The sequence below is a fragment of the Plecotus auritus genome (assembly GCF_963455305.1).
Source record: "Plecotus auritus genome assembly, chromosome: 7".
In the NCBI taxonomy this organism is placed as follows: Eukaryota; Metazoa; Chordata; class Mammalia; order Chiroptera; family Vespertilionidae; genus Plecotus; species Plecotus auritus.
Window position 1 is genome coordinate 168,223,881 of NC_137774.1, and position 142,325 is coordinate 168,366,205.

The 142,325-nt window shown below is 48.3% G+C and overlaps 6 protein-coding genes and 1 pseudogene across 15 annotated transcripts in view; 4 read left to right on the plus strand and 3 right to left on the minus strand.

Annotated features, from left to right (window-relative positions):
• Positions 1–1,958, plus strand: part of HMGCS1 (3-hydroxy-3-methylglutaryl-CoA synthase 1) — an 18,444-nt gene extending 16,486 nt beyond the window's left edge. For all 3 annotated transcript variants that reach the window (XM_080682117.1, XM_080682115.1, XM_080682116.1), the window contains one exon: positions 224–1,958. In XM_080682117.1, the coding sequence (XP_080538243.1) occupies positions 224–313 (90 nt within the window). In that variant the 3' untranslated portion in view covers positions 314–1,958. The remainder of the gene's footprint in view (positions 1–223) is intronic.
• Positions 1,959–7,095: 5,137 nt separating this feature from the next.
• Positions 7,096–8,303, plus strand: LOC308253622 (integral membrane protein GPR137-like). The gene is given in 3 exon segments (XM_080679237.1): positions 7,096–7,350; positions 7,354–7,362; positions 7,366–8,303. Coding segments are annotated over 3 exon segments (1,176 nt in total). The 5' UTR covers positions 7,096–7,110; the 3' UTR covers positions 8,293–8,303.
• A 3,824-nt stretch (positions 8,304–12,127) lies between these two features.
• NIM1K (NIM1 serine/threonine protein kinase) lies at positions 12,128–48,428 on the minus strand. Its single transcript, XM_080682523.1, has 4 exons — positions 48,261–48,428; positions 26,068–27,001; positions 15,179–15,447; positions 12,128–12,994 (listed from the first exon to the last, which is right to left on the minus strand). The coding sequence occupies exons 2-4, from the start codon at positions 26,363–26,365 to the stop codon at positions 12,245–12,247; spliced, it is 1,317 nt and encodes a 438-aa protein (XP_080538649.1). The 5' UTR covers positions 26,366–27,001; positions 48,261–48,428; the 3' UTR covers positions 12,128–12,244.
• Positions 48,429–55,726: 7,298 nt separating this feature from the next.
• ZNF131 (zinc finger protein 131) lies at positions 55,727–83,156 on the minus strand. 7 transcript variants are annotated; one of them, XM_080682167.1, is made up of 8 exons: positions 82,825–83,156; positions 81,833–81,971; positions 80,498–80,599; positions 71,752–71,896; positions 65,208–65,565; positions 64,883–65,105; positions 58,464–58,594; positions 55,727–57,869 (listed from the first exon to the last, which is right to left on the minus strand). In XM_080682167.1, the coding sequence occupies exons 2-8, from the start codon at positions 81,954–81,956 to the stop codon at positions 57,183–57,185; spliced, it is 1,770 nt and encodes a 589-aa protein (XP_080538293.1). In that variant the 5' UTR covers positions 81,957–81,971; positions 82,825–83,156; the 3' UTR covers positions 55,727–57,182. The 7 variants fall into 7 exon arrangements, with proteins under 7 accessions (XP_080538293.1, XP_080538296.1, XP_080538294.1 ...); XM_080682170.1 differs by lacking the exon at positions 82,825–83,156 and adding an exon at positions 82,478–82,500; XM_080682168.1 differs by lacking the exon at positions 82,825–83,156 and adding an exon at positions 82,438–82,498.
• Positions 83,157–85,657: 2,501 nt separating this feature from the next.
• LOC308253819 (ribonuclease P protein subunit p14-like) lies at positions 85,658–86,041 on the plus strand (the record flags this gene model as incomplete). Its single annotated transcript, XM_080679574.1, has 1 exon — positions 85,658–86,041. Exon 1 carries the CDS (start codon positions 85,667–85,669, stop codon positions 86,039–86,041), a length of 375 nt encoding a protein of 124 aa, XP_080535700.1. The 5' UTR covers positions 85,658–85,666.
• A 119-nt stretch (positions 86,042–86,160) lies between these two features.
• LOC308253817 (hydroxyacyl-thioester dehydratase type 2, mitochondrial-like) lies at positions 86,161–86,659 on the plus strand (annotated as a pseudogene). Its single transcript has one exon. The product of its transcript is annotated as a hydroxyacyl-thioester dehydratase type 2, mitochondrial-like (transcript).
• A 26,235-nt stretch (positions 86,660–112,894) lies between these two features.
• Positions 112,895–113,555, minus strand: ANXA2R (annexin A2 receptor; the record flags this gene model as incomplete). Its single annotated transcript, XM_080677487.1, has 2 exons — positions 112,895–113,371; positions 113,412–113,555. The coding sequence occupies 2 exons, from the start codon at positions 113,553–113,555 to the stop codon at positions 112,895–112,897; spliced, it is 621 nt and encodes a 206-aa protein (XP_080533613.1).
• Positions 113,556–142,325: the final 28,770 nt, after the last annotated feature.

The window sequence follows — 142,325 nt, forward strand, 5'->3', positions numbered from 1 at the left end:
CCTGGCTGGTGGGTCTCTGGCCTCCCCCTCTCTTGCTGTGTTGATATTTGTATAAGTTCACCGTAAAGTAAAGAATGACGTTTAATTCCCGCTGTGAACAGTTATATAGATTATATTTAGCGTAAACCTCCAAAGTTGCGCTCTGCTTTTCCATTGGAACTTGCATTGGCACCATGACTCAAAGCAACTGTGACCTGAGGCGGCTTCTCCCATTGATTTTTAGCACATTCCAAGTCCTGCGAAGAAAGTGCCACGGCTCCCGGGGACGGCAGCAGAGCCCGAAGCAGCTGTCATCAGCAATGGGGAGCATTAAGAACTGCCGTGCCGCGCGGGGGAGACCCACGTGGGCCGGGCGGGGTGGGGTATGTATGGGAACGGTGGGGAATGGGATGTCTGGGACAATATTAAAGGATTACATGTTGCTTAAAATTTTGTGACTGACATGGAGCCTGGAAAACTATCGTGTTCTTGGGAAAGTCTCTGCTCAGTTTGCTAATTCGCTTCCTATTGAGTCTAGCCAATGCTTACTGTACTCCATGATGTTAAGGGCTCTGCAAAACTTCATACCTCTCCGGCCATTCGTATGCATGAAGCTTCGTTTTTAAATGTGGTTTGATGAGTCGTTTGTTTCTGGCAGAAAGGAGCAGAGGTACTGGTCTTCGATTTTAATTTTTTTGAATGTGTAAGAATTTTATACTTTGAACAAACAAGATTACTGAAAGTACCTGTGGTTTTTGATAAAAAGTTTCTAGTTTAAGGAATGTGCTCTTACATGTGATATACACAAACCCTGTTTGAAAATGGTAAGAAAAACATGTTGTGTTTCTAAACTTTGTACATTCTGGAGAGAAGAGTTAGGATGGTAACTGGTTCTTGGAAACTGGACTGTGGCTTTAAGTCCAGGCAGCAGTGGCGAGTGATTGCAGAGGCCCTGAGCGGAGAGACTGGCCCTGAGCAGGCCTGGGAGGGGCGGCCTGGTGTGTTTCTGCTCTGAGTGTGGCTCTATCTGCCCTGAATCCGTTCATGCTGGACGAGGCAGAAGAACACTGAGATGTTACTGGACCTTGTGTATGAGGAAGCTTGTTGCTGCAGTCCTTTGTACCTTATTTTGGAGAATAAATGAAACATTTTTCTGGCTGCCTTTTAAAAATGTTTGAAAGGAAGGATAGGGGCAAGGCGCTAGTTACTCTGATGCGTCAGTGTTAAAAATGCAACTGAAAGACTCAACCTAACTTCACGGTGTAAGTATTCTTTTTCTTTTTTAAAAAAAAATCTGTTTAATGAAAATAAAAAGGTAAAACCCAAGTTTTTACATAGTTTGATCAGCCAAAATGAGTATTCCACTTAGATCTGGAAGTAGGATCTATAAAGCATTTTCTCAAACTCCCACCTTAAGAAAACCATCACAAGGTCTGAATAAGACTGGCTAGACAGTTCTGTAGATATTTTTGGTGCTGAACTATGACATGAGCCTTATAGATTGTAAAATAGAGCTAGTTGGAACTAATGTACAGAATTCAATTTTTAAAACTTTATTTGCTGTTAAATTCTGTGAAGTCTCAGTTACCTAAAATAAACGTACACAAATATGAAATGTAATGTTTCAAATTGCAAGGTAATATGTAATGTAGTGTTTGTAAAATACTCTTGTCTAATATTAACTAGTGGTACTTTGATTTGTACAGTCATACTTTGTTAAAATGACTTCATTTTAACATCCAGATTAATAATGGAAGTTTAGACTTAAAGTTCGATGGCAAAGTGGTGCATGCAATACTTTCACAAGTATTGGGAGTTTGGTATGTTTTGAAAAGAGTAACTTTTGGTGTCAGAAAAAGGGTTGTCTCAGGTCCATTGCCAGCAATGGGCAGGCCCAGTAATACTGGCACAGAATTAACTGTACACCTTATTGACAGTGAGGTGAATAACTTTGAATAAAGTTTTCGAGAAATATGGCAGATATTTGTGTCGTCTTTTTCTCTTCTAACATTTAGGCAAGAAATCATTTGATAATCTTATCTTTAAATATGGGCACTCATGTTATTTAATTTATTCATTCACCAATTCATTCATCATTAAACAAACATTCCAAAATGTGATATAAACAAGGCACTTAAGTCAGAAATAAAATTTACAGGATATATGGTCTTGCCTTCAAGAAACTGTCCATCTAGTGTGGAGGGATTTATACTGATAATTTATTATTACACTTTAGACAAAGATAGGAAGTCCCAAATTGTGTGATAAGCATGTATGAAGTTTGCTATAAATTTTATTTTAATAGGTTTTTATTGATTTCGGAGAGAGGAAGCGAGAGAGAGAGAAACATCAATGATGAGAGAATCTTCGATGGGCTGCCTCCTGCGCGCCCCCTATTGGGGATCGAGCCTGCAAACCGGGCACAAGCTCTGATCGAAATCAAACCTTGACCTCCTGGTTCATGGGTCGATGCCCAACCACTCACCCACACTGATGGCTTGCTATCAATTTTTATAGAGAGAGTTACTTTGTGTTCCTTGAAACAACTTAAGATGAAGAGTTGGCAATTAAGGATTCCGAGCAAATTCTATAGCCCAGCGACAGCTTCCAGCCTGAGGGTCACCTGTACATGTCCCTGGTGCTCTGGGGTTACAGAGAACTTCTGCCTTGGCAGTAATTGGACTAGGTAATGTGAGTCCTATCAACGCTTAGATCGTATGAATTAGGGAGTACACCTAGTTTTCTGGTACTGATTAGCTCGTTTTATCTTGTCATGTCTAGATTCAATACTTAGTAATAATTTCTTTTCTCTCCTGTGCTCTGGCTCATTCAGAAGAAGGCCAGTGTTACGTTTGCCAATTCTAGAACCCTAGGGAATATGGCTTTAAGGAGTCCTTACCCTTCTCAAATGAATTCATGTACTTTTCCCCTCACCTTCTGGGTTTTTGTTTATTTTTATGAACACTGATAAGTCTAAGATTTTAAACACTAGAAGAAACTCAGATGCAAACAACCACTTTGGTCCTCTTGTGACTTAGTTGAAATACTTTGTCTTGTCCAGTTTGAAATGGCCTAAGAAACAGGAAAGAGGAAATCAACAGAACAAGGAATGTAACATGATCTTTTTAAAAATATATATATTTTTATTGATTTCAGAGAGGAAGGGAGAGAGAGAGAGAGAGATAGAAACACCAAAGATGAAAGAGAATCATTGATCGGTTGCCTCCTGCACACCTGGGGATCAATCCTGCAACCTGGGTAAGTGCCCTGACCAGGAATTGAACCATGACCTATTGGTTCATAGGTTGATGCTCAACCACTGAGCCATGCCGGCCGGATGTAACATGATCTTTAAGTAACTTAGAGCTATGTAATCTTGACACAAACTTGAATACTTTCTTTAAAATTTCTAGCAACTGCTCTTAATTGAACATAGCTTCCTCATTTTATTTTTTATTTTTTTAATAAATCTTTATTGTTCAGATTATTACAATTGTTTCTCCTTTTCCCCCCCATAGCTCCCCTCCACCCGGTTCCCACCCCACCCTTTGCCCTTACCTCCCCCCACATTGTCCTTATCCATAGGTGTACGATTTTTGTCCAGTCTCTTCTTGCACCCCCATACCCTTTTCCCCCCAAGAATTGCCAGTCCACTCCCTTTCTATGCCCCTGATTCTATTCACCAGTTTATTCTGTTCCTCAGATTTTTAATTCACTTGATTTTTAGGTTCACTTGTTGATAGATATGTATTTGTTGTTCATAATTTTTCTCTTTACTTTTTTTCTTCTTCCTCTTCTTAAAGAATACCTTTCAGCATTTCATATAATACTGGTTTGGTGGTGATGAACTCCTTTAGCTTTTTCTTATCTGTGAAGCTCTTTATCTGACCTTCCATTCTGAATAATAGCTTTGCTGGGTAGAGTAGTCTTGGTTGTAGGTTCTTGCTGTTCATCACTTTGAATATTTCTTGCCACTCCCATCTGGCCTGCATAGTTTCTGTTGAGAAATCAGCTGACAATCGTATGGGTGCTCCCTTGTAGGTAATTAACTGTTTTTTCTCTTGCTGCTTTTAATATTCTCTCTTTGTCTTTTGCTCTTGGCATTTTAATTATGATGTGTCTTGGTGTGGTCCTCTTAGGATTCCTTTTGTTTGGGGTTCTGTGCGCTTCCTGGACTTGTAAGTCTATTTCTTTTACCAGGTCGGGGAAGTTTTCTGTCATTATTCTTCCAATAGGTTTTCAGTATCTTGCTCTCTCTCTTCTTCTGGCACCCCCATAATTCTGTGTTTTTATGCTTGAAGTTGTCCCAGAGGCTTCTTACACTATCTTCAACTTTTTGGATTCTTTTTTCTTTTTTTTTGCTTTTCCGGTTGAGTGTTTTTTGCTTCTTTGTATTTCAAATCTTTGACTTGATTCTTGCGTTCCTCTAGTCTGCTGTTGGGTCTCTGTATAATATTTTTTATTTTAGTCAGTGTATGTTTAATTTCTAGTTGGTCCTTTTTCATATCTTCGAGGGTCTCATTATATTTATCGGCCTTTTCTAGGATATTCTTGAAGAGCCTTATAACCGTGGTTTTGAATTCTATATCCAGTCGTTTGTTTTCCTCCATTTCTTTCATTTGTGATCTGTTTCTTTGACGCCGCATTTTCACTACTTCTCTGAGTTGGTAGGGTAGATTTGTGTGCTAGGTTTCCTATATGGCCCAGTGGGTCGGCCTCCCCAGTTAACCTGAGGTGGATACTCTTGGTGCACCCCTCTGTGGACTGTGTGTACAGCCTTGTTGTAGTTAAGTCTTGATTGTTGTTGGTATCACTGGGAGGAATTGACCTCCAGGCCTGTTGGCTGTGAGGATCAGCTGTGTCTACACTGGGAGATTTTCGGTGCTGGAGACAACCTTATAGGATTAGCCTTGCCAGATTGCAAAAGCCTCTGTGCTCAGCTTGGAAGGAGTGGAGTCTCAGGGCGGAGCAGACAGTCTTGGCTTCCCATCAGCCCTGCCCTTGCTCGAGTCTCCAGACCTCCGCCCTCCGCCCTCCGTGGTTCCCGAGTTTTCGCCCTACAGTCCAGACTTCCCCGGTAAGAGTGTGGGTCCCCAGGGGCTCGCCCGGAATTGCGGTTCAGTGCAGTCGGAACTGGGGTTCAGTGCAGTCAGGAGCCCCCGACTCCCTTCCGCTAGGGATAGCCTGTGGTAAACTCCGCAGTCAATCCCTGTGCACACTCGCGCCTCCAGACCCCTGCCGCCGCGGCTCCCCTGAGTCTCTGAGTTTCCGAGTCTCCGGGTGCCTTTCTCTCTACCTGACAGTCCAAACTCCCCCTGTATGAGCCTGGGTCCATGGTTTTGCCCGGAACTGAGGTTCAGTGCAGTCAGAACTGGGGTTCAGTGCAGTTGGGGACTTCTTTTCCCCTCCCGCCAGAGAAAGCCAGGCTTTCTCCACCGCCCTTCCTCTCTGCGCGCACATGTCTCCGTACCTCAGCTCTTTGCCGCTCCTTCTCCGTGAGATTTCCTCTTACCTTCTAGTTGTAGAATTTCCACTCAGCCAGCTTTCCTGTGGTTCTGGATGGTGTCCATTCTGTCTTTTAGTTGTAGTTTTGAAATTGTTGTGTGGGGCAGCAGTTTAGGTGCTTACCTATGCTGCCATCTTGGTTTCTACCTAGCTTCCTCATTTTATTCCCTCTAATTGGTGGTGGAAGAAAATAGTTGACCTGTGATCCGACTTCCCCCCTGTAAATTGTAAAGGCAGTAATTTGATGCGGGAGATTATGAATACCAATCAGGAAGTTTCTAGATCAGCCATGGGCAAACTATGACCCGCGGGCCGGATCCGGCCCGTTCGGCTGTTCTATCCGGCCCGCGGAGCCGAAAGAGCGGAGGGTTCTCTTGCTCTCCCCTCCGCTCCTTTACTTTGAATTTATATTAGTTCACACAAACACTCCATCCATGCTTTTGTTCCGGCCCTCGGTCCAGTTTAAGAACCCATTGTGGCCCTCGAGTCAAAAAGTTTGCCCACCCCTGTTCTAGATCATCAGGGCTCTAGCTTATAATAAAAAAAATGCATTTGTAGTTAAATGTTTACAAGTAAAAAAACAAGGAAATCTTATTTGTCCTATTCCATCTTTGTGTAGGCAATAATAGTAAGAGTTATTGAATTAGTTTTGCAAAAGCTCCCAACCCACCTTAGCAAAATCTTGTTGATCTTTGGGGTCCAGCTCAAGTTGCTTCCGTCCTGAGAGCTGCCTGGACTACCTTACTGGGTAGAGAGCACTTTTCACGCCGGGGGCATCATGTTCCTCACTCAGGCTTGCAAACTCCCACGGGATCTGGTCCCTGCCAGCACCACACTCAGTCCCACGCTCATCCTGCCTCTCCTCCATTCCTCAAACATGCCAAGGTACTCCAGCCTTCGAGCCTTTGATCTATGCATCCGAAACCTTGGGCCCCACTCAGACCTCTGCCCTGTGGTCTTCACCAGGGTCTCAGAGAATATGAGAGCACCTCCCTTTGGATTCCTGCTACATACTCCCCTCTTCGACTTCACTGCGATGTGGGATCCCCACAGAACTCATTTGGTACACAAAATTTCACAGCCCGGAAGTGCAGAGGGGTTAAGTTCCCCTGGGGTCACTTGCTGGTGACCAATGGTGGACACTTGCTGGTGGATAAATGCTTTTTCCTTCCATCCCCTGGGCAGACAGTTCTGAGCAGTGATCAGATCCTGCAGAATCAGCGACCAGTGTTCTGTGGCTGATCCAGCAACACATCTTATGCTGGCTTTCCTTTTCGTTGTACTCCTGTGTGTCCTGCACCGTGGGATCATTTCCTAAATAAATGACCTGCCTACCAGCTTCTGGCTCAGGCTCTGCTGTTTTGGAGAATTCAGGCTAAGACCATTGATACCCGGGATAGTCATAAAATGGACCCTCGGGATGGGAGGTTGGAGCTGGTTTACTCATCAACCATGCAAACAGTCCCGTTGCGGTGTGTAGTTGGCAGAGTGATGGCCCCACTCCCAAAGATGACCCTCTCTGGCCCCTGAGAATGTTACCCTGCATGGTGAAAGCAGATATTAAGGGTAAGGACTGGGGACCAGCCCCTCCATCTCTGCCTCAGGATTCAGGCCTCCCTCCCTGACATGGAGAGTAACCTGTCTGGCCCGGTGCCTGCTGCTGGTCTGGTGCCTGCGCTGCCACCGGCCATGACCCTGGGGCTGGCTGCGGCCTACACCACTCTGTACGCCCTGCTCTTCTCCGTTTATGCCCAGCTCTGGCTGGTGCTCCTGTACGGGCACAAGCGTCTCAGCTACCAGACGGTGTTCCTGGCACTCAGTCTGCTCTGGGCTGCCTTGCGTACCTCCCTCTTCTCCTTCTACTTCTGAGATACCCCCTGAGCCGACCGCCTGGGGCCCCTGCCCTTTTGGCTTCTCTACGGCTGCCCTGTCTGCCTGCAGTTCTTCACACTGACGCTTATGAACCTCTACTTTGCCCAGCTGGTGTTCAAAGCCAAGGCGAAACGTCGGCCAGAGATGAGCCGAGGCTTGCTGGCTGTCCGAGGGGCCTTCGTGGGGGCCTCGCTGCTCTTTCTGCTGGTGAATGTGCTGTGTGCTGTGCTGTCGCGCCGGCGCCGGGCACAGCCCTGGGCCCTCCTGCTGGTGCGTGTCCTGGTGAGCGACTCCGTTATCTGCGCACTCTCTCTTGCCACCTGCCTCTGCCTTGTTGCCCGGCGGGCACCCTCCACCAGCATCTACCTGGAGGCCAAGGGGACCAGTGTGTGCCAGGCAGCTGCGATAAGCGGTGCCATGGTCCTGCTCTATGCCAGTTGGGCCTGCTACAGCCTGGCGGCCCTGGCCTTGGCTCCCCGGAGCCGGCTGGATGCCTTCGATTATGACTGGTACCATGTCTCTGATCAGGCGGACCTGGTGGATGAGCTGGGGAACAGAGGCTACCTGGCGTTTGGCCTCATCCTCTTTGTGTGGGAGCTGCTGCCCCCTACCCTGCTGGTGGGCTTCTTCCGGGTGCACCGGCCTCCGCAGGACCTGAGCACCAGCCGCATCCTCAACGGGCAGGTCTTTGGCTCCCGTTCCTGCTTCTTCGATCGGGCCGGGCACTGCGAGGCTGAGAGCTGCTCCTGGGAGCACAGCCGGGGCGAGAGCACCAGCACGTCAGGCAGCCTAGGCTCTGGCAGCTGGTACGGCGCCATCGGGCGGGAGCCAGGCTGGTCCGGGGGCAGCCAGACTCGGACCACTCCTCTGCTCTTCTCCCGGGTGCTGGACCCAGGCAGCCACCACCACAGTCTCTACTCCACTCCACAGACGTGATCCCCTCCACCTGTCCCCAGAACACTCCGACCCCAGTCCCTCCTACCCAGGCCCCTGTGCCAAGTTCATCTGCTGCTTCTTGCCCAGGATCCCAGGGCCTGTGGCCACCTCCTCCCCTGGCCAGCTCCTTGCTACTGTTGTAGTGAGTCTGTGCCGATGGGGACATGGCCCTGCCTGCCAGATGCGCACAGCACCCTGGCATGACCTGCGCCTCCGCTTCTATGCGGGAGCCAGCTACCTCTCCTGTGTCTGCCGCTCAATAAACAGTGTCTGTGCCCAGGGCTGTCAGTTAAAAAAAAAAAAAAAAAAAGGATAAGGACTGGGCTGAGTCTGGTAGCCATGGGAGGATGGGCAGTCAGGGAGATGCACGTTGCTGGCTTTGAGGAGGGAGGAAGGAAACCACCAGAAGGGAATGTGGGATGCCTCTAGAACAGCCGTGGGCAAACTACGGCCCGCGGGCCGGATCCGGCCCGTTCGGCTGTTCTATCCGGCCCGTGGAGCCGAAAGAGCGGAGGGTTCTGTTGCTCTCCCCTCCGCTCCTTTACTTTGAATTTATATTAGTTCACACAAACACTCCATCCATGCTTTTGTTCCAGCCCTCCGGTCCAGTTTAAGAACCATTGTGGACCTCGAGTCAAAAAGTTTGCCCACCCCTGCTCTAGAAGCAGGAAAAAGCCAGGAAGTGGGTTCACCCTGGAGCCTCCAGCAAGCCCAGACCTAACACATTTCAGCGCAATGAGGCCCATGCTGGGCGTCCTTCCCACAGAACTGTCAGGTAATAAACGTGTGTTGTTTCTTGCCACCAAGACATTATGGCATCAGTGGAACCTAAGGCACTGCTGGTGGGCAGGGTGCAGTCGCCCTGCAGGCAGGGGCAGCAGGTTACTGCCACTACAGGTGCAGGTGGGCCAGAGCCGGATCGTGTTGCACCTGTGGTGCTTGAACAGCACAGGGCGATGATAAAGGCTGGGTTTGGCCAGCTTTCATTAACTGCTTTGGAAGCCTGGGGAAAAGATTAAATAACGTGCTTTTAAGTCAGCCAACCATCAAGTCCACTGTGAAAGTCTGGGGGCCGTGGACTGCAGCCGAGGAAAACCACCTGTGAGGCCCAGGGCCTAGTGGGGAGGGTGGCTGAGCTGCACAGGAGGTACCTGACCACCTTCCTTTATCAAAGTCAGGGCCTTGATAGGAAGAGAGTGGGAGGCTAGGGTCTAAGTAACGAAAGGGAGGATGAGCCTGAAAATGTTGGAAACCGGCTCCCCTCATGCGGGTCTTCCTTGCCTGAAGACCCCGCTGAGGTCTAGGGAGGCAGATGCCTGCCTGCAAGATGCTGCTCGACCTCCCTGAGATGCTCTTCCAATACCTTTGTTGTTCTCCAAACGGAGAGCTGGGCAGGTCCCCATGCATCCCGCGCGGAGAACTACAACCCTGTCCGGAGGAAATAGCTTAGACGCTAACGGGGCTGCGGAACCTGGCTGAGGGGCTCTGTCGGGAGCCAAGGGGCAATGTGGGCAAGTGCCCTGACCGGGAATTGAACCGTGACCTATTGGTTCATAGGTCGATGCTCAACCACTGAGCCATGCCGGCCGGGTGTAACATGATCTTTAAGTAACTTAGAGCTATGTAATCTTGACACAAACATGAATACTTTCTTTAAAAAGGAGCGGGGGAGGATCCTGAGGGGATTGGGCCAGGGGTGGAGGTGGAGGGACAAATAGGAGGCAGGATAAAGGGCATTTTATTATCATGGGAGCATTGAACTGTGACTTGGAGTGAAGGGCGCCTGAGCTGGTCCTTTTGTCCTGCGGGGTTGGCCATGAGCTTGGCTCACAGTGAATGAGGCACACACAGCGGAGCTGCCGTGCATAGTGTTCAGGGCAGGGACAGGAAGTTCCAGGAGGTGTGAATGTCAGAATGGATTCGTTACGTGAGACTGAAGAACCACCTGTTTCCCAGGAGCACGTTCCCTTCCCTGAGGCAATGAGAGTGCGCAGCACCTGTTCGAACGTCAGAGATTGATGGGGAAACGCTGCGTGGAGCCGGGCACACCTTAGCAAACGGGACAGTGGGATTCTAGCATGGCAGAGGCCACGTGGCATTACATAAATGTCAGACGAGGTGGACATAATCGAATGGACATAAGGCTGGAGTGGGAATCGGGGTGTCTTGCCCTGCGGGGGCTTGTGACAATGGCTAACGGATCACCGAGTTCTGAGTGACAGCTGGCTGGAGTGTTAGCTACTTGACGTGCATAACCAAAAAGAGAGAGAAAAGAGGCAAGTCGGTGAGCAGAGCCTGGGGTAGCCTGTCGCAGTGAGAAAATCACGGCCCCAGGTGTAAGTTGATGGACAGGTCCCGTGCAGGGGGAGAGGCCAAGTCTCTCTGCTGCCGCACGTGTATGCAACATATACACCCAGAATTTTTGAGGACTGTTGGATAAAAGTCTACACTGGAACGAGACCAGGGAATGGAGGATCAAAAACAGTTCACGTTTCTCTGGGATGTACATCGATTGTCATTTACTCTGTTGCCCCAGGTGGTGACCAATCCCCTGTTCTGTGTCAATAGAGTCGGAAGGACCTTGACATTCTGCAGAACATCATGCCTGCCCACTGTATCAGGGTGGATCTAGCATCTGACAGTGGCAGGTAGAGAACCAAGGTGGTGGCGTAGGCAAACGCCTGTACTCGCTGTCTCCCACAACCACATCAAAATTACTACTAAAATACAGAACCACCATCATTCAGAAGCACCTGAAAGTGGCTGAATGGAAGACCTACAACTAGAGAAGAAGAAAGTGCAGGAGGGGAGGAGGCACGGAAGGGGCTGGCCCGACACCCACGTGAGCCGTTATTTTAATCGGGAGGGAGATTGTCCCTGTCCCTGCGGAGGCTGCCTGTGAGGAGCAAGGGGTCCCAGCCCCCCAGCCCAGGGTTCCAGAGCTGGGAAGAGAAGGCCCAAAACTACGGGCTGTAAAAACCAGCAGGGCTGTGGCTGAGAGATAGGGAGACTGCTGGAAACCCATTTAAAGGGCCAGCACACAAACTTACTCAGACTCACAGCACTGGGGAGGCTTTGGGGGACCCAGGCACATATGGGGAGGAACTGGATTGTCTGGCATCGGGGCAGCTTTCTCCCAGACAGGGGTGTTTGCAGGGGTCATTGTTCCCTCATTGCTGGGACCTCCCCTATCACAGGGCTGACTGGCAGGCACCATATCGGAGTATCAGCCTATAGCACACTGCTCTGCCCTGGGGATTCCGAGACCCCAGCCCATCCAATTTGCAGTCCCACCCAAGCTGTTTGTGCAGCTTTTCCATGTGAATGGCCAGTCCTGGCTCAGGCTTCAGACTTTGCTAAAATCTCTTAAAGAAGCTGCAGCTGGAGCAGCCATGCCCCACACCTATCAATAAAAGGCCCAAGACCCAGCACTAGGCACTAGCACCAGCCTGCCTTGCTTCACAGCTGGGCCTCGTCTGGGCACCTCCAACCCCAATGCAAATAGCAAATAGCCGTCTGAAGATCCCTCTGTAGCTCCTGCCAGCTGGCCCCAGGCAGTGGCTGACTTTGCACATCTCTGGAGGCCCTAGAACCAGTACACCCGGCGGACAGCTTCAGGCCATACCAGATTACAACTCTAGACACCCACAAGCAACACACTCAAGGGGCAGACTCAGTGAGCACCAAAGCCCCCACTGAAGCAAGTCCTGCTCCATAGGGGTGTCTCCTGCACAGCAGCTCTTCCATGGTAGACAGAGCTGGAGTTTTGGAACAAGAGGAGATTGTAAATCAAGCCAGAATCTGAGCTAATACACTTCTTTTGAGGGAAAGAATGCATACCTTAAATTTAAATTTATTCAGAAATTATAAAAATGTCCCCACCAAGTTGACCGTGAAAAAATTTAAAAGCAGCAACAATGACCTAAGTTAATTACCACCAGTCTAACACAATTTATAAAATTGAGCACAATTTGGACGTGTGTCTTATGCCTCTGTAGACACGGGACCCTTTCTTTAGGTCCCGATCTTTAGGGTCTGGTAGTATCATCACTGGGACACTCTCCAAAGCCTTCTTCCTTTGGACCCGATGCAGAATGATGCGATAGACCCCGGTGATGGAGCTGCGGGCATCTCGCCCTTGGTTGTTCCGAATATGCTCTTCTGTGATACCCAAATGTTCTAACGTGCTTTTGACCTCATTTTCTTCTTCTTTGAGGGTGCTGGTTTCTGACAAATGTCTGGGGTCAAGCTGGAAAGGTTCCAGAGGGGTGGGGTATGGCACCCCTTGCATCCACTCATGGTTCATGATGGAATCGATCCCGTACCGCTCAGAGGGTATGGGCTGGAGGACTCCCCGGATGAGGCGGAGGCAGGGCTCCGACATGTGGGGAGGCACATTGTACGTGCCCTCGAGGATGCTCTTCTTCAGCTTGGCCACGGTCTCCGCCCGAAATGGCATGGTGCCAGTCACCATGAAGTAGAGAAGCACCCCCAAGGCCCAGATGTCCACATACACGCCCACATAGTGCTCGTCTCGGAAGAGTTCGGGTGCAGCGTAGGGAGGGGACCCACAGAACGTGTTCAGCATCTCCCCTTTTCTACTCACCGTGCTGAACCCGAAATCGCCCACCTTCACACAGGTGCTGCTGGTGTAGAACACGTTTTCTGCTTTCAGGTCTCTGTGGATAATTTGGTTTTCGTGCTGTGGGAGGAGACAGAGGGGAGAACAGTCACTTCCAGAGTGAAATACCAGCAGGAACTATGCATCTGTAGCTCTGAAACAGTGGGATGACATAATACCGGAAATTCAGGGGAGATTAACCATGTCAGCAAACCTGGAGAGCTGCTCTTTCATAACCTTTAGCCAAACAACACCCACAGGCCCCATAGGGATGAAAGGCTTCATTTTCCTGTGGGGTGAGGTTAGAGTCTGTCCCCACGTGTGAACTCGGGAATCAGAGCCACAAATAAGACCCAGATCTTACGAAACTACTGTTCCGGAACACGGTGAGACAACAGTCCTTTGTTTTGAGGTCAGAGATGGGTGTTTCTGGCTGAGCAATCTCTTGACTAGGGTCAACCCCAACAAGGCCTGGCGCCCTCCCAGCTTGCCCACCACACTCCTCCAGGCGGCTCCTCCATCTCACAGAAGTCAGTAGAAGGAGGACGTTCCAGCAGCAAGTGCGCTGTGGGTTGAGCCAGGCCCCACCCCCACCCTGGCGTTCTGAATCCAGACAACCTTCACCTGCTCAGTCCCAATGACTCCTGGGATGTGCTTTACTATCACTCTTGCTGATGGGTTTCCTGGGGTAAGAATCCAGGCTTTGGAGCCTGACAGCTTGGCTGTAGGTTCAACGATACCAGCTGTGTCAGTTCTCTACCTTGTAAAATGGGATACTGATGGGCACCTCAAGGGGCGTTGGGAGAACTGTAAATGATGCTGTGTCTGTCCCACTCAGCAGGGTGCCGGTGCAGAGTAAATACCCGCCATGAAATTTGGAACCATGTCTGCGATTCATCCTCTGGAGACCACAGCGCCGGGAGGAACGTCAGGACTCCGAGCTCTGGAGGACTCAGTCTGCACCCTCTACTGCTGGGTCTTCTGATTTCTTCTCCAAGGAGGACATGGGAGACTCCTTTCCCAATTGCCCTAGTGTGTGATGCGTCTGGCTTGTTCCTGGGCCCGGGAAGGTTCACTACAGCAGAGGCCACTTAATGACAGGCTAAAGTGCCCGCCGCCACTGTGACCAGGCTCCTCTCTCCGGCTCACTCCTTCCTCCCCTATTCCTCCTGCCTGCTCTCTTGGGTCCCCCAGGTCACTAATTCCCTGCTGATCATTTGGCCAGGAGATCGCTGACCCCACAACATGCAGGCAAAGGAGTGAACTAGAAACAGCCTCTCAACTAAGACCCCAGACAAGTGTCTCTTTTCTGCCCATTGGACTGACGGAGACCTGGGTAAACAGGGCAGCCAACCGTCTGCACTAAAAGTTGTGAAAGTGGTGGTCGGGTCTGTAGTCAGTTCCTCCTGCGCCCAGCAACTCAGCCAGCGCTACAAAGGGCACCGAAGCGCAGCTCTTCAAAGATCTAGCCCAGCCGGCGTGGCTCAGTGGTTGAGCGGAGATCTATGAACCAGGAGGTCAAGGTTCAATTCCTGGTCGGGGCACATCCCCAGGTTTTGGGCTTGATCCCCAGGAGGGGGCGTGCAAGAGGCAGCCAGCCAGTGATTCTCTCTCATCGTTGATGTTTTTATCTCTCTGTCTTCCTTTCTGAAATCAATAAGAAAATATATATCTAAAAAAAATACCTAGGGAATGTGCTTTAGGAGTCCAGATTTAGCTAAAGAAAGAAAAAGGGACTAAAATAGTACACCATAAAGTCTGAGCACAGAGGCAGCAAGAGGTAGAGGAGTTCACGGAAGTCGAGAAAGATCGGTGGGAGCTGCTGTGAGATTGAAGGGAGTTTCAGAGAGACAGGTTTGAGCTGGGTCATGAAGGGTGGATGGGAGTTGGAATGTGAGACATGCTGATAGGGGAGAGGGCATCCTCAACACAGAGTTAGGAAGGCAAGGCCAAGAAAGAGCGATGAGCCAGGAAGATGGGGTTGGAGAGACGGGTGTGACCAGAGTGGGTGAGTGTCATCGGGCTGCTCAGAGTGACTCCTGCTAACTTCCAGAAGCCAGGAGGCTGCCCTGTCACGGGAGATTCCTGGGTGATGCTTCAGAGGCAAGGGGAATGAACGCAGCCAGGCTTCTGACCAGCAGAAAAGGGTCTACTGCCTGCCCGTGAGACGGACACCCTCTGGGCTGCTACCTGATGGCAAACGGAAGCCACATGCTCCCACTGTGGGTAGAATGAGAGCAAGACTCTCCTTCTTCGCCCACTCACCATGTGCTTCACAGCAGACACAATCTGGGAGAAGATGAACTTGCTTTCTGGTTCCGAGAGCTTCCCTTCGGTGCTAATTTTCCCAAAGAGCTCCCCGCCCCCCGCGTACTCCATCACCAAGTGGAGCTTGGACAGGGTCTCCACGACTTCGTAAAGGCGGATGATGTTGGGGTGGTGCAGTTTCTCCATGCTGGAGATTTCACGGGAGAGCAGCCGCTGGGTTTTCTGGTCTAACTTGGTCTTGTCCAGGATTTTAATAGCCACCTTTTCTGGAAAAAAAGAAAAGAATGTGCCAGTGTTCATAAGCTCATAGACATTTAGAGCCAGCCCAGCTGCAGCGGTTCAGTGGTTGAGTGTCAACCTATGAACCAGGAGGTCACAGTTTGATTCCTGCCTGGCGGCGTTGCGGGCTTGATTTTGGATCGTGCAGGAGGCAGCCAATGAATGATTCTCGCTCATCATTGATGTTTCTCTCTCTCTCTCCCTCTCCCTTCCTCTCTGAAATCAAAAAAGATACATTTAAAAAAAAATAAATTTCGAACCCAAAGGGGCCTAGATCAGCCCCTTTATTTTATGAGACAGAGGTTAAATGGCTGTCCCCAAGCTCACAGAGCTCATCCCTGATCTTCCCTGCACAGGGCCTGATGCCAACTCCTGCCTCCCAAGGTGTTTGTAGTTGATGATCCTTACCCAGTTTTCTGGATGACATTAAAGTTCCTTTGCTTAGCCAAGAAAGCCCCTCTTGATCAGACTCACCCACCTCCTCAGCCTCACAACCCTTCACCCCTGTCCACCATCCTCCCCTCCTGTCCACCATCCTCCCCTCCTGTCCACCATCCTTACCTCCTTTTCACCATCCTCACCTCCTCTCCACCATCCTCACCTCCTTTTCGCCATCCATCACCCCTATCCACCATCCTCCCCTTCTGTCCACCACCATCCCCTCCTGTCCACCATCCTCCCCTCCTGTCCACCATCCTCACCACCTGTCCACCACCCTCACTGCCTGTCCACCATCCTCCCCTCCTGTCCACCATCCTCACCACCTGTCCACCACCCTCACTGCCTGTCCACCATCCTCCCCTCCTGTCCACCATCCTCACCACCTGTCCACCACCCTCACTGCCTGTCCACCATCCTCCCCTCCTGTCCACCATCCTCACCACCTGTCCACCACCCTCACTGCCTGTCCACCATCCTCCCCTCCTGTCCAACATCCTCACCTCCTCTCCACCATCCTCCCCTCCTGTCCAACATCCTCACCTCCTCTCCACCATCCTCACCTCCTTTTCGCCATCCATCACCCCTGTCCTCCATCCTCACTTCCTGTCCATCATCCTCACCTCTGTCCACCATTCATCACCCCTGCCCCCACCCTCCCCTCCTGTCCGTCATCCTCACCTCCCATCCACAACTTGACTCCAACTGTTACAGAACCTTCAGTTGTTCCTTGAAAAGGGATGAAACTCGTGTGCCTAGAAGCTTTCCTCTGCCTGGCTCATTTATCTGGTGTATGACCCCTTTCCTGTCTGTTACTCAGTTTACTCCTGACGGTCTCTCAAGGCCAGCCTCCAAACCAACCTCCTCCAGGAGGCCTTCCATGACTCCCATTCTATGAAGATCCTGGTGTCCCGATTCTGTGTTTCTCTGCACTGTAATCTCAGCACGCTGGCCTATAAATGTTGACTTCTGGTTGGTCTCCTCCTCCTGGCCTGTAAATGTTGACTTCTGGTTGGTCTCCTCCTCCTGTAAATGTGTGGGCTGTGTTCTATCTGCCTTTGTCAGTGCCTGGATGCACTTAGTGTAGGGGGAGGATTAATTGGTACAATGGTCCTAGACTATTATACCAATTCATGGTCGTTTGGTATTAATGTATTGAGAGCGTTAAAAATGGTTGTACCCTTTGACCCAGCCATTTCACTTCTCACAATTAATCTTAAGGAAATGATCTGACATCCGAACAAGGTTGCATGTGTGCCTAAGAAGACTTCTGTGATGCTGGGAACAGGTTAAGTGTCCAGCAAGAGATGGTTAAGCTAGAGTGTGGTTCAGTGACCTATATCATGGTGTACTGTGCAGCTACCAGAAGAATGACATGAAAAAATGTGTAATAAGCATGTATAACATAACATAGTCAATGCTGAGCAGTGATCTCCTCAACCCCAAACCTGCTCCTCCTACCGTCTTCTCAATTTCAGTAAATGGAAATGCTATTTTCACCATTGTGCCGACAAGAGCCTTGAGCATTTGACTCTTCTTGTCATGCCATTTTCAGTCTATCGGCAAATCCTGTTATGTCTACCTTCTAAATAGAGCCAGCACCCAGCCACTCCTCGGCATCCCCGGGAACCGTCCTGGTCCAAGGCACCATTATCTACTGCCTGGATTATTGCAGTAGGCTCCTAACTGAGGCTCTGCTCCTGCCAAGGCTCTGGTCTCTGCTCCTGCCAAGGCTCTGGTTTCACTCATAGGAAAAGCCAAAGTCCTTACGAGGACATATTGGCCCCACACAATCTGGTCCCTGTTATTCTCTGTCCTCATCTCCCTTGGCTGTTTCTGGAATACAACAGTCACACTCCTGCCCTGGCGCTCTGATGCTTGCTATTCCCTCTGCCCGACCACTTTCCCTAATATTCATCCATGACCAGATCCCTTATTTTTTCTTTCCGTTCAATGGTCACCTCCCTCAGTAAGGCTGTCCCTGGCCAACTTACCTCTAAAGCTGCAGCCCTCGGAGTTCCTTCTTATCATTTATCACTACATAACACAATGATATTTGACTGACCGGCTTCTGTCTGTCTCTCCCCACTAGACCATAAGCTCCATACACTAGAGCAGTGGTCGGCAAATTCATTAGTCAACAGAGCGGCAAACCGCGGCTCTGTTTGCCGCTCTGTTGACTCGCGAGCCGCAGTTTGCCGACCACTGCACTAGAGATTATTGTCTATTTTGTTCTTTTCAGTATCCCCAGTCCCTAGAAGAGGGCCTGTTACCCAATAGATGCTCAACAAATATTTGTTGAATGAATTATCTCATGCAATTCTCACAAGAACGCAGGGAAAGCATTAGCCTCACAGTGTATACTCAATTTTGGGTCTTGCTTTTTCATTTATTGTCTGTTCAACGCATCTTCTGCATTGCCACTCACTCTTCATTGTCATGATTGTTAATGGCTCTGTAACATCACATCCAATGTGTGTTTTAGTTTACTTGACTATTCATAATGTTGTTGGATTATATAAATGATTCCCAGTCCATTACACTATAAATAACACCACAATGAACATTTTTTTGGTTATCGTATTTCTAATGTTGGACTTATTTTTAGGATGGATTCACAAGTCACTATTTTTAAAATAAGAACACATGATTTTTAATTGCTGGGTTTTCTTTTCATGTTTTCAAGAGGAGGGATCACTTTTTAAAAAATCAGTGGGTCTTCTGTATTAAGCTTTAGTAGAGACTGAGTTAGTTCCCCGTTGGGTCCTCCTAGGAAATCACAGTATAGAGAACTTCCCAGAGAGTACTGCCCTGCATTGCTCCCTCTAATATCTCTTCCCCACCAATACTACATTTCCATGAGAAGTTAGTATGCCAACAATTCAGCAAACATTTGTTGAATGCTTATCCTATAATAGAGGCCCGGTGCATGAAATTTGTGCACTCGGCCGGGGGGGGGGGGCATCCCTCAACCCAGCCTGTGCCCTCTCGCAGTTGGGGAGCCCTCAGGGGATGTCCAACTGGTAGCAGGCCTAAGCCGTCAGTAGGATATCCTTAGCGCTGCCGTAAAGGCGGGCCACTGTGTGCGCCAGCCGTCAGCCCGGCTTGTGGCTGAGCCACTGACCACCAGGTTGGCCAGCTGGGGAGGAACCGTGGGAGGGCTCCAGGGCATATCTGGCTCATCTCACTCAGTCCCGATCAGCCAGACCCCAGCAGCAAGCTAACCTACAGGTCAGAGTGTCTGCCCCCTGGTGGTCAGTGCATGTCATAGCAAGCAGTTGAGTGGCCTTAGCATATCATTAGCATATTACACTTTGATTGGTTGAACAGCCAACTGGATGACTGGACACTCAGCATATTAGGCTTATATTATATAGGATAATAAAAGTCTAAAATGCAAATGGAGCTTTCTTGAGAAACCAAGATGGCGGCATAGGTAACCTAAACTCCTGCCTTGCACAACAATATCAAAACTACAACTAAAAGACAAAACGGACACCATCCAGAACCACAGGAAAGCTGGCTGAGTGGAAATTCTACAACTAGAAGGAAAGAGGAAAGCACATTGAGACTCAGAGGAGCTGCAAGAGGCTGAGGTACGGAGACATGCGCACGCAAGAGGATGGCCGGCTGAGTGCACGGGCGGCTGAGTGCATGGCTGGCTTTCTAAAGTGGGAGGGAGACGGAAACTCCCGACTGCACTGAACTCCAGTTCTGGGTGAGTTTCTGGGAACCCAGACTCATTCGGGGAGAAACTGGACTGTCAGGAAAAGAGAAAGTACACTGAGACTCAGGGGAGCTGCAAAAGGCTGAGGTATGGAGGCACGCGCGCGCAGAGAGGACTGACTGCTGAGTGCACAGGCAGCTGAGTGCACAACTGGCTTTCTAAAGCGGGAGGGAGATGAAAACTCTGACTGCGCTGAACTCCAGTTCCAGGCGAGTTTCTAGGAACCCAGACTCAATCGGGGAGAAACTGGACTGTCTAGCAGCAGGCGAAACTCAAGGCAGCTTTCTCTCAGAGGTGCTTGCAGTGATTACCAAGGGACACTAAGACCCAGGGGCCTCTTAGGGCAGGGCTGATGGGGAAACCAATGCTGTCTGCTCCGCCCTGAGACTCGGCCCCATCCAAGCTGAGCACAGAGGCTTTTTAAAGTCTTGTCTCATAAGAGTGTCTCCAGCACAGAAGTTCTCCCAGCGTAGACACAGCTGATCCTCACAGCCAATTGGCCTGGATGTCAATTCCTCCCAGTGATACCAACAACAATCAAGGCTTAACTACAACAAGACTATGCACACAGCCCACAAAGGGGTGCACCAAGAGTGTCTACCTCAGGTAACTGGGGAGGCTGAGCCACTGGGCCATATAGGATACCTAGCACACAAAGCCACTCTATCAACTCAGGGAAGCAGCCAAAATGCAGAGACAAAGAAACAGGTCACAAATGAAAGAAATGGAGGAAAGCAATGACTCAATATAGAGTTCAAAACCACGGTTATAAGGTTTTTCAAGAATTTTCTAGAAAAGGCCGATAAATTTAGCGAGACCCTTGAGGATATGCAAAAGGACCAACAAGAAATTAAACATACACTGACTGAAATAAAAAATATTATACAGAGACCTAACAGCAGACTATAGGATCGTAAGAATGAAGTCAAAGATTTGAAATACAAAAAGCAAAAAACACCCAACCAGAAAAGCAAAAGGAAAAAAAGAATCCAAAAATATGAAGATAGTGTAAGGAGCCTCTGGGACAACTTCAAGCGTACCAACATCCAAATTTTTGGGGTGCCAGAAGAAGAGAGAGAGCAAGATACTGGAAACCTATTGGAAGAAATAATGACAGAAAACTTCCCCCACCTGGTGAAAGAAATAGACTTACAAGTCCAGGAAGTGCAGAGAACCCCAAACAAAAGGAATCCAAAGAGGACCACACCAAAACACATCATAATTAAAATGCCAAGGGCAAAAGACAAAGAGAGAATATTAAAAGCAGCAAGAGAAAAACAGTTAGTAACCTACAAGGGAGCACCCATACGACGGTCAGCGGATTTCTCAACAGATACTATGCAGGCCAGACGGGAGTGGCAAGAAATATTCAAAGTGATGAATAGCAAGAACCTACAACCAAGATTACTCTACCCAGCAAAGCTATCACTCAGAATTGAAGGTCAGACAAAGAGCTTCACAGATAAGAAAAAGCTAAAGGAGTTCATCACCACCAAACCAGTATTATATGAAATGCTGAAAGGTGTTCTTTAAGAAGAGGAAGAAGAAGAAAAAGGTAAAGATAAAAATTATGAACAAATACATATCTATCAACAAGTGAATCTAAAAATCAAGTGAATAAAAAATCTGATGAACAGAATAAACTGGTGAATATAATAGAATCAGGGGCATAGAAAGGGAGTGGACTGACAATTCTTGGGGGGAAAAGGGTATGGGGGTGCAGTAAGAGATTGGACAAAAATCGTATACCTATGGATGAAGACAGTGGTGGGGAGGTAAGGGCAGAGGGTGGGGTGGGAACGAGGTGGAGGGGAGCTATGGGGGGGAAAAAAGAGAAACAATCGTAATAATCTGAACAATAAAGATTTATTAAATTAAAAAATAAATAAATAAAATGCAAATCGACCGAACAGCGGAATGACCGGTTGCTATTATGCGCACTGACCACCAGGGGGCAGACGCTCAACACAGGAGCTGCCCCCTGGTGGTCAGTGTGCTCCCACAGGGAAAGTGCCCCTCATCCAGAAGCCGGGCTCATGGCTGGCTGGAGGGAGCCTCTCACGCCTCCACAGCAGTGCTTAGGCCTGTGGAGAGTGGGCCTAAGCCGTCAGTTGGACATCCCTTGACGGCTCCCGGACTACAAGAGGACTCAGGCCGGGCTGAGGGACTCCCCTGAGTGCACAAATTTCATGCACCGGGCCTCTAGTTACTTACAATGCATGTGGGGGAACTCCAAGGATCAATATGATACAAGATCTGGCACCAAGGAGATTGTGACCAGGACACCCAAGACTTTTAGCATACCATGGATTTGTTAAGCTCCAAATCTTGATTTCTCATCCAGACGTTCCCTTGCACTCCAAGATGGCTGCTGGACTCATTACTTCATGACTTCCATGTGCCTCCAAGTCAGTGCCTCCAAATATTTACTGTCAAACCCATTTGTTTTCCTGGGTTTGCTACTGACTGCTAACTATCAAAGCTGGGGACCTGGGAGTCCTCCCCAATTCCTCCTGTCCCTTGTCTCCCCATCCTCCCCCATCCCGTCAACGACAAGGTTCTCCAATATTCTAAAACATTTCTCAAATGCATCCCCTTCTCTCCAACCTCATTGCTACTTCCTGAGTTGGGGTGGACATCATCATTCATCTGGACCATTAGAATAATATTTTATTCTGACTTCCCTGACTCTTGTCACACCCCAACTTCAAGTTCACCTTCCTCACTGAAATCAAATTCAATGAATCACTTGTATTAACTGTTTGCTTTAAGCTCTTCAAGGCTCCCCGATACCAAAATGGCAAAATCCAAATATGCACGAAGGTACTCCATGATCTAGCCCTGCCTGCATCGCCCACTGCATCGCCCACACTCTGTGGTGCATCGCAGGCTCCAGCCACACCGAATTGCTTTCAAATCTACAAATACTCCCCAGACTGGCTCACACCTCCATGAGCTTGACATCCTCTCTCTGCCTGGAATTCCCTTTTGCCTGTGACTTGCACAATTCCTCCTCAAACCTCAAGACCCAACCCCAGCCTTTCCTGGTCAACTGACCCTTTCCTGACACCCGCAGGCACAGCTGAGCACAACCTTTGTACCGTACAAAGTGACATCACTTACTGATTGTTTTCTGTCTGTCTCCATTACATAGTGTGGGTCCCTATCAGGTTAGAATGTACTTCATTCATCTCTGTTAAAGGCCCAGAGAGAAGTGTGGGTACGGGAGAGTTTATTATATTTTTGAAAAGAGGAATAAGTGAACTGATAAATAAATAAATTGAGAGAGGAGAAGAAAGCGTTCAGGAAACTTGAGACTAGAGTAGCGAGAGGAAGACCAGGGGAGAAGAGGTCAGGAAGGGCACAATAGAGAAAGGGACAGACACTGCTGCCTCTTTTGCTGTTCTTTGTGACAACAGATGGGACATAAAATATTCAGAAGCCAAGTGCATCATCTCTTTTGAGAAATTTCTAATCAGCCTGATTCTAATCATGATGGCTTCAGCCACCCTATCAGTTTGCAAGGCCCGGGGGAACCTGAGCTGTTTGCCACAAAAATAAACCCCGGCTAGCAGCGGCCTGGATTGGAGCCTTTTTTCTAGAGATCAGAGCAGCTGGCACCGGTTTAAAAACCACTGTCCTAGGAGCTGCCCCACGGGAGCCCTCGGCTTTCCCAGGAAAGTCTCCCTTATTTATCTCATCGAGCCCGTGTCCATGTTTCTTTCCTAGGACACCTGCGACGATCTGGCCCGTGGGCTTTGTATGGGGACCATACTGATAGGAATGGCAGCCCATATTGCCTATTCTGGCGTGGCCTGGCTATGGGACAGGCATTGAAATCCCCAGCAAGGCTTCCTAAACCACTCGCCAATGAGTCACCTTCCCCTTTTAGAGGAACATTCCCCTTTTCTTTCCATTCCCGTCCACTCAGAGTAGCCACAGGTCCCCTCTCCATGGACAGCCTCAGTCTTTTCGCCCTGACTCTCTTTGTCCTCTTTTCATTATCCTGCCCGAGATTCTGTTTCCCAGCACCTGAAGCCACCTGTGTTCATTGCCTCGCATGCCTTTGCACCCAGGTTTCCCTTCCTGCCCCCCTTTCAGTTCCACTCATTCTCATTTTCCTACTCTTTCCTCCGCTCAGGAGGCTTGCTGATGGGTAGAAGCCCAGGAGAGAGATGGGGCGTGGTGCCAGGACTAGGGCGTAAGAGTCGGGAGGTGAAGCTGGGATTCCTTTCTTCCGTTGCATCAGTCTAATGTGCTATTAGCTGCCGGTACATTCTCTGGCTTGTTTGAACTTGCTTGTTGATCTGATTTCCCCACTCCCTGTGCTTTTGACCTTCCTCCCCTGTGGCACATGGATGACTTGCACCTTTGACAAGAGGGCCGCTTAGCGGTGAGGATCTCCTGCCAGCGAGGCCACCCAAGTGCCCAACTGGTGCACCGCAGGAAAATGTCGCGCCCTCAGCAACTCAGGGACCAGAATTAACTTAACTTAGTAATACCACAGACACCTGAGGGATCCAAGAAGGAACTCACTTATAAATACCAGTTGTTGTTGCTTCTCTCTCTCCCGTCCAGCCCACGCTGGAGCCTGTCTATGGAATCAGATGCCGTCTTGTGGCTCCTGTCTCTATGGTGGACATGCCTGACACTCCTACCTTCTCAGACACACCTGTCTGGACCTTCGGCTCTGTTGAGCGTCATGGGGCCGCGGGACCCTAAGGCTGCCGCTGACTTGACATGGGAGGCCGTTGACCCCAAGGTGGCCCGTCATCGACGGGCCAGTGAGCAATCATACAGGGGTGGGCAAAAGCAGGTTAACAATAATAATAAATAATACAATAATATATGAATAATAATAATAATACAAGAATAAACTCTGTGATTCACGTACTCGTAACGATAAACCTAGTTTTGCCCACCCCTGTGTCCTCTCTCTTTAAAATCTGAGCTGAAATAGAAACGTGTGGATGGAGATGCACAAGAAAGCTGAGAGCGTTCAGTATGTAGCTGTGGGACCCGCAACCATCATTCTTGGCCTTGTGCCTTCTGACAACGGGGCAGAGCAGCTCGGGCTGGGGCCCAGGAGAGAGCATGTCAGGGCGGACTCTCGGGGAGAGGGCAGAGCGAGCCCATGGGCTTAGGAAGTCGTAAACTGTACGGAGTTGCAAGGGTTCCTTTTCTGTGTTGTAACGCCCTTTGCTAATGTCCGGGCTTCAGCTAAGCAAGAGGTAAGCAGGGAAGAGCCCACAGTGCCGGGCTCTCCGCAGGGCTCCTCCCCGAGGCCGGCATGCTGGGCGCTGCTGCACTAGGACCCAGCGTGACTGGTACCCAGCAGGGGTGGGGTGCGCCTTTGGTAGACCGCAGGGAACCCCGCAGCAATGAGGACGGTACAGAGCAGACTGGAGCAGCGAAGGTCCTGAGAGCAAAGCCCTTTTCCCCAAATATAACACAAGCAGCAGCCTCGGGTCAGCAGGGGAGACGGGACCCTGCTGTCCACGGGCCGTGTGACCCCGGAGGTCTCCCAGCAGCCTCGGGTCAGCAGGGGAGACGGGACCCTGCTGTCCACGGGCCGTGTGATCCCGGAGGTCTCCCAGCAGCCTCGGGTCAGCAGGGGAGACGGGACCCTGCTGTCCACGGGCCGTGTGATCCCGGAGGTCTCCCAGCAGCCTCGGGTCAGCAGGGGAGACGGGACCCTGCTGTCCACGGGCTGTGTGATCCCGGCGGTCCCGGGCCGTTCTGCGTCATTGGTATTGACACGCAGATACGAACGGGAGGCATAAACAAAAGCTTGGACTGAGTTGCCTTGGAACCAAGCCACACTCCCTGTCAGCAGGACAGAGTCCCCGCAGTGTTTTTTTGTTTAATCCTCACCTGCAAATATTTTTCCCATTGCTTTTTCAGAGAGAGTGGAAGGGAAAGAGGGAGGAAGGAACAGAGAGGGAGGGAGAGAGAGAGAGAGAAACATCGATGTGAAAGAGACACATCGACTGGGTTGTCTCCTGCACTCATCCTGGGGAAGGAGGGGGCCGGCAGGGAGTGAACCCGCAACCCAGGTACATGGCCTTGACCAGGAATCCAACCTGTGAACCTTCATTTCGTGGGCAGAGGCTCTAACCACTGAGCACACCTGCCGGGCCCCACAGTGTTGGAGTAAATTCATTCGCATGCTGTAGGCCAGGGGAAGAGTGTTTGGAGTCCGAATCATCTAAGGTTGAACCGCTGAGGCCACATGTTAACGTCTGTGGGTCTCAGTGTCCCTGTCCGTAAAGTGGAAACAAAAACATTGTCCTCAGCCCCTTACCGTGAAAATTAACTGAAATAAGAGGGCAGGGCTCAGGGGACAACGCGTCATCGTCATCGGCTTCCTGGCCCTGGACTCCTGGCCCAGCCCCGCACTGGGTCCCGCTCCCACGGGGGCCGCCTGGGGGGCAGGTCCTACCTTTGGTCAGGGAGTGAATCCCGAGCTTGACTTGGGAGAAGTTCCCGCTCCCGATTTCCCCTCGGATGCGGTAGAAGCCGATCCGCTTCCCCAGCGTGATCTCTCTCACCACCTTCTGGTCCTGGGACATGTCCCGGGTCAGCTTCTCGAAGGGCGTCAGCTGGCGCGCCTGCCCCTCGGCCTCCTCCTGGCTGCACTCCGTGGGGCAGCCGCTCTCCACGCTGTCCCGCCGCTCCCACCGCGCGCAGTGCGGGCTCCCCAGGCCGCCTCCATCCACACACACTGCTGTCATCGTCATGGCACCGCCGCTCACGTCTCCATCTCAGCCAGGAGGCGCCGGCCAGGGGCAGGTGGGGAGGCGCAGAAGAGGCCCCGTGGGCGGGCGATGGGCGTTAGGGACCACCAGGGCCCCAGTCCATCGGAGCCGGCCTGGAGGAGGCAGCGGAGCCGCAGAGCTTGCCCGGCCTCCCCGGAGGCCCTCACACCTTCCTGCGCCGGACTTGCCAGCTCTCACTGTGCAGGAGGGCGCATGTCCTTGCACCGCTGTCACTCCCCGGTCCAGCCGCAGGAACTTCGTGGCTGCAGTGCAGTCTGATGCTCTGTGGTAGGCGGCTGGTCCTGGGACAAAGGCTCCCGTTTGCTATTTCCTTTGAGGGTCAAAGGATCTATCACTGTGGAGGCCCCCGGGGCCCTGGCTGCTGGCGCTCCGCTATGACCTTCCTCATTTCACGAGGCTCTTGCAGGCCGGTCACAGGACCAGAGATCTAATAATCTGGAGCCCCCGGAAGAAGAAAGCTGCAAATCAGCCTTCTGGCCGGGGCGGGCAGGCGAGTGGAGGATTAAGTCCCCGCTATGTCACTTTAGCCGGCCTTTATTTAGATGAGCCTTCCCCTAAGCCGAGAGCGGTCTCAAAATTTAGCAGGTGCCGTTGGCCCTAAGAACAGAGAGGAAGAAAATGTATTAGCGAGGCTCATAAACTGCACAGGGTTGATGGCGAGTGTGGGGCTGCTCTGTAAGCACTGGCCTGAGAGCACTATGCCAATTTCAGCTCTGATGCAGGCCTGCAGTAATGCCCGATTACATGTGACTTAGCCAGAGGAAAAGGTATGTGCACCCGCTCCTCAATCCTCATTTTAGAAAAGACCTCAGAACCTGCAAACACTTCTAGCAAAACAGTTTTTCCATTTTTTGCTGTTTAGGAAAATATGCATGTTGCTTTGGGTTGCTTTATTTTATTTTATTTTTTAAATATTTTAAAAGTTTATTTTAGAGAAGAAGGGAGAGGGAGAGAGAGACGGAAACATCAATGATGAGAGGGAATCATTGATAGGTTGCCCCACACTGGGGATGGAGCCCACCACCCGGGCATATGCCCTGATCGGGAACCAAACCGTGATCTCCTGATTGACAGGTTGACACTCAACCACTGAGCCACGCCAGCCGGGAGCTTTGAGTTGCTTCAAAACCAGATTTTTAAAATTATAATAGGATAGTCATGATGATAAAGATTTTCTGTTAACATCAGTTTTCAAAAGTTCTTACATTGATTCAAATAAAAATGTTATGCTTCCAATGTAGTCTCAGTTATAGGTTCTCCTACAACATTTTCTATATTTTTTGCTCCTACTCTTTCTTCCTGTTGTCATTCTATGCCAAAGGCTAACTGTCCTCCTCGTCTTATTTCCTGGGTACTTTTGGTCAGGTGTCCGCCTGCCGGCCCAGCAGCTCATTCTGAAGGTGCAGGAGCAGAGGGTGAAAGTCCATGGCATTCTCAGTGATGGGAAGCACTGCTCCGCTAGACCACCTTCCTGACCTTCTTTCCTGCCCCCTCCCGGAGGAAAGACTCACTTCCCCTCTGAGCCCCCATCACACTCTGCGCATTTCCCACAGCCTCGTCTCCGTGAAGGTGGGAACTGTAGGCCCTGCGGCCCCATCTCCCTCCACTCGGACCACAGGGCCTGCAGACAGAACGTGCCGCTAACTGGGTGTTGAACTTGATTTTTGGATTTGGGCATTGCCTTGGAAATGTGAATTTCCACTTCTGTTGATGACATCACATTGCTACGGTGAGTACAGGACTGCCTAAGGCACCTGCCCCTTATACTCCTGGCTCCCAGAGGTGGGCACCGTGCCAGGCACTTAGTCAATAAAGTTTCATGATGAAGGGATGCGTTAACTTAGAATTCACTGACCATTACATTAGGCATGATTTAGTAGAGGCGAGTACCTTTATGTATCAACTAATGACACTCTCCCAACATTGGCCTGAATTCTTTCAGAAGGCTGATTTCAGTCCCCATCTACCCCCAGGCCTGGGCCACCTTCTACTCCATCAGGATTCCCGGCCCCACTCTGCGCAGGTGAAAGCCAAGTTGGAATCCCACCTCCACACTGAGAATTGCTACAGGACTGAATGCAAGAGACAGAGAAGCCAAGTGCCCCCCAACCTTGCCTCTTCCAAAGGCTCAGGTGTCCCCAGGCACCCCGGTCTCACGCCTCCTGGAACCTGGTCTCTGGCTCCGGAGCAGTGCTTGCCCAGGACTTTTCTCAGCTCCCCTCCCCTCCCCCTCCTGACCTGGGCTCTGTATCATCAACTCCATTCAGGCCTGCGATTTAGAATCAGGTTTTGGATTTGCTACCTGATTAACTTCAGGTTCCAATTGCACACGGAGGGGTCAGACCCCGCTGCCAAGTGTGGTCAGATTACATACACCCACAAATTAAATTTCCGGCACAACGGCTTCGAAACCATCTCGTCTAGCCTTAATGACCAGGAGACAGTTAATCTGGTCGATCAGGAGGAGGATTTTACAATTTTAAAACATGGCTGTGGGTTTGTATTGAGGAAGATTTGTAAGTTGGAAACAGGCTGCCAGCCAACTGGGGGAAAATCGAACCTCTACCTCCTGTCAAGATAAATGCCAACTAGATCACCTAAATAAAAGCAAAATAAATGAAACCATAAAATACTAGGAAAAAAAACAACAATTTTTTTCATGATCTCAGAGGTCATAAAAGAGAACATTAAATTTGACTACATAAAATGGTAGCTTTCTGTTTGCCAAAAAAAAAAAAAAGCACAAATGCAACAAGTTCAACGGTAAACTGGTAGAAAAGCTTTCCAGCATGTGTGACAAAGGGCTAATTTTCTAGATAAAGAATTTTCACAAATCAATAAGCGAAAACACCAATATCTTAAAAGAAAAATCATAAAGAATGTGAACAGACATTTCACAGAAAGTACAGGTAACTCGATACTATATAAAAAGATGCTCAGGCTCAATTGCAAAAAAAATACACATAAAAACAACACTGAAATTAGATTTTTCTACAAATAAACTTGGAGATTACAAAAAATGTGATAATGCACTGGTCACAGAGGGTCTGGGAAACTCATTGTCACTAAGAGTCAGAATTCCTACAACGGCCTGGAGGGCCATGTGGCTGTAAACAGCCAGTGAAGTACAAGTGTCCATATCCTTTGCCAGCAATTTTGCTTCTAGAATTTATTGTCTATGCATGCAGGGAGCTTCCAATCAGATTGCACTTAGGATGAATGTCCCGTCCAGAAGCACCATATTCCTGAGCAAAAGCTCCACAATGAAAGGAACGAACCCAACCAAAATAGTAACAGCCAAAAAGCACTTGAGGAAGCACAGAGCAATGCAGGAACCAGGAGGCAAAGGTAAGATATTGCGTCCATAAAACCAGAATAAGATGAGAGAGGGAGAGAGAGCAAGAAAGAGCTCTCTTGGAAATTGAAACTGAAGAATTGTAAAAAAAAATTCTAGAAGAGATAAACAATAGTGAAAAAAGACAAGAACACCAGCTGATCAATTCCAAAAGTCCAGCACCTAATTATTAGACTTTCTAGTGACACTCCTGCCCTCCCAATAAAGTGGTTTCTGCTGTACTTGAACTGCCAAACAAATCTCAGAAATGTCAGAAAACTCTGGGTTCTCCCAAATTCCAGTAGAATAGAAAGAGTAGATGAAAAGAACCTTCTCGGAAAAGATAAACCATGGTTGAATGTGTAAATACCCATTTTCACTTTGCAAAACGTATTTTTCCCCTCTGATTATGTTTCTTAGATGTGTGTGAATAGAAATCCTGATGATGGGTTGTGGGATTGCTATAAATAGCTTATATTTTTATTACTTTCTAATTACATCATGTTGAAAAGTAAGCAAGCAATGGAAATGACAACATACCGAATTACAGATAAAATCTCCCTTTCTTAGATGCAACTGGGGTTTGTTGTCATTTTGCCTTTTGCCCTTTCGATTTTGACTAATGTTTATGGACATTAATGAGAACCCAAATAGCCCAAACTATGGAGCCCCGCCATTGTAGATCAGACCTCTGGTGCAGGCGGAATGGGCCTTAATTATTAACTTACTGTTGCAGCACAGCAATGCATTAAACAAGATTAAAGAACACAGAGCTTGCTTGGTAATTTATTTTCTTAACTTGCAACCGCTGTGAAAATAATATCAAAGAAAACCATCTCGCCTTTGTTGTCTTTGTCCGAGTTTAAATTACAAAACTTCTGGGCAAGGCTCTCGGGCACCGGGCACTATGGCAAAAGAATGCAATGACAGCCAAACCCTCTTCCCATTGGTGCATCTCGGGGGGAATTGCTAGCAAACACGCTTCATTTGAAAATCCAGTTTTACCATTTAACAACCATTTGCAACGCCTTAGCTTTTGGCCTTGGCTCTCTGTTTCTCACCACCCATGTCAAGGTCCCCACGGGTGGAGGAGGGCGCAGCTGGGAGGTTTGGAAGCAAATGGAAAATCAGTGTGAACCGGTTGTGCCTGTGAAGAACAGCGGCGCTGCTCCTGGGTCCTGCCTCTTGTCCGTCCTGATCTCACGGGCCACTTTCCTGGCCACTCGGCCGGTCGCCCTCGTTCCATTGACCACCCATCGTCAGTCCACCCCGCCTGATGGGCTGACATCAGCTCTTCCCACACGGAATTCTCCCACACTTGAGGCTCCCTTGATGGTCAAGATCACAGACTTAAGCACGGAGGAGGGCCGTGCAGGTGTTCTGTGGGGCTTAGTACAGCGTCCACGCCCCTCATAATGGAGGGGCCCATGCCCCATTGCAGCCAGGGTGGCCATGTTGGAATGCTGGCTTACTTTTGCCAGGCCTTTCCATTCTTTATTTATTTTTATTTTTTTTAATATATTTTATTGTTTTTTTACAGAGAGGAAGGGAGAGGGATAGAGAGTTAGAAACATCAATGAGAGAGAAACATCGATCAGCTGCCTCCTGCACACCTCCCACTGGGGATGTGCCCGCAACCAAGGCATGTGCCCCTGACCGGAATCGAACCTGGGACCTTTCAGTCCGCAGGCCGACGCTCTATCTACTGAGCCAAACCGGTTTCGGCCCTTTCCATTCTTTAAAAGCAACTGGAAATCAAGACACTTTGGGTGAGCTCTTCCAATTTTTAGACGGTGGATTGAATGTTTTTAAAACATTGTATGGTCCAGTGAACTGAACCATCCGGCCAGATTTGGCTTTCAGGCTGCCAATCTGCAGACTGCTCTCGGTTTTCGAGGTACATCATCAGAATACAAGGGGAGGGCAGCCATAGGGCCGCAGTGAAATAGATGCTGGAATGGTGCATATTATCCCACTCTTAGGGTTTTGCATCAGTACCGTACAGTCTTGCAGTATTTAAAGCACACACAAGTAAACAGACAATTCGTTTGTTGGTTGGTTTGAGCATTCTCCAAGTTTAGTTAACCATCGAATTCATTCTCACAGGATACCTTTCTGTTATTGGCATTTTTCTTACAACTCGGACCTCAGCGTTATACAAAGCTGTAACACACTCAGCTGCACAGGAGAGAATTGCGATTGAATCACAAGCAGGTGGCCCTGAGCAGAAAACAAAATGTGTTCTTCCTCAGAAATCACTGTTTTAGAAAACACCGAGAAAACACTGTGAGGGAACAACTCTGGCTCGTTTGCAGCTCGTAGGAGACTGAAAATGACTGCAAGTCAAAGCAGAGACGGCTCTTTTGCTGCCTTGTAACTTCCTTCAGCGCCCATGTCCCGGCTCACTACGAACAGCATCCGGGTGATGGCCTTAAGGATGTTAGGAAAGACTTTGCATTTGAGCAGAGCCCGGGAAAGTCTTGCAGGGGGTGGGGGGGTAGGGGTGGGGGAGGGCTGGAGGCCGCAGTCACCGAGGAGGAAAAGCAGTTGCAGAGCAAAGGCTCTCACTTCGGCTATCACAAGAAGTTCAAGTGGAACTTGAAACCTTTGTGAAGAGCCTCCCGTGTCTCCTAAGTGATGCCTTCACACAGGAGAAGCAGCACATTGGAGGGTTCTTAAATACTGACCCAGCAGTGGGGGAAAGCGAGGGTGCTGGTGGCAGGCGACAGGAGAGAAGTTACTCGCTACAGGAAAGGGAGCGAGTGTCAGCGCGCAATGGCAGTCTCAACAAACCGGGTAGAGATAGTTTTTAAAAATATATCTTCATAGACATGCACATTTAATATGTAATAGAGATGGCGTTTCAAACCACCGGCAAAGGAGAAATGATTCCGTAGACCACGCGTGCCAGGACTGAACCAAGAGGCGGCTTAGGTAGACTTCAGCTCTCCGCCATCTCCAAGTCTCCACCAGATCCCCTCCTTTGATACAGATTATTCATATTTTTTTAAATATATTTTATTGATTTTTTTTATCAGAGAGGAAGGGAGAGGGATAGAGAATTAGAAACATCGATGAAAGAGAAACATCGATCAGCCGCCTCCTGCACACCTCCACTGGGGATGTGCCCGCAACCCAGGTACATGCCCTTGACCGGAATCGAACCTGGGACCCTTCAGTCCGCAGGCTGACGCTCTATCCACTGAGCCAAACCGGTTTCGGCCAGATTATTCATATTCTTTAAGTTAATGTAAGGTGTCATGCAAATGAACAGGGAGGCTCATGCTTTTCCGGTAATATTACTACCCCAATATTGGGTGTTAGGACACATGCATATATATGTCTGTGTTTATTTGTATGTTCATAGAGAAAGGTTTGGAAGAGTATGGAGTTGTGAGAATTTTATTCCTTTACAAGTTATGGATACACGACACGACTTTGAGAAACTCTGCTTTTCAGGAAGATTCTCTCAAATTAAACCACAAATGGGGAGGGGGGGGCGGGGGGTGGTAAGGACGGATTCAGAGTCAGAACGAGGTTGGAGTTTTGGCTTTCACACTGAATGCCAGTGTGGCCGTAAGCAAGTCCCTCCCCATCTCCGGGCTTGTGTCTCCACTGGCGGAGAGTGGTGGACACCGTGATGTCTAAAGACCCTGCCAGCCCTGGCCTCTGAGATTCTCGACTCAACGATGGAGGGTGGATTCCAAAATGTTTGTGAAAAAACAAAACAAAACCAAACAAAACACGAAACCCTCCTGAAGTTCAAGTGTCACATTGCCCCCTTCTGGACCTTTCTAGTGTTCACATGAACGAGGTTATTAACCCGCAAGCCCTCACGGACATGCTGAAATATGATAGCCCAGGTCCTTCCCCGTCACAATTTAGAAAGCCAGGTTTGAGGTTTTCTAATAGAAGGATTAGAAGACAACCCAGGAAAGGGCAAAGGGCAAAGGGTGTCAAAGGTCTAGGGGTCGAGGAGCTGCATTCAGGAGAGCTTTACAGTTTACCGTCATCAAATTCCCCCAATTTAATAAGCAGTTCTTCACCAAGTGCCTACTATGTGCCAGGGACCAATTTAATAAGCAGTTCTTCACCAAGTGCCTACTATGTGCCAGTTTGTTAAATCCGTCCAACGACTTCCAGACAGGCCTGAGTGGCTCCTGCTTGTTCCCACAATTTTTCCTTTTTCCCATCCTGTGAAGATGGTTTTCCTTCTCGAAGCATTCCCTGACTGCTCCTGACCACATTGCTACCACACTGTGGCCCCTCAGTTCTGTGTCTCCTGATCTGGTCCTCGACTCCGTATTTTTCCTATTTGATTTGTGTGAGTCGAGCTCCCTCGTGAGTTCTCATTGTGTCCACGTGGCCTGTTCAGGGCCTCCGTCCATCACCTGCATTCGGCGTCACCTGGCACAGTGCTGCTCACCTAGGGCTCGACAACTCACAAGGTGACCTTATCTTTACCTCCTTCCTTCCCAGTTCCCCTGTGGGGAAAGTTACCTGCATTTTGGGGAGTAACCTCTCTTCTTTACTCTGACGGTGGAAAATCAAGCTTCTCATTTTCTTCTCCAGATGTGTCTCCTTTCACATCTTGGCAAATGGTGAGCATCCTGCCTGATGAAACCACAGCCCTTAACTCCTCTTTTTTCTTATGTCTCATGTTCACTGTGTCGGCAAATTCTATTGGTGCTCCCTTCAAAACATACCCTGAAAGCATCCTTTTATCTCATTACTGGAGGCCCGGCGCATGAAATTCGTGCATGGGTAGGGTCCCTAGGTTTTCTTTCCATTGTTACAGGTTTTCTTTCAGTCGCCTCAGTCTATCACCAACAGTTTTCACCTTCCTCTTCTCACTGCCCACCCTCCGCCCTACTAACTGGGTTAAGGTTAAACTTATCCTGTCTTCCCTCTGCTTAGTCCTAATCAATAGGCTTGTACTTCTCATCCTTCACTGATTGGACATCCTGCTCGGATCACACAAAGAGAGCTGACCGTCCAGTGGGGAGGCAGGACACAAGGCAAGAACCTCAGAAGAAGCACCTATACCTCTAGGTGTACCAGGATCAAAGAGTAAGTTGCTTTTTTTTCTTTTTAATCAAATAAGTATTAACCTTAATGACTAACCTCTGGGGAAGCAGGAAATTCATAAACCATGCAGATACAAGCAGTGAATCTAGGCTTCACATGAAAATACACGGAAACCTCACTGGCCTTCCATCCAAAAGGAGCCTGGTAAAAAATGACGTAAACCCATGAAAGAACGCGGGTCACGAAGTCCAAGGTCTCGCAGGCCCACCGGCCTGGGAAAGACAAAAGGAACTGCTCTTCGGAAAACGAGGAAGGGCCTTCTCGGGTCTGGCTTTGCCTTTGCTGCTCCAAGAACTGCCGGGCACAGCCGTCCTCTCGGAGGACCTTGGTGATCTAAGAGAAAGGCCAATCTCATCAGAGCCGCTTTCTTCCCTGGAGCGGAACCCATCTGGGAACCATTGGAAAGTGATTACAGGGTGCTGGAGAGGATGCCTGAGTGCTGCCCGCTGGGAGCCGAGGCTTGGGAGCCAGTTCAGAGAACTGCACGCTGTTCCCTGGTGCTTGCTAATTGACCGGGCACTTCTGGCTGAAAAACATTCCCCAGAGAGGCGAGTGGAAGTAGGTAAGCAGATGTCTCACCTCACAGGGCCGTTCCCCAGCAAAGCTTGAGTTCTGGAGACGAGAGATGATTTCAATACAAAAGCTGCGAAAAGATCACAGACTGAACATGCAAAGATTCAGAAGTGTGCATCCAGAAGGTTCTGCTGTGATGTGAAGCCCACACTCCTCCTCCCGGCTGCCCCGTACCCCTTCAGCCCAGGTTTATGAATGCTTTATCACTGTAAAGATAACGGGGCTGTGTTTCTATGGGGCAGGTCCTTGGTCTTATTGATTTCAGGATTCTGGGCACCTGGTACCCAGGAGGAGTCTATAAATGCTGGCCGAATTGACTGGAATCCTACAGCTGTTTTAAAAGGTAGTATGGATTCTAGAAGATACAGAAATAGATATTTCTGTCTTAAACATCCTTCTCTGGCTGAAAAAACTACAACACAAACCCCACCCATGACAAATGAGTGTCCCCTGATAAAGAAGAAAAGACGAAAATGTAACAAAAGGACAAAAACTCTTTCAAGTGTTCAATCCTGAAACAAACAAGGGCAGGTTTATTGCGAGCTTTCTCCCCGGAGCTCCTTCGCCTAGAAAATGTCTGCACCGCTGTGGGTTTGATGAAACGCCCCATTGTGTGCTAGTGAAGCACACCTCAAATGTGGGTAGACATTCCTAAGAAGGTTATTTGAATCGCAAGCGACAGAATGTTTACACTCCAGCGTTTGCTCCAACCCACAGACAATAAAAACAACCCAATTATGGCTTTCCTTGGAAGGCTACTAAGATTAACATGAGCACAGCAGGCGTCAAAAAGGTTCCATTTCTCTCTTGTTTTATTTTAGGGTGTCAGTAGCTTGCAGCAGAATTTGCTTTATTTGAAAGCATAAGAAATAATCCTGCTCTATTTTCAAGACCTCCTTTGCACTTCTCCATTCCCCCCAAACAGCTCTACAAATACACACGCCCATGCACTTGCCTTTGACCTTGTCCCTGCTCCTTGCCTTCCTTGTGTTTACTCTTCCCCAGGGGAGCCCAAACCAACACTAACTAGCAGTGAATTAAATCCCACCTCTGGGACCTGGGGAGGCGGTGTTTACCCAGGGCTCCAAGGCATCCTAGTCCCTTTCCCCTCAAAGACACTCGATTAAATACCCAGCCCTGAAGGAAAGTTCTGAGACCTGAATCAATTATCCAATTTATGCCTCAGGTTTACCTTGCCTGTCATAAAATAGCCTTTCATGCCTGGGTAGCTTTCGTCCCCAGCTTGGCCTACCTGGAACACACTTGCTCCTTGTCTTCCTCAGCCTTCAAGGCCTCACTGGAACATCACCGTGATGTTCTCTTCTCTCTGTTCACCCAGAAAAGGCTGAGGCCCAGAAGCGCAGCAGGGGAAGAATTAGGAAAGGTCACCAGGAGCAAAGAGGTGTCATTAGAGACCAAGGCAAAGATCGTCCAGTTTTCACTATACAAAAGCTGGAGAGTGAATGAGGCTGATGGGGAAAAATGGATTCATTTGAAATACAGTATTGGAGGAGAGCTCTCTGGATACCCTGGACCACCAGAAAGACAGACAAACTGGACAGTCAAGCGTTTCATGGCCTGGTCTGAGTTTTCCTCTGCAATCCTGCTTCTTAACACATTCCTAAACCAAACCAACCCGGGGCTGCAAGCAGATTGGCTGTTTCATAGTTTCCCTTGATGACCCAAGCACATTCCTGGACTCTCAGAGTGCAGAGAGACAGGGTTGTTTAATCTCTCATGTTGTGTTTGAAAAACAGATGCAGGGAGGTAAAAGAGACCTACTAGTGCCCAGCTGGTGTGGCTCAGTGGTTGAGCGTCGACCTATGAACCAGGAGGTCACAGTTCAATTCCAGGTCAGGGCACATGTTCAGGTTGTGGGCTCGATCCCCAGAAAGGGGTGTGCAGAAGGCAGCCAATCAGTGATTCTCTTTCATCATTGATGTTTCTATCTCTGTCTCCTTTCCTCTCTGAAATCAATAAATATATATTTTTTAAAAAAGAGAGAGACCTACTAGTTAGTGGAAAGAACAAGATTAGAACCAAATGTCTTTATGTCTTTCCACTATGCTAGCCCACCAAACATCCCAACAGAACAAATGAATCTCTAAAATTAAATGTTGCGTTTTAAAAACCAAGCTGGGAAAAAAATAAATAAACAGCTAAGTAAATATTTTTACTTGATATTAACGCAAAAGAAAATTTAGAAAACGTAAATATTTTCTTTTGACCAAAGAGGACTTCATTAGTAGAATAGCTCTAAGTCACACTCTACTACATGTTCCACAAGAGAATAACTTAGAAAATCACTGTTCTCCAAACTTTCTGTGATAAGTTGTTTGTGACGGCAAAAGAAAAAAGTATATATTTGGCTTAATAAATATCAATGGCTTTTTATTTTGTGCCATGAGTCCTCAAAACGCTCTTAGGCCAAACCATATCTCAGCATTGAACCCCTGGTTACAAAATGTTCCCCGCTCAAACAAAGGCAGCAGTAAAACTTGCCTGTTGTTAGTCTTTCCAAGAAAAGTCCCTGGCACAGAAACTGTACTCTTTCATCTTTCAGACTGTGCCCACCCCTTTATCTTTCATGCCTGGTGTTACATCTCCCCCTCATGCTTCATCTCCGTCCAAACCAGCTCACCCACCTCGTTTGCCAATTCACACTCATTCCTCTCTCTTGTGAGCCCAGCACGTCTGCGGCCTGTACCACCCAAGCACTCACCAGGTGTGCCCTTGGCTTGTTATTTACTTTACGGTTGCATTCTATCCTCCTTATTAATAACTATTTACTGGGAGCCGATAATATATAGCTACGGCTCAACAAGTAGGTGAACAGAGAACTTGTCATTCAAACCAGGCCACTTGAAAGGGTAGGCGGAGGTACTAATAACAACACTGGGATGGCAGGTGTGAACCAGGCGTGCCTGACAAATGGGCATAGGGTCATCCTCTCAATAAGTGATGGTGTGGCCCAGTTGGCATGGCTCAGTGGTTGAGAGTCGATCTATGAACCAGGAGGTGGCGGTTCGATTCCTGGTCAGGGCACATGTGCAGGAGGCAGCCGATCAATGATTCTCCCTCATCATTGATGTTTCTATCTTTCCTTCCCTCTCCCTTCCTCTCTGAAATCAATAAAAGTATTTAAAAAAAAAAATAAGTGATGGTGTGGCTGACATTGTAGGCTGGCTCACTCAATGTGTTTGCTAACTCTTCTTCCTTCCTTGCTGTCTCCTACTATAAAGGCTGTAAATCCCGACTCCTCTTTCTCCCTCATAGCTAGAGCTGGCCAGGAGACACTGTTCTGGACAATGAGACCTCGGACGGGTTTCTCACTAACCTGTGATCCTGATAAAATGGGATATTTAAAATGATATTTCTTCTTCTGTGGAACGCCGCCTAAAGACCAGGACGTGAGAAATATGAGAGCAAAAGGGAGGGTGACAGAGTGAAAAGTAGGAATAAACCAGGTCTTTAGAGCAGTTAAAACAGAGTTATCAGTCGCCTGTTACAGCGATTTTCAGCCTTTTCACCTCATGGCACACATAAACTGATTACTGCAATTCTGTGGCACACCACAAAATATATTCTTGCTGGTCTGACCAAAAAATAGGTGTAATTTTGATTCATTCACACCAGACGGCTATTGTTGTGTTGGCTGTTGTCATTATTTTATTTGACAGTCTAAGGGAGAAGAGGTCAGTGTCCCTGACTAAACAGGCAGGTATTGCATGTTTTAAAAATTCTTGGGGCACACGGGTTGAAAACCACTGGCCCATTACTATGTATGAATTGTGTTCCCCCAGATTCATATGTTGAGGACTTTAACCCCCAATGTGATGGAATTTGGAGATGGGGCCTTTGGGGTTAATTAGGTTTAGATCAGCTTAGATCATGAAGGTGGGGCCCTCATGATGGGATCAGTGCCCTTATAAGAAGAAGCCAGAGAGCTAGGGTGCTTCCCCCTCTCTCCTCTCCTTCTCTCTGTCTCTCTACCATATGAGGACAAGGCAAAAAGGTGGCCATCCGCAAGCCAGAAAGAGAGCTCTCATCAGAACCAACCATGCTGGTACCCTGATCTCAGATGTCCAGCCTCCAAAACTGAGAGAATAAATTTCTGTTGTTTCCACCTCCCAGCCCCTGGTATTTTGTTATGGCAGAGTGAACTAATACACCTGACTTCTTCTTCTGCAAGAAAATGCCCTTCTTTCAGCTGAGTAGAAAGGTTCTTTGATTACTTGCAGCCAAAAGCATTCTTAACTAAGAAGAGCTATCCTTATTTTGTTCCAATTACTTTAGACAGATTTTCTTTAATCTTTACAACAGCCCTGAAAGGTGCCTGCAATGAAGAAACTAAACTTCAGAAAGGGCTTGGTAACTCGTCCCAAGTTGTACAGCAGGACATAGCATGTTGATGGCCAGTCCAGCCTGTCTGACCGCAGTGCCTGCGTTTCCCACACACACACAGGCAACTTCTTCGCCGCCCGCCCCGTGAGCCAGAGCTGTGCCTGCCACAGGCAATCCCACTGGTCAATGCTGCTAGAAAGGAGGATGGAAAAGACCTCATTTCCCCCTACTTTCTGCCTCACTCCCACCCTAAGCGATGCGAGGGTGCCACCCCTCACCGAAGTGGAAACTCCATAAAATGAAGGCTTACACCAAGAAAGGAAAAGCAGAGAAGAGGCCAAGCAGGGACTCAGCACAGAAGGGAAGGGAAGGGAAGGGAAATCTCAGAAGGCCAGTGCCAGGGCTAGAGCAGAACTGACCAGCCTGGGGAACTGAAGCTCCACTCTGGAGGGCTGGGCTGGGCGAGGGCAGGAAGTAACAATGGTCTGAAAATAACCAAGGAGAGGTGTCGCACGGAGCCATTAGAGTATTTGGGAAGAAATAGCAATAGGTTCCTAAACATTGAACAAATGAAAAAAATAATTATTTTCTCCAAGAAAGTTGTACAAAAAAAGAAATACAATTATAGTTCACAATCTGGCTCTGTGGTGAACAATAATTACAGTCATGATGCAAACTCAATGTTGATGCCATTAAAATTGTAACATCAGCCCTGGCCCTGGTTGCTCATTGATTAGAGCATCGGCCAGCACACCCAGGGGTCTTGGGTTCCATTCACAGTCAAGGGGCACGTACCTGGGTTGCAGGTTCCATCCCCAGCTGGACCCTGGTTGAGGTGCATGTGGGAGGCAACCAACCCATACGTCTCTCCCATCTCTCTCTCTCTCTCTCTCTCTCTCTCTCTCTCTCTCTCTCTCTCTCTCTCTCCCCACCTTCTCTTCTCCTTCCCTCCCTCCCTCTTTCCCTTCCACTATCTCTAAATATCAATGGAAAAAATATCCTCTGGTCAGGATTAACAAAAAAATAAATTGTGATATCACATGTGAGAGGCACTGTAGTGCAGAATTTTCCAGTTAGATGTTGCAAGCCTTGTCTTCCTCACCATCCTAACTCAACACTTCAGCCCCCAACTCTGTTTCCTTTTTCCTGTATAAAATCCAAACCACCCAAACAACAGCTGCTAACCTGCAAGAACAATTCCTCCCTCTTCCAAGAGCCATGCTTGACCAACTGTTTCTGAAACTCGCTGAAAGTTGGCTGCTCTGGCTAAAACGAGATGCTCCTAGTAGCTTTCCTACGCCTGGCATCTTCAAACAAAGGGTTGTGCTAATGGCGCTCTGGCTGATTTCTTCCCACAGACCACGTTGCAAAAATAAAGGGAGAAAAGTTGGAAGGAGTGGAGTAAGAGAGCTACGGCCTCCCCTGTAATAAGGGAAAGTAGACAGCTTCTGTCTAAAATTGAATCAGGGACAGGCCATCTAAGCAAATTATTTGGAAGTAGGGGGGTAAGTAATCCAGCAGGTATGAACAGAAAGGGATTGTGTCCAAGGAGGGAACTGTTGTTTTTGTTAGAATCTTTTAATATGCTCTCCTTCCTAAAATTAGATGAATGCATTATTTCGATAACTAAGCAACTTTTTAAAAGTAAAAACTTTCCATTTAAAGCAAAAAAAAAAAAATGCAATTACATAATCAAGTGTGTCTATAAATTATCCCAACTAAACGGTCCCAACAGAGAGACGTAGCAAGCTTTCTTGGTGGCATAAGGCTGGAAAAGAGGAAGGTCTAAGGAGCAGCTGGTTTGGCAAAGACCGGGAAGCTGTCTAACCCACTCCGCTGCCATGGGAGGCAGGGAGCCAACACATTTCCATCTGCCACTCAAGCTCCCCCCCCCCCCCCACTCCCCACACGCCTGGCGTCAGAGGACTTGGCTAGATGGGGGATGGGGGCTTTCTGGAAAAGTGTCTACTGGTATTTTTCTGTTCTTCAAGGAAGATTAAGAGCAGAGTTCTTTTTAGCTTTCTGTTCCCCAACTTGGGTTTCTTTTTCTTTCTTCTTTTCTTCCTTTTCTCTTTCCTTCTTTCTCTTTTTTGTGCAACTCTCTTTACACTGGACTTTTCTGTTTCACTCCCTTTCCCTGAGTCTGTGGGTTTTCTCTCACTCAGGACGCTGTTCCCCTTTGGCTTTATTTTTCTCTGTAATCATAAATCCTTCCTGCCATCCCCACCCTGTCTCTCTTCTGGTCTCCATGCTCTCTAAGTCTTGGCTGACGTGCATTATTTTTGCCTTTTAATTTTCCAAGTGGTTAGCCAAAATGACTTGAGTCTTTTGACCGAAACTCATCCATCTGTAAAAATGGTTAATATTCCTTGGGATGCTTCAAATAATGGCTGAGCTATCTTTGAAGTTCTTGAGAGAAAATAATTTAAGTGCTGTGACCTGCTTAATTCAAATAGTAGACTATTGTCTTCATAAGTAATTTGAATATTTCCTTCTCTTAATTTATAACTTCAATTCTAGAGAACTTTTGCAAGAAGGACAATAAGAAATGACAACAATAGAATGAGAGTAATTTTTTAAAAATATTTTTTTATTGATTTTAGGAAGGAAGAGAGAGGGAGGGAGAGACAGAAGCATCAATGATGAGAGATAATCATTGATTGGCTGCCTCCTGCACATCCCTACTGGGGATGAAGCCCACAATGAGAGTAATTTTATGAAGTTTGTCCTTTCAACAACTGAAGAAAAATCAGCCATTGAATTAAGACTCCTGACTCCCTGGAGAAATACTGTAATGAGATTCAAAGAATAAAGTTGGATTTCACAATATTTTAATTCTTAAGTTTCTCAAAATGGAACTCTATACTAGTATTTGGCTGAAAATCTTAACCTACTAAGACAAAAGCTTTTCTTCTTTTAAAACGGTAAGTCTAGGGCAGTGGTCAGCAAACTCATTAGTCAACAGAGCCAAATATCAACAGTACGATTGAAATTTCTTTTGAGAGTCAAATTTTTTTAAACTTAAGCTATATAGGTAGGTACATTGTTATTAACTTAATTAGGGTACTCCTAAGCTGGCCTTTGCTAAAAACGTCCTCAATCTGATTGAGGTACGTTTGCTGAGGTCAACCCCTTCCAACTCTCCCATCCACACTTGTCTTGTATACTTGTTTCGTCTATCTCCTTTCGTTCATCCTCTCTATATGTCCAAACCATCTCAACATACCTTTCTCAGTCCTCGACTCTACATCTTCTTTCACTCCACAACGTTCCCTAAAATTAACTTAATAAACTTCACTTAAAGTTTTAAGTCTTAGTTAAACTATAGGTACAATGAATAAAACTTGATATCATACTTAATAACGATATTATTTATTGATAAAATTAAATTCCTTACAATTTACCTTACAATATCCATAAAATTAAATCATGACAATGACTGACAAACACCAATGTGAACAATGGCCTTGCATCTCCTTGGAAAGTTTGGGTAAGTCAGGTTTGTATGTTGTTGTTGTTTTTTTTTTAAATATATTTTATTGATATTTTACAGAGAGGAAGGGAGAGGGATAGAGAGCTAGAAACATCGATGAGAGAGAAACATCGATCAGCTGCCTCCTGCACACCTCCCACTGGGGATGTGCCCACAACCAATGTACGTGCCCTTGACCGGAATCGAACCCGGGACCCTTGAGTCCGCAGACCGACGCTCTATCCACTGAGCCAAACCGGTTTTGGCAAGTATGTTGTTGTTTTTAATTTTAGGCACGATTCCAGGTTCTCATCAATAAGACGACCTCTCAATTTACTCTTGATAAGGTTCATGCTTGAAAATGATTGTTCGCTGTAGACCTGAATAAGGAAAGGACAGCAAACGCTAGTTTTTTCAGTTGATTATATGAGTCAGGAATACTATTCCAGGTGTTAAAAATCAACATATCTTCCTTCTCCAGGTCTTTCAAAGCAGACCACTTGTGCTGTGAACTAAGTTCACATTTGTTTTTCTCCAATATTTCTATATCAGCACAAAGACGTTCAAATTTCGAGCTCCACAATTCTTTGTTTTTTAAATCCAGCAATTAAAGTTCAAAGTTGCCAATGTCAATATTAAAGGGAGAAAAATTTAATTCTGTTACAGTAGCATTAAGAGGTTTTTAACAAAGGCTAACGTCACTTTGCTGTTTCTGAATTCCTGAAACCTGTTGAGAAAAGCTTCCCTCATATTTAAAAGTGTTGTTTTGAAATAGCAAATGTCAATATCAGAACTATTTTCTTGGCGATGTTTCAACAGGCTTGGAAAGTGAATCAAAGTTTCTCTTTCAAAATCTTGAGCAAAAAGAGATAATTTGTTTTCGAATGAAATAACTTCTTCTAACATCGAAAAAATTGTGTTTCCTTTCCCCTGTAGTTTATGATTAAGCTGATTTAGATGAGACGTAACGTCTACCATGAAATAAAATGTTTGGATCCACTGATCGTTCGTTAGTTCTGGATAGTGAACACCATTCTCAAGGAGAAATGCTTTAATTTCTGTTAATAAGGAAGCGAAATGTTTCAAAACGTTTCCTCTTGATAACCAACGTACCTTGTTATGCAGCAGAAGATCTGTGTACTCACTCTCCATTTCAACTAAAAATTCTTTAAATTGGCGATGATTAAGAGCTTTAACTATAATGGAGTTGATAATGTTAATCACCAATTCCATAACTTTGCAAATTTCTTCTGGAAATGTCTGCGCACAAAGTGCTTCTTGATGAATGATGCAATGGTAAGAAAGTATCTCGTGACTAACTTTTTCTTTCAAAATAGCAACAAACGCGTTTCTTACGCCTGTCATACTTTTCGCCCCGACTGTTGAAATTGAGGACTATGATGTTTTTCAATGCACTCAATTACAGCATTTGCTATATCCTCTCCACGTGTTTGACCTTTGAGTGGCAATAATCCTAAAAGTTCTTCTTTAGGACCTGTAGATGAAAGAAATCGTACAAAAAGTGAAACTTGCGCTGTTTCATTTATGTCACAAGACTCATCAACTGTTATTGATAAAGCTGAAACCAATTTAAGATTTTCGACTTGCTGATCGGTTATATTCGAAGACATTTTGACTGTTCTATCTTTCTCTGTTTTAGCAGACAATGGTAACTCTTTCATTTTTTTTTAGAATATCTGCTTTGTTCTTAAAATCCCGAAATAGCTCTTCGGATGCGTTTATAGAACAACTTTTTATGTATTCACCATCTGTATATGGTTTTCCTCTCTTAGCAATCTCTTGACTAACCACAAAACTTGCAATAGTAACATTGTTGGAAGATTGCATCCAGTAATTAAATACAGAACTTGATTTTTCTTGACTCTTCTGAAGTTCCTCAGCTGCTTTCTTCCTTGCATCACCGACAAGATATTTAGTACTAAATGACACGTGTTTAGTTGTAAAGTGTCTCTCCAAATTTGTTATGTGCCAATTTTTCCTGACAAATAAGACAGGTCGGAAGGCCATTTAAGTCCATTCAACTTTAAATTCACGGTTTTCGTCTTCCGTTTTTCTTTGCTTCTTCTTTGTAGCCATGTCAAACAGGGCACCTAAAAAAAAGTTTCATTTTATAATAATAAAGCCACCAACACAAAATAATTACAATTCTTAAATTGGTGACAAAAATACCTGTAGGATTTGCAGCTGGTTGAAAAGATACAGGTAACTTTATGCTTCGAGTAGGTACTTTTGTCACCCGCGCGCGACTTGCAGATGTGACTAGCACTAACCACTGCACATGAGACTGCTGACTGACTGGCTCACTCAACTCGGGCATGAATCACTCGAGCCTCCCCCACACTGCGTATCCAGAGGCCCACCCACCCGACTGACACCCCCACTTCTTCTAACGCCACTTCTTCAAAATAGACTCGCCCAGGCCAAAAACCGACTTCTGTGCATGGGCCACGAAGTTTCAGTCACACTGTACATGCGCGCCCGCATGTGGTATTTTGTGGAAGAGCCACACTCAAGGGGCCAAAGAGCCCCATGTGGCTTGCGAGCTGAGGTTTGCCAACCACTGGTCTAGGGGTATTCAAATTTTCCAATCATATGTTACCAATGTATAAAATTGATTTATAGGATTCATTGCTCAGGAATTACGGCTGTGTAAAGAATGATGGTTCTTTAATGGCACAACATTTGCTAATTAAAGTATTTGAATGCTGGCTATACTCCCCCTCACTCCCGCCAGTTAATCCATTTTAAAGAAATTTTTAAATGTATTTTATTGATTTTTTACAGAGAGGAAGGCAGAGGGATAGAGAGTTAGAAACATCAATGAGAGAGAAACATCGATCAGCTGCCTCCTGCACACCTCCTACTGGGGATGTGCCCGCAACCAAGGTACATGCCCTTGATCGGAATCAAACCTGGGACCTTTCAGTCTGCAGGCCTACGCTCTATCCACTGAGCCAAACCGGTTAGGACTAGTTAATCCATTTTAACTGAAAATCGAAGGTTATACTAAGAGCACCGAGGGCTCTAAGGTCTCTCTGGGAAAGTTAGATTTTACACAAACCTGCCTTTATTTTAAACGTAGGTTAGTTATTAGGAAAAAGGCACACACCGCAAACTAAATATGCAATCCACATTTCTTCCGAACACAGAAGGAGGCCTCTCTGAAGGTTTTTCCAGGCTTACCACGGAACAGTGGTCAAGCCAAAAATAAGCCCACGAGGGCTTTACTGGGCAAATTCAACAGCACAGGAAACACTAGTCCATAGAGAGGTGGACTTAGCTTTTCCCCACGAGCCTCTCTCTGGGACCCCCCACCCACATGCCCCATCTCCTAATTAGAAGGCTAATTAGGATTCCAAGTTGAACGCTAAATGGGAGGGAGATGTGAGGGCAGGCCAGGATTCCTTTCACATCCAGCACTGCCTTCTCCCTCCTGGGTTGCAGTGAGGTTAGTGCAGGGAGTGGGCAGAGAGCTGGCCCAGGACTGGCTGGCTGGGGGGCCGGCTTATTTTCAGTTGTCCGAGAAGGAAGATCTGTCTTACACATTGCAAACTCTGAAAAAATAAAATTTAAAACAACAACACGCCGTGGGCTTTCAGCACTTTAAGGAAGAGAAGCAAGTATCTTGTAAGCTCAGTTATTGTTTCCATGGTAACTTAAGGGGGCAAGGAGATCTCTTCAAGAACAGTTCCGGAATCCAGCCAGGCGGCGGCGTCTGCACAGTGCAGGGCGACTTCTTCAGTTACCATGGCAACCGAAAAATCAGAAGTGCTTTTGCAACACCAACAGAAACCATCTTTTGAAGCGCTTCTGTGAATCACATTGAATACTGATGATGCAAGCTTGAGGGATACATATTTTTTTAGCAAAAAAAAAAAAACACCACCCAAAACACAAAAACACAACAAACAGAAAACACCATATTGCCATAAACAGACGCTCGTTTCAGATGCCCCTTTGAAATCTTGGCTTGGCTGGGGATACGTTTTTCGGTCTGGTTTTGTTTGTTTCCCTTTTGGATTCCCGCAGCCTCGAGTGCCAACGCGATTTGTTTAATTTCCAAACTTGTCTGAGCGGCACGGGTGGGAGCTGAGACTGTGGTTCATTCGCTCTGGCTCTGACACGGCACGAGGAAGAGGGCTGGGCAGGGCGAGTGGAACAGAGCCCTCTTGTCTCCTGAACGCGGGAGGACGACGTGGGGGTGCGGAGCTGGAGGTGGAGGGAGAGGGGGGATGGGAGGGAGGCGGAGGGGAGGGGGACAGGGAAGGAAAGGTACAGCGGCTGAAGCTTCGCTGCCCCGGGAGGCTCCGAGCACTGTCCTCGGCGGTCTTGCCCTCTCCATCTGCCCAGATGCTGTGTCGGGCACACAAAGCCGATCAGAAGTGGCCTTTTAAAGACCCTGCTGTGATCCTTTGCCCTTGCCTGTCCTGGCGCCCAGTCTGGGAGCTCCTAATATTCCTGAAAAGACACCCGCGCAGTGGAGACCGGGTGCTTCCTTACTTGTGCTGCCTCTCTTTAGGGGGAGTCGCGGTGTGCGGCGTGGTGGCAGGTTTCAGCCCTGAGCCACAGTCCTCGCCGCCAGCCCCGTCCACGCCAGCCCGGCTCTCCCAGTCTCCAGCCCCCGGGACAAAGCTGCAGATGCGGGTGCGCGCACCTGGTGCTCCGGCCGAGGCGCAGGCGGCCCCCAAGTTCACGTGCGGCGCGACTCAGACGTGGGCGCCGCGCAGACCGGGACGCGGGGCCACGCGCGCACATACCCGTGGGAGCCACCCAGGCTCCAGCCACGCGCGCGAGCATACGCCGCCTCCCGTCTAACGCCCTCCGATGGGCCTGGGAGGGGCGTCCCCAAGGAGCACCTCGCCTTCTCCCGACCCCAGCGCTGCCCTCCTCCCGCCAGGAGTGAGTCTCCCGTTGCCCCTGGGGTCACGGCGTGGACGGGAGACCCTCCCGAGCCCCAGGTCTGCAGCCGACGGGGGGGCAGCGCGGGCGGGGTGCTGGCTGCGCGCCCCGCGGCCCTGCCTTACCTTCCCGGCGAGCCCGGCTCCCCTGGGCTGCGGGCTGCGTGGCGGGAGCTGGAGCGGCCCCGGGGGGCCGTGCGGGGGTGTCACCGCGCTGGGGGCACCCGGGCTTCCCCAGCTGCCAGGGGCGGTGACTGAAGAGACAGCGGCTGCGGCGATGCCCGCTCTCCGCCCGGCCAGGGCTTGGCCGCAGGGACCCAGGCGCTCCGCAGCGGTTCCCCGAGGACCAATGGGGAGCGGGGGGCTGGCCCGGGGGAGGGGGCTCGGGCCGCTCTGTCCCGGAGGCTCCGGCCCAGACCCAGGAGGCGGGTTTCCATGGCAGCCAGGAGGGAGGGCGGGTGGGAGGGGCGCGCGGCCAGGGACACCCATCGCGTGCACGGGAGGAAGGGGTGGCCCTGCCGCGGTGAGGATGCCCCCCTCACCCAACCCCCCAGCAGAGATGGGAAGCGGCCACACGGCCGGGCCGAAAGGGGTGGACGCCGCTCCCAGTAGCTCTCGCCTGCACCGAGCGGCTCCGGCCTTTGAATCAAAGGTTCCCGTGCCCCCCGGAGAGGCCCCCCAGGAACTGTCCCGACAGAAGGCGGTTCCCAGCAAACGCTGAGCCAGTTCCTTGGAGGCGGGGAGGGGGGAGAAGAGGGGGTGACTGGCAGCGCCCAGACTCTGAAGGAAGAGGTGCTTACACCGCCTCTGCGCGGATCCTCGCAGACATTTGGGTGCCTCTGTGTCACCGAGGCAGGGGATCCCGCTCTCCCGCGTTCTCCCAGCGACAACCCTCCGGTAATGAATGGACGTGACAAACACGTCGCCAGTTTACCTACAAGGAAGCCGGCTCGTTGACTTGCGTGTAGGGCCGGGAATGCCATTCACAGAACCCTAAAGCATGGAGGTCACTTACTGAAGTTCCAGCCCTTTGTGTTACAGAGGAGGAAACTGCGGCCAGAGAAGTCAGTTCACTTAGCAAAGGCCACACCGCCCGTTAAGGGCCGAGCCAGGACGAGGCGCCCTCACGCACAGCTCGGTGCGCGCTCTTTCCACCTCCTCCTCCGGGACCCCGTATGCATGATGCCAGGGTCATCTTTACACAAACAAAGGTGCGGAGGAGAAAAATAACCCAACTTCAAAATCCTTTTAGGGTAGAAATTTGGGAACCCAAAGTTTCTTTTTCTTTTTTTTTTTTTCCTCTGTTGGCCAGGCATTGTGATAAGTACTTTCACAAAGATGATTAAATCCTCAAAGTAGCCTAACACGTTAGGTACTCTCTTATCTCCATTCCCATGGTGACAGATGGGGAAACGGAGGCCCAGAAAGGTTATTTACTTGCTCACGGTCACATGGAAGGCCACTGCTGGGGCTGGGATTCAAACCCAGCCAGTCCGACTCCCAAGTCCGTTTTCCTCTTCTCTCCTGCCCTCTGCTGCCTCTTGGTATGATGAGGAAAGGGGCCAGGAACAGGAAGGGCAAGAAACAAAACCTTGGACAGCTCCAGGGTCTGGCCCTTGAGAGTGGCAAGGAACCAAGAGAACTTGGAATGATTCTTCCTTGGCGTGTGAGAGCGGCTGTCCACTCCCGTGGGATAAGATTCTCTGAGAAGCCCTGACCGGTTTGGCTCAGTGGATAGAGCGTCGGCCTGCGGACTGAAGGGTCCCAGGTTCGATTCCGGTCAGGGGCATGTACCTTGGTTGCGGGCACATCCCCAGTGGGAGGTGTGCAAGAGGCGGCTGATCGATGTTTCTAACTCTCTCTCCCTCTCCCTTCCTCTCTGTAAAAAATCAATAAAATATATTTTAAAAAAAAAAAGATTCTTTGAGAAAGGTTTGTCTTTAAAGGGGGGTCCTCTCCTCAAAAGACAAGAGGAGTTTTATAAAAAGAGGAATCATTAAAATAGTGCATGCCACCCGTCTGTTTTTTCCCTTAAAGCAACCCAGTATAGGATAAAACTGCATTCTTCAACAATATAGTATGAAATAGCCGTTGAATTCTATACTGTGATGACACATGGGATAGGATGTCAGGAAATGGCCTAGAAATCAAGAACCTCAAACACCCAACCTGATGGAGGCCTCCCATCGTCCCACGGACACCTGATGCTGGATTCTAGGGGCTCGAAGGTTCCCAGAGACTATCAACAGAAAAGGAAAACTTAAATCAGCATCAGAGGCAACTTCTAAAGTCCACCGGCCAGACTCGATTCCAGGAGCCCCCCTGCACCCCCATTTCTCTCGGAACCCAAAGTTAGCTGCTAGGACCTGCTACTTTTCACATCAGAACCTTTCCTTGGGGGTTCTGGGACCCACCACCATGGAGGACTGACTTCCCATCCAACTCCCTACGGTCAAAAAGTGTTTTTCTCCTAGAAAGGGCCTTCAGCAATAGGCTGATTACATTGTAATAGAATACAGAGGCTAAATTTTTTGTTGTGAATAGTATGAGGAAATATTTTCACAAATGTATATATGTTAAGTGAAAGCAAAAGTAAAAAAATAACATGTTTTTCATTAGCTGGTGGAATCACAGGTGGTTTAAGTGACCTTAATATTTTCCAGTGTTTTTGTATTTTTTTTTAAAATATATTTTATTGATTTTTTACAGAGAGGAAAGGAGAGGGATAGAGAGCTAGAAACATTGATGAGAGAGAAACATCAATCAGCTGCCTCCTGCACACCTCCCACTGGGGATGTGCCTGCAACCAAGGTACATGCCCTTGACCGGAATCGAACCCGGGACCCTTCAGTCCGCAGGCCGACGCTCTATCCACTGAGCCAAACCGGTTTTGGCTGTATTTTTTTTTTTTTTACAATGGGTGTATGTCAGAAAAATACTTTAATGTCAGAAAATTATTTTTCCAAAAGAATTGATGAAACTGTCAGATCTCTAAGCTAGGGAAGGTAGTTTCATGGTTATTGGGGAGCTCACTGAAACAACGAAGTTACTAAACCCTGCTCCCTGTGTTGGCAGGAAAGAAGGCGAATACACACTTGGAAACACCTGCGGGGCGTGCTGATGCAGGAGGCACTGTTCTGTGCTTTGAGAAACATGGACAGTGTTAACAGTACACCCTGACTCCCAGCTCTGCTACTTGCTGGCTGTGCGACACCCTTCGGTTTCAAGACTCTTTTGACCTGTTTCCTCATCTCTAATCTGGGTGTTGTTGTGAGAATTGATGAGATTCTGTGATTATTTCTGGCAAATAAAAAACTAGGTTTTCTTAACCTGGAGTCCATGGGCTTCGGGTGTTTGGCAGGAGGGTTCCCTCCTGAAAATGTGTTAAAGCTCATTCCTCTAAGTCGTGAGGCTCAAAGAAGGCCAGAACCCCCTTAATAAGCTCAATAAGTGGTAGTGAGCCCGACTGGCATGGCTCAGTGGTTGAGTGTCGACCTGTGAACCAGGAGGTCGTGGTTCGATTCCCGGTCAGGGCACATGCCCAGGTTGTGGGCTCGATCCCCAGTGTGGGGTGTGCAGGAGGCAGCCAATAAAATGACTGTCATCATTAATGTTTCTCTCTCTCTCTCTGAAATCAATAAAAATATTTTTAAAAAAATAAGTGGTAGTAATGATTATGATTACTGTAAGTTCTGAGGGATCCTATGTCCATTTTTTCCCAAGTAGTTCCAGGACTTACAGCACTACCTGGGAACTTGTGAGCAATGCAATTTCTCCGGCCCTGACCCAGACCAGGAGAGTGAGCACGTCTGGGTGTGGGGCCCAGCAATGTGGGTCTGAGCAATCCTGCTGCCCACTGAAGCTGGAGAACCACTGCCTGGGTGGGGTGGTCTCAGGGCAGGAGGTGGCAATTCCCTTCCCTCCACCCCTGACCCCATCAAGGGCCGATGTGGGTTCCAAAAGGAGATCAGGTGTGTTAGCCTTGAGTCTCACGGGGGGTCAGGGGGGACTGCATTTCAACGAGGAGACGAGTCTGCTGAGCTGGCTCCCTGGTTTCCAACCCTGGTCCCACTATTCCCTAGCCATTTCTCACCTCCCCTTTCCTCAGGTTCCTCCATTTACAGCTACCTCACGAGGTCATTGAGGCAATTAACTGTAATGTGCTTGACATATAAGTGACTCACACATGATGCTATTATGTTACAGTGAAATTTTCATTCCTAGGCTATATCTTAGTACAAATATCAAGGTGGATGGGCATTGCTTCGTTTAAAGAAGCATGTTATATTAGGTTACAGGAAAGTTCAGGAGAAAAAAAACATGGAATTCACAGGCTGCCTTTCTACTTAGCATGTCAACAGAATGAATGAAGTAGCAGGGGTCCTCAAACTTTTTTTTTAAAAAATATATTTTATTGATATTTTTACAGAGAGGAAGGGAGAGGGATAGAGAGCTAGAAACATCGACAAGAGAGAAACATCGATCAGCTGCCTCCTGCACACCTCCAACTGGGGATGTGCCCGCAACCAAGGCACATGCCCTTGACCGGAATCAAACCCGGGACCCTTCAGTCCGCAGGCTGACGCTCTATCCACTGAGCCAAACCGGTTTCGGCAAGGGTCCTCAAACTTTTTAAACAGGGGGCCAGTTCACTGTCCCTCAGACCGTTGGAGGGCCGGACTATAGTTTAAAAAAAAAACTATGAACAAATTCCTATGTGCACTGCGGGCCCAGGACGAGTCGGCTGCTTAGCAGGACAGGCAGAGGCACCCGGCGGGCCGGATAAATGTCCTCGGCGGGCCGCATGTGGCCCGTGGGCCATAGTTTGAGGACGCCTGGTTTATAGGACATGGGGCAGTTTTCAGGTACCCTGTAAAGTCAGAACACATTTATGATGAACAATGTCAGCCTCACATTTACTGTTTAAAGCCATGTACTTCCAGGCCACCAATTAGAAAGGATCCCACTATCAGTGGTTCTCAACCTTTCTAATGCCGCGACCCTTTAATACAGTTCCTCATGTTGTGGTGACCCCCAACCATAAAATGATTTTCGTTGCTGCTTCATAACTGTAAGTTTGCTACTGTTAATGAATTGTAAATATCGTAATGTAATGGTCTTAGGCTCTACAGCAGTGGTTCTCAACCTGAGGCCTAGAAATCAAGAACCTCAAACACCCAACCTGACGGAGGCCCTCCCATCTTCCCACGGACACCTGATGCTGGATTCTAGGGGTTCAAAGGTTCCCAGAGACTATCAACAGAAAAGGAAAACTTAAATCAGCATCAGAGGCAACTTCTAAAGTCCACTGGCCAGACTCGATTCCAGGAGCCCCCCTGTACCCCCATTTCTCTCGGAGCCATGCCGCTAGCAGGGTCGCCTAAGACCATCAGAAGACACAGATATTTACATTATGATTCATAACTGTAGGAAAATTACAGTTATGAAGTAGCAACGAAAATAATTTTATGGTTGGGGGTCACCACAACATGAGGAACTGTATTAAAGGGTCGCGGCATTAGGAAGGTTGAGAACCACTGCACTAAGTGGTGCTGGTGAGGTTTTGATAGTTTTGATTCCTGCTGCTTCTCATCTGAATCCTTTGTGACAAGTTATGTCAGTGCTACAGCACAGCTCGGCACATCACACAGGAAAAACATGCCACCTACATTTCCATCTCCTGATGTCACAACATGGAGGTCAGTGTTACCCTCATGACGGCAAAGCTATTACATTTTCCCCAACAGAATCAGCCTAACTTTTAAGGTCAGGCATTTTCTTGCAATTTTTGCTGTGACAGTAATAAAACACTATTTCCATGTGAACACCATGACCGCCTGATTGTTTAGAACAATCAACACTATTAAATTGAAGATATGCATTAAAACCCACTTGATTTCCTGGTAGAGACATTTATCTGCATTTAGGCCTCAGTCTCTACTGTTGACTTAAAGTATAAAGTGGACAATTAGTCTAGACCTTCACAGACCCTTTTAATCCTGAAATCTTTACTTCCAGATTGAATGTGGTGGGGGCATTGCCGTCACCATAAAAATATTCCTACTTCAGTAGTATAGGAGGATGGCAGCCTTCCTAAACTAGTCAGACTATAATAAGAGCCTTCTGGTTTTATACATATTCAGATTTCTAGATTAGAGTTCAGTTTGGTTTTCCTTTGAATCTCACTTGGTAGGGGTGGTGTAATAAAAAATATTTGGGCCCCAGCCAGTTTGGCTCAGTGGGCAGAGCATCAGCTTGCGACTGAAGGGTCCTGGGTTCAATTCTGGTCAAGGGCACATGGCCAGGTTACGGGCTTGATCCCCAGTAGGAGGTGTGCAGGAGGCAGCCAATCAATGATTCTCTCATCATTGATAATTCTCTCTCCCACTTCCTCTCTGAAACAAACAAAAAAATTGGTCCCTGGTTCCTGGCACTGAGCTCCTAAAACCCTTGGAATTTCCTGATTCCTCAATTGTATTCATAACAAGCCCCTTTGGCCCAAAGCTGAGTTCATGCTAACAAGGGGACTCTGGGCCTTGGTTGCCCTCACATTAGAGGGCTAGACCCATCAGCCTCACTCTAAGATCCCCAGGGAAGGACAAGAGGCAGGATGGCTCAATAAACGCTGGGCAATGACTTAATCCATCATGTTCACGTGACAGACCTCTGGCGAACAAGGCAGAGGGAGCTTCCAGGTTGGTGAACACCTGCTGGGAGGGTGAGGCGCCAGGAAGCTCTGGCCACCTCCCCCTAACTGCTCCCCACCCCGTGCACCTCTTCCATTTGGCTGTTCCTAGGTCTAGCCTTTATAATAAAACTATTGTTATACGTGTTTTCCTGAGTCGTTCTAGTGAGTGACCGAGTCTGAGAAAGTCCTTAATTTGTAGTCGGCCAGGCAGAAGTGTGGCTATCTTGGTGTCTGCAGTGGGGCAGACTTGGGGAGTCTCTGCTCAGTAGTGTCTGACATGAATTGATGGACACCCAATTGGTGTGAGCAGAGCATCGAAGAACTGCTGTTGGAAGAGTGGAGGATGGGAGATGGAAGAGGCTCCATCGGTCTCTGGTGCGGGTGGGATTCCCGTGGTGGCCAGGGGCTGGTACACTGCAGACCCTGCCAAAAACCTTAGCAGGAGTCAAGTGGGAGGAACAAAATACCCAGTTCAGTGCTGGGAAGCTTTAGTAGCTGTGTCCTATGTAAAGTGCTTTGCAAACTGCGACCACATTAGGTTATCACAGAGGTTCATCAAAGTTGCTGCAAAGTTGCTGGTATCTGGAGAACACTGACATACCTTTTTGGAAAAGTAAAATGAACTATACCTGCCCCTCAAATCCACCTTAAAAGACCTTGCCAAATCTGAAAACTCAAATGATAATTTTAACTTTGTTGGGCCTCTATCCACCTTGTGGTCAGAACTCTTGAAAGTGTTTAAAAATAAACCTTGTTTCATACTTTGGCTTAAGGGCACAACCTGGGCTATTTTCAGTATTCAAAATTCACTAGGAACGTGCGTACTTGAGACCATTATTTGTCAGGGATTTTTAAAAATTACAACTAACTCAGAAACATGGACATTCTAGGACAAATTGAAAATTCAATGTGATTTCAATTTATTTCATCGGTATTTCCTGACTTCAAAGAAAAAAAAATACGCCAAACAGAACAGACCTGAATTTTGTGCCCATTGTTTACTAACTGCAAATATCAACCTCTCCCTCCTTCCTTTCAAACTGGTTTTTGAGGATTGGAGGTGTGTACTGAGACTTTCATATCTCAATTCATGTGTCAATCATGTTAATATTGGTACATAAAGTCATGTTAATACAGATGAGAAAACATCTCTGACCACAAACCAACTTCCACACTGGTAATTAAAAAAATAAAGAGTCATGAACACTTAATTTTAAAGTTTACTTTAAAAATGTAAATATCTCCCAATATTTAACAGGTAAAGAAAATAGCATATTGGTTTATGTGGTTATTATATTTTATTTTCCAAGTAATACTGATTAAAAATATTTACACACCTACTTTGAAGTCCACAGTTTAGCACTCTTATTTGTATGGCTTTAAAAGTTATAGCACAAGATCTTTACATTAAGGATCGGGGGAAAGATTCATTCAAAACAAAGCCTGATATATTATATACATGTTTTTCTCTGTACTTTATTTTAAATACATTAATTTTTAAATGATGCTCATCTTTTTTCTTTAATCTGGTGGTAAAATACTAGTGCAATTTTTCTTCAAAATAAAGGTTACCACAGATATAAATGAATTTTCCCAATTGAAAATGGCCCTTCAGCTGCCATTAAATGAAATTTCTCAACCTAACTTATGTGAAAAAGAACTGGTAGTTGTCACTATAAACAAAAATATAAAGTACTACACAGCATCATCTACATCGCTCCTCACAACACAAACTTTGAAAGAACCAGAGATGCTTTAGAGAAGTTCAGTTGGTTTTGAAAGGCACGTGGGTGTAGATCTTTTTTACATTCTGGACATTTTGCCACCATTTCTGTTGCAGAGATGACACCTGTGACTATCGGGTAGACAAGAACGTGTTCAAACTAAAGAAAACCAGAAGCCAAGACGTTAACTGCACAGTAACAATGCACTTTTCTTCATGCGGCCCGTTTCCTATGGATTCATTTTTCTAGCATGCATTAGAATACCCGCTTGTATTCTAATGATTTTGTTTGACTTTACGATATGAAAAAACTCCGAGGAAGAACACAACCTGGGAAAGAGAAGGGGAGGACCCTTACCACAATGAAAATAGATACGTTCGTACCCAACTATATATAAGAATATAATCCATTTAAAGTTTCCAGAAATATACTTCTCAAAACTTCCCATTCGCTATGGGTAACATCCCTCCTCTGGGCATTAAGTGGGAGGGAAATCAGTTTGTTTCAATAGAAACAGTTCAGCACAACAAGGAAGAGTTGAACTTTGGTCCGCTTGTCTGTCAGCTCAAGGACAGTCATACTGCCCCATATCAGTTCAAAAGCCCAACACATACATTTAAAAATATATTCGTTATTTCATTCTAAAACTGGCCTCGGCATTCTGTTCTCAGTCCCCGCGCTTTCCGCTGGGGAATCCTCTGTTGGTTTGGTCTCTAAATCCTCAGCATCTCCCTGGTCTTCCGTGGCCGCCTCGGCTTCGTCTTCCTGGCTGGGCTCCCTCTCCTCCGGCTTCATGATGTCAGGGGACACTTGATCCAAGTCCGCTTGGAGCAGCTCAGTGTGGACTTCTAGGGGCACCTGGTTTAGCCGTTCCACATGCAGCTCCTCCACATGGACTTCAGTACCTTCTTCAGTCTGAATTCGACCCACTTCTAGATAGCTCACCTGGACCTGCTCCGGCAGCTCCGTCATATGAGAGTCGTGCACTTGGCCGTCCTGGAGCAGATCTGGATGGACCTGCTCCACAGTCACCTGTGCGGAGTCCACCTGGACCTGCAGCAGTGGTAGCACATGCACCTTCCCCACCTGTTCTATGATCGTCATGGACGTCACCGGCTCCGTCTGCACTCGTGTCTCCACGGAAAGAACTTCTTCAGTTACCAGACGCTCCGTAATATTATGAGTATCGCTGAGATGCCGTCTTAATTCATTTCCTTGCATAAACCACAAGTCACATAAAGTACAATGGTTGGGTTTATCTCCAGTGTGTATTACCAAGTGATCTTTGAACTGGTCCCAGCTGTTAAACACACTGTTACAGACCTGAAATAACCAAACATCTGGTGTTAACAATATTTCTATTCAAACTAAAGAGAATATGGATTCATTTATTCTCTGTAAGGAAAGCATTAAAATATTTTTCTAAAAATGTTATGAATATGATATTTGTAATATATGGTCCAAGGGACTTCATAATTCTTTTATTTGGTCTTTTAGCTGATGTAGCTAACAAATTAAATACATTTTGGGAAACATTTTAATTGTGCCCTCATTGTTTAAATGTCATATAAATACAAAGTAACATTATAATTTCTCCCGTAACAATGAAATTTAGAGCAATACATATCTGCGGTAAATATACATTCATCAGGGAAAAACCCATGATGGTATGGCTCTCCCTGGCCCACTCCTGTTTCAGACAACTTGCTAGTTAGAACATAGCTTATGGACATTGGTGCCATCCAGGGTTCGGTAGAAATCACTAATGTAACCCCCTCATAAAAGTAAGACAATGATGTTCCTGACTCTCACTTCTTTCCACACTGTCCGCTCTCGGCCTTGGCTCCAGACCTTGACCCCCATGGTCACCGACTTCAAACACAGACTCTGCTGCGGACAGGACACACCTGCACGTACCTGACACTCGTAAAGCTTCTTTCTTCCCTTTTTTGCCCCCACTCCAGTTTGGCACGCAGTCAGGTGACATTTGAGGGTGCTATTTCTAGCAAATCGTTCATGACAATTTGGACATTCGAAAGGTTTTTCACCTGTTAGAATAGAAAAAGTTATACTGACAAATTAAGAAAAATAGAAAAAGCGAATAGAAGTTGATTCTTTTGGTAAAATGTAGATCTAAGTTCTGTTCCATAATTTTGCATTTCTTAAAAATTATCTATCTTCCCTTAGATTAAAATTAAGATTGATCTCTATTTTGGGGAAATGTGTTACTGTCCATTCCACAGGCATTTTATGAGCATTTACTGTGTGTGCCCGACCACGTGCTCATTGTGTGATGAGGACAGAGAAATAGTCCTTGTTTTTAAAAGCCTCACGAAGGTGAAAGACCTGGAAACGAACACTCACTGCACTGTAGAAGGCCTGTTACAGACAAGGGGGCCGTGGGAAATGTATGCAGAAGCAGAGAGGAGAGGGATCAGTTCTGCCTGGAATGGAGTCAGAGAAGGAAAAAAGGAAGTTTATTCCAGGCAGAGCACGGTGGGTGAGGAGTAAAGAGAGAGGTATCTGGCTTAGACCAGCATCCAGGATAAGAAGCACAGAAGTGCAGAGAGGTGAGGAGTGGGCTGTGCTGGGAGACACTGTAAGCTCAGTTTTGTGTCTGTTGAGTTTGAAGTGCAGACAAATCTGGAGCCCAGTAGAGGTGGAGTGGTACACAGATTAGCAGTTCCATTAGGTGGTGATAAAAACCCTGATGTGGATGAAGCTCTCGGCATGTTACGTGGTAACAGAATCCAGGACAGAATCCAATGAAATACCAAGTTAAGACTGCAGGTTGATGAGGCCGCAAAGGAAATGCAAACAGAGAAGGCAGAAGCAGCAAAGAACACTGAGGGAATTTAAGGAAGTTCAGGAGGGCCGTCATCAGCGCCACAGCAGACAGAGATGTAGGGAGGAAAACGAGGGGATAGCAGTGCTCCAGCAAGAATGGCGCGAGTGTGTGGTGTGATCGGAAGGCAGATGCAGCGGGAAGAGGCACCGAGCGAGCGAGGCAGGTCAGTGAAAAGTCAGTGTAGAAACTTTCGAGAGGGTTTGGGAGAGAAGAGAAATGGCTAGAGGGGACAAGCCAACGAGCGGGAAGAGAGTCATTACCTATCTGGAAAAGGAGAGGAGAGGTGGGAGTGACAGATGGAACAGTCTAAGGGGAGAGTGAAGTTGTGGGATCCAGAGCTCAGCTCTGAAAAAGTACGTTACTTGAGGCCCTGGCTGGGAAGTCAGGTGGTTAGAGCGTCATCCTGCTACGCCAACGCTGCGGATTTGATTCCCGGTCAGGGCACATACAAGTCAATCAGGAATGCAGAAGTGGAATAACAAATCAGTGTTTCTCTCTCTCCCTTCCCCTTTCCCTCTCTAAGATCAGTAAATAAAATTAAAACATTACTTAAACATGTACACAAAGGTGTATGTACAAGTATAGTTAGTGCTGCACAGTTCGTAACAGCAGACTAGAAACACTCTAGTATGCATCAAGGAGTGGGGCGGAAACCACTGCCCACGCATACACTGAAATGCCCCGCAGCCACAGCGAAAGCAATGAGAGACTGACAAACCCTCATGTAGTTAAACGCGTTTAGATAAACTGAAGAGCACAGCACCGCATTACATGCTCCTCTCTGTCCCCTTAAAAGCTTAAAAACTCTGTGCATCTCTATGGTGACTTGAAAATGCAAAAAATGTATCTGGAAGGATAAGAAAATGATGGCAGCTGTGACTTCTGGAGAGACCTACTGAAGTAGGAAAGAGGGTTCACTTTACAGAGCAGGTCATCTGAGCTTTGGTATTTAAAAAACCAGGTCTAAGAAGCCCAGTAAAATCTAAAAATAGCAACAGATTCATTATTCTTTGGCTGTGTGGGAATACAGCCTTCAAAGTGCCCTGATCGTTTTCTCCTCTTTGCCACAGCCTGTAAAGCAGGTATCACTTCCCTTATTTACAGAGACAAGGAGAGGCCCGGAGATAAGAGTGACCGGCCAAGTGCCTCCCGGAGGCAAAGGCCAGGACTGGAGAGGAACCTAGTTCTGCCTCCCAGACCCACGTCCTTGCTGTGTCCGCGCACCACCTCTAGGAAACCAGGAGACAATGGCCGGAACACGGTTCGGGGTCTTCTTTGGGTTCTCTCACACTGGTGTCCCAAGGTGTGCCGAGCCGATGTCCCTTCCCTCCAGAGAGCTTACACTCTGCATTTTTCTGAGTGAGTGACCTCCAATCACATAGCCAAAGCAGAAAGCTGGAGCCACCCCCCTTTACTCCCACATCTAGCCCAGCACCAAATCCTGTGGATTCTGCCTACTTTACGTACACTCCCAGACCTTTTCCACCATTACTGCCTTTATTCAGCCCCTCATTCTTGTTCCAATTACTCCAAAAGCTTCCTAATTGGACCTAGGTTTCACCCATCCAGGCAAGCCTCTCTCTAAAACATAAACCTGAACAGACCTCTTTCTGGTTTACACTTCTTTAAACTGACCCGGTCTTCCAAGATAAAGCCGGAACTCATTTACAGCACTTATGAAAATACCTACATGATCTCAGCCTCACCTCCCGTCACTTCCTCTTTCCCACTCACTGGTACGCTATCATGATGCCCAAGTGCATGCCCTGTGGTCAGCCGCCTAACTGTTCAGCTGCATCTCCTGGCTTCCCGTCATTTGGACCCAATCCTCGAGCCATAATAACCTACCACCAGTGCTCTGAGCGAGTTGCTTCCTCACTTTCCTCTGTGCCTGTGCGGCTTCATTTCGTTAGCCTGGAACGCTCCTCTCCTGGCTAACTCCTGTTCCCGGGGAGTCATCATAGGGCGCGCTTCTATGAAGCCACCTTGTCTCTTCCGTCATAGACAAAGAGCCAGGCAGGCATTCCCACAGAATCTGGGCTTACCCCTACCAGCACTTAGTCTGCTGCAATGTTATTCCCATGACCTATCAGGTTGGCATTTTCATTACTATTTTCCAAATGGAAGCAAAATAATTCAGAGGATGAATAGCCAAAGTCATAGAGTACAGTACATACTTTAAGAATATATAAGAAACCAAATCACTAAACTAATAAAAACATACAAAATATGAAACTGGGGGGGGGGGGTGCATTATGTATATTTTGAGGGTAGAAAACAGGACAAGAATTGTTTCCTTATTTTTACACTTGGTTTAAGAGAAAAAAACGATCCATTCTTTATGAACATCAGCACAATTTAATCCTATTTACTTGCATTCCTCTTGAATTCACTAGCTCACTGATCACATCTACATCTTGCCACTATTAGTGCAATAATTGAGGTTAAAAAGGCAACGAAGTTCAGTTTGCTTTATGCACAAACTTCAAACTGTTCCTCCAATGGGCATCTGGTTCTATAATCTGTAACAGCTACTTAAGTTAAATAAATTACTGCACATCACTGTGAAAAAAAGACAAAGACATCCAACAAGGTCTTTTAGCTCTACATCCTACTGTTCTACCCAAAACACAAAGTGCAGGACTTGGAAAGCACATTTTACAACTTCCCAAATGGCCTGAGCTCTCTTCCTTTCAAACAGGTAAGTCACAGGTAATGTTTTCAGCAAAGGAGACAATTGCTTCTACTTTCACACTATCGGGAAATTACATGAGTGATTACCTGTTGCGGCACCGGAAACCCCTTATCAAAGCATGCTAGTTACCAAGTAACGTTTACGTGCTAATTTAATGTGCTTCTGGTATGTCAATCCTTTTCCTAAACGACTGCAGTTACCACAAAAATGTTCATCAGTAAACCATTAAAATAGATGAATGTTATTTAAAAACCGATAGCTATAGGAGTTTCCAAATATGCAACAGGTATATACATATAATGTTTGAAAATAAAAAAGCATTTCCTCCAAAAAGATTTCATAAATACCTATTAGTTAACCAAATTAGCGTACCTTAAATAAAGCCTTTTATTCCAGACAAGAAAAAGTTACAGGAGTTCATCACCACCAACCCAGTATTTTAAGAAATGTCAATGGGGCCTCTTTAAGAACATAAATATGAATAATAAAATGGCAATAACTACATATCTATTGATAACCACTTTAAATGTAAATAGACTAAATGCTCCAATCAAAAGACACAGGGTAGATGAATGGATAAGAAAACAAGACCCATGTATATGCTGTCTACAAGAGACCCACTTCAGATCAAAAACACATAGACTGAAAGTAAAAATAAATAGAAAAGCTATTTCATGGAAATGGAAACAAAAAGGTGGGTAGCAATACTTGTATCAGACAGGACAGATTTTAAAACAAAGGCTATAGAAAGAGACAAAGGAGATTACATAATGATAAAATGCCCAAAACAACATGTATGTAAACATGTATGCACCCACATTGGAGCACCTACACATATAAAGCAAATCTTGATGCACATGAAGGGAGAGATCGACAGTAACACAGCCACAGTTAGGGGACTTCAACAACCCACTGACATCAATTGACAGATCTTCCAGACTAAAAATCAACAAGGAAACAGCAGCATTAAATGACACATTAGACCAGATGGATTTAATTGATATTTTCGAGCATTTCACCCCAAAGCAGAATATACATTCTTTTCAAGTACACACGGAGCCAATATTATTTACAAGTCAAGCTATGGAAGCAACCTAAGTGCGTATCAATGGACAATTGGATAAAAAAGCTGTGGTACACAAATACAATGGAGCATTACTCGGCCATAAAGAATGAAATCTTACCATTTGCAACAACATGGATGGACCTAGAGGGTATTATGCTAAATGAAATAAGTTAGACAGAGAAAGACAAATGCCACATAATTTCACTCATACGTGGAATCTAAAAAACAAAAAATAAACTAACAGAAATAGTCAGATAAAGAACAAGCTAATAATTTAATAATTGGAGACTGGGGTACTGAGTGAGAAAGGTGAAGGGGTTGAGAAGTACACATTGGCAGTTACAAAGCAGTCACAGGGAAGTAAAACACAGCATAAGGAACATCCTATATAATGAAGAGATAATATGCTAATTAGATTGGACGGCAGAGCGACCTTCCGGAAATACCAGTGGGGGTGGTGGGCAGCGCCGTGAGGCAGCTGGGGCTGCTAAGGCCTACTCTTGCACAAGCTTCGTGCATCAGACCTCTAGTACTCAATAATATTGTACTAACTACATATGTTATCAAGTGAGTTCTATTACTTACTGGGGAGGGAGTCACTTTGTACATTATGTACATGTCTAACCACTATGCTGCACACCTGAAACTAATATAAAATACTGAATGTTAATTGTAATTAAAAAGAGAAACGCCTCTTAAATCTATACTGAGCCTTAAGTAAGAGATTCCCTTGCTATTTGCATTTATTCAGTTCCTGAGAATTAACACCAAGAATCTAAATAGTGAGGAATACCAAATTATTTGAATCTATCAGGTTTCTCAGTTTCAAGTAGCGAGCATCTCTGAAAAGTGAAGGATCTATGAAAAAATTTCATCCAAAGTTGTCCAAACTCCAGCACCGAAGAGAAAGATTCTGAATAGTGTGGGACTGCAATCCTGCATTCACTGTGTTAACAGTCTACATCATGTAGGAGGAGGACGTGGAAACAAGTGTCCAGACGTCTGGCACTTAGTACGCTGCAGCAACTGCTGTCCCTCGCACCTTTGCTGCAGTGGGTTTAGGGACTCCCCAAGTTGCAAGTCATCGGTGGTAGTTCCTGTGTCTGGCACAGGAGATATAACAAGAACAAGCACGAGAATCTGACAGGGAAAAAACAGGCAAAGGGGTTGGAGGCAGACTCCCTGGGACTCTCCCTCAAGCCTGGCTCACAGCATAATGTCCCTGCTTGACCACCAGTCCTGACACGTTTGCCCATGGAGAGGCGGGAGGGAGATGGACCTGTACTGTCTATCAATCTACCAGGCCAAAACAGAGGACCCGATGTACGTGAAGGCACAAACATACCCAGGGTTGTTTATAAGTGCATTCATCTATGTAATGTGGCAACATAAGACAGGAAATGCAAAAATAGTAACAGTGAAGTTTCACTGTAATTAAAATTTCATAATTTATGACCCTTAGGAAATAATTACAAACTGTACTTTACATATTTTTTTAAATATAAAAATTGGCAAGGTGCAAGAGTGATGATCACTTCCAAAGTTGATACTGATTTTGCTTTTAAAGCATCAATATTTCAACAAACTATTATTATAAAGACAGTCTGCATATTATAAAATACGAGAGATGGTTTCCATGGTACCAATCAAAAAGGACTTAGACATTTAGGCTTGAAGTGATTTGGAGAAAATATACTTTTAACATAAGGTATGTGCTAATTAATTACCTGTATGTTTTCGAAGATGCTCTTTAAAATGTCCAAAGTGGTCAAACTGTTTCTCACAGTACTGACATATGTGAATTTTTTTCCCAGTTCTTTGCTTCTTACTGACCCCACCTTCCTCAAGGTGGTAACAACTGAGGTGCTGTTTCCACGCGCTCTCCCGAAGATACCTTTTATTGCATATTTCACACTTGAAACTCTCAGTGGAGTGTGATTTCATGTGTTCCTTAAAATGGTAAAACAATTTAAATGAACGGTTACATTTCTCACAATGGAACAAGTCCTTCACATGTGACAGCTGAAGTTCCACAATTTCAATACCTTCTACCTGTTTGCTTGTGAGGTCAGATGCACAGCCTTCTTCGTTAAGCTGCCCTTTCCTATCACCTTGACGGTACTTGCTGGTAATGTCTGCCAACAGTGCCAGTGCCGAGTCGTCGGAGGACCCTGTGTTCTGAATGTACTTGATGGACTGCTTGGCAGAAGCCACGTCCTCCAATGTCTCCATGCCTTCGTCTTCCACCTCGATCGTGCCTTCGGCAATCTCCACCTCAATTTCAACTGGTTCTGACTCCACGGATGGCAACGACTCAGTGATAACATTAGAAGTTTCTGCAATCTTCCTTTTCTTGGCCTCACTTTTTCCTGTGCTATTGTCCTCTAGTGGAGCGGAGTTCTCTTTGTTCCTGAAATACATAATGTATGAATTTAAAAATCAGTAAGATCAAAATCCTAGTATAAGCTTTTTTTTAAAAAACGGATAAGCTGGTAATAAAATGTATATGGAGAGGCAGAAACAAGGTTGGAGAGTGTATCCTACCCGATTCCAAGACTTACTGTAAAGCTGCAATAAGTTAAGACCAGTGATACTGGTGAAAGGACACAGAAGATGAATGGAACAGAAACAGACCCACATTCACCTACCAACTGACTTAAAAGAAGCCTGACTTGCCCTAACCGGTTTGGCTCAGTGGATAGAGCGTCAGCCTGCGGACTGAAAGGTCCCGGGTTCGATTCTGGTCAAGGGCATGTACCTTGGTTGCGGGAACATCCCCAGTTGGAGGTGTGCAGGAGGCAGCTGATTGATGTTTCTCTCTCATCGATGTTTCTAACTCTCTATCCCTCTCCCTTCCTCTCTGTAAAAAATCAATAAACTGTATTTTAAAACAATAATAATAAAATAAGCCTGACTCATGTTCTTGTATCATACACAAAAAAATTTCAAAATGGATCACAGACTTAAATGTGAAACCCAAAACTTCTAAGCAGAAGAAAATCTCTTGTAACACTGGATTAGGGAAATGTTTCTTAAATAGCACACAAAAAGGAAAAATCTCAATAGCAAATATTGGCAAAATGGATTTCATGAAAATTAAAAACTTGTGCTCTTTGAACTACAGTTAGGAGAAAGGCAAGGAACACCTGCAAACATATTTGTCAAAGGTCCTGTATAGAGAATGTAAAAAGAATCTCACAACTTAATGAACACAGTAGGAAAAGACGACATTAGAAGATGCTCCACTAGTCTGTTTCTGCACATCTTAGGAATTGAAGGCTGTGGCTCTGGACTATCTTTTCAAGGATGTTTGCAGTAAAGTCAACTGCGTGGGAAGATAGAGACAGTGGCTCCCTCAGGTGCAGAGGAAAGCTTAGCTTACTGTCCCATATAGTGATGTCCCCTCTGGGACGAAGGGCAGGCAGGTTTGCTCACAGCCCATTAAGGAGAAAGCCACCTGGCTTTGTAGGGACTGTTCAGTTGGCTGAGTCCAGGACCTTAGGGAATGGTGCATGGTTAAGCTCAGCACTGCAGGATGGCCACATCCTGCTGTTTGGAGTTCTGTTGATAGTTGTCTTCATTAAGCCCAGTGTGAGAAGAGATGAATGGATCAGGTCGCAGCCCCTACTGGTCAGATTAATCGAGTGGTCAGGGAGAGGTATGCTCATGGGAAAATTCACCAGAAGCTAAAGTATGTAGAAATGAGGGCACTGCTGGGAGACATCTCTCCATGGACCTTTTATGTTTCTCGTGTCCTGTAAACAAGGACACTGGCAGCTTCTTGTTCTGGACTATCTTTCAAGGTTGTTTGTACAGCAAATAGCCTTAGAAGATAGAGCTCGCCTTCCTCCAGAGGAGGGCAGGTTCACTCTGGCCAGTGGACTGAAGATAATGGACCTTCTGGGCAAAGGTCAGGCAAGTTTGCCTGCAGCTCGCTATAAAAGATTTGGGTTTCCTAAAGCTCAAGAGTCCTAAACTGTGACACAAAGCATCGGGAGTCTAGCACACACCTAGGTCACTGTGTCACCCCTGTGGAACTTGGGTACAAAGGTTAAGAAAAATTGATATAGACATGAAGCTTATACTATGAGAAATAAAGTCCCTTCTCCATAACTCAGGAGTCTCATGTCTTCTGCAGCATCTGTAAAACTCAGTCTGCAAAAGAAGATTGAATCTCAGACCCTTCACTGCTCTTACCGATAACCCAATTTTTAAAATGGGCAAAAGATGTGAACAGACACCTCACCAAAAGATAAACAGATGGCAAAGTAGCAGGTAAAAAATGCTTCACATTATTAGCCATTAGGGAAATGCAAATTAAAGCCACTGTATACCTATGAGGACAGCTAAAATGAAGAGGCTTCACCATATCAAATGTTAGCAATTGAACTCTCAACCCTGCAGGCTGGGATGTAAAATGGCAAACACTCTGGTGTTTTAAAAAAATTAAACACATCTATCACACAACCCAGGTCTTTCATTCCTGGGTCTTTACTGAGAGAAATGAAAGCATATGTCCAAAGAATGTACACAAAGAATGTTCACAGCTACTTTATTTGTAAAAGCTAAAAACTACCTAAATGTCCATCAACAGGTGGCAGATCCATACAATTGGAACAGAACTGAGCAATAAAATGGAACAGTAATACCACAGCATGGATTCTCTCTAAAACATAATGCTAAGTGAAAGTGGTCAAACACGAACGACTACACAATGTAAGAGTCCATTTATATGACATTCGAAACAAGATAAAACTATAGTGGTTGCCTGGGGCTGGGGGCCAAGGTCCACTGCAGAGTCCTGAGAAAACTTAGGGTGATGGAAATGCTCCTTTGTCTTAACTGTGGTGGTGGTTACACCATTGTACACAACCAACAAAACTCAAACTCTATACTCAAAATGTGTGGATTATATGTAAATTATACCTCAATAGACTGGGGAGGAAAAATCTGTAAGGCAAATGTTGTTTCCTACCTAAGAACAGGAACCTTCTCACTTAGATAAATAATTATGCAATTCCAGCAAAGCAAAATAAGGTCCTAGTCTTTTTTCAGTAGCATTCAAAAATACTTGCATACTGCAACTGTGAAAAGAACACCTTCTACACCTTCAGTATCTGAAAGTTATACAATAACCTTCTCAATAAAGAGCTACCTTAACCAGTTGATTTAATTATAACTAAATTAATTTTTACTTATCTTTAAAAAATGTTTTTATTGATTTCAGAGAGGAAGGGAGAGGGAGAGATAGAATTATCAATGATGAGGGAAAATCATTGATCAGCTGCCTCTTGCATGCCCCCTGCTGGGGATCGAGCCGGCAACCCAGGCATGTGCCCTGACCAGGAATAAACTGGGACCTTCTAGTTCATGGGTTGACGCCCAACCACTGAGCCACACAGGTCGAGCTAAAATTAATTTTTATTCTTAAATATTATTATTATAAACAGCCAAATATGTAATAGTTATCTTTCTATTTTCAAAAAAAACTTCGGAGTATACTACACGCCTCACTGGTTCAAGAAACAATTCCATACATTACTGTTTTACACTGAAAAGCACTGATGATTGTAATTACTATAAGGATCCCAGTCTATAATAACAAACTCTAAAAGTTTCTAACTAGGACTAGAAAAATAGCTGTACCCAGTTGTTCTTACCTTCATCTCCCAGGACTCATACGAGAACTAAATTAAATGCCTCCCAAATCCAACCTAGAATATATTCCACTGTTCTGCTGCCAAGGACTTTTCCTGCAGTGAGATATTACTCACTATCATTACAGCAAAGGCACCGCACAGACACAACATTCTTTAAATGAAGATTCTCATCTAGTAATTAACCACAAATTTGGTATTGCCCCATCCATATACAGGGTGTCCCAAAATGTATACATACATTGAGCTGATAGCTCAATTGATGTTTCTTTCTTTTCATATTTAACACATTGGAATTAATAATTATTCAAAGTATATATACAGTTTTTGAGACACCCTGTATATACCTCTAATCTATCTCCACTTTGAGAAGATATGACCTAATCAACTCACTTCCATTTTGCTACCTAGTACTCTGCAGGAGAGTACTGATCTGTTTTAATCAGTATGCACTCATCCATCCAACCATTCACAAATATTTACTGCATACCTATGTGCCAGACAGGAAGCATCAGAGAATATATACACACTACCCTCTGAACAGAAGTTTAATCTTGAACTGTCATCAAACTAATTCAAAGCTCATTAAAAGAAATGATATTTATAAATTACTATTTTTTGGAGTTATTCTAAATGATAACTTATGACTAAATCACACCAGTGAACTAGACTAAATTATTTTGCCCAAACTGCCCTTTAACGTTATGCCAATGACCTACACTGAGGATCATCATAAGGAACAGAGCAAGGAGAGTATTATGTGCCAAACACCATGCTAAGCACTTTACATGCATTCAATTCATTTAACTCTCACAAATAATCCTATGCAGAAAGTACCATTATCATCCCCATCCTATCAAATAAAAGAGTAATATGCAAATTGACTGCACATCAGCCACACCCACAAGTCACGCCCACCAGCCAATCAGGAGTGAGTATGCAAATCAATACAACCAAGATGGCGCAGCCACAGAGCGAGCAGGTAGCTTGGGTTTCCCCGGCGATGGAGAAAGCCAAGCTCCTGCAGCCCTGGCCTCCACTCAAGGCTACAAAGTTTCAATTATAGAAGATAAATAAATCCCAACAAAAATGGCAGTAGTGCCAAAACCGGTTTGGCTCAGTGGATAGAGTGTCGGCCTGTGGACTGAAAGGTCCCGGGTTCGATTCCGGTCAAGGGCATGTGACTTGGTTGCGGGCACATCCCCAGTGGGGGGTGTGCAGGAGGCAGCTGATCGATGTTTCTCTCTCATCGATGTTTCTGACTATCTATCCTTCCTTCCTCTCTGTAAAAAAATCAATAAAATATATTTAAAAAAAAAAAATGGCAGTAGCCACAGAGCTGGAGAGAGCAGGAGGCTTGAGTTGCCCCCAGCGATGGGGGAAGCCAAGCTCCCGCAGCCCAGGCCTCTGCTCAAGGCTACAAAGTTTCAATTATAGAAGATAAATAAATCCCAGATACCAGGGCCTCCACTTGGGTTGCCGGGGGGCGTGGTCGGCCTGCAAACCACCACAGGCCCCTGACCCAGGCCGCCCCATACCCCAAAGGAACCCCCACCCTGATCCAGGACACCCTTCAGGGCAAACTAGCTGGCCCCCACCCATGCACCAGGCCTCTAGCCTATCTAATAAAAGAGTAATATGCAAATTGACCATCACTCCAACACACAAGATGGCCGCCCCATGTGGACACAAGATGGCCGCCACAATATGGCCAGCAGGGGAGGGCAGTTGGGAGAGACCAGGCCTGCAAGGGAGGGAAGTTGGGGGCGACCGGGCCTGCAGGGAAGGGCAGTTAGGGGGGAACCCAGGCCTGCAGGGGAGAGCAGTTGGGGGGGGACCAGGCCTGCAGGGGAGGGCAGCTAGGGGCAATCAGGCTGGCAGGGGAGTGGTTAGGGGGTGATCAGGCTGGCAGGCAGAAGCGGTTAGGGGCAATCAGGAAGGCAGGCAGGCGAGCAGTTGGCAGCCAGCAGTCCTGGATTGTGAGAGGGATGTCCGACCGCCCGTTTAGGCCCGATCCTACTGGTAGGATCGGGCCTAAACGGGCGGTCGGACATCCCTCGAGGGGTCCCAGATTGGAGAGGGTGCAGGCTGGGCTGAGGGACACCCCGCCCCCCGTGTACGAATTTCGTGCGCCGGGCCTCTAGTTTGACAGATAAGGAACTGTACTGCTGACAGGAGGCTAACTTCATTAAAGCCACACACACGGTGGCAGAGCTGGGATATGGCTCCAAGTGCTTGCTCTGAGTCACTATATTACAACATCACCATTCATTGCGGAAGACGATGAAATCTTCATTCATTATATCAGTTAATGTTTCCTTAATACTTCCTATGAGAAATTATGTGTTTTAATACCAGGAATCGCTCCTAAGCAATTAACTTGTTCTCATATTATAACCATGAATACTGTAACAGAGTAGTTTTTCCTTTTTCTTTACACTAGGTGTTTCAGAACTCAAAGCTAGATTTGGTTCAACTAGCAAGTATACAGACTCCAATGGCATACACTTTGGCCACCATATTTCTGACTTCACTAATTATCACCCATACCCGGCCTATTTTATTTTCACCAATTTCTTCACCTTTAAAGAGTACTATGTTAATTTCTGTAAGCCATACCTTTTTTTAGAATAAGGCTTGGTACAAATTAACAACTTGAATTCATCAGAACAGTTTACAGAGAATTCCTTAAAAGCTACCTACTCCTTACTGATGCACAAGATGCTACTTTAGTTAACCTTAGCAGTTTTTACATAAGGACAGGAAATCAAGTAAGAGGGAAAGAACAAATTGGTATCCAGAATTTTATAAATCCTTAAATATTCTTAATTTGAAAACATCAGTTTATATGGCACGACACACACAATAATTTCTTGCCTAACACGGTGAACATGACTGAATATTACTAACTGCGCCTCATTAAAGAGGCAAGTAATTACCTGACTTCAAGAGCTTTGATAGCTTCCAGCATTTGTAGAAACTCTGCTGCTTTCCACACATCATTGGCTTCTTCTTCTCCTTGGATCATTAACTTTGCTGTATATGTGAACTCGATTAAGTGACTAAAGGCCATTTTACTAACACCTGTAAAAAAGATGTACATTAGAATGTATTCATGTTGATCCAAATCTTGTAACATTTAGTAAAGAAAAAAAAAAAAAAGTCCAGTGTTTGGAACTTGACTGGTACTTGTCACTTTTGAAGATTATTTCCTGGCAGAATTTTCAGTAACAGTACAATATTATTGTAACCCAGTTCTAGCACTAACTATCCAACTACCTTAAGACCTTTCCCAAAGATTTCCTGTGGCTCTTACAGAAGACTAACCTGAATAATGAGAAACACCACAAAATATAATGTAATATGACCATGTTATATGCTACCAAATAAGGAAACTGAAGTAACTGGATCCACTAAACCTCCCCCCTCACCGCCCCCCCTGCCCCGCCCGGTTGTCCTTTGAACACATTATTCTTTATTATATGAGAACTAGAGGCCCGGTGCACAAAATTCGTGCACGGGGTGGAGGGGTTCCCCTCAGCCCAGCCTGCACCTTCTCCAATCCGGGACCCCTCGGACATCCCTCTCACAATCCAGTTAGGAACCGCTGGCTCCTAACTGCTCGCTTGCCTGCCAGCCTGAATGCCCCTAACCACTCTGCCTGCCAGCCTGATTGCCCTTAACCGCCTCTGCCTGCCTACCTGATCATCCCTAACCACTTCTGCCTGCCGGCCTGATCATCCCTAACCACTTCTGCCTGCCGGCCTGATTGCCCCCTAACTACTCCCCTGCCAGCCTGATCGCCCCTAACCGCCTCTGCCTCAGCCTCTGCCACCACGGCTTTGTCCGGAAGGTCATTTGGCTGTACAGTCTAATTAGCATATTATGCTTTTATTAGTATAGATAGCCTGAAGATAGACAACTAGATTTTGCTGGGTTATGTGTGTTTTTTTTAGGGAGTTTAGACCAAATGTTTCAAAGTGCAACAAACGTCCTTTTAAAAAGCAATGTGTAAATTTTTCCTGAAATGGAATAGAATTTTGACTGTTAATATTAATACACATATATAATGTTTAACACATATACATATATATACACATACATATATACATATATACACATACACATACACATACATATATATATATATATATATATATATATATATATATATATATATGGCACAACTCCAAATACTTTACAAGTACTAACTTATCCATTATAACAACCCTATGAAGTACTTACTATTATAATCCCCATTTTACAGATGAGGAAATGAGATAAGTTAAGTAACTTACCTAAGTCACATAGTTAAGTAGTAATAAAACCAGGATCAAACTGATGGCCCACTCCAGGTCCATAGGATGATGGCAGGAAACATTCCTGCCTAGAAGAGTGTGACTACCATGGTCTCATTCACTGCAGGCCCACAGTCTCTTACTTATAATCCCAAAATCCCCCAATCTCTTAAAACCAGTTTCCCCCCTAAATTTGGCAGCAAAATTTGACTGGAATTGACATGAGGCTATTTATAGTCTCGATTAGAATAAATAGTAATATGCTGCTGAAACATTATTTGGTTACAGTGTGTTGTCCTAGACCCCACTGAGAGTATTTTGTAATACACATACTACATTACTTTAGAAAACTAAAAATTTGTAATTTCAAGAAACATCTGGCCTCAAGGATTTGACTGTTCCCAATCTTGTTTAATCAGAATCACCTCTCATTTCCAGATCAAAATTGGGATAGGAAACTGATTTATAAGCACCCTCGGTGCTTCTGATGTGGCCTGTCCAACTCTGGTCGTAGGAGTAAATCCTGACCTGCCTATCCAGCTACCATGGACTGAACTGATAACTCCTGCCCAGGGAAGGAAGTGGTGGTAGATGATGTATAGCTGCAAAAATATTTTGTAACTTTCAAAAGCTCAGCCCATTTTCTCATCAATCCTTTAATTCTTTTATAATAGAAAGTATGCTATAAAACAGCGATTGCCAACCGGTGGTTCACAGACCACTGGTGGTTTGTGAGGTCCAAAAGGTTGGTGACCGCTGCTGTAGAATACATTTTCTAAGCAAGTATCTAAGAAAAATGTTAATATTAGCACTTTAATCTAAGTCTTCTTTTTTCATGTAGGAAGAACAAAAGGGAAGCATTCTGCAATTTCTCTAGTTGTAGGGAATTCCCCCAATTGGTGAAAATTCTCACTCAAAAAGGATGCATGACCGTGTCCTTGGATGTTCTGTCCTTGATAGGATTAAAATTTGATGTGATGGTCGAGTTGCTATTAGAGAAAACTAGGTGCTTAAGGATGTGGTTTCAGGAGGAATAGAGAAAAATGGGTTTAGAAAATTGGAGGCTCAGTTTAGAAGGCTGTGTTCTGAACAAAGGAAATTAACGTTTGTTGAAGATTTTATGCAGGTGTGAATCCAAGTCACAAACCACAAAGCAACTGGCTTTGAGGACAAGAATTTTTATTTGAAGCCAAAGATGAACCTCTGGATCTAATCAAAGGTAACTAACTTCACCGGGGACATAGCCAACAGGGATAGTGGTAGCTCAGCCTGCATCTAATGACAGTTTATACTCACAGAGCAAATTGGAAGTGAAATCTACTTCACATGCATGTCATCTGCTTTTACAAAGCCCTCTAAGACAGGGGTTCCCAACACTGGCTACACACTGAAATGGTTCTGTGGCAGTGCTGCCCTACCTTTGCTGTACAAAGGCATCATCTAAGATCCTAGACTGAGTCAGCAGGTCTAGGGTGGAGCCCGACTCTACACCTCCAACAAGCTCCCAGGTGATACACATGCATCATTGGTCCTCCAACCACACCTTGAATAACAAGGACCTAGACAACTTTAAATACAGATGTTTGGATCCCAACCTTCAAAGATGGGCTTAATAAAAAGCCTGGACATTAGTACTTGCAAAAGCTCCCCTGATGTTTCTAATGTGCTGCCCAGGATGAGACCCATCACTACAGGTCATTATTTGTATTTTACAGATGAGGGGGGGGAGGAGGGCAGGGAGCAGTATGCCCCAGTTCCAGCTAAGATGGAGAAAGCACACTCTACCGTATCTTCTCCATTGATTACAACTAAAAATCCCGGACAGAATACAAAAAGCAAATGTAAAAGGACTCTGAAAAATCAATGAAAGCAAGCAGATTAGAGAGAGAAATCAAAACTGGAAGAGCAGTGAGTCTCCTGGTTTTTATTTTTCCTCCCACATACCCCAGCTTAGACTCTAGGACAGTCCGAATCCCATAAATGTGCAGCAGGTGAAGGCAGAGCAAGCTTCCAGAGAAACTCTTCCTGGCTAGAGAACCAGGAAAGAAAATGGAGAGCTTGCATGCGTGCGTGTGGGAAAAATACTTGGTTTTTACTGTTCCATCTCAGCTCTCCTGAAAGACCAGCCCCAGTACTGATGCTGCACACCTGTGGTTGGTGGCCACCAAGCAAGCACCTACCAGGCGTTCTCAAACTACGGCCCGCGGGCCACATGCGGCCTGCCGAGGACATTTATCCGGCCCGCCGGGTGCCGCTGCCTGTCCTGCTTAGCAGCCGACTCAAACTATTTGTTCATAGTTGTTTTTTTTTTTGTTTTTTTTTAAATATATTTTATTGATTTTTTACAGAGCGGAAGGGAGAGGAGGGATAGAGAGTTAGAAACATCGATGAGAGAGAAACATCGATCAGCTGCCTCTTGCACGCCCCCTACTGGGGATGTGCCCGCAACCAAGGTACATGCCCTTGACCGGAATCGAACCTGGGACCCTTGAGTCCGCAGGCCGATGCTCTATCCACCGAGCCAAACCGGTTTTGGCTGTTCATAGTTTTTTTTTTAAACTACAGTCCGGCCCTCCAACAGTCTGAGGGACAGTGAACTGGCCCCCTGTTTAAAAAGTTTGAGGACCCCTGATAGACTAAGAGAAAGTTCTGCTCTCTGACAGAAAACTAGGGAAGGGATTATATGTGAAGAGCATGAAGAGAATTCCTGCTATTTTTTCCTCTCCCTTTTCTCACACCACTTTGTCTAAGAGGCAGATCCCATGGTGGGAAGTGTAGACAGCACAAGGAGGATAAAGCCCCCGTTTTCTCGCTGGAGGACCAGGAAAAGGACAACCTGGGAGTTACGTGCGAGGAACTGACCTGTGGAGATACAGCAAAAGCTCTGCCAACTGCACTACGGCGTGAACTACCGCCAGGTTGGCACTCCCGGACATGAATAGCACAACCAAGGTTCTGAAAACGAAATTGGAATTGGATCTACAGCCCACATAAGGCAGTCTGACCCTAACCAGGCTGCTTGCCTCCTAAAAGAAACCAAAACAACAAAAGCATTCACCAGAGTATTTTAACAGCACCCAGGGTGTGATGACTAATATTCAAAATATCCGTGTCAAAAATTTAAATAAATAAATAGCCATGTCATGGTCCAAAATTACTTGACATATTTTCAGATAAAAAAAAAAAAAAAAAAAGCCAAGATATCCAAATTGACACACTGACAAATAGTAAAGCCAGGACCACAACTCAGGTTTTCTAACTACACGGCCAGAGTGTTTTCTACAGCCAGGTGAGCTAGGCAGATAGGAGCCCAATCCCAAAGTTAATGGTTTAAGACATTAAACCAGGATGGTGTGGCTCAGTGGTTGAGCATTGACCTATGAGCTGTTTTATTTTTGTCAGGGCACATGTCCAAGTTTTGGGTACACACCCCAGTTTTGGGCTTGATCCCCAGTACGGGGCATGCAGGAGGTAGCCAATCTATGATTCTCTTTCATCACTGATGTTTCTAACTCTCCCTCTCCTTCTCTGAAATCAGTAACAAAGTATTTTTTTACATAATCAGACACTGAACCAAACTGATTCTTTTATATATTTACTAGAGGCCCAGTGCACAATATCTGTGCACTTGGGGTGGGATGGGGGGTTCCCCAGCCTGGCCTGTGCCCCACGATCTATCACCCCAAAATGGCAGGCCCCGCCCACCCATCCGGGGCTCCTCGATGGATTGCCCCAAAGAGGCAGTCCGGAGGCAGGAGTACCGCCTCCACACCACACGGAGCCGAGACCCCCAGGACTCCAAGGCAGGCCTCACCGCGTGGAGCCGAGAAGAGGCCGGACTGCCAGACAGGCCTTGCTGTGCAGAGGACCCTCAGGCAGGCCTTGCCGTGCAGAGTCAGGACCCTCAGGCAGGCCTCGCTGTGCAGAGCCAGGAGGAGGCAGGATCCTCAGGCAGGCCTTGCCACGCTGAGTCAGGGGACCCCCAGGCAGGCCTCGTCGCGCGGAGCCACGAGGCAGGACCCCTGGGCAGGCTTTGTGCTGCGCATGCAGCGTCAAGCGCAGCCCTGCCCACCTGCGCATGCCCGCTGTGCGTGCAGCCATCTTGTGACGGCATGAGGGCATCACAGCATGACGACCACTTAGGCTTTTATTAGTAAGGACTAGAGGACCAATTTGTGCACCAGTGGGGTCCTTTGGCGTGGCCTGTGGGGATCTGGCCAAAACTGGCAATCCAACATTCCCCAAGGGATGTAGTAGTGCACCAAGTGGCCTGGGCTGGGTGCAGCACCACTCCCACTCATCCCGGCCCCGTTGTATCTGCCGCCACTCGGTAGGCTCGCTGCTGCTCCGCTGCAGTCTCCATGCGCCTGTCCTGGGGCAATACCAGTGTGCCCATGACCGAGAAGTGGCTGCGGGCTTGCGCCCAGTCAGTCCCAATCCAGATGGGGGAGGGGTGTGCAGGGGGAGTGTCTGTGGGAGAGGCTCGTGCTGCCACAGCTGTGCTTGCCAACCATGAGCCCAGCATCTGGCGCCCATAGGTCAGCTGAGCGGCACTGCTGCTGTGGGAGCTCACTGACCACCAGAGGGCAGCTCCTGCATTGAGCGTCTGCCCCCTGGTTGTCAGTGCGCGTCATAGCAACCGGTTGAACAGTCGCTTAGGCTTTTATATATATACTAGAGGCCCCTGGTGCACGGATTTGTGCACCCCTCAGCCTGGCCTGTGGGGATTGGGCCGAAACCAGCTCTCCGACATCCCCCGAGGGGTCCTGGATTGCAAGAGGGCACATGCCAGGCCGCGGGACCCCCACTGGTGCACGAATCCATGCACTGGGCCTCTACTATGTATATAAGATCTTTGGTTAATCTCTTCCCGCCCTTCCCCCTCCCCTCTGAGATTCATTAGTCTGTTCCATGTTTCCATGCCTGTGCGTTGAGCATCTGCCCCCTGGTGGTCAGTGCGTGTCATAGTTACCGGTCGAACAGCTCCTTAGGCTTTTATATATATGCTAGAGGCCCAGTGGGGGTGGGGGTGGTGGTGGTGGTGGTGGTGGTGGTGGTGGGTCCCTTAGCCTGGCCTGCGCCCTTTAGCAGTCTGGGAGCCCTTGGGGGATGCCCAACTGACGGCTTAGCGGGGAGCGGGCCAAAGCCGCAGTCAGACTTCCTTAGTGCTGCCATGGAGGTGGGAGAGGCTCCTGCTACCTCCACTACACTCGCCAGCCATCAGCCCGGCTTGTGGCTGAGCAGCGCTCCCCGTGGGAGCACACTGACCACCAGGGGGCAATTCCTCGTTGAGCATCTGCCCCCTGCTGGTCAGTGCGCGTCATAGTGACTGGTCGTTCCGCCATTCGGTTGATTTGCATACTACCCTTTTATTATATAGAATATATATGTATGTATGTATTTTTTTTTATTGATTTCAGAGAGGAAGGGAGAGAGGGAAAGGGAGGGAGAGAGGGAGAGAGGGAGAGAGGGGGAGAGAGAGAGAGAGAGAGAGAGAGAGAGAGAGAGAGAGAGAGAGGGAGAGGGAGAGGGAGAGAAACATCAATGATGAGAGAGAATCATTGATCAGCTGCTTCCTGGGGATTGAACCCGCTACCCAGGCATGTGCCCTTGACCAGAATCGAACCTGGGACCCTTCAGTCCGCAGGCTGACGCTCTACACACTGAGCCAAACTGGCTAGGGCCCAACTGATTCTTTAAACCTGAATCTGGCAAACAAAAAATCTTCCTTTCTTATTGATCTATAGATAAACACTGAAGGCTGTGCGTGCTGTACCATAATGGACACAGCCGGTCAGAGGTACTGAGAAATACAAGAGACAACCAAGATGATTGGTCTTCAAAAGAGAAGACCCTACTTGTCCAGGTAGTTTGGTACTCCTTGCTGCACCAGCAATCCATAATCTGGCCTGGAAATTTATTTTACTTTCTTTACCATCTCTAAGGTAGACTAAACCACCCATCCTCCCTCCTCAGGGACACCATTTCACAATAAAATCTCTGCAACATTTCCTGCACTCCATTCTTTACCTGTTCCTTATCCGTGATTAAATTTGCAAATTTTAAAAAGGTTGTCTTATTCACCAAATCTTCATTTATGGGACTAGCATAATGGGTATTCAATTGACAAATAGCCCCAATTATTAAGCTTTGACAATCTACTAAACCCTATGCCACGCACTCGGCATATTATTTCAATTAATCAAGTCTATTAACCCACTTTTCAGATGAGGCTAATATGCAATTGAGATAAAGTAACTTGGGGGTCACACAGTACCTCCGGTGAATAAATGCATGAAACCCTAGCTTGTAATAGAAACCAATACCATCTAGGCCACTAGATTCCCACTTTCGTAAACTTTGTGGATTTCCATTATGCCTGTGCTCTCTGTTCATCACAGATAATCAGAAAATAATCTACCCATGAACAGAGCAGCTAGAATGCTAGATAAACTAGAACGTACTGAAATAAAAGGATATTCTTAAACTCTTTACATTTTTCACTCCCCAAGGCACAAAAATTTTCCCAAGGGAATAGTGTTTCTAGGCAACTCACTCATAACAAAGAATATATACACCGTAAATGAGGTACAAAACCAAAACTCAAGAGCCTTGAAAGATGCTAAAATTCGGTATTTATGTAGGCAAGCTCATTTATTTCCTAGTTCTGAATAGTGACTCCCTTGCTAGCTGGGCAACCTTGGGCAAGTAACCTTTGGAGCCTGTTCCCTGATGTATAAAATTGGAAATACCACTTACTTCAAAGGACTGCTGTTCTGAACCTCAGGAAATGCACATAAACTATATAGCTCAACACCTAACAGTAGAGGGCCATTATTACAGAAAAGTCAAACAAGTACAAAACAATCACTTCTTTTATTTTAAATCACTTATTACTGTAAGATAATATCTAGTGGATAACCCTTTCCATCCCTGACCTTCTATAGCACCTGGAACTTCTTCTGAATGCTACTAACCCTTTCCACATTCTGGCAGCCCACTTCACACTGAGCAGGCCATCTACTCGGAAAGGCTTCTACAGACTCCTTCAACGTCCCCAGGCTGAAACATAAGACCACTGAACAAAGATGGGAATTTACTTGTAATACATGTTTTCAAAAGACAGTGAATGGCCATGGGTTTTAGCAGTGGAAAAGACTCTTTTAAGAGACCAACACCTACCATCTAACACAGGAGTTTTTCCTGGCAGATCAGTGTACTAAGCACTTTACTGAAAGTAAGAATTCTCAGGTGTCAAAAGAACAATCTATCCAGTCGCCTAACAGGAACCACAGATAACTTCATCCTATGGTATCTCACTCAATTTAACTGTTTAAACATCAATTATAAGGTTTGCTAAGCAGTATTATTTAAAACAAGCATTTACCTTCTATTTCCACCAAAGGTTCCTGAGTAAATTCCTGAAAGAATTTGTAGAAGAACTTACTGCAAGCAGCCAAAACAGCCTTGTGGGCCTTAAAATGGTGACCTAGATAAAAACAAAAACACAAAATCAGACATATTCACAATAATCAAACATATAACTAGAAAACAAGTTAGAAAATTACATAAAGTAAGTCTTTCTTCATAATCTATAATAATAAAAGCCTAACATGCTAATTAGACCGGACAGCCAAACGACCTTCTGGACGTCATTCTGGACGTCCTTCCTGATGAAGCCGCAGTGGCGGGGGCTGAGGCAGGCAGGCAAGCAGTTAGGGGAGATCAGGCAGGTATGCAGAGTGGTTAGGGGCGATCAGGTAGGCAGGCAGGCAGGCAGGCAAGCAGGCAGTGATTAGGGGTGATCATGCAGGCAGGCGAACAGTTAGGAGCCAGCGGTCCTGGATTTCGAGAGGGTGCAGGCCTGGCTAAGAGACTGCCCCCACCCCCGCACGATTTTCATGCACCGGGCCTCTAGTATAACTATAAAACTATATACATTACTGAACTAGTATCAGAATATTCTTGGCAGCTATCTTGACAAATTTTAATCTCAATTAGACACAAAGGCAGATCTTTACCTCAGAGACCGTATTAAGTCAGTTTTATAAAGGCCAGTTTACAATACCTGAGGAGGTAGGAACCTCCTAGCACTTAAAGAGTGAAAGGCATATCCTATTCAGTTGAAATTACTAAACATAAACACCACCCAAAAGGCTACAGGTCATTTGGGAAGGGAGGAGAAAAAGCCACAGAACAAGCAGGAAGCTGCAGGTGTTTGCTATGGGAAAAACTTTAACATGCCTAGCATGTGGATGAAGCCTATTTCCACTCAATTGAAGACACCCAAGCTGGGCTTGCCTCCATTACAATGACTGATAAAGGGGTTCCCAAAGAGGGTACCAGTGCTGCAAACTAGAAAAAAAAATATCAACCTTCTCCCACCTGGCTCCTGGGAGATACTCCTCAAAATCAGCTTATCCAGAGAAGACTATTGACCAAACACTTAGAAACATCCTCCCTGTCCCCACACCATAATCCTGCACTCGAGTGTGCAATGGGAAAACTTCTGCAAGTTCAAATGCCACGGGTATGTCGACAGCGTGCCTGCCCGCCAACTCCCCTCTGCAGCCGGCCCGTGGGAGCGGACACTGACAGAGCCTCGGTCCACCGCAGACACCGATAGGGAGCCCGCCAGGGGTGGGTAACGAGGCGGGTGGGGGAAAGGGAGGTGAGAGGGCCGAAGCCCCAAATTCGCTCCAGAGTCCACCACGCTACCCACCATCGACAATCAGGGTGATGTCAGTAAACCGGTCCTGCTCCCGCTGTTCATTCAATCGGTCCAGGATCATTTTGTGATGCTCAGGAAACTCCTGAAGGCATTCCATCGTCTCTTCGGCCTCCATGGCCGGCGGGTCGCTCTACAAAAGAGGAGCATGATCATGTACACCCATGAGCTCGGGCAGGGGCACGGAACCCCGAAAGCAGCAGACAAAAACCAACACCCCAGCAACGTGAACAGGAGGGGGGAGGGTAAGGCGAGAGGCGAGAAAGGCGAGAGAAGAAAGAAAGGCTAGCCGGTGGCAGCCGCGCGCCGGGGGCCCGGAGAGCAGCCGCCCGACTCCAAGCCTGACCTAATTGGAGCCGGGAGACGCGAGCTGGAGCCGGGTGGGCGCCACGGGAGGCGCCGGGCGCCCGGCGCGCAGGTCAGGCGGGGAGGGGGCCGGCAGCCCCCGCTGCCCGCTAACGGCCGCCCAGCCCTTCCGCCCGGCCCTGGCTCCGCCACCCCGGGACCCGGTCCGGCCCGCGGCCCACAACGACTCCCGGGTCGCCTCTCCTTCCCCCGCCCTCCCTCGTCTCCCCCGCCCGGAACGGGCCGGCACTCACTCAAGGAAGGAGGAGCGGCCCGGGCCTGCGCGTCACTTACGTCGACGTACTGCGTCACTGCGTCGGGCTTTGGCTGACGCGGCCGCCTCGGAGCGCAGACCGCGGAGGGCGGGGCCGCACCGCCCCTGCTTCCCCAGCTGCGGGGAGGAGCCAACCGTGGGGACTGGGCGCTCGACGAGGACGCGCGCGCGCGCAAGAAGGAAGTGGGACTGCGGGCTGTGCCAAGGCGGGGAATCCTCTGTCACCACCCACCCCGCCCGGCTCCAGGTGTGCATACTCCCACCCGGACTCAGAATAAATTCGCCGGGCTGGCAGCTCGGCCTTTAACCCGCGCTCCGCGGCCCCGCCCCGCCCCCGTCCTCCCAGCCCCGGGTCGGCGCGCCTTACCCAGCTCTCTCCCAGCTCGGGATCCTCCCGCTCTCCTCCGCGGCCCTCAAAGACGCTCCTTCCCTGCTCGGCTCTCCCCGCCCGGGGCGGAAGTTGCCCCACACCTGTCCGTACCCCTAAGCAGCGCTTCGCCCTCCATGGCCTTGCAAGTGCGCGCCGCTCCTTCCGCTCGGGTCCGGCCGGCGCACGTGCCGTAGCTCCGAGACCCCGGCGGCCGCGGCGCGGGCTGAGTCGGGCGCGAGCACGTCCGGCCGCCCGCGGACAGTCCTCCCCGGTGCCCGCCCTCTCCGTGCCCAGCGGGCAGCACGTGTTTGCTAGGCTCAGGACCCGGGGGATCTGATCGAATTACTTGCACGTGGTGCTGTCGCGACAGCTGTCCACACCCTACCCTTACTCCCTACCCCACGGCGCTTGGAGGCCGGTGACCCATAATTAGTCTCACGTGACTGGCTCCATTCCATTAAGAAGGGAGGTGGGATGGTCTTTAAGGAAAATGAGATCGTTGACATTTATTCTTTTCTCTAAAAAGAGAAGAGAGTGGGAATTAGGGGCGAACTAAAAAAGCTATATGCAAAGGTGAATGTAACATTTATTTGTGTTTTTCAGATTTATTTACATATTTTTATTGATTTCAGAGAGGAAGGGAGAGGGAGATATAGATAGAAACATCAATGAGAGAGAATCATTGATGGGCTGCCTCCTGCACGTCCCCTACAAGGGGTTGAGCCCACAACCAAGCATATGCCGAGACCTCCTTGTTCGTAAGTCCACGTTCAACCATTGAGCCACACCCACCAGGCCTATTTATTTATTTTTAATTTTTATTGTTGAAAGTATTACATATGTCCCCTTCTCCCCCCATTGGCCCCTTCTAGGCCCCCTCCCCGCCCCAGGCCTTCACCACCCTATTGTCTATGTCCATGGATTATGCATATATGCATACAAATTCTTTGGTTAATATCTTCCCACCCACCCACCTCCACCTATGCTCTGAGTTTGGACGGGATTGTAACCCTTATTTAAACACATTAATTGAGAGAGTCAAGGCTGTGATAGGCACTGCTTAAGGGCCTGGGAAATCCAGTGGTGAACAAGGCATATTTCTGCCTTCCAGAACTTGGTCTGATAGACATCTTGAACAGGAAGCTAGTGACTAAGAAGCAACCTGAAGTCTGAGATTGTAGCATTGCAGGAACTGAAAGAATGTTGCTGGGACAGACCCTCAGGGGCCTTGCAAACACTGTTAAAGATGTAAGATTTTCTCACACTGGCACAGGAAAGCCTTGAAGATTGAGCAGAATAGTGTCATCATAAGATTGGCCTTTTTGAGTAGGAATTCTAGCCCAAATATAGAAAATGGATTACATGAGACCAACTGGGAGGCTCTTAGTGATCTAGATGAAACCATGGTGGCAATTGGGATTAGAGAACTGGATGGAATCCAGTAATAGAATCAACACTGGCTGGAAAGTATGTCACTGGTACTAAATATGTAATATTGAATATATTCATGACAAAAAAAGAACAGTCAAGGATGGCTCCTAGATTTCTGGCTTAAGCTGGTAGATTATTGGTATCATTACCAAAAAAATAGGGAATATAAGTGGAGGAACTGTTTGGGGAGAATGGATGGGGAGGAGAGGGATAATTTTAAGGAGACAATTGAGTGGAGATGATGTCAACAAGGCACATTATATACGGACCTGAATAGCATCTAGATGAGAGAGCTAACCTTAGAGATTTTCAGTGTAAAGTGGGTATTGAAGCCATGAGATTAGATTGTTTAAGGAACATTGGCAGGGATAATAGACTAGCAGTTTGTAGGTTTTAACATCACCATCATCATCATTATTCACACAGTGTTGTTGTGGTTTTTTTTTTTTAAGTTAAAGAAGTTGTGTATAGAAATACATATTTTGGAAAGTCCAGCATATAACGCTCCTTTCCTGTATAACAATTGGATGAAGCCAGATGGAGACTACGCTGGGATATATGGGACATGAGCTATCCAGTTCACCATGGCCCCTGTCACTTTCTAATGTCTTAGACCCAGATTACATCATTCTTCTATTTTTATTTTTTTTAAATTTATTTCAGAGAGGAAGGGAGAGGGAGAGAGAGAGAAACATCAGTGATGAGAGAGAATCACTGATTGGCTGCCTCCTGCATGCTCCCCACTGGGGATCCAGCCCGCAACCTGGGCATGTGCCCTTGACCAGAATCGAACCCAGGACCCTTCAGTCCACAGGCTGACGCTCTATCCACTGGGCCAAACTGGTTCAGGCCATCATTCTTTTTTATTTGCCTTGTTTTGAAAGCATTGGAGTTTGACCTCTTGGTCTATGGAGACAGAACAGAAGAGGGTGTCGGACTTTATCCCGGAGAAGTATCAATGTGTGTGGGTTGAGTAGGAAAGGAAGAACCTGAAAGGACAGTGTTGGCAGCAGGAGACAGATGGAAAACCACAGGAGTATGACATCAAGGAGGTCAGTGTTGCAAAAGAGAGGTTATGATCAGCAAAGCCAAATACCACCAAGTGATCAAACTAAATGAAGTTTAGAAATGATCATTAAATGAAGCATCATGGATGCCTTTGGTAGAAGACTTTACTAAGAACCATTTTAATTAAGTTCTTGGGGGGGGGGCAGAGGGAGAATTCTCTATCCAAGTAGATTAAGCAATGATTAGGAAAAGAAATTGGAATAACAATGACAGAACTCTCATTAAAAAAGTGAGGGGGGGGGGCGGGGCAGCGGAAGCCGAACATAAACAGCCCCGGAGTTTCTCCGGCCCAGGCTCCCGTTCGGAGGAGGAGGTCCAGGTGCAATCTGGATTGGAAAAGATGCCAGCCCCAGCTGCCACATATGAGAGAATAGTTTACAAAAATCCCTCTGAGCACCACTACATGAAAGTCTGCCTAGAATTTCAAGAACATGGGGTTGAACTGAATGCTGCTCAGTTCAAACAGCTGCTTATTTCAGCCCTGAAGGACCTGTTTGGGGAGGTTGATGCTGCCTCACCCTTGGACATACTAACCTACGAAGAGAAGACCTTGTCAGCCATCTTGAGAATATGTAGCAGTGGTCTCGTCAGATTGTGGAGCTCTTTGACCCTGTTAGGATCCTATAAAGGCAAGAAATGTGCCTTCAGAGTGATTCAGGTTTCTCCATTTCTCCTCGCATTATCTGGTAATAGTAGGGAACTAGTATTGGATTGAATAGTCTTCAATTTCAGAAACATTCCTCTGCTCTCAAAACTATCTTTTGGTGCCAGCATAATGCTTGATGACTGAAACAGGCTCAGCGCTCCTGTAGATGGAATTTGAGGGTGCCGAAGATGTTCCCCGTAATTTCCAGCCATCGTCCCTGGTGGTGTAGCCTTCAGAGGAGAATCTGCCTGAACCAACCAGTTGTAAGCAGGCAGCACTTTCAGCATATGCACATCCGAGTTGGAGACCGGGCTGAACTCAGCAGAGCCTTCACACAAAGGGATGTGGTTGCCTTCTCAGAACTAACAGGGGATGTCAATCCTTTGCATTTAAATGAAGATTTTGCAAAACACACCAAGTTTGGAAAGACAATTGTGCATGGAGTTTTGATCAATGGACTTATTTCAGCTCTCCTGGGTACTAAAATGCCAGGCCCAGGCTGTGTATTTATTTCCCAGGAAATTCACTTTCCAGCCCCTTGGAGAAGTTGTGGTAGCTTCTGCAGAAGTGAAAAGGCTGAAGCGGTTCATTGCTGTTATTGCTGTGTCATGCTTTGTAAGAGAAAGTGAAGAGACTGTTATGGAAGGCTGCATTAAAGTTATGGTCCCAGAAGCTCCCAACCCCTGAAATAGGTGTTTAAAGATGCAAGTTCAGGCATCAGTGTTACTGTTATTGAAGAGCCTCTGAGGAAAACGGATTGGTGCTCTTCAACAAGGACTGGCCAGCAGACTCAGCAGCCCACAGTGGGGGAGGGCAGCAGGTAGCGAGGTGTTCACATGTCCACTTCCTATTTTGGCCTTAGGCTTCATACAGACGAGTCTATCATCTAAGTTTGTAAATTTGAAAAAATATGGGGAAAGTTATTTAGCTCAAAGTTCTAATTTTAGGATTTTAAACCAAGTTAAATTTGCATTTGGATAACAAACTTACCTATATCTGTGTAGAATAAATTTCTCAGTGAATTTATAGCTAGGTAGCATTTAATTTTTGACAGCAACTAGAATAGAAGTTGGGTCATCTTTGAACACCTGTCTTTTACCAATAAATATTCTTAGATACTGTTCTTCAGTATAAAAAAAAAAAAAAGTGAGGGAGGAGAGAAAGGAGTACCTACAGAGGGTGATGGGTCAAGCCAGTTTTAGGTTTCATGTTTTTGGATAGAAGAGGCTTCAGCAATTTAAATATTGACAGGGAATGGTCCAGCAGAAGAAGATGATAAGAATATAAGAGAAGAGGCTAATTGCACAAGAGAGGAAGAGACTAGAGAAAAGGAAGTTGAGACAGGTGAATGAATCAGCCTTAGATAGGAGAAGGGACATTTACTATTCCTGAAAGGATTAATGGATTGGAAGCTCTTAGGCATGTAGATTTGCTTTGTAGTCGAGAAAATTCCTAACTGGAGAAAAACACACACAACTATTTTCTCCATGAAATAGGTGGCCAGATCACCTACTACAATCTGAGATGAGAAGAAGGGTGTGTATGTGTTGGGAAGATGTTTGAGACTGGAAGATGTATCAGTTATTTAAGGCTGTGTAATAAATTGCCCCAAAATGTAGAGGCCTGAAACAATGTTATTATTTCACAGTTTCTGTGGGTCAGAAATGTGGCTATCACTTGGCTGGGTTTTCAAGGTCTTTCACAAAGTTCCAATCATGATGTCAACTGGGACAGCTGGGAGAAGATCTGCTTCCAATGCCACTTAAGTGATCGTTGGAAGAATTCAGTTCCTCCTGGGCTGTTGGACTGAGGACTTTGGTTTTCTGTGCAAGTTTTCCCTCCATGTGGGGTTCACCATACAGACTGATGGCTCTATTCCATTAGAAAGAGCAAATGAGAGAGCAAAAGAGAGTGAGCACGACAGAAGCCAAATTATTTTTGAAACATAATCTCAGAGGTGACGTTCCATCACATTTCCTGTATCCTACTTGTTAGAAGCAAGTCACCAGGTATAGCCCACAGTCAATGGCACAAATACTAGGAGGCGTGATCATTGGGACCAACCTTAGGAGCTTCCCACCACAGAACAGAATGGAAAAGATTTGAAATGGATCTTGGACATAGTACTATCACAGTAGCATCAACAGGATCGGTAAACATTGGTGACCAAGAATTTACACGATAGCAGTCTGCTGGATATTGTGATTTCCTCCAGAGGCATTCAGTAATCAGGTACCTACGAGAACAGATGATCTAAGAATGTAGTGTTCAAACACAGTTCTCTTTGGTGTGGATTTTTTTTAAATTAAATTTATTGTGGTGACATCCTATATAATAAAAGTCTAATATGCTAAGTGTCCAGTCAGCCATTCAACCAATCAAAGTGTGATATGCTAATGATATGCTAAGGCTGCTTAGTTGCTTGCTATGACATGCACTGACCACCAGGGGGCAGATGCTCTGACTGGTAGGTTAGCTTGCTGCTGGGGTCTGGCTGATCGGGAGGTGCTGGACATGCCCTGGAGCCCTCCTGTGGTCCCTCCCTGGCTGGCCAACCTCCCACGTCCCACCCGGCCCAGTGGGGTTCCTCTGCCTGGTCTGCGCCCTCTTGCAATCCCAGCTGAGGGACCCCCCCACCCCAAGTGCACGAATTTCATGTACCAGGCCTCTAGTTGGTTAATAAGACTATATACAACTCTACAATTCTATGATATATCACCTATATATTGCATTGTATGTCCACCCTCCCCCCCAGTCAGATCTCCTATTGTCGCCATGTATCTGACCCCCTTTACCCTTTGTTACTCCTCTGGTAACCACCATACTGTTGTCCGTGTCTATGAGTTTTGCTTGTTTGTTCATTTGTTGCTTTCAGTTTTATATCCCACATATCAATGAAATCATGTGATTCTTAACTTCATGGTGCGGATTTTGTGTCAGTTAATAACTAGGTTTATAGATATTCTCTGGAGTTATTATGCATTCTTCAAACTTAAGGAGAATTGGCAAATAGTTCTGGCTACCTTTCTGATTGGTGTTTCTATTTTCTTAGGATATATTCCTAGCAGTGGGATCACTGGATCAAATGGGAGTTCCATTTTTAGTTTTTTGAGGAAACTCCATACTGATCTCCACAGTGGCTGCACCAGTCTGCATTCCCACCAGCAGTGCATGAGGTTCCTTTTTCTCTGCATCCGTACTAGCACTTGTCGTTTGTTGTTTTGTTGATGAAAGCCATTCTGACAGGTGTGAGATGGTACCTCATTGTTGTTTTGATTTGCATCTCTCGGATGATTAGTGACTTTGAGCATGTTTTCATATGTCTCTTGGTTTTCTGAATGTCCACTTTCAAAAAGTGTCTATTGCCCATTTTTTGATTGGGTCATTTATCTTCCTTTTGTTAAGTTGTATGAGTTCCCTATAATCTATTTTTTATTTTTATTGAAAACATGGAATTCACCGGACCCTCCTTGATATCTCTGTGGATCTTCCTCTTTTCCTTGACCTGTTAATATTAGAGCACCCCAGTCTATTATTTTTAATGTCATCTAATATATTTGGGATTAAATTTATTATGTTTTCTACTTGTCTTACTGTTCTGTGTTAGCTCTCTCTCCTTTCTTGCCTTATTTTGAATTTATTTAAAAAATTATTCCAGACTCTAATCCCAGTGGGATCAGGCCTAAACGGGCAGTCGGACATCCCTATCACAATCCAGGACTGCTGGCTCCCAACTGCTCGCCTGCCTGCCTTCCTGATTGCCCCTAACCGCTTCTGCCTGCCAGCCTGATCACCCCTAACCACTCCCCTGCCAGCCTGATTGATGTCTAAATGCTCTCCTGCCAGCCTGTTTGCCCCTAACTGACCACCCCTGCAGGCCTGGTCACCCCTAAATGCCCTCCCCTGCAGGCCTGGTCACCCCTAACTGCCCTCCCCTGCAGGCCTGGTCTCCCCCAACTGCTCTCCCCTACAGGCCTGGGTCCCTCCCAACTGCCCTCCCCTGCAGGCCTGGTCACCCCTAACTGCCCTCCCCTGCAGCCCTGGTCCCCGCCAACTGCTCTCCCCTGCAGGCCTGGGTCCCTCCCAACTGCCTTTCCCTTCAGACCTCGTCGCCCCCAACTTCCCTCCTCTGCCAGCCAGGTCACCCCTAACTGCCCTTCCCTGCAGGCCTGGTTGCCCCAACTTCCCTCCTCTGCCAGCTTGGTCACCCCTAACTGCCCTCCCCTGCTGGCCTGATCGCCCACAACTGCCCTCCCTTGGAGACCTGGTCCCTCCCAACTGCCCTCCCCTGCTGGCCATCTTGTCGTGGCCATCTTGTGTCCACATGGGGGCAGGATCTTTGACCACATGGGGGCAGCCATCTTGTGTGTTGGAGTGATGGTCAATCTGCATATTACTCTTTTATTAGATAGGATAGAGACCTGGTGCACGGGTGGGGGCCAGCTGGTTTGCCCTGGAGGGTGTCCGGATCAGGGTGAGGGTTCCCTTGGGGTGTGGGGCGGCCTGGGCGAGGGGCCTGTGGTGGTTTGCAGGCCAGCCACACCCCCTGGCAACCCAAGCGGAGGCCCTGGTATCTGGAGTTTATTTATCTTCTACAATTGAAACTTTGTAGCCTGGAGCGGAGCCAAGCCTTCTGCTTGCTCCATGGCATCCGCCATTTCTGTTGGGGTTTATGTATCTTCTATAATTGAAACTTTGTAGCCTTAAGCGGAGGCCTGGGCCAGCCAGGGCTGCAGAAGCTTGGCTTCCTCCATCACCGGGGGCAACCCTAGCCTCCTGCTCTTTCCAGCTCCGTGGCTGCCGCCATTTCTGTTTGGGTTTATGTATCTTCTATCATTGAAATTTTGTAGCCTTGAGTGGAGGCCTAGGCCAGCAAGGGCAGGCGGAAGGCTTGGCTTCCTCCATTGCCGGGGAAACCCATGCCTCCCTCCTGCTCTCTGTGGTGGTAGCCATCTTGGTTGGGTGTATTTGCATATTCGCTACTGATTGGCTGGTGGGCGTGACTTGTGGGTGTAGCGGAGTGATGGTTAATTTGCATATTACTCTTTTATTAGATAGGACTAGAGGCCTGGTGCATGAAAATTCATGCACTTGGGGAGGGGTCAGGTCCCTCAGCCCAGCCTGCACCCTCTCACAATCCGGGACCCCTCAGGATCCCTAGGCCTGCCCTGAGATCAGGGCCTATCAGGGCTTTCCTTCCCCCCGCCCCGCTGCAAGCAGCTGTCCCCACCCCGGCTGCTGCCACTGTTTGCCATCTGTGTAGCACTGCCTCCTCTTCCACTGCCACCAGTGGCCTTCCTCTGCAGGCAACAGGCGTGGGGTGTGATGGCTTGGCTGGCCTGGGCCTCCCTCTGCGGGGTGATCGCTGGCTGGCCGCACACCTGCTACAGAGTTGCCACGGGTGGCCTGGGCCTCCCTCTTTCTTTGCTGGGGGGGAGGGCCAGCCCTGAGATGGGGCCATCTACCTACCTTAATTGCCCCTAACTGCTCGCCTGCCTACCTGATCACCCCTAACCACTTACCTGCCTACCTGATCACCCCTAACCACTGGTCTGCCTACCTGATCACCCCTAACCACTCTACCTGCCTGCCTGATCACCCCTAACTGCTTGCTTGGGCGAGGGCCCGTGGTGATTCTGGTCTCTGGTTGCTCTGGTCATTACGCTTATGGCGGCTGGCCTTTTATTATATAGGGTAATCTTCATCTCTTTCTTCAGACCACCTGGCTGAATGGTCAGCAGTGGCCATGCCTGCAGAAGTCATCCCTGGTCCTTGATTTTTTTCTGCCCAACCTTGTAAAGACTGGCCCTCTATTCTTCCCTTTCACCTCTCCAGCAACACTGCTAGGCAGACTGGCCCCAAATCAGTTTTCAGAGAAGTGACACGAGCATCATGGTGGAATAAGATGTTTGTTGTCTGCCCCTCGGCAACATTAACTTGGTGTTCATACACAGACAGAAGTGCTTTGTGGGAACCATGGAATCCAGCACCCACCTGTGTCAGGTAATAGGCTTATAGACCTGCTGTAGGTCCTGCGGTGCCTATGAGCCAGCTCAAGCCCTCTTGCCTGTGGTCTTGCAGCCCCTAGAAAACACTCTCAGACAATGACCAGTGGACAAAGAGAGCCTTTGTGCAGGTCCAGATCTCCAGAGGAGAGGTTCTAGCACACTGGAGCCTATGGAAACAGTTTGGGAAGAAAGAGTTTGGATGCATTGGAGAGAGGAAGAAAACAGTTTTACTTTACCTGCGAGACCTCTGACCACAAGGCAGCACAGCTTAAAGTCAGAGATCACAGTCGCCGCAGTTATTTTTCTTCGGGGGTAGGGGTAGGGGTGTAAGGGGAGGAGATGAGAGAGGAGTGAGCATGTGTGCGTGAGCTTAGCTTTCCCACCTGTGCGGATGCCTACAATGAGGCACTTCTCAGACCTTGAACTTAGGCAGAAAGCTGGCTGAAATCTGCAAGCCAGAGAAAAACCACAAACTTGAACTTCGGCGCCACCTTTGGGAAAACTAGAGAGAGGCTGACAGCGCTAGGCCCGTCCATTGCAGGATCCAGAGAAAGCGTACAAGCTCAAGACTTCTGCCACAAGAGGGCGCAAGAAGCGTGGAGCAGGTGTACTCATAGGTCAGCCATAATCTCAGGAGGTCTGGTTTCCCTCCCCAAATCAGGGAGGACTGGAAGAGGTGACTGCTGTTTCAGAAGCAAAGACAGAAATGTAAACCTTCCAGGGATAGGGGTAATTAAGGAAACGTGACACTGCCAGTGGGTGACAATAATCTTCCAGTAACCAACACCAAAGAGGTAGAGATCTGTGAGTTACCCCATAAAGAAGGTCCTCAGACTTTTTAAACAGGGGGCCAGTTCACTGTCCCTCAGACCGTTGGAGGGCCAGACTATAGTTTGAAAAAAAAACTATGAACAAATTCCTATGCGCACTGCGGGCCCGGGACCAGTCGGCTGCTAAGCAGGACAGGCAGTGGCACCCGGCGGGCCGGATAAATGTCCACGGGCTGTAGTTTGAGGACCCCTGCAAAGAATTCAAAATTGCTATTTTAGGGAAGCTCAGTGAGCTGTGAGAAGACACAGGAAGACAATTCAAGGAAATCAGGAAAACAATGTTCAAGGAATATATAAAGAGAAAAAGTCTTCAAACAAGCGAACATGGTAACCGTCAAATATTGAACCAATCCATCTGTGAACAGTTTTATAGCTTTAGCATTTATTTATCTATAATGATTTTGAGCCTCTCTTTATACACTCCTTAGCCAATTTGTATTACAGATTTCCCCACAATCTGAAAGCACAGTGTTCCTAGGCAACTTTTAAAAACTGAAATGGCATAAAACCAAGAAGCAATTACCATAAATTTATATGGAAATATTTTGAGCCATAATAAACTACCAAATTATAGCAAATAACATATAAAACCTAAAATAACACTAACATATAGTAAAAGCAGAATGATATTGTGAAACAGAAAACTTCCACAGCCTAAAGCGTTTCTGAAAGAAAGGATGTACTGAACCAAATGCCAGCCAGACAAGGCCCGGGTCCTGGGGATGAGGCAGGTCCGCGTGGAAAAGACGAACAAACCCTCTGTCCTGGAGTTGATGGGCTCTTTTATGGAAACAGTTTGGGGAAGAAAGATGAACACTGTTCTGAAGGATTTACTTTGGCTGTAGATGAAGGAGGTGGGAGGTGAAGTGGGCTAGTTCTGGGGTAGCTCCATAATCCGTAAGGCAGTATTTGGTCCTTTGGATTGCTGGTGGGCCACAGTGTGGAAAGGTCATGGGTAAGCAAGGAGAGAGGCAGCTGGCCTTTTCTTTAGGTATCACGGAACTAGGCACCTAGAAGTTAACTCAGTTTCTGCGTACACTCAGGAATGTAAGCAGGTTTTCCTCGGCAGTTGTTAACTGGTTAACTTCTATCTCTTCCTTCCATCCTCTGGCCTGCTGTTTTTATTTATTTATTTATTTATTTGTTTATTTATTTATTTATTTATTGAGATCCCAGAGGGGATGCTGCTGGGGATCTGGTCACTTACCAATGGGACCAAGGACTCTTTAAAATTATATATATATAATTGTTTAATTTTAGTTCTACATAGCTTTTTTCATAATTGAGATTTTATTGGCTGCTTTGAGGATAAGTACACAGACAGATTTGTACACATTTCTTTTTTTTTAAAATACATTTTATTGATATTTCACAGAGAGGAAGGGAGAGGGATAGAGAGCTAGAAACATCGATGAGAGAGAAACATCGATCAGCTGCCTCCTGCACACCTCCCACTGAGGATGTGCCTACAACCAAGGTACATGCCCTTGACCAGAATCGAACCCGGGACCTTTCAGTCCGCAGGCCGACGCTCTATCCACTGAGCCAAACCGGTTTCAGCTGTACACATTTCTTAATGTACGTACCAAAAACCTAAAAAATCGGGTAATTGTGATTCTGTTCTAAACAGCTATTCCAGCGTAAAATTTAGAGGCAAATTTTCCGTAATAGAATACCAGGAACAGAGTTCTTAAATGGAAGCTTATACTGAAGCATGGTTCTTACCTGGAAGCTTCTTAAATTTTATATATAAAATTTCAGAGAGGGAGAGACAGATAGAAACATCAACGATGAGAAAGAACCATTGATCAGCTGCCTCCTGCATGCTCCCTACAGGGGATCGAGCCTGCAACTTGGGCATGTGCCCTGACCAGGAAACAAACCATGACCTCCTGGTTCATAGGCCAGCGCTCAACCACTGAGTCATGCTGGCCCGGCTGGCCTGCTGTAATTTAATTTAGGGCATTTCATTTTTTTTTCTTGTCACTATGATACACATTACAGACTGTAAAAAGTAGAAATAATGTGTGTACAGGGTAGTTTCACTTACTAAAAAGACTGACTTGATTTCTCCTTAAGTATAGGATAATGGAATACCATGATTTGCACACCCATCAATCCACTCAAGCAATAGACTTTTCTCTTTACCTATTACCGGATACTGACTAAAAGAGACCATTTAGCAGAACCCAATAGTAACTTCAGCAGCTTTCTGAATTCTTCCCCTCTGCTTGTTCAACGCATACACAATGTCTTTATTTTACTCACCAGGATGGAATGCTCAATTACAACAAATTTTACTCAAGTTTCACCCCCCACAAGCTTTCATAGGCGTATTGGGTACCTTAGGACACATCTTGCTAACAGATGCACACAGATGCTCACAGACACAGCTCAAAGCCATGGTAGCTTGATGCTGAGATGCTGAGTGTAGGTCCTGAGAAAGGCTTGGTGAGGACTCTCACTGCTGCCTCCCTAACAGCTTAAATAAATAAATAAATAAATAAATAAATAAATAATCAAACACTGGATGCTATTTTCCCTTTTTTCGTCAAAGCAAAAATTCTTTTCAGATTTCTTTCTATTAAAACAGGTACTAACGCAGGCCTTTCATAAAAACAAAGTGGCATAAAGCAAACTTTCAAAAAGCAAGGTTTACCTGTATTGTGCTATTCTTCTGTGAATTACCTAATCATATCCCTTGAGCATTCTCCTTTGGATTTCCTGCTTTATCATTTTGATTTGTAGAGATTATGTGTGCTGTCTACGTAACTATTAGCTACTTGTGAATTTTAGAGTTTGAAATTATTTTCTCCCAGTTGTCATTGATCAGTTTTCCTATATATTATACCTCCAGGTGTTACTTTTTTCTAGAGACTATCTTCCTAATCCTATTTCTGATAGTGTGTTCGGTCATTATTTCTAGCTACTTTGGGAACTGTCCATTGTTTAATTTTAGTTCTACATAGCTTTTCTCATAATTGAGATTTTATTGGCTGCTTTGAGGATAAGTACACAGACAGTTAGATTTGTACACATTTCTTAACGTACGTACCAAAAACCTAAAAAGTCGGGTAATTGTGATTCTGTTCTAAACAGCTATTCCAGCGTAAAATTTAGAGGCAAATTTTCCTTCATAGAATACCAGGAACAGAGTTCTTAAATGGAAGCTTGTACTGAAGCATGGTTCTTACCTGGAAGCTTCTAAAATAATCTCCTTGTAGTGTATCTCTGGGTCTTAAGGATGCTGAAAACTATCTGTAACATCCAAATTTGACTGTTATTATAAATTTAGGGGTGTTTTTTTTCTGTAAAAAAATTGTATATCTTAGCTCTGTCTACTTAAAAGGACCGGGTACAATTATCAACAAAATAATTTTGAGCATATCAATAAAAAAAAGGGTGGTTTCTACATTTCCCAATAAATGGCACTAAGTTTCCTGGAAAAAATGCTGATTGCAGATCTGGGGGAAGAAAAATAAAATTTGCACCTGAGGCAGTTTATTGTACCAGAAAACAGGAAACGGGGGGTTGTGGGGGGAGTGAGATTAAAGGGCTTTCATGGACCTAAGATGGAGATGGAGATAGAGATAGGAACATCTAAGTGAGAGAGAAGCAGTCACTGGTTGCCTCCCAGCCATGCCCAACCTGGGAACTGAACCCTGGACCCTTCAGTGACTGGACCGATGCTCTAATCACTGAGTGACACTGGCCAGGGCAGTACAACTAAACTTAAACTGTCTCCAAACGGGTTCTAGAGGATGCAGGGATGAAGTTAAGCAGGCAATTTTTTTTTTTTTAATTAAAGAGTAATACCTATGAAAGGAAAAAAGAAAGAGGAGAATTGGACAAGTAAAGCTGTCAGATTGCTATGCAGACTGGGCTCTAACAATTCTGGGTTGGCCTCGCTCTCCTAACCTCCCAGCAGAGCTCATTCATTCTCACGCTCTTTGTCCCAGTCCTCAGCTCAGCGGAGCGTCCCAAGTAGCTCCCTGAACCTTGCAACTAGCTTGAGCTTTCAGTCATCTGGCATCTTCACTATCTACTAAGCTGGGTGTTTTTTTTTTTTTTCCTGTTGTGTTATTTATTTATCACTTCTATTGCAATCTCCCTTCAGCACCCACAGTTAAGCAAACAATAAAAATTTACCTTTGAAGAGAGGCATCAGGTTTAGAATGTTCTTTTCTGATCCTCAAATCAGCTACCGCAATGCTCACAGAGCTGGCTGTCTTCTGAATGGTCTCCTGACTGTGTGTTTGCTCTCTCACTGGGATGGAAGGTCTGAAACCTGTAGCCAGTTCTTTATCTCTGCGTGTAAGGCACCCATCACAGCCCCTGGAACATGGAAGGATGACAAACTGCTTCCTATGGGTTGGGGATGAAAGAACTTGAGGACAGGAAATAAACATGTCATTGAAGTCCAGATGATACCTGCCTCAACCGCTGTTTGACCCAGACAGTGGAATACACCGTGGATACGATGTGCTGAGGGAAAATAATCCATTTAGAGAAAAAACTTCCCATCCTAGGCCTCCCAGCCCACCCCCAGGCCTCCCTCTCCTTGCAGACCTGGTTGCAGTCGCCTTGCCCAACACTAGCAGGATGATTGGGGGCTTTCTACCAACCAGTATCGGCAAAACAGGTTTCTTTCCTCGGGTCCAGCCCTAATTCCAACACTAATTCAACCTATCTGCAGAGAGTTTGACTCTGGATCATTTAGCCCAAAAAGAGCGGGTGATTCCATTTTCTCCTAGGATTAATGTCGCCACCCCACTTCCTCCTATCAGGTTAGGACCCCCAGAGACTAGAAGAGCACAAAAACACACCGGCTGGGGGCTTCCGAATCGTGGATCCCCTGTGTCCTGGTGGGACCGACAGGAGCGGCAGCCCTCCCTGGGGTGAGGGTGGGCCTGAACCGCAGCCCTGAGATCCATGGGCCCGCCACCCTGGCTGCTGTTCCGTCCACTCCTGCGTGCTCTCGGGGACCAAGGCCAAGCCCCCTGGGAAGAACTTTCTGTTCCCTGAGGCTTCTACGCTGGTATGGTGGAAACCCACACTTTTCTGGAGGCCAGCCACCCTCCGGCTGGACCCAGAAACCCCATGTGGTCCCTGACCCCCCAGAAGCCAGAGGCGCCCCCTGGGGAAGCAGTCGCCTCCTGCAGCCTCCTTAGGCCGGCAGGGTGACCCGGCTCCAAGATAAGTGGGTAGAGTCTGAGACCTCAAGGGTAGGGACCCATTGGAGCGTTTTCCTTCTCCAACAGCCGCCACTGCACCTCCCAAAATAGTGGGTCCGAGCTCAGTGGCCCAGAAGACCCTGGCTCCCAAGGATCCTGAGATCCCGCTGTGTCCCCTGGCTGCTCCATCCTCCCCAGCAAAGGATGTGGCAGTAACACCGCTGGGTTTGCTCCATGACCAGAGGCAGTTTTGTCCTCAGAGTCTTTAGAGAATTGTCCTTCAGCTACACAGTAATGGTGACAAAAAACAATGCCAGTCCTTTCTCTCCCACCTGTGCCTGTTTTGTCTTGGGGAACCAGGAGGCAGGGGCAGTGGTGGGTGGTGCTGGCTCCAGGGAGGACTCTTGGTCGCTTGGGAGCAACAGGTACAAATGTACATACCATGATCTTAGACACTTGCAAATGAGTGGACAATAAGGAACACATCAGGTACATGTGTGATCACTTTCTCTGAATTTCAGATATATGCCCACAAAAGAACATATTACAAAACCGATACACAAACACATAAAAAATGTTCCTAATGGGAAGAACTGCAAGACGAGTAAGAGAGCTGAGAAAGGGGAATCACTAATAATACAAGGCACATCCTATCTAATAAAAGAGAAACATGCAAATTGTACCTCCACTACATCCACAAGCCACGCCCACCAGTCATGCCCACCAGCCAATCAGGAGCAAGTATGCAAAATAACACAACAAAGATGATGGTTAATTTGCATATCCAGATGCAGAGCGAAGACTGAAGACAGCGTAGAAGGAAACCAAGTGCTTCAGAAGGGAATGAAGCTGTGGAGAAGCAAGCAAGCAGGGTGGGGGAGAAGGGAGGGAAGCAGGCAGGGCGGGGGAGAAGGGAGGGAAGCAGGCCTCCCCAGGAAGCCCTATTGCAGGAATCTTCCTGCAACGGGCCTCTAGTCTATAAATATAAAAGCCTAAGTGACCAGTCGACTGCTCAACTGGTTGCTATGACACGCACTGACCACGAAGGGGCACTTTTTTAAAAACTTTATTTATTTTTTAATAAATCTTTATTGTTCAGATTATTACAATTGTTCCTCTTTTTCCCCCCATAGCTCCCCTCCATCTGGTTCCCACCACACCTTCTGACCTTACCGCCCCCCAACACTGTCCTCATCCATAGGTGTATGATTTTTGTCTAGTCTCTTCCCGCACCTCCCACACCCCTTTCCCCCCCGAGAATTGTCAGTCCACTCCCTGTCTATGCCCCTGATTCTATTATATTCACCAGTTATTCTGTCCATCAGATTTTTTAATCACTTGATTTTTAGATTCACATGTTGATAGATATGTATTTGTTGTTCATAATTTTTATCTTTACCTTTTTCTTCTTCCTCCTCTTCTTAAAGAATAAATACCTTTCAGCATTTCATATAATACTGGTTTGGTGGTGATGAACTCCTTTAGCTTTTTCTTATCTGAGAAGCTCTTTATCTGACCTTCAATTCTGAATGATAGCTTTGCTGGGTAGAGTAATCTTGGTTGTAGGTTCTTGCTATTCATCACTTTGAATATTTCTTGCTACTCCCATCTGGCCTGCATAATTTCTGTTGAGAAATCCGCTGACAATCATATGGGTGCTCCCTTGTAGGTAACTGTTTTTCTCTTGCTGCTTTTAATATTCTCTCTTGTCTTTTGCTCCTGGCATTTTAATTATGATGTGTCTTGGTGTGGTCCTCTTTGGATTCCTTTTGTTTGGGGTTCTCTGCACTTCCTGGACTTGTAAGTCTATTTCTTTCACCAGGTGGGGGAAGTTTTTGGTCATTATTTCTTCAAATAGGTTTTCAGTATCTTGCTCTCTCTCTTCTTCTGGCACCCCATAATTTGGATGTTGGTACGCTTAAAGTTGTCCCAGAGGCTCCTTACACTATGTTCATATTTTTAGATTCTTTTTTCTTTTTGCTTTTCCAGTTGGGTGTTTTTTGCTTCTTTGTATTTCAAATCTTTTACTTGATTCTTGTGATCCTCTAGTCTGCTGTTGGATCTCTGTATATTATTTTTTATTTCAGTCAGTGTATGCTTAATTTCTAGTTGGTCCTTTTGCATATCCTCGACGGTCTCACTAAATTTATCGGCCTTTTCTAGAAAATTCTTGAAAAACCTTATAACTGTGGTTTTGAGCTCTATATCAAGTCATTTGCTTTCCTCCATTTCTTTCATTTGTGACCTCTTACTTTCTCTCTGCATTTTGGCTGCTTCCCTGAGTTGATAGAGTGGCTTTGTGTGCTAGGTGTCCTATAGGGCCCAGTGGGTCAGCCTCGCCAGTTACCTGAGGTGGACACTCTTGGTGCACCCCTCTGTGGGCTGTGGGCACAGTTTTGTTGTAGTTAAGCCTTGATTGTTGTTGGTAATCACTGGGAGGAATTGACTTCCAGGCCAATTGGCTGTGAGGATCAGCTGTGTCTACTCTGGGAGAACTTCTGTGCTGGAGACACCCTTATGAGACAAGACTTGCTTCAGTGGGGCTTTGGTGCTCACTGAGTCTGCCCTCTGAGTGTGTCCCTTATGGATCTGAGGAGTTGTAATCTGGATGGTCCCACTCTGACCACTGGGTACACTGGCTCTTGGATCTCTAAGGAGGTGCCTCTGCCTGAGGCCACCCAGCAGGAGCTACGGAGAGATCTGCAAATTCCTCTTCTTTGTTTGGGTTTTGGAGGTGCCCAGATGAGGCCCAGCTGTGAAGCAATGCAAGCTGCTGTGGGGCCTTGGACCTTCTTTTGGATGTTCTGGGTCTCACTGGCTCAGCTGCAGTCTGTTAGATAAGTTTAGAATTCAAAGGACCAGGGCGTTCATATGCAAAAGCCTCTGCACTCAGCTTGGATGGGGCGGAATCTCAGGGCGAAGCATATAGCAATGGCTTCCCATCAGCCCTGCCCTAAGAGGCCCCCTGGGTCTCAGTGTCCCTTGGTAATTGCTGCAAGCACCTCTGAGAGAAAGCTACCCTCGAGTTTTGCCTGCTGCCAGACAGTCCAATTTCTCCCTGTGTGAGTCTGGTCCCCAGAGTCTTGCCCGGAACTGGAGTTCAGCGCAGTCGGGAGCTTTTGTCTCCCTCCCGCTTGAGAAAGCCAGCCGCGTACTCAGTTGCCAGTCCTCTCCGTGCACACGTGTCTCAATACCTCTGACTCCTGCAGCTCCTCTGAGTCTCAGTGTGCTTTTCTCTTTCCTTCCAGTTGTAGAATTTCCACTCAGCCAGCCTTCCTGTGGTTCTGGATGATGTCCGTTTTGTCTTTTAGTTGTAGTTTTGAAATTGTTGTGCGAGGTAGCAGTTCAGGTGTTTACCTATGCCGCCATCTTGGTTTCTCCCCAAGGGGCAGACACTTAATGCAGGAGCTGAATGGGATGAGCGGCGCTCCCACAGCAGGCTGATCCCCGCAAGCCACACCCCCCACCAGTGCACGGAATCCGTGCACTGGGTCCCTAGTAATTACATAAAACAGAATAGGGATTTGGGCGGAGAAAACCACTGGAAAAAAGTGGCATTAACTTGAAGTGTTTGCCCATGGGGCATGGAAAGCATAGCATATTTGAAGTCTTCCTTTGATGTAGATGACATATCACAATTTGAAGTGATATTTCAAATATCACTTCACAATTTGAAATATCACAATTTGGACTCCCCTTTACCCACTCCTCCCTAACGATTCCGCAAGAATCCAACCTCCAAGTCTCATCTCTAGTCCCAGAGGGTCCTCTCCCACCGGCTGAGAGAAGACCTGCCAGAAGGTAACTGTGCCTGGAGGGACACCCGACCAGCAGATGCTTCTACAAGAGAAATGGCCAGGAACTGGACCTTTCTCCCCAGGGAGCCTCCTTCTCCCCTTTTCCTAATTCATTCAGGGAACCCCCCCCCCCATTATCCATAGGTCACCCCAGAATACAGGGAAACACCCCTTAATTCCATCTGGTGCTGATGCAATTTGCAATGCAAAGGAGGGTCCCTCCCGCCTAGGTGGGCATGCTCTCCTCCAGGCCTTTCACACCAGGAGAGCATTGCCTCCTCCCCTGCACCCACCTCACCTCTCCCGCAAGCAGGCCAAGGCCTGGGCCTGGGCCCTGGACAACTTCCCTGCCTGAGCCGCCCCTCCTGCGACGCCCGCTTATGGTTCCCCCAGCGGAGCCGCGGGACCCGCGGGCGGCTGCACCAGCCTGGCCCACAGGACGCCGAGGTTCCCGGAGTAGAGAGGAGCCAGGAACGCAACCCGGATCCGCGCCTCCAGGACCGCAGTCGCCTCAAGGGGAGGCCCAGGCGCCAGACGGCACAGGCCTGCGGCTCCTGAACCAGCCAGGAGGTGCCAGCCCCAGAGGGGACCGAGGGACGCGGGCTCCTGGCGCCGCGCTGAGCCCAAGCCGCCCGCACCAGCGCTGAGCACCCAGGCTGCACCCCAGGAAGAGGACAGAAGGCGGCCAACCGGGTCGGCTCCAGGAGCCGCACCGTGGGGAGCCCGAGACTGCCCTGTAGGCAGCCCCGCTGCTTCTTTCTCTCCCAAAGGACACACAGACTTTCCTGGGACAAATCCCTCCGATGCAGGCAATCACGTGCTAAGGTACTGACTTGGCTTTTGCATCTACTCCTCATCTCTCTGTTCCTCGGGAACCTGTGGACCGCGATTAAACCACGGATCCTTCTTCCTGCCTCCACTTTGCACTGATTCTCCCTGGGGCATCCGGATGGCAGGAGATGGAGGCGGCCTGGGCAGGGAGGGGCCAGGGAAGTCCTGGGTGTTCTGGGGAGGGAAGGGACCCTCAGGGTCACACCCAGGGGAGCTGGGCTGTCTGAGTGTGGCCCTCCAGCTGAGTGCAGGGCCCAGGCATCAGGAAATGTTTCTTGAAGGTTTGAAGGGTACATGGGCAGGGTGGGGAGGGTGCTGGTAAAGGGTAAGGGGATCTAGGGGAAGCCCTGTGCCATCTGAATGACAGCCATGGGGTTCCAGGGCACCAGCCCCGCACCCCCACCCCAGGCCAGACAGTTCCAGGCAGATACAGGATGCTCCCCTGGTGGGAGGAGGTGTTTTTCCTTCTTTTTTTCTAAATAATGTGTATCTTAGCTCTGTCTACCTAAAAGGACCAGGTGCGATTATCAACAAAATAGCTTTGAGCCTATCAGTGAAAAAATGGTGCTTTCTACATACATTTCCCAATAAATGGAACTGAGTTTGGGGGGGGGGGGAGGGGGTAGCAGGGCTGATTGCAGATCTTTGACAAGAAAAGCAAGAAAACTGAAAGATTAGTGTGCTGCTCAAAAGGAAAAAAGAAAACAAAAGGTGAGAATGCAGAGATTTCCTGGACCTAAGATAACAAGATTTGACTAGCAAATAGGATAAGAGATAAACTGAACTTAAACCTGCCTCCAGCAGGGGTCTGGAGCATGCAGGAATGAAGTTAGGCAAGCAAATATTTTGTATTAATGAGTAATACCTATGAAAGGAAGAAAGAAAACGGGGAGTTGCACCAGTACAGCTGTTAGACTGCTCTGCAGATGGGACAGAGTTTCTGCCAGGCCCAGGGCTGGATCCAGGCCCAGAGGCAAGGATTACTCATGAAAGGCCCTTCCTTGTTCCTCTGCCTGCCTGGGTCCTTGACTGGTGGCGGCCTCACAAACCCTGTGCCCCAGACTCAACTCCTGAGACAGGCTCCACGGAAACTGAGAGCTGGAGGGCTGGGACAATGACACTCTTCCCAGATGGTGTGGCATCTCGTGCTTCAAGGGGCATCTGAGCACTGAGACCAAACCACACACACATCCTAGAAAGCAGGTGTTGAGTTCCCAATGATTCTGAGAACTCAGCAAGGCCGCGTTGCCTTTGGATGTTGCCTGGATCTATCTTTCTCCAGCAGATGAACGAAGAGAAGTAATTATTTACCCAGCCATTGCTGTCTGAATGACATTGTAGTCTAAGACAACGATCAGTGAAATGGGAAAAGATATAAGCTGGCCTATGTTCACTGCAGCACCGTTTACATGAGCTAAGCTACGGAAGCAATGTACGTGCCCATCAGTAGACAATGGGGTAAAAAAGATATCGGGCACATTGAATGTTTTATACAGAAGATAACCGTCCAAATAGCATATCCGACTAACTGGTTTGTTTTAAACAAAGAAACAAACTTTAAGGCTCTCAAGCAAAACACCTTAATCCTATCCAGCCCCACCCAGAATTATTGGATCCCCCTCAATCTCATTAGGTCGCACCTTCAGCAGCAATTGGCACCACCCAGCCGAACTACCCTCCCATTGGACCCACAGAGCCCAGGGGGTATAAATGCGCAGGGAAGGAGCCACTGGAAACCTTCCGCTCAGCAGCTGAACCATGGAGCCCAGCCTTCCCCGCGGTGGGCGCTGTGTGCGTGAGGCCTGGCATTCCGTGCAGGAGCCACGGGAACCACTCCAGACCTTCCAGCACCGCAGGCCCTGGGCACCGCCTCTCCACCCTGGGCTGGGCCGCCTCACTTGGGACCAGCAGGGCTTCAACCAGGAACTGCACTCTGCTCCCTGTGGGCTGCTGCGCCAGCACTGCCTGCTGCACCGGCCCAGAGCACAGAACACGGCCAGTCAGGGCAAGGAGCTGCCCGCACCAGACGGGACGCCCAAATCCCAGGAGCCAGAGACGTCCCCAGGAGTGGGGGACCCCACTTCCAAGACACAGGAGTCAGAGAAACAGGAACCACTCCTGCCCTTCCCGGACCCCGGGCCCTGGTCAGAACTCCTCCACTCCATGCTGTGCCACCTCATCTCGGACCACCAGGACGCCAACCAGGAACGAGATTCAGGTCCCTGTGGGCTTCGGCCCGAGGACTGCCTGCTGCCCGGGCCCAGAGCGCAGAACACATCCAGCGGGAGCACAGAGCGGCCCACTCTGCACCCCACGCCCAAGTCCCCGCAGCCAGAGACGCCCAGGATCCAGGAGCCAGAGACACCTCCAGGGGTGGAGGCTGCCGCCCAGAAGCCCAGCTGATGCTCGCCTGCAGACTCCCTCCGCCTGTCGCATCGCAGCGGGAGGGAAAACTGGAACTGAGACTTCTGAGGGACCCTCCAGCATGGCTCTCAGGTGGGACCAATTCCTTGGGAGGCCAGCGGCAGCAGATCTGAGGCGGGGGGCCCAGCAACGCCACGGCTGCCTCCACTGAGACCCCTTAGAGAACCATCCTCTGCCACAAATGTTCTCACAATAACGCTTGTGGGTGAAGTCCTGGAAGAAATGGGCCTTCCTGGGCCTTTGGAACCTTTTCTTGGCTACCTAATAAATTTGGCAAGCATTCCAACGTCTCTCCCGGTGTGCCCCTGCTTTGGCGGATAGGGAAGGACTAAGCCAGGGTCCCCACAAGTCGCCTGACTTTGGGGCTGTCAGGCGGTAGTGTCTCCTGCACACATAGGGTGGGGACATAGCGGGTCATCAAACTGGGACCCGAGTCCTGGGCCTCCAAGAGGCAGCCAGCAGCCCTGGGAGCGCCATTCAGCCCAGAACCGCTTCAGCTCCTGCCCACCCCCCCCCCCCCCCTTTCCTCTGGTCCAGAATCTGGAGTGGGCTCCCAGTTTCCAACCCCTGCTCCAAACTGGTGACTTACCAAGGCTCGTCCTTATTGCTGATAAAGAACCAAAATTCAACTCAGTAAATTCAAAGATTTAATTGGCTTCCTTAAAAGATTCATGAACCAGGCAGCATCCCCTCTAGCCACTAGAACAGAACTCCCAGGGGCCACACAGAATGGAAGGTTGTAACAGGGAGAGGCTGAGCCGGAGGTGTGTTAACAAACCAAAGGATTATTTTCACTCAGGCCATCTTCTGTGGAGGGGGAGGGCCAAGAACAGCAAGGGTTTTCTGTGCAGATTGTATCTTGGAGGGAGGGTATCAGAGAGATGGAGAGGGCCCATGAGACAGATCACCTACCTGGTGCTGGACTGGAAAATTCCAGTCTGGCTGATTGAGATGACATTTCTGGGGAAGATTGCAATTGCAGTGAAGTCAGGTATTACAGCTAGGTTTGGTGTCAGGGCTTTTAGCATGAGTGGTGCCATCCTGGGCCTGTGTGTTCTCTTTAATGTGACCCAATAGAGCAGAACTGTGTTACCCATCGTATCAGGGGTGAAACCAGGCACTACCTTAAACAATGCCCAGCAAAGTGTAAGTGCTCGATCCATGTCCACTATAATTATTCTTAGAATCACTCAGCTCCTGAGATTTCTCTGGGTCAAAGGAATTCACTGAGATGGAACTCACAGGTGTCTCAACCTGTGACTTTCTCCCCCAGGAGCCTGACCTGTGACCCTGCACCTCAGCTCTCTGGTCTCTGGCACCCCACCCAGCCCCCCTTTCCCTGCTTCCTGTTAGGATTCTAGTGTCACCTCTCCATAGAGAGGAATGCTGAGGCTCAGCCCCCTTAGAAGCCCTGCCCTGTCCTCAGGAATTGCAGCTTTTTCTCAATGTCAAAATTGTCTTGTTGATAGTGACCTTATTTGCACCAAAAAGGACTTTTGTGGTTGGCAACACCATTAGATGCCACCACTTGTAGGATGCCAGTGCTGCTCACACTTTTTCACCAAGTAGAAATAGTCTTTTTTAAAATCTCTATTGTTGAAAGTATTACAGATGTCCTCTTGTTTCCCCCATTGACCCCCACCACCCTGCTACTGCGCTATAGTCTGTGTCCTTGGATTATGCATATAAATTCTTTTTTAAAAAATATATTTTTATTGATTTTTTATAGAGAGGAAGGGAGAGGGAGAGTTAGAAACATCGATGAGAGAGAAACATTAATCAGCTGCCTCATGCACAGCCTCTACTGGGGATGTGCCCACAACCAAGGTACATGCCCGTGACTGGAATCGAACCTGGGACCCTTGAGTCCGCAGGCCGACGCTCTAGCCAATGATCCAAAACAGTCAGGGCCATTAAGTTCTCTGTTGGTGTCCACACAGCCTGTGTTCCACGCCTACATTTTCTCTGTGGCAATACCACTGCTCTCACTCATTGGGTCACTTCTCAGTAACAGCACCTCTAATCACAGCGCTGGCATAGTAATATGCTGCAGGTTTCCCAGTTCAAGGAGCAGAATGTGTCTTCCTGGTAGCTGGCGGGCAGTGGCCAGGCCCGGCTTCTCCTTCTGTCCTTTTGCTGGACACCTGCCCTCCCCCCGGCTTTGTCTCCCACAGCCCTGACAGCTTGGTCATAAGAATGTCAGAGGTTGAACAACATGGACGGATGAACAAAAATAGATCCAGAGAAGCATGGAGCAGACATCAAACATCAGAGGGGAAGGGGGGAGGGTGGATCGATGGAAATAGATCAACCAATGAACTTGTATGCATATATGCATAACCCAAGTACACACACAATAGGGGGGTGAAGGCCTGGGCTGGGGGGCAGGGGCAGTCTGGAAGAGGTCAATGGGGGAAAAGGGGGACATGTGTAATACTTTCAACAATAAAGAATAATAATAATAATTAGAAAAGCAGGACACCAGTGGTCTGTGCCTGTCACGTGTCTGTCACAGGACAGCTGTGATTTCCCCACATCACTGAGGTCTTCATTTACCAAGTTTCCAGTTAGAGGTACTGCACTGGCCCCACCTGCTATCTCTACACCTCTTAGAGGTTGGGAGAGAGCCTTCAATGGGAAGTCTTAGCTGTGGCACCCTACTACTGTGCCAAGGGTGAACCTGAGGTGGCCACCAGGAAAGTCTCCCCACCCCATCCCTGACTTCCGTGCCCTGATCCCAGGTCCACTTCCGCCAAAGGGAAGCAAGGTCCCCAGACCCCACATTTTCGCCAGGGAAGGCAGTTGGCTGGCTGGCCCCACCCTGATTGGAGTGTTGGGGGTGATCTGGCCTGGATGAGGCTGGTTGGCTGCCACAGGGCATGTCAGAGCCTCTGGTTGTTCTGGTCATTCCACTGTAATGGTCGCTGGGTTTATATACATATAGGTATAGATTACATTATATATTATTGTAGTTATATTTCCTTATAGTATTAAATAACTTACTGTGCTTCCTATGTCTTATAGAGATGGAGTTACCCCCCATCTGCCAGGGTTTCGGGACAAGCCCACACCCCCTGTTGGAGGAGACCATAATCCTGGGTCGCACTGGAAGTGGGCCTTTTCTCACTGACCTAGAGGCCACTTGCTTCTCCTCAGTCCCTTTCCTTTGAAGGAGGGCTACTTGCATGAAAATCTAAAATCCTCCCATTTGCATCCCTTTTGTTCCCAGGACTGGTCAAGGCAAAGCTCTCCCTAGAGAACCCCTGCATCTCCGGGGTTCACTGGGTCCTCCTACTGCCTGTCTCCCGGTGGAGTCTCCCAGTTTCAGCCTCCGAGGCTGCATGGAGCTCCCGCTGTGAGCACTTTGGCTTGTTGGGGAGCCTTTGAGCTGATGCAGGGGGCCAAGCTTTCCTTTGTTCCAGCAGCCCCGCATTTATGCCCTCAAGGGTCATGGGCGGATACAACCGCCAGACTTAGCAAAACACCCAGTCATTCAGAGCACAGTTTCCAGTTCACCATCCCTTAACAAATTTAAGAAAACCAGTACCCCCAGTGCAATACCAAAAATGTCACAGCCCCTGACCCATTTCGAGAGAACCACGTAGCGAAAAGCAATAGCAACCTGAACCAAGAACTACCCAGCAAAGCCCAGAGGCAGCAGCTGGCAGCTCAGGAACTGCGGGAAACCTCGGGTCGCCCTGAATTCCGCGCCAGCCACTGCCTTCTGGAGCCCATAGCCCCGGGGCTGGGGAGAAACCTGCAGAAATCAGCGAGCACTGGCAGAGAGCCAAGAGCTGTGTGACTGCCAAAGACTAAGGGCGAACTAGTGCGCTGCAGGAGGCGAACCACAGGCACAGAAACAGAGCTGTGGCCCTCGCACAAGTCTGCGGGAATGGACCCAGATCCATCAGTGTTCCGCGGAGGAAACCCTTGTCTGTACGAGGAGAAAAAGCAATCCTCGCTACAATCCTCGGAACCGCGGTAGGTACTGCCCTGCCCTTGGTGGTGTGACAGCTACAGGGCGGGCCCTGCAACCAGCCCAAGTGCTCTCAGCGGGAGCAGGGGGAGCTCTGGCAGCCAGCCGAGGCCCTGAAACTGCCAGACCCCCGCGGAGACCGGCCGGCCGTGCGAGGACCAGTCAACACCGGAGAACAGGGGTTCCACCTCGGAGAGCTTTGCCTGGACCGGTCCTGGGAACAAAAGGGATGAAAACTCCACCATTTTTTAATTTTCTGCAAATAGCGCTGTTTGCCCAGAAAAGGACTGATGAGAAGCAACTACCTGGAGGCCACGTTCCTTGGTCCCAGCCCAAGTGCGACCAGAGAACAAGGAACCAGGTGGCCTCCAATCCTGAGCCTGGGGCTGGTCCTGAAACACTGGGCGCTGCAGGTGCTGGAATGCCTCGGGGGCGGGGGGAGGAAGAGGGGGGAGGCTCTGATCAGAGACTGGCCTACAAACCACCGCCCTGTGCACTTCCAGGACTGGGTCCAGCCAGCTCCCCAACAGGCCACCTGCTGTGCTACCTGGAGAAACACCAGCTGAAGAAACCAGCGCAGTCCCAGTGGGGTGCCTGGGAGGCTGGATGAAGGAACAAAAATACACGGATTAAAATGCATTCCCACCCCTTTCCCCCTTGTCAATGTTTTAAGGTTTTTTTTTAAATTCGTTTCACTTCATTGTAAAAAAATTATTTTTATTGACTTTAGAAAGGCCAGGGAGGGGAGAGACAGACAGGGAGATATCCACTGGCTGCCCCTGGGGATTGAACCTGCAACCCAGGTCTGGGAATCCAACCCAGGACCTTTGGTGCTCCAGCCCAGGTCTTAACCGCTGAGCCACACCAGCCACAGTCAATTTTTTCACTTCTGCACCATAAGGATTCCCACAGAGAAACCATTTTTGGAGTTATTTTGTCTTTTAGAAGTTTCCTCATACTAGAATGAATTCTATTTTCTCCAGGAGCTTCCAGGATGCTTGCTTTTTAAGGGCAGCCCTAAGGTGGACTATCTTCAGGAAGTTAAAGTTTCCCCAAAGTGGCCACTACAGTTCCAAACTACCCAAAAGTTCCCCCATTTCCCCCAAAGGCAAAGGATCCTGGTGCCTGCATTGGCCCAGGAGGAAAGCCCCTTCCCCTCTAGATTTCCTAAAACATCTAAACGGAGGGACCCTGTTATTATCTTATCGGCTCTTTTAACACACAGGGACTTACAGGGTTCCCTGGTTTCAGTAGAATAGGATGAATTATCAAGAAGCTTCAACAGAGATGGCTCAGGATCAGAGAGCTCAGCACTAAGGGAGTGGAGCTCAGAGCTGAGCTGTACCCTGGAACTCCAAGGTCCTCGGGGGAGGCAGAGAGGGCAGTGTGCTCAGGGGTACCAGCACCCACTACTCACCAGCCTCGGCGGTCACCAGGCCTCTTGTCCCCATCCCGCTTCTTGTTCACAAGAACTGTTGAGAGAAAATTCGGAGGCCTTCCTCCCTAGGAAATCTGAACAGCAGTGTGCAGCTCAGAGGCTGGGTTTAAGGACAGCTGTGAAGAGGGATGGAGAAGTGATTGGTTGTCAGGACGGGGCTTTCCTAGAACCAGGGGATGGGGAAAGGGAATCTATTGGTGTCTCAGGTAAACCAAGGCTTCCTGCTCACAAATTGCTGTTTCCATTGTTCTCCCGTCTTCCTCTCTGAAAGTCATTAAATTGTTTAAAAAGTGACGATATTGGGCCGCGGGCGGGTGAAGGGAGCCTGTCCTGCATAGGGAACAGCGACCTCTGCTCCTGCAGGAGAGACCATCTCCTTGGCCCCTGCCGCGTCCGCCTCCCGGGACCCCGGCCCTCCCGTGGAGGAGCGCCCTGCCCGCCCGGGGAGGAGCGCCCTGCCCGCCCGGGGAGGAGCGCCCTGCCCGCCCGGGGAGGAGCGCCCTGCCCGCCCGGGGAGGAGCGCCCTGCCCGCCCGGGGAGGAGCGCCCTGCCCGCCCGGGGAGGAGCGCCCTGCCCGCCCGGGGAGGAGCGCCCTGCCCGCCTGTGGAGGAGCCCCTGCCCACCCGTGGAGGAGCGCCCGGCTGCCCAGCCGGGTCTGTATTTGTTCATCAGATTATGTTGCTCATCATTTCCCCCAGATGAGTGAGATCATGTGATACTAGGAATACACTTATAAGAACCGAAAATGGCACAAGCAATAACGGTTCTGCTGGGAGGCAAATGAATCAGTCTGTAGTGAGTTTCTTTCTGGGCCAACAGTTCTTTGAGTCCCAATCTCAATGTCAAACAGTTCCTTAGGTGTACATGTCAGCAATGATATTTCAGTTCTGGGTGGGGGGCAAATGGTGGTAATGCAGGTCAGACCCTCTCTGGTTTGGTCCTGGGCCGGGGCGGCCTCTGAGGAGCGCAGGGCGTTCGAGGAGCGCAGGGTGTGCAGGCGCCACTCGGTCTGCGCGCTTGGCCCATCCGAGTCCCTTTGCTGCTTGTCTTCAGTTTTGTGTTTGTGCATCTGCTACACAGTAACATACCAGGAACAACAGCAGCAACAGTAACCCATTACCACCGATTTGGGATGGAAATGTCCAATGCTAGACAGGGGGGTTGGCGGGGAAAAGCATCCCAGCCAACCAAGACCCTTCTCAGGTATTATCATCGCTTTTTCTTAAGCTTATTATAAGTTTTCCTTTTTATCGGCCTGCACTCGCTCTGCGCGCTTGGCTGGGATGCTTTTCCCCACCAACCCCCTTGTCTAGCATTGGACATTTCTATTTCAAATCGGTGGTAATGGGTTACTGTTGCTGCTGTTGTTCCTCGCATGTTACTGTGTAGCAGATGCACAAACACAAAACTGAAGACAAGCAGCAAAGGGACTCGGATGGGCCAAGCGCGCAGACCGAGTGGCGCCTGCACACCCTGCGCTCCTCCTCGCACGCCCTGCGCTCCTCAGAGGCCGGCCGTGCGCTCCTCCACGGGCGGGCAGGGCGTTCCTCAGAGGCCGGCTGTGCGCTCCTCCACGGGCGGGCAGGGCGCCGGGAGGCGGAGGCGGCAGGGGCCAAGGAGACCAGTCTCTCGCGCAGGAGCTGAGGGCGCCGTTCCCGGTGCAGGACGGCTCCCTCCACCCGCCCGCGGGGCCACCCGGCGCTGAGACGCGGCAGCCAGCGCTCCCAGGACGGACCCGAGTTCGGACCCGAGAACGGACACCAGGATGGACACCAGGAGGGACCCGAGGCTGGACCCGAGGACGAGGAACCGGCCAGGCCGAGGGCGGCGCCCACTCTCCTGCTTCGGGCGGCGAGGCTGTTTGGAAATTGTTTGCTGAGCGACGTTTCATCTTTCTGCAAGGAGTCTTTGAGTTTGACGTACATCGGCATCCAATAATGCTTGTAATTGTTGGTCTTCAAACTTTTTCGATTGACCTGGACGTTCTTTGTCTTTCACATCGAAATCACCACTTTTAAAGCATTTAAACCAGCGTTCACAAGTGTCTTGAGATGGAGCATGTTCACCATAAACTTCCTGAAGTATACGTTCTTCAAAATAAAGTAATGAATTAAAACTTCCTGCAAATGCTCTTCTTTTGGCATGAAATTCGACATTTTTAAGCGTAAAAATATCTATGAGGTTAACACCTTCAGCAAATTTGACATGAAGTTTTGAAGCTTGCTGTCAATACAACAAAATAGCATACATATCAAATCGCATATATATCAACATATGGGTAACTCCATCTATTGAAAAAAATCCGCATTATTAACTGGTACACCTAGTATATAAATTAATCAGAATTCTGAGGTCTGGACACAATATTTAATATTAAAACAGGCTTACATTTGGTTCAGGTCTCTTGTCCTCAAAGGGCGTCCTCCCGCACAGTCTGGGGGCTCCTAACGGTCCAGGACTGTCGCCCAGCAGTCAGCAGCCCAGTGGCTCAAAGAGGAGGCAGCACGAGGGATGCACTGCAGGCAGCCCCATCGAAGCAGGTGCAGGCGCAGGCGCCACCCAGTGCGGCGAGGTGGACTGCACACTGAAGGCTGCCAGTGGTCCCAGGCCTCCGTGTCCCGTGGTCCCTCTCCAGCACGGGCGTTGGGCCGCAGGGCCACGGGAAGCTTCCGGAAGGTGGTGTGCTCCGTGGGCTCAGGCGCTCCTGCGGGTACTCCTGGCAAGAGGCCTGCACTGGGCTGCACTGGGCTCTCTTCCGAGGGGCTCTGGGCCTCGGCTAAGCGTGCTCGGTATTGCAGGTAGACCGAGGGCAGCTGCCAACAAGGACTGGAGAGCAGTGGCTGGTGGTCATCGCTGTGGTGGCTTGAGAACTGTGCCAGCGGCAGGTAGACCGGAGGTGGCGAGTCTGGGGAGATCGCGCTCTGGAGCCCGGTCTGCGGAATCCCAAGCCTGCTGCAGCGCGGGACGTGGCGAGTCTGGGGAGATCGGGGACCCCGGGGGATGGCGCTCTGGAGCCCGGTCTGCGGAATCCCAAGCCTGCGGCAGCGCGTCGTCGTCCAGGAGAAAGTGCTGCTCCATCGCAGAGACCTTGGGCCAGGAGGACATGAGCCTGGAGCTGATGCTGAGGCAAAGCCTTGGGTGCTGCCTGCAGCCTGGATATTTATGCTCTCCCGAGGGTGGGCGGGTGCAAGCCTCTGCGCGCAAAAACCGATCACCTAATCGTGTTGGAGCCAACCCATCATTTAATCGTGTTCGAGCTCTATATTTAGACTAAACACTCTAGCGAGTCATTCAATGCCCAGTTAGCGCCGCCCTTCCCCGCCCCCTTCTAAACCTTGGTTTAAGACACCGATATATTTACGTTTCCCAGTCCCTTGGCTCCAGAAAGCCCCAATCACTATAAAAGGCAAGCTACTTCCGGTGTTCCTCTTCACGAGCTGTCCTGTAAACCCAGCCTCCCAGCTGCATTACTACCGGTTTTCAGATTGTCTTCCTAGGAAGGAAGGGCTCTGAATTTTCTCTCAACAGTTCTTATGGCCAAGAGGAGGATGGGGACAAGAGGCTTGCTGACCCCCGAAGCTGGTGAGTAGCGGGTGCTGGTACCCCTGAGCCCACTGCCCTTTCTGTCTCTCCCCTCCCCCACCCCCCCACCCCCCCACCCCCCGGCCTTGGAGTTCCAGGGTACAGCTCAGCTCTGAGCTCCACTCCCTTAGTGCTGAGCTCTCTGATCCTGAGCCATCTCTGTTGAAGCTTCTTGATAATTCATCCTATTCTACTGAAACCAGGGAACCCTGTAAGTCCCTGTGTGTTGGAAGAGCCGATAATAACAGGGTCCCTCCGTTTAGATGTTTTAGGAAATCTAGAGGGGAAGGGGCTTTCCTCCTGGGCCAATGCAGGAACCAGGATCCTTTGCCTTTGGGGGAAATGGGTGAACTTTTGGATAGTTTGGAACTGTAGTGGCCACTTTGGGGAAACTTTAACTTCCTGAAGGTAGTCCACCTTAGGGCTGCCCTTAAAAAGCAAGCATCCTGGAAGCTCCTGGAGAAAACAGAATTCATTCTAGTATGAGGAAACTTCTAAAAGACAAAATAACTCCAAAAATGGTTTCTCTGTGGGAATCCTTATGGTGCAGAAGTGAAAAAATTGACTGTGGCTGGTGTGGCTCAGCGGTTAAGACCTGGGCTGGAGCACCAAAGGTCCTGGGTTGGATTCCCAGACCTGGGTTGCAGGTTCAATCCCCAGGGGCAGCCAGTGGATATCTTCCTGTCTGTCTCTCCCCTCCCTGGCCTTTCTAAAGTCAATAAAAATATTTTTTACAAGGAAGTGAAACGAATTAAAAAAAAAAAACTTAAAACATTGACAAAGGGGAAAGGGGTGGGAATGCATTTTAATCCGTGTATTTTTGTTCCTTCATCCAGCCTCCCAGGCACCCCACTGGGACTGCGCTGGTTTCTTCAGCTGGTGTTTCTCCAGGTAGCACAGCAGGTGGCCTGTTGGGGAGCTGGCTGGACCAGTCCTGGAAGTGCACAGGGCAGTGGTTTGTAGGCCAGTCTCTGATCAGAGCCTCCTCCCTCACCCCCCCCCCCCCCCCAGACATTCCTGCACCTGCAGCGCCCAGTGTTTCAGGACCAGCCCCAGGCTCAGGATTGGAGGCCACCTGGTTCCTAGTTCTCTGGTCGCACTTGGGCTGGGACCTAGGAACGTGGCCTCCAGGTAGTTGCTTCTCATCAATCCTTTTCTGGGCAAACAGCGCTATTTGCAGAAAATTAAAAAATGGTGGAGTTTTCATCCCTTTTGTTCCCAGGACCGGTCCAGGCAAAGCTCTCCAAGGTGGAACCCCTGTTCTGCGGTGTTGACTGGTCCTCGCACGGCCGGTCTCCGCGGGGGTCTGGCAGTTTCAGGGCCTCGGCTGGCTGCCAGAGGTCCCCCTGCTCCCGCTGAGAGCACCTGGGCTGGTTGCGGAGCCCTCCCTGTAGCTGTCACACCACCAGGGGCAGTACCTACCGCGGTTCCGAGGATTGTAGCAAGGATTGCTTTTTCTCCTCCTACAGACAAGGGTTTCCTCCGGGGAACACTGATGGATCTGGGTCCATTCCCGCAGACTTGTGCGAGGGCCACAGCTCTGTTTCCGTGCGTGTGGTTCGCCTCATGCAGCGCACTAGTTCGCCCTTAGTCTTTGGCAATCACACAGCTCTTGGCTCTCTGCCAGTGCTCGCTGATTTCTGCAGGTTTCTCCCGAGCCCCAGAAGGCAGTGGCTGGCGCGGAATTCAGGGCGACCCGAGTTTCCCGCAGTTCCTGAGCTGCCAGCTGCTGCCTTTGCACTTGTAGTCCTTGGTTCGGGCTGCTATTGCTTCTCGCTGCGTGGTTCTCTCGAAATGGGTCAGGGGCTGTGACATTTTTGGTATTGCACTGGGGGTACTGGTTTTCTTGAATTTGTTAAGTGATGGGGAACTGGAAACTGTGCTCTGAATGACTGGGTGTTTTGCTAAGTCTGGCGGTTGTATCCGCCCATGACCCTTGAGGGCATAAATGCGGGGCTGCTGGTACAAAGGAAGGCTTGGCCCCCTGCATCAGCTCAAAGGCAGCCTCGGAGGCTGAAACTGGGAGACTCCACCGGGAGACAGGCAGTAGGAGGACCCAGTGAACCCCGGAGATGCAGGGGTTCTCTAGGGAGAGCTTTGCCTTGACCAGTCCTGGGAACAAAAGGGATGCAAATGGAAGGATTTTAGATTTTAATGCAAGTAGCGCTCCTTCAAAGGAAAGGGATTGAGGAGAAACAAGTGGCCTCTAGGTCAGTGAGAAAAGGCCCACTTCCAGTGTGACCCAGGATTATGGTCTCCTCCAACAGGGGGTGTGGGCTTGTCCCGAAACCCTGGCAGATGGGGGGTAACTCCATCTCTATAAGACATAGGAAGCACAGTAAGTTATTTAATACTATAAGGAAATATAACTACAATAATATATAATGTAATCTATACCTATATGTATATAAACCCAGCGACCATTACAGTGGAACGACCAGAACAACCAGAGGCTCTGACATGCACTGTGGCAGCCAACCAGCCTCATCCAGGCCAGATCACCCCCAACACTCCAATCAGGGTGGGGCCAGCCAGCCAACTGCCTTCCCTGGCAAAAATGTGGGGTCTGGGGACCTTGCTTCCCTTTGGCGGAAGTGGACCTGGGGTCAGGGCACGGAAGTCAGGGATGGGGTGGGGAGACTTTCCTGGTGGCCACCTCAGGTTCACCCTTGGCACAGTAGTAGGGTGCCACAGCTAAGACTTCCCATTGAAGGTTCTCTCCCAACCTCTAAGAGGTGTAGAGATAGCAGGCGGGGCCAGTGCAGTACCTCTAGTTGGAAACTTGGTAAATGAAGACCTCAGTGATGTGGGGAAATCACAGCTGTCCTGTGACAGACACGTGACAGGCACAGACCACTGGTGTCCTGCTTTTCTAATTATTATTATTATTCTTTATTGTTGAAAGTATTACATATATCCCCCTTTTTCCCCATTGACCTCTTCCAGATTGCCCCTGCCCCCCAGCCCAGGCCTTCACCCCCCTATTGTGTGTGTCCTTGGGTTATGCATATATACATACAAGTTCATTGGTTGATCCATTCCCACTGATCCACCCTCCTCTGCTTCCCCTCTGACGTTTGCTGTCTACTCTATGCTTCTCTGGATCTATTTTTGTTCATCCGTCCATGTTGTTCAACCTCTGACATTCTTCTGACCAAGCTGTCAGGGCTGTGGGAGACAAAGCCGGGGGGAGGGCAGGTGTCCAGCAAAAGGACAGAAGGAGAAGCCGGGCCTGGCCACTGCCCACCCAGCTGCCAGGAAGACACATTCTGCTCCTTGAACTGGGAAACCTGCAGCATATTACTGTGCCAGCGCTGTGATTAGCGGTGCTGTTACTGAGAAGTGACCCAATGAGTGAAAGCAGTGGTATTGCCACAGAGAAAATGTAGGCGTGGAACACAGGCTGTGTGGACACCAACAGAGAACTTAAAGGCCCTGACCGTTTTGGCTCAGTGGCTAGAGCGTCAGCCTGCGGACTCAAGGGTCCCAGGTTCCATTCCGGTCAAGGGCATGTACCTTGGTTGTGGGCACATCCCCAGTAGAGGCTGTGCAGGAGGCAGCTGATTGATGTTTCTCTCTCATCGATGTTTCTAACTCTCCCTCTCCCTTCCTCTCCGTAAAAATTCAATAAAAATATATTTTTTAAAAAAGAACTTATATGCATAATCCAAGGCCACAGACTATAGCGCAGTAGCAGGGTGGTGGGGGTCAATGGGGGAAACAAGAGGACATCTGTAATACTTTCAACAATAGAGATTAAAAAAAAAAGACTATTTCTACTTGGTGAAAAAGTGTGAGCAGCACTGGCATCCTACAAGTGGTGGCATCTAATGGTGTTGCCAACCACAAAAGTCCTTTTTGGTGCAAATAAGGTCACTGTCAACAAGGTAATTTTGACATTGAGAAAAAGCTGCAATTCCTGAGGACAGGGCAGGGCTTCTAAGGGGGCTGAGCCTCAGCATTCCTCTCTGTGGAGAGGTGACACCTGAATCCTAACAGGAAGCGGGGAGAGGGGGGCTGGGTGGGGTGCCAGAGACCAGAGAGCTGAGGTGCAGGGTCACAGGTCAGGCTCCTGGGGGAGAAAGTCACAGGTTGAGACACCTGTGAGTTCCATCTCAGTGAATTCCTTTGACCCAGAGAAATCTCAGGAGCTGAGTGATTCTAAGAATAATTATAGTCGACATGGATCGAGCACTTACACTTTGCTGGGCATTGTTTAAGGTAGTGCCTGGTTTCACCCCTGATACATTGGGTAACATAGTTCTGCTCTATTGGGTCACGTGAAAGAGAACACACAGGCCCAGGATGGCACCACTCATGCTAAAAGCCCTGACACCAAACCTAGCTGTAATACCTGACTTCACTGCAATTGCAATCTTCCCCAGAAATGTCATCTCAATCAGCCAGACTGGAATTTTCCAGTCCAGCACCAGGTAGGTGATCTGTCTCATGGACCCTCTCCATCTCTGATACCCTCCCTCCAAGATACAATCTGCACAGAACACCCTTGCTGTTCTTGGCCCTCCCCCTCCACAGAAGATGGCCTGAGTGAAAATAATCCTTTAGTTTGTTAACAGCACCTCCGGCTAAGCCTCTCCCTATTAAACCTTTCATTCTGTGTGGCCCCTGGGAGTTCTGTTCTAGTGGCTAGAGGGGATGCTGCCTGGTTCATGAATCTTTTAAGGAAGCCAATTAAATCTTTGAATTTACCGAGTTGAATTTTGGTTCTTTATCAGCAATAAGGACGAGCCTTGGTAAGTCACCAGTTTGGAGCAGGGGTTGGAAACTGGGAGCCCACTCCAGATTCTGGACCAGAGGAAAGGGGCGGAGGTGGGGGGGGGGGCGTGGCGCGGGGCAGGAGCTGAATCGGTTCTGGGCTGAATGGCGCTCCCAGGGCTGCTGGCTGCCTCTTGGAGGCCCAGGACTCGGGTCCCAGTTTGATGACCCGCTATGTCCCCACCCCATGTGTGCAGGAGACACTACCGCCTGACAGCCCCAAAGTCAGGCGACTTGTGGGGACCCTGGCTTAGTCCTTCCCTAGCCGCCAAAGCAGGGGCACACCGGGAGAGACGTGGGAATACTTGCCAAATTTATTAGGTAGCCAAAGAAAAGGTTCCAAAGGCCCAGGAAGGCCCATTTCTTCCAGGACTTACACCCACAAGCGTTATTGTGAGAACATTTGTGGCAGAGGATGGTTCACTAAGGGGTCTCAGTGGAGGCAGCCGTGGCGTTGCTGGGCCCCGTGCCTCAGATCTGCTGCCGCTGGCCTCCCAAGGAACTGGTCCCACCTGAGAGCCATGCTGGAGGGTCCCTCAGAAGTCTCAGTTCCAGTTGTCCCTCCCGCTGCGAGGGGACAGGCTGAGGGAGTCTGCAGGCGAGCATCAGCGGGGCTTCTGGGCGGCAGCCTCCACCCCTGGAGGTGTCTCTGGCTCCTGGATCCTGGGCGTCTCTGGCTGCGGGGACTTGGGCGTGGGGTGCAGAGTGGGCCGCTCTGTGCTCCCGCTGGATGTGTTCTGCGCTCTGGGCCCGGGCAGCAGGCAGTCCTCGGGCCGAAGCCCACAGGGACCTGAGTCTCGTTCCTGGTTGGCGTCCTGGTGGTCCGAGATGAGGTGGCACAGCATGGAGTGGAGGAGTTCTGACCAGGGCCCGGGGTCCGGGAAGGGCAGGAGTGGTTCCTGTTTCTCTGGCTCCTGTGTCTTGGAAGTGGGGTCCCCCACTCCTGGGGACGTCTCTGGCTCCTGGGATTTGGGCGTCCCGTCTGGTGCGGGCAGCTCCTTGCCCTGACTGGCCGTGTTCTGTGCTCTGGGCCGGTGCAGCAGGCAGTGCTGGCGCAGCAGCCCACAGGGAGCAGAGTGCAGTTCCTGGTTGAAGCCCTGCTGGTCCCAAGTGAGGCGGCCCAGCCCAGGGTGGAGAGGCGGTGCCCAGGGCCTGCGGTGCTGGAAGGTCTGGAGTGGTTCCCGTGGCTCCTGCACGGAATGCCAGGCCTCACGCACACAGCGCCCACCGCGGGGAAGGCTGGGCTCCATGGTTCAGCTGCTGAGCGGAAGGTTTCCAGTGACTCCTTCCCTGCGCATTTATACCCCCTGGGCTCTGTGGGTCCAATGGGAGGGTAGTTCGGCTGGGTGGTGCCAATTGCTGCTGAAGGTGCGACCTAATGAGATTGAGGGGGATCCAATAATTCTGGGTGGGGCTGGATAGGATTAAGGTGTTTCGCTTGAGAGCCTTAAAGTTTGTTTCTTTGTTCAAAACAAACCAGTTAGTCAATATGCTATTTGGAAGGTTATCTTCTGTATAAAACATTCAATGTGCCCGATATCTTTTTTACCCCATTGTCTACTGATGGGCACGTACATTGCTTCCGTAGCTTAGCTCATGTAAACGGTGCTGCAGTGAACATAGGCCAGCTTATATCTTTTCCCATTTCACTGATCGTTGTCTTAGACTACAATGTCATTCAGACAGCAATGGCTGGGTAAATAATTACTTCTCTTCATTCATCTGCTGGAGAAAGATAGATCCAGGCAACATCCAAAGGGAACGAGGCCTCGCTGAGTTCTCAGAATCATTGGGAACTCAACACCCGCTTTCTAGGATGTGTGTGTGGTTTGGTCTCAGTGCTCAGATGCCCCTTGAAGCCGGCGATGCCACACCATCTGGGAAGAGTGTCATTGTCCCCCGCCTCCAGCTCTCAGTTTCCGTGGAGCCTGTCTCAGGAGTTGAGTCTGGGGCACAGGGTTTGTGAGGCCGCCACCAGTCAAGGACCCAGGCAGGCAGAGGAACAAGGAAGGGCCTTTCATGAGTAATCCTTGCCTCTGGGCCTGGATCCAGCCCTGGGCCTGGCAGAAACTCTGTCCGATCTGCAGAGCAGTCTAACAGCTGTACTTGTCCAACTCCCCGTTTTCTTTCTTCCTTTCATAGGTATTACTCATTAATACAAAATATTTGCTTGCCTAACTTCATTCCTGCATGCTCCAGACCCCTGCTGGAGGCAGGTTTAAGTTCAGTTTATCTCTTATCCTATTTGCTAGTCAAATCTTGTTATCTTAGGTCCATGAAAGCCCGTCCATCTCACCTTTTGAGCACCATACTAATCTTTCAGTTTTCTTGCCAAAGATCTGCAATCAGCGCCCCCTCCCCCCCACCCCCCCCTCAGGAAACTCAGTTCCATTTATTGGGAAATGTATGTAGAAACCACCATTTTTTCACTGATAGGCTCAAAGCTATTTTGTTGATATTCGCACCTGGTCCTTTTAGGTAGACAGAGCTAAGATACACATTATTTAGAAAAAAAGGGGTAAAAACACCTCCTCCCACCAGGGGAGCATCCTGTATCTGCCTGGAACTGTCTGGCCTGGGGTGGGGGTGCGGGGCTGGTGCCCTGGAACCCCATGGTTGTCATTCAGATGGCACAGGGCTTCCCCTACATCCCCTTACCCTTTACCAGCACCCTCCCCCACCCTGCCCATGTACCCTTCAAACCTTCAAGAAACATTTCCTGATGCCTGGGTCCTGCACTCAGCTGGAAGGCCACACTCAGACAGCCCAGCTCCCCTGGGTGTGACCCTGAGGGTCCCTTCCCTCCCCAGAACACCCAGGACTTCCCTGGCCCCTCCCTGCCCAGTCTGCCTCCATCTCCTGCCATCCGGATGCCCCAGGGAGAATCAGTGCAAAGCGGAGGCAGGAAGAAGGATCCGTGGTTTAATCGCGGTCCACAGGTTCCCGAGGAACAGAGAGATGAGGAGTAGATGCAAAAGCCAAGTCAGTACCTTAGCACGTGATTGCCTGCATCGGAGGGATTTGTCCCAGGAAAGTCTGGGTGTCCTTCGGGGGAGAAAGAAGCAGCGGGACTGCCTACAGGGCAGTCTCGGGCTCCCCACGGTGCGGCTCCTCGAGCCGGTTGGCCGCCTTCTGTCCGCTTCCTGGGGTGCAGCCTTGGTGCTTAGCGCTGGTGCGGGCGGCTTGGGCTCAGCGCGGCGCCAGGAGCCCGCGTCCCTCGGTCCCCTCTGGGGCTGGCACCTCCTGGCTGGTTCAGGAGCCGCAGGCCTGTGCCGTCCGGCGCCTGGGCCTCCCCTGGAGGCGACTGCGGATCCGGGTCGCGTTCCTGGCTCCTCTCAGCTCCGGGAACCTCCGCGTCCCAGGGGCCAGGCTGGTGCCGCTGCCCGCGGGCCCCGGGGCTCCGCTGGGGGAACCAGAGGCGGGGGTCGCAGGAGGGGCGGCTCAGCGCAGGGAAGTGGTCCAGGGCCCAGGCCCAGGCCTGCTCGCGGTTCAGGCCCGGGGGCAGGGTGGGCTCCGGGCACACACACCGCATCCACGAAGGGTCGTCCAAGGCGGATGGATGCGCTTCCATGGCTTCAGCCTCCCGGGCGGCGGGGAGGTGAGGAGGGTGCACGGGGGAGGCAGTGCAGGGGCAGGGGTAGAGGCGCCTTTATACCGTCTGGGTGGGAAAGGCCCGGAGGAGAGCGTGCCCACCCAGGTGGGACCCTCCTGTGCATTGCAAATTGCGCCAGCGCCTATTAGGAGGAGGGTGGAGAGATGTCCTGGAAATTTCATGGGTTTTCAAAATATATATTTTTATTTATTTCAGAGATGGAGCAGAGGGAGAGAGAGAAAGAAACATTAATGATGAGAGAGAATCATGGATCAGCTGCCTCCTTTAGGGCCCCCACTGGGGTTTGAGCCAGCAACCTGGGCATGTGCCTGTGATGGGAATGGAACCCCGGGACCCTCCAATCCAAAGGCCGACGCTCTAAACAAGAGCCAAACCGGCTATGGCTTGTGAGGTTTTGAGGGTTCACTTTGGTAGAGGAATGGGTGGAGGGTGGAGGGTAAAATTTCGATAGTTTATCGATAGTTTCCACTGAAAAGAGAGAAAGATGCTCCAGGTTTCAGACAGGCCTAGGGAATTTGCACTTGGGTGTCTACCTCTCTTCCTGCATCCGCGAGGCATTGCGTGCTTGTACAGTGTGGTCAGAGTGTGATCCGAGGTCACAGAGACGGCCCCGCTGCAGTTGGACTGAGGCCCCCCGAGCCTCAGGCACATGGATCGGGTTGGAATACGAAGACCGGCGGCCCCACAGCATTCTCCATAACCTTCATGCTAATTTAGCCACCCAACTGTCAGAGGTCGGGAATCAGGAATGTGGATACTGCGTGGAGTTCCTAGTGATTTCAGGTGACCAGATCTCCCAAGAAGGCTGGTGTGACTGAGTTAATTCTGAAGTGTGTTATGGGAACTCCGAGGAAGTCTTTAACCAGGACAAAAATATTGCACAGGATTATTTGAGTCAAAGAGTGGAAACAGGCCGAAACCGGTTTGGCTCAGTGGATAGAGCATCGGCCTGCGGACTGAAGGGTCCCGGGTTCGATTCCGGTCAAGGGCATGTACCTTGGTTGCGGGCACATCCCCAGTGGGAGGTGTGCAGGAGGCAGCTGATCGATGTTTCTCTCTCATCGATGTTTCTAGCTCTCTATCCTTCTCCCTTCCTCTCTGTAAAAATATCAATAAAATATATTTCAAGAAAAAAGGAGTGGAAACAGGGAAATGTGTAATAATAGGATATAGGGAATAGACTATCTTTATACCCCCTCTAAAGGCATATACCTAGTTGATGAAAAAAATCATTGTTCTGGTGTGGCCCCGTGGTTGAGCGTGGACCTATGAACCAGGAGGTCGATTCCCCATCAACGTGCAGGAGGCAGCCACTCAGCGTGAGATTCTCTCTCATCATTGATGTTTTTGTCTCCCTCTCCCTTCCGTTCTGAAATCAATAAAAATATATTTTAAAACAAAACAAGGAACGTTTCACTATGTAGTGATTAAAAATTCCCACGGAGACTCCCAGTGCACCCTCAGATCTGTCCCCAGACTGTCTGGGGTGGGGGTGGGGGTTGGGGGGACTGCAGCTCCGGGCCCCCCTTCTCCTTCGTGCTGCAGGAGGTGGCGCAGTGCTGGGTTCAGAGACCGGGATTCTCACTGATCCCAGGACCTCAGCGCCAGGGCCAGTGGTGGTGGTGGGTGGGTCAAACCATCTGAGTTTGGTCAATAAGGATGGAGCGAGACTTGTCTTAACCAGTTTTCCAGATTCTGGGGGAATGATTTCCAGTGAAATTTTACCCTCTGCTCGAAAAGTACAAGTCATTTCATTAATTTATTAGTTTGGATGTGGAGCAGGAGAGCAGAAAGGCTCAGTTAATGGGAAATGTAAGTTCTTTGCACCCACCCTTTGCCTTCCAGGCTAATCCCTCACACGTATTTGAAAGTATTAGCTTGCATTTCAGCTCTAAATTGGCTTAAAACACCAGGGACCCAATGCACAGCAATATTAACTGATGATAAGACACCAAGGTCATTCACATCAAGACACACCCACAGCCAGGAAGGGAAAGTGTAAACCTAACTCAGAGAGGGGAGCATAAAGGGAGTAGCTCATAGGTGTTGTTGACACAGGTAAAGTGATGGATATGTTAATTCCCTTGACTGTGGTAAGCATTTCACAGTCATTGCTCTTACGTCTCCATAAGTACATTTAGGAAAACGAACCCGGGAGCAAAGAAAGCCGTCTGAACCGGAGAGAGAGGCTTTCTGCACACAAACCAGGTTTGCACCCTGGCCCACCCCCACCCAATTCTTTCCAACAATGCACACACAGTAATTGTACCTTTTATCTCACGGTGTCTACACAGCCATGTCAGAGGAGCAATTCCAACACCAACAGAAGGATTGCCAAGTCATTATCATTTTGGGCATTAAAAGAAGTCTTGGGCCCTGGCTGGTGTATCTAAGTGGTTAGTGAGGGGTCTCGGGTTTGATTCCCAGTCAAGGACATGTACCTGGGTTGCAGCTTCTATCCAGGGCCATTGTGGGGGCTCCGCCAGGAAGCAACTAATCCTTTTATCTCTCTCACACCTCTCTCTCCCCCCCACTCTCCTTTCTACCCTCTCTAAAAAACAATCAACCAAAAAAATAGCCTTGGGTGAGGATGAACAACAACAACAAATCTTAGGTCTAACCCACTAGAGAGAAATACTAAAATTATTCTTTAAAACTGTTTTTCTTTGTGTGGTTCTGACTCCAACTTATACACTTAGGATATTTTTTGTTCAGTTGGTTTCAATTTTTAAGAATTGTTTTACATAATTATAAAACAATTTTTAAAAGCATTGACATTTTCTTAAACCAAATCTACAAATTATATTCAGGGATGCTTAGCTTCTAGCCAAATGTCCTCCATTCTGAGAGAGAAAAAGAGAGAGGGGGAGAGAGAGACTGTATTTCCCCCTCATTGGCTTCATAACATATTCCAAGAGCCAGCTTCCCCCTTGGATACAACCCTTCCTCAATCTTTCAGGATTCCAAAAGGCAGTTCTCACTCCATCTTATTGGTTGAGGACATCATTTGTGACGGAAAACTGAGATTCCCCTCCCGCTCCCCACCTGCCTTTGGCTCCAGAGAAAGCTGGAGGGGTGAAGGAAAGGTGGAACATGTGAAAAGGGATTCCTTCTCAAGATTGAAGGAACTTGATTTTGATTCATAATCGAATGCATTCAGGTAAATGGATTCTGCTCTTCTGGGTTCCCACCGCTCAGTGTGGGAAGATGAAGACTCTCGCCCTAACCGGTTTGGCTCAGTGGCTAGAGGGCGGTCTAAGGGTCCCGGGTTCCATTCAGGTCAAGGGCGGTACTTTGGATACAGGCTCCTCCCAGGCCAGGACCGGGCCCTGGTTGGGGCTTGTGCAGGAGGCAACTAACGATGTTTCTCCCCGTCCTTCCCTCTTTCTTGCACTCTCCTAAAAATCAATGGGAAAATATCCTTGGGCGGGGATTAACAACAACAAATTTTTTAAAAAGGATAAAGACTTTCTTCACCTCTCCTTGTTCCCCCCCCCCATCCCTCTTTGTTATTGTTTTCAGATTTGTGAAAAGGTGTTTTAGAAAACTGAGAAAAACACAGCATGGCTGGGGTGGGAGCTAGTGATAGTTCACAAAGTGTGTTTAGGATAAATCGCTCTAGAGATCATTGAACTCAAAGGTCTTCACTGAGATGTAAAGATAGTTTCCACTGCCCAAAAGGAATCTGTTCTCCAGCAGCATTAGAGCGGTCCGTTCAGTAATGCGCAACTGCTCTCTGCGTGTGCGTCTGATGGATTTGTAGTAGGAACAGGGCAGGGCTCTCTATACTTGGAGATAATCCACCTCCGTGCCCAGCCGCACTCAGAACACATTTCCTCACTCCTCACTCCTTTGCACCGGCGAGTCAGGCTGCTGTGGCCCCAGGAGGGGCTGGCTCCTCTTCCCACCTGTCCCTCCCAGAGAGGCGACGTAAGCTGGGCTGCGTGTCTACCTCGCTACGCAGCGTGTGGTCAGCAGATGGAGAGTGGGCATCACCTGGGGGCTTGTTAGAAACGCAGAACCCAGACTCACCGAATCCGAATCTCCTTTCAAAGTCATCGCCAGGTGATCGTGCTCAGCTGCAAGTGGAGAAGCTCTCTCAGGATTGCGTTCTAGGGGCTTGGAAACCAGCCCCTTCTAAGAGGCCTGGGGGACGCAGAGGCCTGATGCGGTCACCACATCTTCAGATCCTCCATTGTAGAGGGCCGCCTGGGAAGGCACATGGGCATTTCTTTGAATTGTTGTCAGCTGAGCCCAAGGCGACTGGCAGAGCCGCATCTTGGTTATGCCCTCCCAAAGAAGGCGGGGGGTGGGGGGCGTGTTAACAGTACTGACTTTTTACCTTTGTCCAGGTGCGGGGGAGCGGGCTTTGATATGTAAATGCAGACAAGCACCAGGAATGCTCGGGCCTACTCAAGAATGCAAATAAGCTCCTTTGATCCTAAGTTTTGGTGATACTCCCTGGTATTTGGGGGTATACAATAAATGTGCTGCCTGGGCTCGGGGTCCCTGCCTCTCCATCAGAGAGGATGGCGTCCCACCTGGCTCCCAGCTTTGTTTCTATCTTTCTATCTGGTCTCCTTCTTTCTTTTATTTCTTAATCCCCAGCTCCTCCGCTCAGAATCGGACCCGTTCCTTTTCCGTGCTGACGTGGAAAAGAGAGAACACCTCTACACTCCATCATTTGATCCACAGCCACTGGCTCGCCTACTCCTCGGCCCAGAACCGCAGTTCCTTTGAGCAGTCGGTAGTGCTGCCTCCTGCTGAGTGAACTGCAGGGTGATTCTGAGCCAGATGAAGTCGGAGGGTCTCTCTCTCTCTCTCTCTCTCTCTCTCTCACCTTTCCCCCTCTGTCTAAATGTGAAGACAATTACCTTTTTGTTATTGGGAATTATTGTGGGGCTGCTAGTCCATTATACTTTACACACACATTAAAATAGTTTAGTTCTTGTTGGACAGATTAGCTTAGTTTGGATCCAGAGGCAGATGGCAAGATTGTTAGGAGTGGATGAAAACGTGTGTGTGTGTGTGTGTGTGTGTGTGTGTGTGTGTGTGTGTTGGCATAAATGAAGACTGAATTTTATCAAAGGATTTTTCTACATCTTGAGATGAGATTTAAAAAAATTCTTTTAATGCATGGAATCACATTGATTAATTTATCCCTAGGATGCATCCAGTTTGGTCTCAATATATTTCTTCTTCATGTATGTTGCTGGTTTTGATGTCCTAATGTTTTGTTTATAGTCTTTGCATTACTATTCAATAGTGAAACCAGCCAGCGGTTTTTCTTCCCTGAAATATCCTTTCCAATTTTGGTTTCAGAGGTTTTCTGGCCTCACAAAATGAGTTGAGAAATGTACTCTTTCTCCATCTCCATCTCCATCTCTACACTGTGCAAGTGTAGAATCATTTTTTTTTTCTTTAAGAAGCTAGCTTCCCAGATGGATGACATTAAAGGCAAGCAGTCTTGGAAAACAAGGCTTGGGTGACCCCAGCCCCCAGATCTTGCAAGGGTAGAAGCAGAGACATTCTGAGCCATGAATGTCCACATGGCTAAACCAGTAATGTCATGAAACATTAAGAACCATGGTCTTGTAATATACTTTGTGACTTAAATAATAATTGCACAATGAATTTAATTTTTTTCAGTGAACTCCATGTTTCTCTCTACCTATAAGAATGATCTATCTATCTATATATATATAAGTATATAAAAGCCTAAGAGACCATTACCACTGAACAACCAGAATGACTGAAATGACTGGTCGCTATATGTGCACTGACCACCAGGGGGCAGACGCTCAGTGCAGGAGCTGCCCCCTGGTGGTCAGTGTGCTCCCATAGCCAACCTCCTGCTTCTGGCTGGTGTCAGTGTCCATTCCTTCTGTGCCCGGCCTGGCAACTGTCGCCTCCATAAAAGCCAGAGGGAACTTGGGAATCCTGATTGGGCCCCGATTTCATCAAGACTTCTCCTTCCGCTCCTCCCTCTTCCTCGGTCCCAGGTTCTCCCTCTCTAGGACATCTACCCTTTGCCAGATGACCCCTTTCCTCAATGCAAATTTTTCTTTTTTTTTTTTTTAATATATTTTATTGATTTTTTACAGAGAGGAAGGGAGAGGGATAGAGAGCTAGAAACATCGATGAGAGAGAAACATCGATCAGCTGCCTCCTGCACACCTCCCACTGGGGATGTGCCCGCAACCAAGGTACATGCCCTTGACGGGAATCGAACCTGGGACCCTTCAGTCCGCAGGCCGAAGCTCTATCCACTGAGCCAAACCGGTTTCGGCAATGCAAATTTTTCTTAACAGCCGAAGAATAGTCAACACCATAAACAAGCTTGGAGAGGCTTAGTTTCAAAAGGAAATTCCCACCACAGCATAGATACTACTCCCGGACAGCTGAGAGTACCAGGGATGGGTTAGGAGGCACCAGGGGCCTGGGGTCAGTCAGGTCTGAGTGAGCCCCACTGTCAGGGATAAGTCCTGAGGTTTCAACTTCCTCAGATTGCAAGCGCAAGAGCTCCAGAATGGTAGACACAGTAAACTTAGTGAGTCAGGCAGAAAGAAGTGGTAGAGTCAAGGGGGAGTGAGCTGCATGCCTGTCCTTTTTTTTTTTTAATTTTAAAATTTTTATTGAGGGTATTACAGATGACCCCCTCCCCCCCCCCCATTTCCCCCTCCACCCTGTTCCCATCCCACCCCAAGCCTCCACCACCCTACTGTCTGTGCCCATGGGTAAGATCTTTGGTTAATCTCCCCCCCACCCCCCACCCCCGCTTCCCTCTTCCCTCTGAGAGTCATCAGTCTGTTCCATGCTTCCGTGCCTCTGATTCTATTTTATTCACGCCTGTCCTTTTTGAAGGCTGGTTTCCTGTTCTCCTTAATTTTTGGAGAAACATCTTAAAGACTTAAACAAGAACCCTGCCTTCCTTCCCTCATTGCTCCTTTGTGCAGTGAATGAGTCCAGCCCTTCACCATCTGATCGCCACTCCTCCACTGCTCAGTGTCTTTCCTCCTACCCTCACTGTTTTCTGTACTGCCTGGAAGCTGCAGCACCCAACCAAGACGGGGTCGGAGGTCTCCGGTGTGCAGGAAAGGCAGAGAGACAGATGGGGCAGGGTAGAGCGTCTTTGGGAAAATAACTAACACTTGCTTGATACTTGTGATAGCTTATTATTTTCTGCTAACAAAGTTTAGCCCTAATATTTCTCCAGCTTGTCCAGCATTGAAGGGGTAGAATTTATTTCTTTTTACTTTTTCACTCAAGCCCCAGCAAGGAATTTCTCTTCCTAAGCTTGTATTATCTTTATTTGTATTTGACAACTTCTGCCACAAACAAGTCAAAAACCAAACGTTCAGCACACCTGGCTACCATCAGTTTTGTGATCAGCTGAGGGTGGGAGATGAGAAATTCAGCTCGCCATTCAGGAACATTTATCCCCATTCAGACGCACATGCGCACACCACACACCAGGCACTGTGCTGGGAAACCGTGGGGAGCAATCCAGGCAGATTTCTGCCCTCAGTCAGCTCCCTCTGTGGTCAACCACCATTCTTCCTAATTGATCTTACTCTGGGAAGGAACCAGGTGCTTCCTCAAAGTTCTTTTTTTTTTTTTTAATTTTTATTTTTTTCAAATTTTTATTAAGGTATTATATGTGTACATATCTTACCCACTCCCATACATGCCCTCACCCTCAAAGTTCTTTTTCTTTTTTTCCTATTATTATTAATTTTTTTAAAATTTAATTTCTTTATTGTTTAAAGTATTACCTATGTCTCCTTTTCCCCCATTGACCTCTCCCCGGCCGTCCCCACCCGCCAGCACACGGCATTGGGATCAGAAGACTCTGTTCCATAGGTTCTATAGGCGACACCACTTGGCTCCTCAGTCTTTATCTCACTCTTTGATGCCAAACCAAGCCCTGGAAGGAGCCCAGGAATTAGGTGAGGAAGTGGAACAAGATCAGGTTGTTAGGGCTGGGGCTCGAGTGTTTGGGAACTTCCTGCAGCGGCTTATTATCCTCCATCAAGGAGCAGGTGGGAGAGTGAGCAGAGACGCAGAGCCAGTTGGGAGCTGGGTTAGCACTGGGCACCCATCCCTGGTCATTCTCACAGGTAGGGGGGCACTAATTAAACCCAGCACGTTGGGTGGGGCTGGGGGTGGGGGAGGCAATAATGGGCAGGAGTTGTCTTGGCTCCCGGACTGGCTTGAGAATAGAGGGAGGGAAGCTAATTAGAAAAATTGATTTTAGAGAAGGAGGGAGGGAGGGAGGGAGAGAGGAAGAGAGAGAGAGAGAGAGAGAGAGAGAGAGAGAGAGAGAGAGAGAGAGAGAGAGAGAGAAACATTGATCGGCTGCCTCCCATATATGCCCAGACCAGGGGTTGAACCCAGAACCTAGGTATGTGACCTGACCGGGAGTTGAACTCTCCAACCAACTGAGCCACACCAGCCAGGGTAGAGAGAAGCTAATCTTGCAGGGAAGATGAGAGAGGCTTCTAAGAGAACCGGCACAGAAAGCTATGGTAGAGAAAGAGAAAGAAGGTCGGGGGCATTTATACTGGAGGTGAGGGGACTCGGGAATCATTGTATTGCCCTAGAGGGGTGGTTCTCAGCCCTTGCTGGGGCTAGAATCGTCTGGGGAGCCTTTAAAAACACAGGCATTATGCTGCAAGATGCAACCATTGGTGGGTGTGAGGCCTGAGCACTACTCTGGCTTCAAAGCTCCACAGGTGGGTCTAATGTGTAGCCCAAGTTGGGGACAGACAGCATCCTTCATCTGGAGCTCGTTAGACATGCAGAACCTGTAGCTCCAGACCTACTGCATTTTGACAAGACCCCTAGGTGATCTGTATGCCCACTAAGCTTGAGAAACACTGCACAGAGGAATGGTCAGCAGGCAAATGGGAACTAGCCAGAGGTGGTGCTGGGTAAGCTTTCCCTTCAAGGTGTAGCCCACCTTCTCTTTTTCATGAATGATTCCTTTTAGCTCCTTCCTTCATCATCGTCCCCTCCTCTTAATGTTCCTCTCCTGCATTCTTTGAACCCTTTGACAGAGATGCCACTTTGCTCTGTGTCTAGCCATCCCTTTCTGATCCCCAGCTTCTCCCTGCCCTTGAGTTCAGAGGAGTGACATGCCAGGACTGAAGAGAGAGGACTTCTATGGCCATGTCATCAGGACCACATCGTTCTAGACAAGGTCTCCCTGCTCCCCTCCTACCCCAGCACACATGTTCTAGCATAAACCTCTCAGCCTCAGCCCGGCTGTGTGAGCAGCCTGTGGTTCTCACGTCCTCCAGGATCCACCATCTGCTGCTATTGCCTAAACTTCTAATTGCTGCCACTTTGTGGGGTCTAAACCGCCTTCTCTGATTCCCTCAGTTTTCTAAATCCTTGGATTTAAAAAATGTCTTTTATTATTTCACTTCATCACACCATCAGTAAAAATGAGCCATTCTAGAAGATATTAGGAGCACTCAGCATGTTCTTGTTGGTGGCCAAATCAACCTCATGGGCCCCTGGTGTTTCTGGTTGGCTCTCCAACTAGCCCGGGAGTGTCAGCAGGACACTTGTGCGCCCAGCATGCCACACGGTGCCTGGCACAGAGAACATTCTCGATGTCTGTTGGTTGAGTTAGACTGTATCTATTGGACAGAATCAGTCCATTAAACACAGAAAAAAAAAAAGGCTTGATCAATCCTTAGAGCAGATGGAGGAAACCCATTTGTTTCCACCAATGTTTCTGCTAACAGAGGGTCAGAAATTGACTATGGGTATACGAATTACAAAGTAATTTCACAGTATATTTGATTTAACAAGTCCAACTTATCCTTTCACAGCAAGAAAACTCTAAAAACTCTTTAACAGTCACTTTTTTGCATTTATTCTTCATTGATGATAAGTTTCTACACTAGAGAATAGCAATAGACATTAATTGAGCAACTTCTTTGCAGTAGGTACTTTGGAAAGCATTGACTCTCTGGTACTCTTACTGCCCTCATTTACAGGGGAAAAACCAGAGGTTTCAGGGATGGGATTGACACAAAGTCTGCAAATGTTGGGACCTGTGTTTGCACCCAAATAGTGTGAATCCCAGAGCCCACGATTTTGTACTTTTTGCTCACCTGCACTTAAAAATAAATCGGTGGCCTTTGATTGGGATGTTGTAAGTCAATCCCACCTGCCTCTTTCTTTCCCCACCACAAGGCCCACCCCAAATGTGAGGCTGCCCCCCGCTTCTTTTTAAAAAATATATTTTATTGATTTTTTTTACAGAGAGGAAGGGAAAGAGACAGAGAGCTAGAAACATCGATGAGAGAGAAACATTGATCAGCTGCCTCCTGCACACCCCCTACTGGGGATGTGCCCGCAACCAAGGTACATGCCCTTGACCGGAATCGAACCTGGGACCTTTCAGTCTGCAGGCCGACGCTCCATCCACTGAGCCAAACCAGTTAGGGCTGCCCCCGCTTCTTAGCATAAGGCTGCTTGGAGATCTGACTTTCACTGTTGTTCCAGCACTAACTAGTCTTTTTTTTTTTTGGGGGGGGGGGTCACAAACCTGGTCCATAACACCGGACAGTTCCCGCCCAGAAGCGTTGCCAGGAGGAGCAGAGGGCAGGGCATGTAGGGCAGACCTCCCATGAGGCTTACTTAGAGCTGTCAGCGCCCTCACGGCCTTTCTTGACCGTCCTCTGCTGAAGTCTGTGCCGCTCCGCTTCTGCTCCAACCGCACTCCAACCAATTCAACTTCAAAAATACCCTCCGCTTCCCCAAAGGCCAGTGCCAACACCCAGCGTGCTGCCCTCCTTGGATCGCTGGGCATGAGAGGCTGGGAAAGCGCCGCTTCGTGTGGCCCAGACCCACGGCTTCGCCAGGCCGGAGCCGCCGCGATGGGCCACCCGAGCTGCTCCCGCAGAAAGCGGCCCGGAGGCCGCCGCGATGGGCCACCCGTGTCCTCCCGCAGAAGGCGGGCCCGGAGGCCGCCGCGGAGCCAGCAGAGCCCGCCGAGCCCTGGGTCCTGTGCCTCCGGGAGCCTCGCGGGCCCTGGCCGCTGCCTGGCTACCCCGCGCTGGGCGACCCCTTTCGGCGCGGCCCCAACTCCTTGGACTCACTCGGCTGCTTTTGCGGGCTGTCCTGCGGGAACTGCTGGGGTGTGGACGGCTGCTGGGGTGTGGACGACTGTTCGGGGACAGCTGCGTCCCGCGCCCGGGGTGTCCTCAGCCCCAGCCCCCAGCCTGGACCCAGAGGGAACCCCAGGCAGCCGCGAGGGAGGCTCACCCTGCCGAGGACACGAGCGGAACAACCAGAGAGAACGTGGCCTTGGGGACCCCCCAGGACCCAGAGGATCTGCCCGCACCCCTCCTGCAGAGCTCGCCCTGGGGCTCCCGCGGTGAGCAGCTCCGGTCCAGGGCTTGGCGGCGGTCGGAGCCGGACCTGCTCCCTCCCCACTGAGGACGAGAGCTGATCCTTTCTTTGTCCCCTCCCCCCTTTTCCTACATGGCTTTGAAGTTTTTCAATAAAATTTTACCCAAAAAATGAAAAGAATTGCCTGGGATTGAGTGTTTTCAGACCCCAGCACCACCATTTTATACAAGCAGTTTGGAAACCGCTGGGTGAAGAGTTAGAGTTGCTTTGGGTGAGGCCGGGTGGAGGGGACACCGGAGGGGGGAAGAAGGTAGTGGAGCCGGGTGGCGATGAGAGAGTTTGCTGCCTTTGTTTGCTATCTGCGTTGCCCAGAGTCTGCCAGCTCTGCAGCTCGTAAGCTTTCCTGCTTCTCTAAGCCCAGATCCCCTTCCTCTCCCACAGCCTCCTTCTCCTGGGACAGAGGCTCAAGTCCAGCGGAGCCAGAAGGAAGGAAGAGTGCCAGCAGAGTGAGCTGGGCTTTGCGGTCCCAGGGAATGGACAGGAATGGCCGGGCCTCTTGGAAAATGCCTTGTTTGGGATCGTGTTTGGGGGCCCAGCCAGCGTCGTTTGCAGATGCCTCCCGTTCAGTGCAGTTATATTGTCACGACAGTCATTCACTTGTCACTCATTAGGCCCCACTGTGTATCAGACGCGTTGCTGGGTCCTGGGAATACAGTGAACAGGAGAGACTGTGTCCTGCTTTCATGGAGCGTATCATTGGGCAGAGAGAAGAACTAAAACAATAACTGGCTTAATCTGCAGTGGAGACCCAAAGGAGGTGAGACAGTGTGAATGAGTTTTCAGAAGAGTTGACTAATTATTTTCAACAAATCTTCTGGGAGCATGCAAGCATGAAAGAGAGTCTCCCCCCGCCCCACCCCCGTATAGGCGCTTTATTTTGATTGATTCCCCAAAATTCACATGAAAGTAAATTCTTTCTCTAACAGTGTAAATATACCCCCTATGTATTTGGCAGCATTTGTCAAAAATGTGAAACAAAATGTCCAATACTGTCCCATCATCCTATTTTCAATCATAAATGCACCAAATTTGAGGAAGCCAATTGAATGATTTTCAAACTTCACGCTCCTTCATTCATTCAATGATCCAGGGGTCCTCAAACTTTTTAAACAGGCGGCCAGCTCACTGTCCCGCAGACCGTTGGAGGGCCGGACTATAGCTTAAAAAAAACCAACTATGAACAAATTCCTATGCGCACTGAGGGCCCAGGACGAGTCGGCTGCTAAGCAGGACAGGCAGCGGCACCCGGAGGGCCAGATAAATGTCCTCGGCGGGCCGCATGTGGCCCGCGGGCCGCAGTTTGAGGACCCCTGCATCTTACGTTAGGCGCTGGAGATAAATGGTCAGCAAATCACATGACATCCCTGCGCTCATGCAGTCTAGCATCCAGCAGGACAGATGGACATGAAGAGTCACTCAGGGAGCTACAGAGGCCGTGGGAAATAGACAGTGACCTGGCCGTCCAGGCGTCCAGGAGGCTTCACAGGTCAAGTAACGAAAAGCGAAGAAGGCCCAGGCAGGGGACAGCCCGTTCCACGGAGCTTGGAAAGTGTGTTTGGCTAATTCAAGGCACTTAAATGTAGCGCCTGGGCCTGCAAGCCAGGAGCAGAGGCTAGAGAGACACCCGGGAGCTAGATGCTGGGTGCCTGTGAGCTGTACTAAGGGTGTCAGATTTTACCCAAGAGCAGTGGAACAACACATATGTTTTTTTTTGTTTGTTTTCTTTTTTGGTTTTGAATAGCAGAGTAACCTAAACAGAATTGTTTTTATTTTAAAAGACCAGCTTGCCGTGTGGAGAATAGACGACATGGTCAGACCCCCCCTGCGGATGCCGGGCCGGGGCGGGGGTGGGGGAAGCGTCTGGCTGAGTGTGGGTCTGTGCTTCAGGATGGCACTGGTGAGAATGAAGGCAGGCAGAGATGTAGATGTGACGTTGCACCATCACTGGAAGACCCTTTCTGTGGCTTCCAGCAAAAGTAAGCTCAGAGGAGCTCGCTAGATCCTTTCTCATCCGTCCTGTATTGTCGCGATCCTAAAACGATGGCCAACAGCCCTGAACACAGTCCTCCTGAATGTTTAGTGTTAGCTAGATTGTGTTACGATATTTATATCGAGCTCTGAATTTAACATTCTCGTCGTTTCCTTCGTGATGTCCATAATTGGCACACAGAAAATGCTGCCTTCCAGTCCAAAGTGCTCGGTATAATTTTCCTCCCAGGAAATGAGACTGGTTATCACACAGAGTATTTCCAGGCCCTGGCAGACCTCTTGGCATCACCCCACATACACCCCAAGGTTTCCTGCTCCAGTTTCCAGCTCGCTCACTCTGCACACCCAACCCCAGGCCTTTGAGCCATCCCCAGGCAGCTAACTCTTATGCACTTTGGGGTGTTTTTTAGGGTGTTAGATTCCATACTTGGTGGGCAAGTGTTTCACCCTGACCCAAAGCAACATACCACCCAAGGAGAAGTGAGGGGGTAAGTGAGGGTATCTAGCAAGATGCACAATTTTGTGCCTTAAAACTGTTACCTCTCCCTACCCCCACCGTCCAGCTCAGATCCACTCTTACCTTCCTAATATGTCCAGCTTCCAAACCCCAATAGGAGCTTTGCCTTTTCCCCTTGGAAACAAGAAAGCCCTCACTCTTTGCCCGTATGGAGAGGTTCTGGTCCAACCGGCCACAGATGCTTCTTCTAGGCAGCTCATTGTGATTTCCTAGAGGAAAAAGCAAGAGGTAGACCAGTAAGATCCTGCTTCAGTGGCTGGTCGCAAGGCAAACAGTTCCTGATGCTGCCACCAGGTGGAGCCATTGCACCAGGCCAGGTACCTCACACCCTGAGTAATGAAAGTGGCAAGTGTGAGTTCATGGTATAAAACAACATTGGAAACATGTTTTCAATCAAAAGTACATTAATTATTAAAGTATTCTTAACAGGGTACCTCCTTTCAAGGTTTTAGGTTTTGTGGTAGAGTGAGACAGGCGTGAAGCTCCGGGGTGACTGCCAAGGGCACAGCCAAGGTTGAGAAGCACTGGCTGGGGCCTTGCAGCGGCAGCCGTGCTTCCTGACCACCTTCAGAGGCCGCACTCGGCCTCCTGGCCTCCGCTAGCTGGGCACAGGAACCTGCTGAATTAGAATCTGCACGGCAACAGATTCTGCTCCCAGGGGATCCCCGGCGGGGCGGGCGCCGAGGCTGCTGCAGAGCTTTGCTGACATCTGTGGAGACAGCGCATTTTTACGTCTTCCCGGGCATGCCTTGCTAAATCCAATCGCAACGCCAGGTGTCACTGTCGGGTGTCAGATCTGTGAAGGAACAACTCTGGGAAACCAGAGGACACTAATGCTCAGGAAATGCTCACACATTTCTCAAGAGTAAGTAGTGAACGTACAAACTGCGATTGAAAAATAAAATGAAGATACGTCTGGCAAACGCTTAAGAGGTAGAAGAAGGAAAGGGAAGGTGGAGAGGAATTGTAGCCATTCTGATATCCTCATTCTTCACCCTGGGGATTCTGGACAGACAGTTGAAGTATGAAGACACAGTGAGGGCATATTATATAAGTTCTGGGCACTCACTGAAAGATCTAAATTACCAAAAATTTAGAGTGAGTATATCTCCAGAGGCTGAAGCAGGCATCTATGACAAATTCTCTAGTATAAGCCTATTATTCAGAGTTGTAAAGAAACACCGGAAGGACTGAAAGCTGAAAGATTAAAAGTGATTACATCTGGGAAGGTGAACTCAAGTGTGAAGGGGTGCGTGACCTCTGTCACCGAGCATTTTGTACTTCGATTACGAAATAAAATTGGACAAGTACATTACTTCGCAGGGTCATGCTCCAGGTGGGCGAGATAACTGAGGCAGCTAGGAGAGGCCAGGTAGCCCATGTAGAATGCCAGCCACACGCCTGGGGGAGGCCCTCCGTCTCCCGGATGGGGGTGCAGGCCAGTCCGAAAGCAAATGGGGCCACTCAGGGCAGTGGGGGCTCCAGGCATCCCAGTCCCTTCAGGGAGCTCTGGCAGGTAGGCAGAGGCGGTGCCCGGCTCGGCAGCCGGGAGCTGGCATCAGCGGGCTCTGTCAGGTCACACGGGTCAGCCATAAGGCCAGGCTCCATGTGCCAAGAAAACGAGGTGCTTTAATCTCCTCTGATTCACTTTGTGGACGGGTATGGGTTGAAGGCAGCACCACTTGGAGCACATGGGATCATTTCCCCTGAGAAAGGGAAGTTTTGAGCACAGGAGGAGGGCAGGACGTGCTGATGTGCGCACACCCTGCACAGGCGGTCCTGCTTCCTGCTGCTTTCCCCTGATAGTGTCCACACATCACTTTTTCATGACACCACGTGTGCCTCGAAAATCTGATATTTTACTACCACATAATAAATAGAAAGTACTCTATACGGACACAGTTATCTACTGCTGCACTACAGATTACGCCCACATTCAGCAGGTTAAAACAAAATTGAAAGGATTATGCCACAGTTTCTTTTTTTTAAAAAATATATTTTATTGATTTTTTTACAGAGAGGAAGGGAGAGGGATAGAGAGCTAGAAACAACAATCAGCTGCCTCCTGCACACCTCCCACCGGGGATGTGCCCGCAACCAAGGTACATGCCCCTGACCAGAATCGAACCGGGGACCTTTCAGTCCGCAGGCCAATGCTCTATCCACTGAGCCAAACCAGTCAGGGCATGCCACAGTTTCTGAGTCTCGCTGTGGCTTAGCTGGAGAGTCTGGCCCAGGGTCTGGCCAGCTGTCAGCTGGAGATGAGGGCTTTGGGGACTGGACTGGGACTGGAGGGTCCCCTTCTGGGCTCCCTCCCGTGTGGCTGGTGGTTGGAGGCCTCGGTCCTCCCCAGCGGGGGTCTCTCCACAGGGCTGCTGCCCCAACCCCACCCCCGCGAGTGATCCTTGGAAGGAGAGAGAAAGGAGGGAGAATCTGACTCTGGCCCAGGCCTCTTCTGCCTGCCAGCTTGTTGGGATGGGGAATGCAGCTCAGAAGTGCAGAAGGGTTCTAGCTTCTGGGAAGAAGCCCTTAGGGAATGGTGTGGGGGTATTTACTCCCTTTTCCATTTTCCAGGGGAACCACTGGAACCGTTGCGGGGGGAGTTCTGCATAGGACTCAGAAGCCCCAGCAGAACTGAGCACCCAGGGCCAGCAGGGACCTGAAATGCATCCTCACAGGAACTTCCCCCTCCCCCGTCTCGCTCTCCAAGCTCGCTGCCTCCTGCTTCCTGGTATCACCTCTCAGACAAACTCCTTGCACCAGGTGCTTGACTCGGGTCTGGGTTCAAGGGAATACTGGATGAGTCAGCCTGGTTTTATAATCCCATCGCGATCATCCTGTTGAATCAGACTGCGAAGTCCCGGAAAAGACCAAGAATTCTTCGCTCTCCTGTGCCGTCCACGGGACGCTGCGCGCACTGTCTCGCTGTGCTGTGGATCAGTGAAGAGCCAGCTTTTCCTTATTCCCTCACTAAGCACATTGCAACCAGCCGCAGAGAGATGCTACTAGAAAACCTTGCTTCCCAGAAAGGAGTTTTCTAAGCCACGTATTTGGAAACATCACAAGGGTTTTTCCTCCAGGAAAAAGAAAGGAGTTAAGATCCACCATACACGTAGCACCTTCTCTCCTGGGGGATTAGGACCTCCCACTTCTCCAGTAGGCCAAGGCCCTGTGGGAGCAGGATGCAGCCGTTTAAACAAGACAGGTTCACCCTGACTTCTCTCCATCGGCCCAGAGGCGGGCGGCCAAAGCTACTACTCAGAACAATTCCCAGTTTGGAGGGCAAACAACAACCGGAAGTCTCCTGGGCTGGCCATGCAGGTAAAAACATGTTTTAAATCCCTATAAAAACGGAGGGCGACGTCCATTTAGTCAGGGGTCATCTTAGACTTAGATTTTACCCTCGTGAAAATTCTCAACATTCAGAAAGGATGCCAGGCAGTCTCCTGGAACAGCCGTCTGTTAACACCGTTGTGTCAGAACTGAACTGAAAACACAGTTCCAGGGGCCATGGCAGAACCAGGGCTGTAACCTTACTGTCAGTCAACACGTAGTAAAAGGTCCAGGTGACATGTAGGAGGGGACACGGATACTTCAACACTGAATGTTGTGGTGAAGTGAAAAACGCTTCTATCAGGTAAGGAGCCACTAGATATGTTTGCATTTTTCACATATTGGATTTGCTGGTGAATCACAAATTACCTGTGTTATTAAAATAAACATAATTTTAGCTAAAAGCAACTTCAGCAGCGACAACAACCAAAAACAACTTGAGAGTCTAGTAAGTATTTGCAGTACTAGAGTAGGCAAATGAAGACAGTTTTTTACAAAAATAGAACCCTGCCCTGGCAGGTGTGGCTCCACTAGTCGACTGAGCATCAACCTGTGCAATGAAAGGTAATAGGTTCGATTCCTAGCCAGGGCACATGCCCAGATTTCGGGTTTGTGCCTAGGTTTGTGGTTCGTTCCCTGGTGAGGGTGCATGCTGATTTGTGTTTCTCTTTCTCCCTCCCTCTCCCTTCCTCTCTCTCTCAAATCAATAAAACATATTAAAAAAAATAGAATCTTTAAGAAACTTCTTAGACTTTGATCACCACTTTCAAGGGAACTTTGGTATCTGAAGACCAAGATCAGGAGGCTCGACCTAGGTCACTTCTGTTTCTTGGGTGTGTGTCTGGGTCATTTGGTACAAATCAAGCTTAGGGCCCTGGTAATTCAAAATGATCACCCTGCCCATGTCTGACTATCTGGCACCTAAAGATCATAAAACAGTCTAGACCAGTGGTCGGCAAACTCATTAGTCAACAGAGCCAAATATCAATAGTACAATGATTGAAATTTCTTTTGAGAGCCACATTTTTTAAACTTAAACTTCTTCTAATGCCACTTCTTCAAAATAGACTCACCCAGGCCGTGGTATTTTGTGGAAGAGCCACACTCAAGGGGCCGAAGAGCTGCATGTGGCTTGCGAGCCGCAGTTTGCCGACCACTGGTCTAGACAGAAAACCTTGACCACTGGGAGATGAGTTTATGGCCACATCAATGCTGGAGCAACTCTTCCCAGCGAAGTCTGCAGGAAAACGTCCCATCAGCATTTCTAGGCTGAGACTTCCCTTTTCGAGTCAGAGTTGGCCTGCCTGTTGCTGCTGCCTGGGCTGGGCCTGGTCTTGGCTGGCGGGTGGACCACTAGCTAGCTTCACTGCAAGAGTTAAGAGAGAAACATTTTCGTCTTTCTGCTTTCCACTCGACGCTTTCCCATTCCTGCCCCCAACCCCCTCTCCTACTCACATCCCCAGTCCCACTCCCATGCACACCATACACTGATGCTGGTCTCTCTCCAGTGGGGGAAGTAAGCCATTAGGAAAGCCCTGGATACAGTCCTCAGTTTCTCTCTCAACACACAGGCATGCGCACACACACACACACACGCACACGCACACACACTCACACGCACACACACACACACACGCACACGCACAATGGCACATAAGCACACACGTGCAAACACACACATGCACACACACACACACACACTCACACGCACAATGGCACATAAGCACACACGTGCAAACACACACATGCACACACACACGCACATGCACACACATTTCATACTTAGGAGCAGGAAGACGGACCCCCGGGCACAGCTCACTGACCCAGGCCTACAGAGTGCTTTCATGTCTGACGCCCAACACTCCCCGCTGTGCGTCATCCTGGAGAAGGCATTCTCTCTTCTCTTCCCTCCTCTGCCCTTCTTTCTCACGGAAAGGGCTAAATGCTGAATTCACATTTTTTTAATGAAGCCAAATTATCTTTTTCTGGATCTAACACCAGAATTTTAAGGGGTTGGCTCTGGTCCTTAAAATAAACCTTGAGGTCCGCCCCGCCCCCTCTCCGCCACCCTTCAATCTCCCTTTAGAAAACATCTAAAAGAGAGCATCTTTTTGTACTTTGGGTGGTTAAATATAAGATTATGATAATTTTAAAAAAGTGTGAATATGTATCTTGGTCAACAGAGCGGCCACTGGGATTCCAGCCTGAACTCTGTCAGTGGGCCTGAGTGGGCCTGAGACCAGTTTATGTCAGGAGTTTTGGTTTTGTTCTGTTAACTCTATGGCTATTGCTGTAATTGGATATCAAATAATTTTCAGGATTGTTTTTCTCTTCTTTCTTCTTCCTTTTTTAGAAGTTTGGAGTCATTTTATGAGGGTTATTGTTATTGGAGCCTTCCTGTCCCAGCAAGGGACACTGCCTCCAGGAGTCTGCTTCCATCCAGACGGCTCCCTGCTCCCTGCCTGTCACTGTCTGTGTTCCTCCTGCCCACCCCGAGGCCCTCCCTCCACCCCCCTCCGCATGTTAGGGGGTCAAGTGCGTGAAGAAAACTTGATAAAACAGCCAAGAGGGACTCGAAGTTCTGAGCTCTCTGTTGTGCTCTCGCCTTTGAACCCTGTGTGACCTTGAGTTTAGC

Bases quoted from the DNA above. Each gene is read 5' to 3' on its own strand.
- NIM1K (XM_080682523.1), bottom strand. From the start codon at position 26,365: ATGACGATGACAGCAGTGTGTGTGGATGGAGGCGGCCTGGGGAGCCCG. The intron at 15,448-26,067 runs GTAGGACCTGCC...CTTTTTTTCCAG, and splicing joins GATTCACTCCCTGACCAAAG to AAAAGGTGGCTATTAAAATC. The intron at 12,995-15,178 runs GTGAGTGGGCGA...CTCCTCCCACAG, and splicing joins TGTCTGCTGTGAAGCACATG to CACGAAAACCAAATTATCCA.
- ZNF131 (XM_080682171.1), bottom strand. From the start codon at position 81,956: ATGGAGGCCGAAGAGACGATGGAATGCCTTCAGGAGTTTCCTGAGCAT. The intron at 80,600-81,832 runs GTGGGTAGCGTG...GTTTTTATCTAG, and splicing joins CATCACCCTGATTGTCGATG to GTCACCATTTTAAGGCCCAC. The intron at 58,595-64,882 runs GTAATTAATTAG...CTATTCTAACAG, and splicing joins GCATCTTCGAAAACATACAG to GTGAAAAACCTTTCGAATGT.